The sequence below is a fragment of the Morchella sextelata genome (genome assembly GCF_020137385.1).
Source record: "Morchella sextelata strain SCLS chromosome Unknown scls_4, whole genome shotgun sequence".
Classification (NCBI taxonomy): Eukaryota; Fungi; Ascomycota; class Pezizomycetes; order Pezizales; family Morchellaceae; genus Morchella; species Morchella sextelata.
Window position 1 is genome coordinate 247,761 of NW_025408619.1, and position 106,098 is coordinate 353,858.

The window sequence follows — 106,098 nt, forward strand, 5'->3', positions numbered from 1 at the left end:
GTACCCACATAATACGTATCCAGTCTATTTTTTCGTATACCTACTCGCGCTGCCGGATTGAAGCCGCTCATACAAAAAAGGTAATTGATCTAAAGACTGCAAAAAACTTGAGCTCTTATTGGCTGCCAGATCACTCGCCACAGTTCCTTAGGCGGCTTCAAACCGGCCGCGCGAGTACTTGCGGAGAGAATAAGTTTCCGCCAAATTTGTGCGTGAAAATGCGGTTGCAACAAAAAGTGGTGGCGGAAACTTATTCTCGCAGCAAGTATGTACATGTACGTGGGGCTTCGATTCGTGACACGACACTCCTTGGCAAATCATGAAATATCACTCGGCGAACGAGCAGCTGCAGGCGCTCTGTGCGAATCATCTGTCGAGACGACAATAACGATGATATTGGTAAAAGTCCTCCTGGATCTTCTACCGTGTTAGGAAGCTACAAAACTCGGTATTTACATACTTGAACTTGATTATATGGAGGTGGTTATGATCTCTCCTGCTCAATCAATCAGTTATAATCTCTCTCTCTCTCTCTCGAGGACATGCATGGTAGTCCACCAATCACCAGCAACCGAATGATTCGATTCTTTACGGCATATTATTACTATTCATCCCCCCTTTCAATTCCATGAACACTTTTTACGCGCCCCAAACCGTCAAAAATCATAACCAACAGAAACAAAACATATGTCTCTCAATAGATGTTATCGTTGCGACCTACTTAAGCCCCACGCCAGTCACCGCCACTTCCGAAACCTTAACTATGACTGACTTCTGAATAGTATAGTAGCCGAAGCCTATCAATCTGATTTGTAGGTACGAATACCTGCGGCTACAGTATCCCATAAACCATCGATGCTGCCACCTCTCTTGTGGGGTATAAAGACACAGCATGATTAGTCAATTAAGGATTAACAAAAGCAATAGAATTTATTGTCTCTAGTCATTTTCCCGCCTTTTACAAACACTGTCTCGGCGGCTCATAGATATAGGATAATTACTCAGATGATGACAAAGCCCTTCTAGACTACCGGTACCACACCAAGATTCATCCACCTCTCCTAATCAAGTATGTATATGTAGCCTACCGGTTGAATACCAGGTTCAGAAACAGACCTTGCATCTGCACCCCACAAACCAGGCCTCCATCGCATCGCCATCGTTCAACTCAAGAAACGGCCCGAACACGTGCCCTAGTCTCTGATCTATGAGTCCTTCCAGAACATTAGCGGGAAGTTCTTGGTTTCGCCACTAGTAGACGCACGCATGTCGATACATGTACACGTGCCGGCGAACGGTGGACTTGGCTGCTGTTACTTCACGCTAGTACTGTGCGCGTGGACTCGATCGAATCGAGTCATGAAGGTAGCTGTCTTGGAGATAAATGTTCCGGTTTAGTCAGTCTTGGGAGAATAAGTAATGCGGATTGGGTTGGTGTCCCCCGTAATTATGGTGGCTTGTATTGTATGCAAGAATGCTTCTTCGTGCTCGGAACGACGTGGTTTGCGGAAAGTTTTATGATAGGTGGCTAGGACATGTTTCATTTTATACTCAAGGTGTCGTGTGGAGTTATACCAATATCATAATCAGTAGCTACTTTTCAATATTTTCTTCTCCTTTAGCTGTCGGATTACGAATAATCGGACCGCTGTTTAAACTGCAGCCCTAGAGCTCTCAGGCCTAGCTAGCCTAGGGATCATGACGTCCCGACACAATAATTGGGTAAGAATCTGACTCCTTAGGGCAGAGGGGAACCTTTTGGTACATGCTCCTGTAAACTATGTGTATGCATGTATACATATGCACATACTAATGCCCACTATTCTAAATTGTTGCCTGTTCTGCGGAGTTGATGTTAATAATACTCGAAAGTTATGTTTAATCCATGCTTGCATGCGCCAGTACGGGAATCAAACAATCAGGCAGGCAGGCAGGCAGGCAAGCAGGCGCATGTCAGTATGGAAGAATGGATAATGGAAGTTGTTTTACAAGTGTTTTTGATTTTTATTCTTAAGAAGTAAATATTGAAATAGGAAAAGAACTTGAGAGAGAGGGGGAGAGAGAAAGAGAGAGAGAAAGCGAGAAGGAGTGTTCCAAGAAACAAAAGAGAGAGAGAGAGCCTAGGCCTAGAATATATCGTTTCAAGACAAAAAGGGAAAGATTGAGTAAACCATGCACGGCCAAAAAGAGAAACACAAGCAAATCCTTCCACCCTTACAAGAGCCAATTCTACTCCAGAATCCTCTATCAACTAAACAAAACCACGCACCGGGCCCTGAACTCTAAACTGTCTGACAGGACATGCTACCCTGTGCACATCTCTCATATGCTGGCGCATGTTATCCTTGCGTGAGAACCCTTCATTGCCAACCCTATTGCATCCGGCAAACTCGCAGTCGATCAGCGGTATGTTCTTGAGCTCATGCTTCGTCCTGCAGTGACGGTTGAAGTCGTTCTTGGTGATGAATACGCGGTTACATGAATTGTTGCCGAGACATGTGATTTTCAGCTTTCCTTGGAGACGTTGGCATTTATGAGGCCCCCTGTGTGAGTTCATTGATATTAGTATTTGACTAGTGGGTCCATCGGGAGGACAGCATACAATAGATCCCCTTTACATTTCCCATTGCAGGGATTGCCCGGGGGAGATGGTGGGCTTCCCGCCGCGAGAACTCTTTCAACGCCTGGTACATCTGGCGCTGGGACTAGGACTAGTTGGAGATCTAGTCTGGGGGAGTCGGGAACCGATGATGACCCGGACGGAATGATTTGCGCGTATGGATCAGATAGTTCGGATAGTAGATCCCATGAAGAAAGTTCCTCGGGCGTATACGTATGGAGGATATCAGACTGTCCAGGTATATCCAAACATTCAAAGTCATATTCAGCCTCATTGAGCGGTTTGGGTGGATCATATAACTCGCATAGTTTATTTCCGTCGTTCGAGGATGACTCAGGTCTGTGCTCAGACGCAATGACATCTTCGGGTAAGCCCTGCAGCTCGGGATACTCGCCGGTGCCGTCATAGAGATCTATTTCGATCTCATCTCCTGATACGTCGTCGCGAAATAATAACCTCTGACTAGTCGGAATGCCATATGTTAGTAAGGCAGAAAGAAAAAAAATTACCAATTGGCTTCCATGTTCCCCAATTAAGGCAACAAGGAGACCAATAAATTTGTAACAAGGCAGAAGTCGTGCAGCAAGGTAGTTATAGCCGGGTGATAGTTAAAAATAGCAGCACTTCGTGTGAACTTTAGTGTAAGAGAGGAGAGGAGATAGACCTAACTTTATCCACACCCAGGCCCCCATCGTGTAAAGTTGCATCTTTATCACCGAGCCTGGCAGGGTTTATTTGTCCCGCATAAGTATAACGAAGTTTATTGGTACCAATCTAGTTCATTGGTACAGACAGCCGGTGACACAACACTCAGTAAATTGAAAGTTCAGCCTTGGTCACCAAATATCACTCGGTTATGATATCGGTTTCTCAATTGAAATACAGCTTGGGTGTTGAGGTCGTTGGCACGCCAGAGAAAATCCAGATGAAATCATACTAAATGTTTTGGTCGACTACCAGATCAAGTGAATCTACCTACCTTGGCGCTGGTTATCTCTTCTAGTAGGGAGCGCATCCAGCTGTGTCTGATGGGAGTACTGTGGTGGACACTGACTGCGTTCAAAATAGAGTCCGAACTCCACACCGAAGGACTCAAATTCATTTCTCAACTTAGGATATCTGCGAGGCTCTTGGCGCTCTTTTTCCTACATTCTCGTTTGTGCTTATAGCCCCCCGATGCCTAACAGCAGGATTCGACTTTGGCGGTAGGCCTGCAATCAGGCTGAAACGTCTAAACTATATAGTCTTCCTCATCGTCACCAGGAACATTTTCTATTGGTTGCGTAATATTTCTAATATTAGTTGCATATCGTTAGACAAAGAACTACTCCCGAGATGGAAGGGAACTGGCATTATATTAAAAGGCGTGTAGCTATTGCAATTGATGGATATAAATGAACAAACACTGACAGAACTACAGCTATATATATTTTTATATCTCAAGGTCGAATTTCCCTGATAGCATTTTATCATGAACTACATGTACATACTAAAGCTACTCATTGAATGACTTAGAGTGCATACTAGAGCTAATATATCACAGATTACCTATTAGGAGAGATGGAGTTGAGGTTTAGTGCGTGTCTGTACTTTTGGATGACCCAATAATCCAGAATGACAGCAATAATCTAAGAAATTACATGTACTATCGTAGTACCGCGCACCTTCATTTCCTCACTACATCTGGGCGGCCGGAGGCCGCACTCCGCTTGTAGACTGTAGGAGAGTTGTCTTAGCTCCTCGAGCCTGCATATTTTTCTCTGGGTTGATTGGTTCAATTCCCGCCAGCTGTTGTCGACTGGTGTTACACGAGCCTCGTTGTTTCATTACCGATCACATAAAATCACTCGATCTCTAACACTAATACATGAAGTAAGTATGAATATAGACCAAAATTAAACAGCGAATTCAATTGAAGATTATTGAATTTATTGAATTAAACACTTAACAACCAGCGGTTTATGTATTAGACGAGTGGAAAAGCGTTGCCAGGGCGTCCAGCAATATCATCCCAGTGGACGAAACTGTTACTTGTACCCGCACCTAAATTCAGGGAGCATATATTGGTAAGAGGTGCCACAAGTGCCCAAGAGTGCGCGAATCCTCGGTTTGTTTAGTAATCTACAATTTCTTTACTAAGCAGCTACAATACCATTCGGCCATGGTGGAGGCGCTTTAGCGGGTGCATCACAAAGATTGGGGCTACGCCAATACTCAAAAATAGCTAGTTCATCACATATATTCAATATATGGAAAATGATCATTCAACGTAGGGCAAAACACAAAGGGCATAAATACTCGAGGGCTATGAGGCGAAAAAAACACTAATAAGATCGTAGAGAAGTAGAAGAAAATGCTAATAAGAGAGGGAATAAGAGAAAGCGGGTGGTAAAATACTAAATGGAATAGCAAGCCAGTGATGCCAGGGTAGAAAGAACATAGGGAAAAAGGAATCGAAGAGAAAGGGGGTGGTAAATAATAAATTGAAATAGCAAGCAAGTGATGCCAGTAGAACAAAAAATAGGAAAAGGAAATCAAAGAGATAGGAAACAATCAAGAACAAATCGTGGCTAAAAACCAGGGGACATTTCAAAGATCCTGCAGGCAAGAATTCACACAAAACACAATCAATAGACGATGAAACAGCTACATCAATGAATATAGCCCCGCACTTGTCCCCTAATCCGATACTTCTGAATCGGAGTATCCACTCCATGCACCTCCCTCAAATGTTGAACCATATTGTCCCTGCGCGTAAACCCTGAAGTACCAACTCGATCACATCCAGGAACTTCGCAATCGATGGGTTTCCCGAGCTTATGCACCGATTGACAGTGGCGATTGAAGCCATGCTTGGTAGGGAATCCGGCCGTGCAGGAGTTGCTGCGGCAGGTAATACGGAGAACCTTTCCGTCACGTTTGCATGCGTGAGGGCCACTATGAAGCATCATGTTGTTAGCATACGAACGAAGAGGATCCGAGAGTATGCAGCGAGAAGGAAAATGAGGGAAGGCACATCAAATCTTCATTGCAATTTCCACCACAAAAAGCTTGAACTTGGGGGACGAATTGATTCTCGAGCACAGAGGGCACATTGATGGTTTCCGCCGGCTGTTGGTCATCTTCTGAGCTTGAGTGATTCAATTGTTCGAGCACTGGACCGACAGTGTCGTATAGACATAGAGGCTCGGACAGTAGATTCCACGAGAGAAGTTGTTCAGATGTATAGCAAACATTAGACTTCTCAAGCACGCCTACATCGAGTAGATCCACTTGTTCGGGTGCATCAGATTTTCCAGAGATATCTTCAGATGAATTGAGCTGTTTGGATAGATCGAATAGGTTGTCAACCGCACGGACCAATTCCACTGCTCGTAGGGCTGAATAAATTGTGTGCCCAGGTACAGGGATACATGTACCCCAAGATATTCTGCGGGGGAACGCGAGCGCACATTAGTAAAAAGAAAAAAAAAAAAAACTTACCGATTGGTCTCCCCCACGTCTCCATGAGACATGGTGGTAGGACCAATGAGGTAAGGTGGGTGTGACATATCAGATATTATGCAGTGGGCTAGATTAGTTGATTAGTCGTATGTGACAAAATTTTGCAGCACTTCGTGCGAGTTCTTTGTGAAAGAGGGTGCGGGGATGGGCTCAATTTATATTACACTCGAATTGTTTTGGAGGCAGCAGCATCTGCATCCACCTCTTCAATATCTGCGCCACATTTAGCATTTGTGTAACGTTACATTTTTTACCTTCGAGCCTGCATTAGCTCGTAGTTTTGGCCTATGAGAGTAGCCTGTCCAACCCCTTTGAGGCTGTGGGTGCAGGTTGCTCTACCTATCGCGCCGTGGAAGCTCAGACCCGGCCAGATCCCTTGAATTTACTGCCCCATATAAATTTCTCTTCCTGCAAAATTCAATTTTTTGTTCTGTATGGGATTATCCTAATCTTGGCAACACGTATCGGTCGAATTGCTACTGCGTCTATTGGTAGAGATAGACACACACGCTTGGGAATCAAACATTGGCCATGGATAAAGTATGGATTTGTTCTTTCACGCACGCGCGGTAATGGAACACCATCTAGCACCACATTCCTGCATCCACTGATGGCAAATGTTCCTTAGCAGATGCTAAAAGCCATCATGGACGCTTTGTGGGCTGAATTCACTCCTGGGTCTTGATTCATTATTGGTAGCTTGGAAAGGTACATGTAGTTTGGGGTTTCCTATATATGGCCGGTCATGTAGTGAGATGAGCTGGTGGTATGAGGTAACGACTGTTGTGTTGTTTTATTTGGGAGATAGAAGAACTTAGGAAAAGTAAGGCTTGGAAGAGATAAGAAACAAAGGAAAAGTAAGGCATAGAAGAGATAAGAGAACCAAGGAAAAATAAGTGAAAGTATCGAGAAGAGATTGTACGAAGTAAAGAATACAAAAGAGTACCCGCGGAAATAAAAACGAGAGAGACGGATGAGAACCAAGACATCATGTTTCTGGAAGCATTAGGCAAACCACCCAACCCCCAAAGCACTAAACGTCACGGCGAATCATCTCAAAGCCCCTCTCTGGGCCCCTCAGCACAAACCGCCAGTCACTCTGTTCCGCACCATGTTTTTCCCTCATATGCTGCAACATATTGTCCCTCCACAAGAACCCCTCACTGCCAACCCTATTGCAGCCAGCAAACCCGCAGTCCACTAGCTCTCCGAGCCCGTGAACGGATCTGCAGTGGCGGTTGAAGGCGCACTTGTTGGTGAATTTTGCCGCGCAGTTGTCGCTGCGACAGGTGATTGCAAGTCGTCTCTTGTTGTCGCGGGTGCACGTGTGGGGACCACTACATGATACAAACGGCGGCGGTGTTAGTATATGGCGGTATTAGGAAGAAAGAGGTTTGGTTGGGGGGGGGGGGGGGGGTTACGATAGATCTCCTTTGCATTTTCCATTGCAAGCAATAGGGTGTTCCTGCGGCTCTTTAGATGGATAGACCAACGTCTCGGCGAGCAGGTCCCACGACTGAAGCTCCTCTGGCGAGTAGCGAACCTCGGGCTGTTCAGGTGCTTCGGGGATACATATAGTACCAGCTTGCCCAGATATGCCGGAGATATCCATGGGTAAGTTGGCGGGTGGACCGTTAACATCATGATCTACAACAGCCCCGTATGACAAGGGTAGTTTATGGCCGGGGTATTGTCCTGCATATGCATACGATTTCCTATTAATTTGTGATATATCGCGTTAGTACTCAAAAAAAAAGTATTTCCTACCAATTGGTAGGATCCATGATTGATCTTCTTGGTCTGCAGCTGGGGTAAGGTAGGACAAGAAAGCAAGCGTGCAATAACTGGTGTGTGGTGCGCGTGGTGTGTGTCTCAGGACAGTTAGTAGAGCAAAATGGCAGCACTTCGTTGCGGATCTTTGTGTGGGGAATTGGCCAGCTTTATTCACATCTGGGAATCGCCCTAGCCTGTGTAACATTACCCAACTCCCACCGAACCTGCATATGACTACATGTATGTATATCAAGTCGTTATATATAGGCCGCCTAATTAAACACTCGCCTTTCGCTAATTGGAGACACATAAACCAAGTGCTAACATGTGCTTTTACTCTCCGTATACTCGAACTGAGCTAGAGCAGTGATAGGAATAGGGGTAAGGGGGTACGGTACTAACTACCATTCACTGGTTATTTGATCATGGCGGAGTGCACTAGGCCCCCTTGTCGTTTTGGACCGCTGTCCTCGTTTGTCATCGAGAGCATATCCTCGAGGCAAGGACACAAGGACGCTCGTCCTCGTGGACCACACTGGCCCTTAAAGAGAGCGAGTTTAAATCTGCCATTTCTATGCTATTGAAAAATATATCTGATCCTATTACCTCGTGAACCATAGTAGCTATCATAGGGGCATTGACATATTGTTATGGGGAAAGGAGAAATAAAGAGTCCGTGGGGGTTCCTTACCTAGATGATTGATTACATACGCATCAACATCAGACTTTAAAGTGAGACCTTTACTGACCGGCCGGCATCAAGGCACTTTTTTCTGCATCGTCACAATTGAATAGCTTCAACAACTACATCTTCTGTGCTTCGAATGTCTATGATGTGCTTATTTGTCATGTATATTTTCATAACCATATAGCATGAGCCCGTCTCCTGTCAATCTAATAAACAAAATAAATGCAAATGCACCTGGAAGAAAGAAAGAAAAAGAAAAAGAAAAAGAAAAGAAAAGAAAAGAAAAAAAAACACCCAAAACTCCTATCAAACATGCCCCCCCCAAACTATATGTAGTCCCCTCCAGAAAAAAAAAAGGAAAAGAAGAAGATTCGTTTTACGGTCCTGCTAGCTTGAGAAGAAAAGAAATTCGTGCCGTGCATACTCATCTAGAGCATCTATTTTTTGGATGTAGTGCTCGAGGTGGTTGTAGAAGTGCTAGTTGAGGACGTCGTGGAAGTGCTCGTTGTTGTACTTGGTTTCGACGTCGTAGTCGTACTCGACGAAGAAATGGTCGAAGGGGTTGTACTAGTCGTCGACGACGACGAGGTCGAAGTAGTACTCGAAGAAGTAGTTGAAGTGGCCTTCGACCCCTCCGCCTTCCTCTTCGCCTCCTCCTCCTTCTTCTTCTTCTCATCCGCCTTCTTCTTCGCCTTCTCCGCCTTCTTCCGCGCCTCATCCGCCTTCTTCCGCGCCTTGTCCGCCTTCTTCCTCGCCTTCTTCGCCTTCTTCTTCCGTATCATCTCCACAAGCTTGTTCACCTTCTTCTTCGTCTTGCCCACCTTGCTAATCCTCGTGATCGTCTTCACGACCGCCGTCTCCCCCTTCTTCCCCGGCTTGACCGTCGTCGTGACAATCCTCGTCGTCATGCTCGGCCCCTTCCTCGCCGCCGTCGGGTTCCGCGTCGTGGTGACCGTCCTCACGACCGTCACCACAACCGCCCCCATCCCCGGCCGTGTAGGCTGAACGGTGGTGACAACCGTACTCGTGATGGTCTGCGTCGTTGGCTTTGCGTTGTTGCTCTTGTTCTTCTTCTTCTTGTTCTTCTTGTTGGCCGCCTTCTTGATCTTCTTCACAACCTTCTTGATGTTCTTGATGATCTTCTTGGGCCTCCTGGTTGGCTTGGGCTTGGGGTTCTCGGTCACGAGCTTGGTCACGGTGCTGACGATGTTCTTGCCGCCGGGGCGCCGGTGCTTGATGGTTGTGGTGTAGACGACCTTCCGCACGGTCTTGGTGGGGAGCGTCATGGTGGTGGTCCGCGTCTGCGTGGTGTCCTTACCATTGGTCTTCGTGGTGATCGTCTCCGTCTTTGTGGTAGTCGTAGGCTTGACCTGGATCTTCTTGCCCTTCTTCTTCTTGTTGTGCTTCCTTCTGGGCTTCTTCTTCTTCTTGTCCTTCTTCTTCTTGTCGTCCTTCTTCTTGCCCTTCTTCTTGAAGATGTTCTTGAAGATCTTCTGGATCGCGTTCGGCTTCTTCTTGGGCGCTGCTGCAGGGGCGGTGGAGGTGGAGGTGGCCGTGGAGGTAGCGGTGGTGGCGGTGGTGGAGGTGACCCATTTTGTGTTTGTGGTGAGCGCGGTGCTGGTGACGGTGTGGGTTACTGTTGGTCCTCCGGGCGGCCCCCCTGGTGGTCCTCCTGGCGGTCCCCCTGGCGGTCCTCCGGGTGGTCCTCCGGGTGGTCCTCCTGGCGGTCCCCCTGGCGGTCCTGGCGGTCCCCCGGGCGGTCCCCCTGGGGGTCCTCCTGGCGGTCCTCCTGGTGGCCCTGGTGGTCCTCCCGGTGGTCCTCCTGGTGGGCCTGGCGGCGGTGATGGAGCAGGAGGAGGTGGTGATGGTGGCCCTGGTGGAGGAGGCGCTGGAGGGGGAGGAGAAGGCCCTGGTAGTGGTGCGCGCTTGGCTATCGCCGTTGGGGCCAGGGTGGCATGCGGAGCCGGATTGAGGGCATGGGTGTAGGGGAGGAGCAGGAGGAGCAAGAGCGGGAAAAGGGTGAGACGGTGCTGCATCTCGAATGCGTAGCTGTGTAGCTAGCCAGTTGGGGATATATATATATCTATTCTAGACTGAGATGATGGGAAACCAGCCTGCTGGTGGGCTTATAATAAGGAGCGACTGTGATTCGGAAGAGACAAACGAAAGAGCGGATGGCGAGAGGACCTCGCAGTAGATAGAACTAGCTAGCTACCGTACTGGTTAGTTTAACAGAGCAGGAGAAGGTTGAGTTCGAGGCGGAGAGAGGGAGCATATATGTAGCCAATCCGTCCCGCACCACGCACTGCGCCCTAAGCCGGTCAGCCCCATTGATTATTTGTATGCGGTGGGGAAGCGTGAGGAATATCCGCATTGTCGGTGGACCCCCGGTGTGTGGTTGCGTTGCGGGGGGTATTGATTGTAGCGGTCGCTTATCTTATCGCCAGATCAACAGGGGCTATTTTGGGTAACGCGGATTACTAACGCGTGGGCTAGGGGTGGGGCCGGTGTGGTGTGTGAGGACCGGAGGTTCGTGTGACAGTGGGAGGGGCGGGAGGGTTTGTGCGGTAAGGCAGGAGAGGACAGGGCAGGAGAGGACAGGACAGGGCAGGCAGGTAGGGGTTAAAGGCTTCTGTCTTGATGGTGGGGTGGTGGTGGTTGCGTGTGTTTGGACGGGTGCTGTTTGGGGGACGGTGCAGCGGTCTCTTTGGGGTTGGCTGGGATGAGATGTACGCAGGACAGGGTATGATGGCCCGTCGTGGGACTATGCGCGGGTGCAGAGACAGGTGGCGGGGGGTTGAAGGATAGGTCATGGCGAGTACTGTGTCCTTGGTGGCTTGGCTGTTTCTTTTGTGTCTTGCTTTCTTTTCTTTCCTTTTCATCATCATTCGAGCTTGTCTAGAGTGCACACTCCTGTGGCTCGCGTAGGACCTGGATTCCTGCCCCGCCCAGAAAGTTGCTATCTACTGGCCTAGGTCTATGCTGTCTCGCCTCTAATCTACATGTATCCATCTCTGCTGTCCACCCTGTTCGTGGCCTTGCAAGAGAACACAATCAACAGACATCAAAGATGGTACCATGTTCTTCTTTCCAAATTAAGGTTTCCAAGCATCGAGTCGGTAATCATCGCCGGGGTGCAGGGTAGTGTTTCTTCTCGTCCCTCTTCTTCTCGAAGGCTGATGCTTGTTTGCTGATCTCGGTGTAGCACCTGAGTTTAGAGTGACCGGGTGCCTGCTCAAACAGAGCAAGACAAGCGAATCACGATCCCTGCAGGCTGCGGTGGTTAGGGCCATTGATTACATAAGGACGGTGGGCCAATGATCAGCCGGCCACAAAGAGCCAGCCAGCTGCCAAGGCCGAGTGATGCAGCGTGCAGACAGGGATCGTCCTCTTGGCACCGCCACCCTGGCAACTTCACCTCTCGCAGACAAGACAAGAGACATCGATATCTCGAGATATCCACAACAACTAACAACTACTGCTGCTGCTACTACTACAGCACCAATTGATACCCGCGATGTCGCTCCTCACGCTCCCCAACGAGCTGCTCTTCAACATCGTCCAGACCGTAACCCACCCCCGCGACATCTACAACTTCCTCCGCACCTGCCGCCACTTCGCCCACCTCCTCCTCCCCATCCTCCACGAGCTCGCCCGTCAAGACAAGGACGGCCTCACCGCCCTGCAATGGGCCTGCCTGCGCGGGCATGAAGGCCTCGTCCGGTTCCTGCTCGCCGAAGGCGTCTCCGCCTCGTCCGGATCCCCCCCCGCAATCTTCTCCGCCATCGCCGGCCGCAAGCCCACCACTATCGTCCCCCTCCTCATCTCCCACGGCGCCAACATCACGGCGCAGGCCCGCGGCCCGCGCTTCAACACAGCCCTCCACGCCGCCGTCGCCGCCGGCCACAAACCAACCGTGCAGCTCCTCCTCGACCGCGCGGAAATCCCAATCGATGCCTGCAACGACGAGGACGAAACACCGCTGTACCAGTGCTGCGCGGCCGACAACCCGTCGTCGGCGATTGCGCAGCTGCTGCTCACGCGCGGGGCCAACCCGGACCTTGCAGCCCGGGTCTTCGGACACACGCCGCTGCACGCCATCGCGTTCAACACGGCCGAGACCGCACCCGACGTTGCCGACCGCCTGCTCGCCTTCGGCGCGCACCGGAACGCCATCAACTCCCGCGGCCAGACGCCGCTGCATGTGGCTGCTGAACACGGCACAGCGGTGCTCGTGGACACGCTGCTGCGCCACGGCGCCAACGTCGCGGCGAAGGACGATTATGGGAAGACGCCGCTGCACATGGCGGCGGCGCGGGGCACCGACCCGAAGATCTGTGAGGTGCTGCTGCAGCACGGGGCGGAGCTGACGACGCGTGACTTTACGGGGTACACGCCGATTGATAGCGCTGCTGTTGGGGCGGGCGCCGCGGGGGCTGGGTCGCCGGAGGCCGAGTTTGAGGCCACGATACGCGTGCTGCTGTCACGGGGGGTGAGCCGGTATGCGTCGCACACGCTGGATTGGCAGCTGTTGCTGTGGGCGGTCAAGAATGGGCATGAGGATGTGCTGAAGATGATACTGGAGCAGGGCGTGGATGTGAATGTGAGGGATACGGACGGGAGGACGCCGCTGCATTGGGCGGCGCTGTTTGGGATGAGGGATATTGTGAGGGTGCTGTTGGATAGCGGGGCGGATGGGAGCGTGGTGGCGGAGGGGAAGACGGCGCTGGCGTTGGCGGCGTCGAGGGGCGAGGATGCGGTGGTGGAGCTGCTGGTGGAGAGGGGCGGCAGGGGCGTGTTGGGGAGTGGTGAGGCGGATCGACGGAGGCCGCCGGCGGCGCATGGTGCGCGGCGGGGCGTGGTGGTGGATGTCGATATGGGTGTGGATTAGGCGTGCTATGGCGGGGGTTTTGTTTTCTTTGCGCTTTTTGGATGTGGGTGTGAGAGCGGCCGCGAGCATGTCGTTGGCGGTGAGTAAAAGTAGTTTGTGATTTTTTTTTTCTTTTTCACTCTTTTTTGGTATGTACTTGGAAGATTGAGATAGACTGAGATAATAAAGTCTAAATCGCTTTTTTTTGAGCTTGGTGTCATCTTTGTACGTGAGCGTGAGCTTTGGTGGTGCTGTAGATGCGATGTTGCTGTGTTGTCGAATTATCCCCAAAATATGAGTGATTTCATAATCCGAATCACAGCCCATCACTCGTCGATAGATCTCTAGTGTCCTGGGCATAAAACTCCACTCTCACCTCCCACTATTATGGGCCACTAGCTAGAGAGGCTATCTCTACTACTACTACTAGTAGTACGGACCATTGGGCACTCTACTCCTCGCATGTCGGTTGGTGGTTGATTGATTGATTGATTGACAATCCACCCACCTCGCGCGCCGGTGGTGAGGCTGATTCATCTCTCATTACTTGATTGCAAACCTGGTTGGTATCCTATATCTTTGTCTCTTTAACTCTAGCTAGGCTATGATGGGGGTCTATACATGGCCATATCCCCCATACGCCGAGGGCCCCCCACCCCCCCCCCCAAGTCGCAGCGGGTGATGATTCTATCCCCCTCCCGTCTCCAGAATCTTTGTTCGTCTGCGGGCCCTTCTCCTCTGACCCTGGCGGCTTGGAAGGGGGGGGGGGGGGGCGCGTGCTCTTTCTGTCTTTCTTTGCGCGCGTGAGGGCGTTAGGGGATTGGTCCGTGGTTCTACTCGGGGGATGAGGGTGCGTGGGGACCTCTGGCGGTGGTGGTGACGTGCGTTTGGGGGGGCGGTTTGGGTTGAGTTGGTTTTTTTTTTTTTTTTTTTGGCGGGGGTTGGTTTCTGGCTGGGGTTGGTTTTGGCCCGGGGGGGGGTTGGTTCTGCCGGATGGTCGTCGGCGCGGCCTCGAGCTCTGTGTTTGATGAAAGGTGGCCATGGATGACTGACATGTAGGTTGGAGCTTCCTTCGGGCCTGGCTAACTACATGTAGCTACGTGTACTTCACTATGATGCAAAATGGAAAAAATCCACTCGACCTCGCGCACGCCGAGAGCACAAAGACATTGGGCAGATATGCCCCTCTCTTCCTTCCTTCTTTCCTTCCTCCTCTAGAGATATCAAAAAAAAATCAAAAAATAGTCTGCTAATTTATTCCACTGCAACAAAAAAAAACAAAAGATACTGCAACGACTTATTGATCAGGGTGCGTTACTATCCCCACCCCTGGTTTGAACCCGGGACCTGGCGTCCTGGGTTAAACACGCGGTGTCTAGCCTGGCGAGCAGTCTAGCCACTAGACCACTCGCCCATGGTGGTGCTGGGCTGGGAGTGGTACTTGTGCTTGGCTTGGCTTGGCTTGGCGGTGTGCTAAGATGGAGTGGAAGCCCTAACCCTTTGGTGTCAATGCTCGGCCATCTATAGCGAACTGTGTTATCTTGCATCATGTGTTATTGTAGAGCACAACGTTTACCGAAAATTATGTTATTTAGGCCTTTTCTGTTGATTTAAACCATGTTTGTGGTTTAAGTTTTTCGATTTCGTAGTTGTGGTTTAGTTCAAACCACCAACTATCAGTGGTATAAACCAAACCATGGCCCCGTGGTTTAAACTAAACCTCAAACTCAGTTCAAACCACACGACACTCATAATTTAAACCACAATATGGTTTAATCTAACCACGAACCAAACCACGGCAGGGTTTGATTTAGATAAGATCGTGTACTTCCCGTGGCGTATATTACCACCGTGGTCTGAATTCAACTATTTTGGGGTCAAGTCTATGGTTTAAAACTAACGGTAAAAGACTACAATGCCACGCGGACTTTTGTGATATATACATTTTAGGATACCCATATGACAACCACCACACAATACCCTCGATCGCAACACCATAGATGTCAATAAAGACCTAGGTTTCATGGCCAGAACTGTGAAATAGAAAGAAAAAAAAAGAAGTTCAGCCTCGGGGTGTTCTTTCCCTAATTTTTTGCCACATATAATTGATGAATTATCCATCAATCAATCTCATTTTCTGCTCTATCTTTGGGGGTTGTACTCAAGGAGGAATGTTGGCTGCTACTAGCCGTAGAAACCACCTAATGCACCCCCCAAAACAGTTAAAAATCACAGAGTTTTTCCAACTGACCTTGATGGATGTAAATCATTAAACTTACAGTTGTTTTTATTTTTTATTTTTTATTGATAGTGAGGTTGGTGCATGTGCTGGTTGCCAAGAGCCCTAATTAGGCTTAGTGATGTTACACGGTTCAGTGTAGAGTCTACAGTCTTCTTTTCATTGATTACCCTTTGTGGAAGACCGTAGCCACTACGGTGTTACTCCCACCAATTACACTGTATGGAACACCGTAGCCACTACAGTGTTATTTTCATTGCTTACAGTGTATGGAACACCATAGGCTCTACAGTGTTAAATTAGTTAGATTTGGTTAGTTATGGTTAGTTACTATAGGGTTCGAGTTTTGGTGCACATATTGGTTGCCATGCATGGCATCCTAGATATATGTGACAAAAAAGCTGTGGCATTGTAGTCTTTTACCGTTAAGCTGAACCACGCTCAAATATACTACAGGGCCGACTCGTAGGATCAGTTCTGCTCGTACGTGGCGAAACTCGATTTTTCTAATATATGTTTACTAACCTGACATGAAAAGGCAAAGCATTGAATTCAAGTATTCTTTGGTTTCAATTGGGCCAAATGGTCTTTTATCTGCAGCTGTCGAAATATGCTTAAATCCGAATTCTATATGATTAGAAAACTCGAGCAACTTTTATAAATTGCTCGTAAAAGCTCGACTCGTAACTCCTCTTGCTCGACCCTGCTAGGGAATAAAGCTTGAGCTGTGAACTCAAGCGGGCTCGACTCGCAGACTACACTAGTTTAACCTGTTCGATGTTTAGAATGTAATCATATTACTACATGTAGTAATCATAATGGTGCGTATTCAGTGAGATTGATATTTCCTATATAGAAGTATTGGTAGTATCCCCACGTGTACTACTATTCCCCGATTCCCCAGTTCAGTCTCGTCAGAATTTAAATCGACATATGTTTGATTCGCATGAATTGAATAGCAGTATTACAGTTTCAACAGTAAACCCCAACTTTGATAGGTTTAAATATACATGTAATAGGGATCTGCCTCAAGGCATCACCTCTCTTTGCACGAGCAGCCTCGTGGACATCGGTTGGGCCATGAGGCGGAGACCGGCGAGTGCCATAGACTACGGGCTGCATACATGAATCAATCGATCAATTAATCAATCAGCCTCGTGGACCTCACTAATACAATCAATAAATTAGACAAAATCGTGGACCGTACTAAAATTTCAGTCGAGTGATATACTACTATCAATGATATTTAAATTATCCGTTTCCTTATTTAGCTGTTCAGACGCTACGTAGCTACCCGATAAACGTGTAATATACTTTTGAAGCTCATGTGCTGCCAGGAGTTGTCCACATGACGGGAGATCGAGGGAAGACCTACTTGGGCCATTTTGTCACTAACACCTATAACGACACGTAGTGTCGAGCTGTTCAAGATAAGAGTCTAATAGTTATTTTTATAAAACTTGAGATCTGGCGAACTTTCACACACATATATACAGTGTAATCTAAGAAACCTTAAATTAATTGCCTACTTAGGCAATCCGGATGACCTTGTTAGGGAGCCCTTTCGAAAGTTTCATTTCAAATACTTGTTTAAACAACGTGAACTGCCTGTCTAGGTACTGTAAGACAAGACTTCAAGACGTCTCGTCTCATGGAGAACACTGCTGTGATCATGAGCTTTGTCTGAGCCTACAGATGAAGCAACTTAGTACTCGGGACGGGCAATTAATTAGTAAGAACCTGAAAATGCAAGTTGGAATCCAAGGCTCAGTTTGGTGTAGCTTCTCACCAGCCACGAGTGAGAGGTTGTTTAGTATCATCAAAAGTCATGGCTCTTCTTATATACCTGCCCCGAGTATAGGCTCGTATCCAGCCTCTTACCGGGGTGGGGAGCTGTAAGCTGCTCGTAGAGATGGTTAAGAGACAAATACCCCGAGTAGAAAAATAGAAGTACTAGCGTAAGCTTAGTAAACCTAAAGGTACATAGCGGCAAAGCATTACAAGTGGCGCACGTACTGCATGACGCGTCCCGCTTCTGTCTATGGGTAACTAGCGCCAATGTGAGTTTAAGGTCTGATATATAGCACCTATAAGCAATCGTCAGGTAGTGTAGTGGTTAACATACCGAAACTCAGCTCGTAGGTGTTAGTGCTGTGAGGAGATCTTGGGTTCAAATCCCAACCGACGACATCATCAATTCTTTTTTTTTCGAGGCTTACAATACGTTGTACCAATCTAGAACATACGTAGTTTTTCTCGAGGTTCCCTAAGATAGTGTGAGATTGCTTGGTAAAAGTACATGTAGTATCGGTCTCTCCCAGGAAATTCTTAGGCCAACGGGGAAAGGGGAATGGTTTTCCTATGATTAACGCAATTGAAAATCAGAATTCTTCGCTCTAGCTAGCAACACAGTCAGTACGTCAAGGGATAAGGGGGGGTTAGTCAGTAGATTACTCACTTTGTGTGATTAATGAAAAGATTTTTAAATGTCGAGATGAATCTCGTAAGGTCTTATAAACCCCCGCAGTTTGGAATTTGCCCTTGGCTTCTGGCCAGCCTAAAGCGTACTGCGCGGAGACATGGAGCTGAGCATGCTATCTACACCACCTAGGCTAGACCTATCTAGTCGGCGATCATTCATTAAACTTAAACTCCTAGTCAGTCCCAGATCCCTCGATCGATCAGGGTTATTCAAGATAAGTACTGTCCCCCGGATGCAGCTGCAACAGAAAGATCCTCTCGAATTCCACTACCCACTTTTCTCCGTCTTGAAGCCTATATTTAAGCTTTCGGTTATAGGATTTGTCTGGAATAGAACTTACTTGGTGACTCGAGGCTTTATCTCCTAATTATTCATCGGAGCAGTTATTATCGCTTCACGAGTGATATTTCATGAATATATTTATTTACCGAGACCAGTGTTGCTAATCAATATCAGCGATGATTGACCCTCCAGTAGGAGATGGAGTTAAAGTATGACAATTTTATCCCGGTAGATTATGGTGTAGTTACATGACAATGACGGACATTGTGACACAAACGGGTGGTTAAGCCCACGAAGCAGATGATGCTACGTCACTATATCATGTATCAACTGAACGTGTTGTGAACATCAACCAAACTACCTTGTATCATTCTATCCCCCTCCCAAGCGAGTCCCCAAGACACCAATCGTAGTCAGGTCACCCTCATGCTGAGCCTGCTGTTCAGCATTTGATGAAATATCATCACAAGGGAATAAGGTCATCCGGCCTTGTCCAACACCATCACACCCGCAAGGCTTGAGTTGGATGTTCTGTTTCATACAATAGATTTGTCTATCGGACCGTCACGGTGCATGTTTCTCATTCTTTAACACAAACGCCCACTTCTCGCTGGGCAAATTCGGAGATAATCATTCAGGGCCGATATTTACCAACATTCATTCTTCGGGCTCGACACAAATCCTACCATTCTTGGGTCACATACGGCACTATACTACGTATCTTTCCAGTTTTCATCGCGAGGACTTGGATTCATGGATTATGAAACCCTTCAATTCCAGCCTAACAGCCCATGTATCAAATACGTTGATATACACGCAGCACGATCATCGCCAAGTAAGCCCACATCCTCGTCTCCCTCGAATGATCTCCATGGCAGCAGCATCTTATACGTGTAAAAATTTCAAGACTCTAACGAAAATTACTAGAACTGTTTTCTAATAACTATCTGGCTTCTAAATCATTCGGTTGATTTCCGAATACGATTAACAACCCCGAGGCATCGATTCCGGATCCCCTCACGTGCCCCGAATCTTCCCCCTTGTGGGCGTTTATTTTACTTTTTTTGAATGCTAGTGTACTCGCGACAGATAACAAATACCCGGGAGCGCATCTCTAACGCATAGATGCACTTCTCGCCCAGTTGCAAGAAGGCCAATAGATGTTTCCTATGGGCGGGCTCCATTTCTCGGTGCTTGATATCTGCTGCGAGCACGTATCTCTCAGGGGTAAATATATACGCAGATATTCTAGGCACTCACGTGCGCACTTGTGGTTTCGGGGCTCATCGCTACACTATGTTCTACTCTCATCTCATCTCAGTTCGGTTTACAAAGTTTACATAGACATCCCCTGTCGCTCAGATCCAACACTTTGGTTACGAAGCTTACATACTTCGGAGCGGAGGATTTGAAGAGATAATTAATGAACAGAGTATTATTACAAAGTGGCGGGTATAACAGGAAATCTCCAATCACCGAGGGGCCAAGGAGCACGTGTTTTTCTTTTATATGAAGAACCTGGTACGTTACATCAAGCATTTTACTCTTAGTCAGATAGGCATGCCATGGAATTCTTCCGGTTATCATGATTGGTTGGTAAGCTTTAGGTACTTAGAGTACATATATCCTTGCTTGTTTATTGCGACTATCACGTTGCCTGGTTGCGTCTGTTAATTTTTCCGGCATGAACAGCGCGAATATCATGCAGAAAAGAAAACAAAAAAATTCACTGTAAGGAGCTGTTGCCTAGTAGTCATGATCATATCAGACCAAAAGACGGAAACTTCGGGAACCTCGTGATATCGCATTATTAATATCGACTCCCGGCCCGGTTATGCAGAATATATGCGCAATACTCAACATGGTGCGGAGATAATATTTACTTTATTGGAACAAACAACCTCCGCTCAGAACCCCGACTCTACTCATTCAAAGAAAGGTCTCCCACCTCATTTTACATTAGATATAGGTAGAGACCTCCCTCTTGGTTTGCCTTACTCTAGTAAGCCACATGGCTTGTTTCCGCTCTAATCCGGCTTAGCTTGTTATAGTTACCTATCTATAGTAAACTAACCGTGTTTGAACTGCCGCCAGTTCTAGATAATCGGTAGTTAGATCTGTCCCAAGCGACGGGAAATGTCTGGGATTCAAGTTGAAGTCGATCACAACCTCCTTGATCCGCAACCCTAGGTGTTTAAATCAAGGGAACCGGAGTTTTCTGAATCGTTGATCATAATGGGTGGAATGGGTGGAATGGGTGGAGAGACACGTAGGTACACAGAGGGGAAAGAAAAACCCGGGGTAACCCCACAAACAAGCACTCGGTCTGATTAGGATCAAATCGCGATCCGATCGCTTTTCCCACCCAGCATATGCAGCAGGAACTTGAATAAGTAAAGGAACATGCGTACCGCCGAGGTATGTAATGTACAGCAGGTACTTTAAATACACCTTTCTTGTCTACCTTACATATACTCTACCCATCTGCTCTACCAGACCGAAATTAACAGGGGGCACAAAAACCAAAGGTGGCCGGGAAAGAGGGGAAGGAGAAAAAGCCACAAGCAAGCAGAAAATGGGCTTTCTCGAAGAAATATGATTGTTGTATACCCTATTATACTCTAGGGTTAGGGCTTCACGGATACTCACTCGATCGTGTTGGCTGAAAGCTTGGGGCAAGCTTCTAGGTAAACACATTGGTAGAGCAGGTAGTCTCCCAATTCATCATCTCTTTTGGTCTCATGTACTCTAATCCAACGACCGTCCCACTGGCACATTCCGAGTCTCATTTATCCCACGTAGGTAAGTATCTCTCCACACGGACGCGCCGTGACTAAGAGTACTCTAGGTACATGTACCTACACCACGGTACCCCGCGTGACCCCACGTTCAAGCAATTAAGCAATCAGAACCTAAACCTAAATTAACATCCTCGAACATGATTGGGCTTCGAACCTTCCGCTGATGCTGACTCACGGGTCGGTCGGCATCTCTGCACGGAGGCGCGTGTCTTTTTTTCTCTTAAGCTCCGATACCCATCGTGCGTGCGTGTGGGGGGTTTGTAGGAGGCGAGGGAGGCGCTGGAATACCAAGAATGGGTGAATACAATACGTACACGTAAAACGCTCCCTACCTGTAGGCTTCCAGGTACTCTATGACACGTAAAGGGATGTATACACGACTTTGTACGGGTAGGGTAGATACATCGACCTGTTCTCAGTACTGGTGTCCAACAAATAATTAACGAATCGCATCCCCTTAGATTCGCGTGAAACTACCTACATGTAGGTACCCTACAAAACTTTAGCTTTAGGGCCTAAACACAACGTCTGAATCCAGTACCCGCATGATCGTGATCACTTCCTATCTCGGTCTCGCCTAAGTCCCGCATTTGCTGGGGAGGACGCGTACGATGATCTCGGCGCAGCTAGGTAGAGTACTTTCCCTGCCTGTCAACCTTCAACTTCTACGGTACCTTGGTTTTCCGGGCTGGCTGGAGAGCCAAGGGCTGGGCGATGATAGATAGGGTGGGAATGAGCTTGGCAAGATATGGTTGTAGATACATGTTGTAGTTATTCCGGTTGCCTAGGGACCTGAACCTTGGACAATTCCCCTTTTTTGGGGTGCACGAACGAGTAGGACGATTTATTAGAGACGGATAGATAGGTGATCAAATGTAATCATACGACAGAACTATATTTATGAATATGATGTGTGTAGCACTCTACACAATTATGCAGGCCGATATGCTGATCTCTACATAGGAGGTGAGAATCAGAATGATAGGTATATACATGTGCGGTGCTTTACCCGGGAGAAGGGGATTCGCCTGGTAATGATTGCAACGTTGGGTTGTCAAGCAAGCATTGCAATGTTGTATGTAGGTACACAGTGTATCACTCGAAAATAACACGACGTGACTGTAAGACCTCACGTCGATCAAAGATAAGTGCCATGCTGCTCACGTATCGTGTGCAACTCTGTGAACCACCTGCGTGTTGTAAGGGAACAGCGCCAAGTTTCAACATCAACCTTACATACTTGAATCATACATACACAAACAATATCGGGGGGACCGTGTTCGCCTGCCAGTCTTTCTTACCTCTCTGAAGTCTAACCAGAAGCCTCTAGATCTATGTCTCTGCTATGCTTATTTGTTAGGTACCAAGCATGGAGTACGTCACGATCTCCCCCTGTATGTATGTAATCGTTCTGGAGCTGATGTTTGTCTCGGCGCGGACACGGGGCTATCTAACGTTACTTGGCACTCGGCCGTGATTTTTTGGTTTTTTTTCTTCCTACCCGCTGCGGGTAGGGTCCGGCAAGGATGTGAACGGATGTCACGCAGGCGAGACACCACAGTGTTTGGTTTGGAGGAATGGGGAGGGTTCATGAACTTCGAATTTGGTTCGCCGAAGGTCTCGGTGAACCTTCTCCCTTTCGTGCTGGTACCTGGTAGGGCAGCTCCCTATGGAGGTTTCCCCAGGTGACTATTCTCCTCAGTGCCCATGGAGCAGCGAGTCCGTACGCCTGAGTCTAGAAGAGATCCTCTTGTAAGGTCCGTCCGTTTTAAAGTGCTCTTCATAAATCAGCCGTTGCGTACTCTAACTCCTAGAGTATGTACCGGCTTTCCTGCTTGCCTGCTTTCTTGCTTGATTGTGTCTCAGTTGCTGAAAAATAATTAATCCAACAATTATAATTTACGCACCCCCGCTTTCCTTGGATGGACAAACGAGAGGTTAATTGCACTGCCCCCCCTCCCCGTTTATTTTTTTCGCTTGGCCTGCGTGTATGACTGCCGGAGTTGTATGGCCAAGAGTCCAAGAGATGTAGGCCAAGAGGCACCATGGCGGTGGTGATGGGTGCGTGGGAACGAAGCGAACGGGAGGTAGCGGTTGTGGTGGTGTGGAGCACGTGCGGGTAGTAGTTGAGGACGAGAAGGAAGAAGAGCTAGAACAGAGTGCTCAGGGAATGGAACAAGCTCGTGGAAGGGTTTGTGGGGGATGGGGACGGCGAAACAAGCGAAAGAGGTGAAGGTTGGGAAAGCGGAGGGGGACATAGAGAAGGTTATCGTGAGGCCAAAGGAGGAGAGGTGGAACTAAGGCAAGCTTGCGGATCAGATAAAGGACTGGATGGCAGCGAAACTTTTTTGGGGTGGACCCCTGCCAATGTGCAAAGGGGAGGTCATCACGTTCTGTGCATGGCTAGATGGCGCTGCTCTATCAACGAGCAATAGGGTCTGCGTGTCTTAGTTCACCCAAAGTACCGGAAACAGAAGCAGGCGAGATGAAGAAACCGAAAAGAGTGTATCGTGTAGGGTTGCACATATGCAAAACCTGGACGTTATTGATAGTGGGTTCATGTCCTCCATGGTACACGATGCAGTCAACAAGTGGAATTTGGTAGGCCAGTGATTCAAAGTACTTTACAGACCACCCACGCACATCCTATTTTTTTTTTTCTGCTGTAGAAAAGGAAGAGGGGGAATTTGACAATTCTCTTCCCTGTTGCTTTTTCCCCATCTCCTCTCCTCTGATTTCTGTTTCTGATTCCATTACTTCCCTAGCCAGTAAGTGGTGCCTATATGTACTCAACTCTAATGGCCCCGTGCATGCTGCTTCCACTTGGGTAATTGGCTAATATTTTCCATCGATTTTCATGGCTTCTTCCCATCTTACCATTGTTTGCATCGTGCAATCGCTTTCGTCGCCCTACACACCAGGCGTTGGTTGCGGTGATATTAGCTGCATGAACCTATGTAGGTAGGTTCCGCAAGGAGACAAGAAAAAAAAAGACAAGAGAGAGAAAGAATCGCAGAAAGAGCAGCTGTAACGAAATACATACCTAAAACACCCGTTCCTTGAATTACCCGTTCCACAATTCGGGCGAAAATGCGGGTTCTTTCGGCGGAGGCTATTTCATCGTTTACTCTTTACACTTAACAAACCGCCGGGGGAAGTCGAGAGAAAAGACGCACCTTGCTCGTTGCGTCTAGAGCTCCACATTAGGCCCCAAGCCCCCAGACCACCCCTCCCAGGCACTCGGACGCCACCAGATAAAGCAGCAGTAAACAGGGCTGGCAGGCAAGCAAGCAACAGACAGGGCACATCCTCCCTATTTTGGTGGGACTTGGATCTTCGTCATCAGTCCACCCGCACCCACTTTACCAGCATAAACTGTTCTCGGCATTATTCAAATTCGACCCAAGAGCTCTCTTTCTCTCACAAGGGATCTACTGTTACTTGCATTTTTTCTTCTTCCTCTCCTCCTCTTTATCTTCAAGCCATCCCACTCCATCTCACATTCTATTCACCTTTGCATCCCCACGCGGTCATCCCCAGAGGATACTCAGCCAACCCGCCACCTCACCACCTTTCATTTGGCTTCCCCACTAGAATTTTCCGTTGCTTCTTTCTTTCCACTCAGTCAGTACTCGAAAGCATCATCACCATCAGCTTTCATTTCCTTAAAGGACATCATATTGCTCTTGCAAATAGCAGCCTCATAGCGGAGGTAAAGAAAACCGTTCTCCTCTTTCCCCAACGAAAAAAGCTGCACTGTCTCCCCCCAACCCCGATCAATCAACTCTGCTTGTACTGTTACATCCATTGCATCCTTCATCACTTCATCTATTACCTGCTGGTTCTATTGATTATCTGCTAGTCCAATCAACCTATCGTGCAGTCAACTGACAACCGTTTAGTGCTACTTAATACTAGATACCTGATTTGCTCACTACACCAAGATGTCTCTTGAATCCGCCCTCGAGGAGGAGCGTCTAGAGATTCTTAAGCTTCTCGAAAGACCAAGCAGGGCCTCCGTGTACCAGCATGCCTCTGGCGCATATTCCACTCCTTCCTCACCCCGACAACAGTACAACTCTGTACTTCCCCCACACCACAGTCGTACTTCATCTCCTATTCGCGGCCCCACAATATCTTCTTTAATTGATATGGCAGACCCACCTCCCCCCAGAGCTGCAACTACAATTACATGGTCACCAACCGTCACCCAGAATGTCAATGGCAGGCACCGCTCCGAGTCTGGCCCTGTTCTCAATGGGCCTCCAAAACTGCTCAAGGATCGTGACAAGCAAGTGAACAGCTTGACCCCGAACGACGCCTACAACTTCTCGATGATGCCGTCTGTAGCGCCCCCCATACCACGAAAGCCTCGCTCTCGCGATCCAAGTGCTGCGCCTTCCGCTCGAGGAAGCATCGGGCGACGATCAATATCTCCGAATACAGGGGAATTATTGCGGGAGGAGCTATTGCGGTCAGCATCACCCCGATCTTCTGTAGGACGCTTATCATCGCCTTCCCGACAAAACCCCCGAATTGCGATGGACAACGAGCCTAAGATAGACCTTGGTCACGCTTACGCCCGGCTAAATGACCAAGCCCTTGCGAGTTCCGGTGGCATACTGGGTAAGCTACCCGAGCGCAAGCCGCTAACAGGTAGTGATGGAGAACATATACGTGCAGGAACAGGCGAGTCTCTTACTAGCGAAGGCGGTGTTCGCCTGCAGAAAGATTACGATCTGGAGGGTGAGCGCGCACCTGAGGACTCGTCTGAAGAGGAGTCCAGCAGCCTGGGGAGCTCCCCCGGGAGTGAAGAGGAGGACAAAGAGGAGAGGGGTAGGCCAGGATCAAGGTCGCGGCGCATAGACGGCGCGAAACCAAGCTTTGAAGAAAATACTAGGGAATCTTCCGGGATCATCAAGAGCATGATCAGGAGTGTCGGCGATCCTGGTGGAGGTGTCAAGAAGAAGGGAAAGAAGGGCGGCGGTATTGATGCAAAGAAGGGGACGGGCAACATGCGAAGGACTAGTATGAGCTTGTTGGCTGCTGCAGAGGAAGAACGTTTGTTGCCTGGGCCGATTTCCCCGCAAATTTCAAAATTAAGTAGCTAACTGAGTTTCTAAACAGGCAAGGAAGTATCTTCTAGATACAAAGTACGTTCGCTGCTTCCCTCAATATCCATTACTCCTTCCGGTAGTACTGTTCCGGGCGCAAATTCCCCCACAACAAGCCGACGCACGGGGGTACACCCAACCACAAACTTTGATCTGCCATCTCACACCTCTACTCCCATGTCATCTGACACGGAAGCGGATGTTCTAGACCTTCGCCGTGCGCAGCGAATGGACATGAGCGTTTCCCCTATCGTTTCAACGCCCGAATCCCAACGTGTGGTCCGTACCATTCTGCGAGGTGAATATGCAGCAATTTCCAAGGAAGCCGAGGAGGGAAACAGACGAGTCCGCAAATACCTTGTTGCTACGGATCTCAGTGGTGAGGCTCAGCACGCACTCGAATGGACCATCGGAACAGTTCTTAGGGACGGAGACACCCTCATGGCTATCTACGCAATCGACCAAGACTCCGTTGAGGATGGCGGCAAGATTGTATCCGACGATGGGATCATCGCAGATATGACTACCCAATTGGCAGTGGGGTCCAACCAGACTCTGACGTCAGGAACGCAGACACCCGGGAGTGCGTCACCGCGTACACCATTTCAAGTAATGGAAAGGTCCGAAAGGAGTCGGGAAAGGACAAAAGCGGAGCAGGAGAGATTCGTAGCCGCAGAAGCGATCACATCGCTGGTTTCGAAACTGTTGAAGAAAACGCGACTACAAGTCAAGTGCACTGTGGAGGTGATCCATTGCAAAAGCCCAAAACATCTTCTGACAGAAATCGTGAGTATAGCCTTTTTTTCCCATTGGACAAGCTTTTATTTGAAACAAGCGAAAGTGGTTTAGTAATTATCTTTGCCTTGTACTAACCCCTGCATGCAGATCGATCTTGTAGAACCTACCCTAGTCGTTCTTGGCTCACGAGGCAGAAGCGCTCTCAAAGGGTATATCTTCCGCATATTCTCCTCCTCGATATTCAGGAAGTTGACATCCAACAGTGTACTCCTCGGATCCTTCTCAAACTACCTCGTTACGAAGTCATCGGTACCTGTGATGGTCGCGCGAAAGAAGCTCAAGCATACAAAGAAATATGCAAACACAAACGTCCGGCTGGCGAACAACCTGACTGCGAACGCTACAACTAGACAGTTGGCCGACGCGAAAGTCGATTAAGTGAAACTCAAACGGAAAAAGAAAGAAAAAAGAAAAAAAACGAAAATCCATTTTACTATAAACGGGCGGCGGCGGGTCTTTATTCTTGTGTGTGATTGTTCTTTTATTGGCTCAGTCCGGGAGTTTTTTTTTCTTTTGTTTTAAACGGGCAGGAGCTTTGTGCAGTACATTATTATTATGTCTTTACGGGACCCGGACGGACGAGAACACCCCATCAACCTTTTCTGTGAAGGCGGCCAGGCTGGCAGGCTTGTGGGGGCGGAAGCCTTTTTTTATGTGTTTTGTCTGTGACTTGACCCATTGTAAAACCTCTCTATTCCTTATCCTTTTTTTCCTTTCTTCTGTTGCTGTGTGTGTTGATTGATCTCGAATTGTAATGATGTGCTGTGTTGTGTCTGCCATGCGACGTCATGGAACGGGACAATGATTCAGTGTGATAAATAAATGACTGGGGCAGGGAGGGAGGGGGGGAAATCTGGGAATCCAAGGCGTTTGTGTTGCTGTTGCCTACTACTCTTTTTTTTCTTCCTTTCTTTTTTCTCTATTCTTATGATACTAATATTTTTTTTTCGATGGACTGAACTGGATTGTATAGTGTTTAGTGATTTGAACAATGGGAGTGGAACGAACGAGTGATGATTCGTGAAGTGAGACATACGCTGTTAGTAATTTTATCTTAATAGATGAGCTATATAACTTGCTGCCGTAAAGTCAGTATTAGTAGTGGTAACTGCCGTCAGTGTCCTCATAGGCAGGATTGGTGATTGGTTCTGTTTCTCATTCGACTAGCTTCTGGTACGGTGGTACGCCTGGATCCTGTGTTTCGTGAGCACAACTTACCTTGATCACTACTTTTCGAAAATTGTATATAAGTAATCACAATCCCCTCCTTAGCAGCGAAACAAACACAAATCAATACTCGGGCCCATGCTCAAGTAATCCATATATTTCTTTAACCTGCATCCCACATATACGTCCCAATTCCGGGTGAATGCGAAAAGAGGGGACAGGATACGCAATCCACAATATAAGCCTTTCAAAGTTGAGCACTACATAGTACCTAGCTAGGCTACATATTGCACATGCATACATATATACAACCCTCAATGCAGGGGTGGGGGGTTGTGGTGAAAACCCCGCAAGTTGTTGCATTGAGGGGGGGTTGGATCTTCGGTCAAGCTTTTTTTTTGCGGGAGGGCGGGTGCAGTAACCGGGTCCGGGGGGCAGGGGTGCTGTTACTACGTGCGGTTTGATGCTGGGATCTTCGGTGGTGGGATGTAAGGTAGTAGTTGTTAGTAAGTGAGGAGTTTGGGCTGGTACTTGGAGGAAGAGGCGAGGGATTCGGGATCATGGATAGAGGGTTGAAGGAGTGTCTGGAACTGGGATGATGGCAGTAGTCAGTACTAGTAGTAGTATGGATATCTGTAGTAAGTAAGTAATCTAGAAATCGAGCCAAAACCAGAACATGTTGGAACATGGAAATGATTGTCCTGCAGCTAGAACAGGGTGTCAATGATCAAGAACCCCGTAGGCCCTTTCCCCCACTGTGTCATATGCACCCGCCCCCGCCCCCGCCTCTTCCTCTCTCCTTCCCCTGCCACTGCCACTCACCACCACAGCAATGACGCACGCAGAGCGCAACGGCACATTTCGCAGCAACGGCAGCGACGCCCCGGATGTGCTTGTCACGGTCCCGCTCCAGGTGTTCTACCTCCACTCGGGGGTCCTCAAGAGCGTGTCGAGACGCTTCGCGGCGCATATATGTCTGGGCAGACAGGATGCGCAGTTTGCCGGTGGAGCGATCGCGAGGCAGTATCGCTTTTATTATGGCGTCGATTATGATGGTGATGGGAATCCGAGTTTGCAGATTACGAGTGGGGACCAAGATCAGGGCGTAAGTTCTCCTTCCGCATTTGCTATAATCCAGTGCTGAGTAGTAGCTCGTTTCTCTGTAGCCGGTGCCTCCCTGCCGTGAGACCCAAGAGAAGCACTGCGCGGCCTTCCGCACCCTCTTCGCCTTCTTCTACCGCCAGCACTCCGCACTAACCACCCTCCCAGAATGCACCGCCGTCGTCGCCCTCGCCGCGAGCCTCGAGGCCCTCGACTCCATCGCAGACAGCGTCCGCGCCCGCCTCCTCGAGTGGCCGCACATCGATGCGCAGATCCGCGAGGCCCCGACAGCGTACCTCGTGCTGGGGTATAAGGTCAAGTCGGTGCGCGTGTTCCGCGAGGCGTTTATCCACGTCGTGGGGAAGCTGTCGTGCGGCCGGCACGAGGGCCTTGTGCGCTGGTGTAAGGACCGCAGTGTACCAGAGTGTGTGGTGGCGCTGGTGAAGGCGGAGTGTAGTCGTCTCACGGGGGTGTTTATGGCCGCGGTGAAGAGTCTGCAGTGTATTGGGAGTGGTGGCGCGGTGGGAGAGAGGGAGAGTGATCATTATAAGATTGCAGTTGCGGTGTTGAGGGAGCGGTTGGCATCGTGTTTGGAGCTGCATAGTGGGGAGGGAAGTGAGGGAGCGCTGTTTAGGATGATTGTTAATTGTAGGTTTGATATCTCGGCGTATGATGTAGAGAGGTACTCGAGTCGGGCGAATGTGGGGGCGGTGGTGAACAGCTCGGCGGGAATGGTGGAGAAGATTAGAGAGATCGCGAGAGGTCTGGTAAAGAATAACTTGAGACGGGGGGAAGAGATGGCGTATCTGACTTGTGCAGAGTTGGCGGACGATGAGGTGCCATGGGTGATATGTAGTCAGTGAGGGAAATGATTGTGCGGCAGGTTTTTCGGGTTAGTATGGTTTGGGCGGCAATTGACTGGGGGGACTAACTACATGTATTGATGGACTTGGTAGGAAGATATTTCTTGCAATAGATGGGTGATATCGAGTGCATAGAACACATTCAAAAGATGTCTGAGGCGAGCCTCAAGGTTCGGGGGGGCGATACAATGAGCCGAGTGATATTGGGTGACTGAATAGATTCTGGTGTAGGCCCTATTTCTTGTTAGTTTCGGTCAGCTCGAGTGCCCACTAAGTACTATTTCATCGGCAGAGGTATGAGCCCCTATTGCGAGAATTCAAGCGGACTATCGAAAAACGAGATGGTTGGAAGGAAGCAAAACAGACGTTGTATTTAGCATTGGGGATGAGTTATCTGACTACAAGTATGTACGCACATGTAGCCAAATAACCGCCATGAAGCAGGTGAAGACAAAATGAATGTAGACGAAGAGGGAAGAGGGAAGAGGGACTGCACTTGAAAGATTCCAGATGTATATACACCACGTCTCACAAAACACGGTGTCTACAAACTTTTACAACCTGGCTTTCTGGGTGGGTCCGTGGATACCGTGGCCACAAAGCGGAAGGGCCATTGCAACACTATAATACCATCCAACAGCTATATAAACACACCCCTCCAATTCCTCACTTCCTGAATACATGTATCCTCACCCATCTCGCATCTCGCGTCTAGTCTCTTCCCGCAGGAGCATAACCATTGTTGGTTTTGGGGTCTTTATATAATTAGACTGGGGAATTAAAAGGAAGTAATTCTCTGTTTCTCTATTGGTTTTTATTCTACATTGCAGCCGAGTCCCCCTCGCCCTTCACCCTTCCCCTCCTCTCCATCGACTATGTCCTATACATGCTGAAGGCTGTAGGGCTGGTGCTATCTACGAGTAAGTTGATATTTTAATGAATCTTTTCTCTGGATTGTGCCTTCTCAACCTGCAGATAACACTGCTCAAGAAAACAAGCTTGGTTCGAATCGGACGGTAAAGTGGTTTTTAGCCTAGCCTCAATTTCAATTCTGTGACTCATATTGAAATTTATAGCACTTAAGCAACAGCTTAAGTAGGTACAGCAGCTTGCTGCTAAGTAGGGGATGGGTACGAGACTAGGTACATATATGCAGGAAACGAGGCTGTGCATCCAACTGCGTGGCATAACTAAGCAGTACAGTCATTCACCATCGTTTAACGAGTACCCAGTTGACGAACAGGGGACTTTGGGCCAATGTAAATTAAAAGCACTGGAGATCTCGTAGTTTGGCTATTGCTTGACTGTTTCTTGTCGTACTTGGGATCCCTGTTCGTCAAGTGGCCGTATTCGTCAAAAAAAACGGTGAACGACTATACAAATAAATAGCCATCCACCTCCGCCTAAACCGATAGGAAAACCACACCTCCGCCATAAAGCTTCCATGGCGTTTTCCCACCTCCCCAACGAGCTCACCCTCCTCATCGCCGCCCACCTGGACATCCACTCCATCAATGCGCTCCACCAAACAAACCACCACCTGCACACACTCCTCACGCCCCTCCTGCACGACCTAGCAGTCACCATGCCCCACAGCGGCAACATCAGCATCTTGACCTGGGCTGCCTTTAACTACTACAAAAGCCTTGTCAGGATCCTCCTTCAAAAGGGCTTCTGCGTCAACACGGCGGTTCTCGAGATCATGTCTGCTCCGCCTGACGAGTGGGATGACGCAATACCGATGCTGTCCATACATGGCGGGATGGTGGCCAAGTTCTACGACTGTAGGATATGCGAGTCTATTGGGCCTGTTAGCGGGCGTCGGAAGACGTGGATTTGGTCCTGGCTGCCGAGAGTGGAGGTGGCGTTGCCAGGGGAAAGGCCGGCGTGTACGTGTGCGACGGCGGGCACGGCGGACGCGCCGTGCCCGTATTGGCCGAGAGGGACTAGGCGGGTTTGATGGGGGTCTGAGAGTGGTGGACATCGTGGTATATATACATAAGGATAACAGCTATGGGGCTAGCTCTGGCTAGAAGTGTGGTGGTTTTATTTCATTGCGTTTATTGTAGGAAAGCATGTCGTTGGTACTCGTATGAGCACTTGACTACCATACTTGCAGGGCTGTATTCGGGTCCATTATCTACGAAAATTAGATGTACGATATATATATTCAAGTGCAGGAAACAGACTCACAGGTCGAATGGTTGCTACTTTGTGCAATTGGATATTCCATCTTCTGACCAGCGGGCTGCGAATCATGCCTACATGTATGTCTATCATTCAAACCCCCAATCAACAGGCCAACCCCACCCCAAGCAAACCAAAATAGCTGCACATCATCCATTATTAACCGATCATCCAGTAGCCCAGCTCAGCCCAATCACCACATCACTCTAGTTACTACTATACATCTACACCGAGTGACGCCCATGAAGAACACACACAAACACACAAACACAAAAACAAACACAAACTCATGCTTCCAATTCATGCAGGCCATGCAGCTCTATTATCCACACACGCACAAACAAACAAAATCACACACACGTAAAACGCTCCAAATGAATGAAATAAAACGAAAGGCTTCATGCATGGGGTGGGTAGGGGGCGGAGAGAGGGAAGAGAGGGAAGGGAAAGGGGAAGAGGACTAATACACATATGTAGACAGAGATAGACTCGATGAGCGAGCGCAATGGGGGAGGGAGGGAACAGAGCGGCAATGAAGGAAGAAGTAGAATAGAGAAAGAATGGAAGAAGGAAATAGAAGAAGAAAAACCACCCTAGAGAAGTACGATAATGATAATGATAATGATACCGACAGACAGACAGAGATAGTATAAAAGCAACAGCCAATAACAAACAGCCAAAGGTAACAACAGCCAAAGTAAAGAGTAGGAAAAGTAGGGGGAAAAAAAGTATAGGTAGGAAAATAAAGAAAGAAAGAAAGAAAGGACCCCATGTATGCTATGCTACAACTGCATGCTCCATCCCGCGAAAAACTCACCGTCATTTTTGTTTTTTTGAAAAAAATCTATCCTATCCTACCATATCCTACGCTATCCATGATATCCAGCCATCCATGCTACGACTGAGGTCGAGAAATTGGGAGACAGGCACCGACAGACCGACAGACAGACCGCCAATCTAAGCCCTACTCCCCGTCCTCCTCACACGCGACATATTCTCCTTACACTCATTACAATACCATTTCGCTACATCCCCCACCCGTCAGCATACTCCCCTCATAAAAAACGCAAAAAAAGAGAGATGGGAGAAAAAAACATACCCTTCCCCCTCGGCGCCTGCTGCAGCCCCACACAATCCAGGTGGAACCACTCCCTCGGACAGCTCTCGCCATCACACGCCACCATCTCGCCATAGCTCACCTGCTGGCAGTAGCAATACACGGGCTCATCCTCGTCGTCCTCCGCGTCCGCGTCCGCATCGTCCTCCGGCTCCTCTACCTTCATGAGCGCCGCCGCAGACGAGTCTGCGCGCTTGCGCGCCCCGCGTTTGGAGTTGCTGCTGCTGGAAGTGGCGGGCTGTAGGCCATCGGAGGTGGAGGGCCGCGCTTTGGCGTGCGATTTGGAGGGCTTCTCCTTTTCGGCGGTGGGCGGTGCGTCTGGGGCGGCAGCGGCGGCGGCGGAGGTGGCGGACGTGGCGGACGTGGCGGATGTGGCGGACGTGGCGGACGTGGGGTCGTCGTGGCGCTTGCGCTTCTTGTCGTCTTTACGGTCGCTGGAGTCTTTTCTTGCGTGGCCGCCATGCCCGTGCCCATGCGCATGTGGGTGCTCCATCTCGACGCCCTGCATCTCCTCAGGATTGTTGGCGACGGTGATGCTGTGGTGTGTTTGTAGATCCTTTCTCCGCTTTCCGCCCGCTGGCTTCTCCGCTGTCTCTGTGGTATATGCTTTTGGCGCCTGTGGGTGGGGGTCGGCGGCGGCGGCGGTCCCGCCCATGATTACGTCGTGACGGTCATCGCGGAAGGCTTCTGGGCCTGGGGGTGGGCCTGTGACTTTGCTATTCCTTCTTGCCGCGGGGACGGGGGGTACTATTGTACCTTCGTCGGCGGCGGCGATAGCGGCAGTAGCAACAGTGGTAGAGGCGGCGGTTGTGGTGGGGTCTTTTTCTTTCTTGGTCTTGATAGGCGGGAAGAGGGCGTGAAGGGGCGATGGCGGGGGTCCCAGATGCGGTGATGATGCTGCGACGGAGATCGGTGTCTGGGCGGGGTGTGCCGGTGTGCCGGTTGCGGTGGTGGGTGCGGGCGCGGTGGCCGTTGTTGCGGGGCCGGGGTTCCTGCTGCGAGAAAGCAGTTAGAACGGGGCTCTGAACGGGATGAAGTGAAGTGAAGTGGAGTGGAGGTGTGCAGCAGGGACAGCGCAGTGCCGGGCCCTCGGGCTGCGACGGACGCGGCGGTGTCTCGGAAGGAGCCGCATAAGCGAGATTAGAAAAAAGAAAAACAGTCAGGGGTATCGATCACAACAACAACAAGCCGGTGGTGTTGCCAGGGGAATGAGAAGTGATAGAGTGAGAGGCAGGGCAGACAAGGCAGGCGTGGGGGAATCTGGGGAAAGGAGACAGCAGCAGCAACAGGCAACAACAACAACAACGACGCCCAATAAACAACAGTCCATAGATACCAATATCAACAACACCAATAACGATAGACACCAGACAGCCAGCTAGGCAGACACTGGGAATGTGCAAAAAGACGCAAAAAGGGGTAAAAGAACGAAAGAAAGAAAAACAAAAAAACAAAAAGGAAGGGATATGCGGCACAAAAACAATAAAAACAATAAAAGGGCGTTCTTCTCCCCTCCTCTTTCCCTCCTCCCTTCCCTCCACCATCCCTCCCCACCACACGGACAGCTGCAGCAACGCAGGGACTGAAAACACCCGGCGGCTTTTTTTTGTCCGTGCGGCGCGGGGGGTGGGTGGGTGTCCCTTTTTCTTTGGAAGGAGGCGGCCCCTAAAAAACCTATTAAAGTAGCCCATATCCCCATCTAATTGTACAAGCAGCAGCAGCAGCAAGAAACAAGGAAAAAAGGCTCACGCGCGATAGACGCATGGCCTGACAAACAGAGTGATAGACAAACTGGGAAAAAAAATACATACTCCTGACCCCGGCCCCCCGCCAACCCTGCCCATGGCTAATGACAAAGCAGCAAAACTGTGCAATAGTATGATAAAAAATAAAAATATAGAGAAAAAAACAGGATATCAAACTTCTTCAGCATATAAAGCCCCCACCCCGCCCCCACATGACACCGGGAAAATATTACAGTTACGCCTTTTTCTCCGAACAATACTTGTACAGACGCAGACCAAACAGATGAAAGGAGAAGGGAGAGAGAAATTGCCCAAAAAATAAAGTGCTTGAATCCATGAAGATAAACAGAAAGATAAAAGGAAACATGGTAAAAAGACCAAAAGAAAGACCCCAAGAAAAAAAAAAAAAGAGAAAAAAAAAGAAACAGAAACAAGAGTTCAAAAATGAGACTGGGGAGAATTTACCTTCGTCCCCCTCTACCCGCTCCCGCCCCAGATCCCGACTTCCCTCCCCTCTTGCTCGTCGTACTCGCCGGAGTGCCCGCCCTAGGGCTGACCGCACCCTTTGTCGCTGTCCCCGGTGCTGACACCTTCTCCGCCGTCGGCGTCTCCTTTGTCGTATTCGTCGTCTTTCGTCTCTTCTGCTGCGGCGGAACAAGCGGTGTAGTCGCCGTAGCGGCTGCGGCTGCTGCGGCAGCAGCAACCGGTATGAGCCCACCACCCCCGTTCGCCGATTGGTGCTCGGCCATCCGCATTGCCGATGCCAGGGCCTCCTGTTCCTTCCGTATCTTGGAGTTTCCGTGTAGCTTCTTCGTCGGCTGAGCGTGGTGGTTCTGGTCTCTCGGGGCCTGCTCATCCTCCTCATGAGCCGATGCTGCTGCCGCCGCTGCCGCTGCCGCCTGCTGTTGTTGGGCCGCCGCCGCCGCCTTCTGCCGTAATAGTGCCTCCCGTCTAGTTTCCGAGCGCGTATTCGATGTCTCCAACTCCCTCTGCTGCTGCGCAGCATGATGCCTCTCCTCGGCCTCCCTCTGCGCGCGCTCGGCCGCTCGAGCCTGTGCCGCCGCTGTCCCCTTCTTAACCGGCTCCTTGTAGGCCCAGTGCTCCGTGCTGCCCAGCCGATACAAATCCGGGATCTCGTGCTGCACATAGCTATACGCGTGATCGATACGCTGGAGGTGCTTTTGCAGCGCCTCGTACGCCGTCGTTATAACATGAATCTTCTCGTCCAGCGTCACAAGGATCTCCGAGATCTGCGTTCGCATCTGGAGACACCGCGACCGCCGCGTCTCGGTATGACCCAGGATCGTCTTAGCCCCCGCCGCGATCTCAGCCGCCTGGGTGGCTTCAAGCTCATGCAGGAGCATGGCCTCTGCAGGCGTGGCGAGCTCCTCCCGCCGCCGCTGAAGCTCGTCGAGCTGCTTCATTGCCTCCAGCGCTGGATCAAACTCGTAGGGGTCGTCGGGGGCCGGGAGCTCCTGCGCGGCAGTGATGAGCGAGCGCAGGACAGCCTCGGGCCCGTACGCCTTCGCGTCCACCTCGCGCAGGAGCGTAAAGTGGCGGATCGTCTCGGACGGGAGGGCGTCGACGGCATCGGTGAACGCTGTGAGGGCGGGGTAGAACTTTGCCGGAGGCTGGGTGGAGGGTGTGGGGTGGCCTGCGTGTGGGTTGGTGCCGTTGGCGAGACGGTTGCCGCTGCCGTTGATGCTGTTGCTGCCACCTCCGCCGCCGAGCTTGGGGTGCGCGGCGGTTTTTCGCGGGGGGTTGGTGCGGGCTTGTCGCATGGGTTGGCGGCGGGCACTGGACGGGAGGAGGGGCGTTGAGGGGCCCGGCACGGGGGGTGGTGCTGCTTTGGATGCCATTGGTGTGCCTAGGGTGTGTGTGGCGGACCTTGCACTGCTGCTGCTGCTGCTGCTACCGATATTGCTGCTGCTATAGTGGTGTTCTTGAGGGGGTGGGGAGAATTGTAGACCTTGGGGAGGCTTTGGGGGGGTAAAAGGGAAAAATATTAGTAATTCATTCACAGTAATGGTGGGTATTTTGAGGATGCTGCAGCGTGAGAAGAAAATATGTAGAAGCAGAGTTAGCAGCTGGAGAGCAGAGCAGAGGAGGGGTCCTGTCTTCAGCGTGTGAGCGAGCGGGAGTGAGTGGTGTGTGGAGTATGGTGTGTGTGTGTGGGGGGGGGGGGGTGTAGATGGATGGACTGGCTGTCCCGTGAGAGGATGAATTCACCTTCACTACAGAGTCTGGTAGCCTGCGAGTTCTGGGGATGACACAATGGGCACAACCACGTTACCCGGACGGGGATAACACTGTAACTCTGCCCAGCCTGCGATTCTGCAGAGCCGCAATTCAGCATTGCATTGTTGCGCATTGAGCTTGGAGCTCGAGATTGACGATACCTCTCCCTGGCCGACCAACAGGACTGACCTAGGGCATCACTAACCTCTCCAGCAGCTTTGAGCAAGTTTGCACTGCTCTACGCGTACGCTGACTCCCAGGCCGACAGAGACAGAGCTCGGATTCGATGTAGGAAGTCTCAATTGCAATTGATCAATAGAAATCGGATGAACGGTTCTGTTACGAAGGAGGGGGAATGGAAGCCTATCAACTTATACACATAAAGATGACACGTCTAGCTCGGCTAGACTGTGGATCCCGCTACGTTACTAAGACCACCTTACATTGGAGCTCCTAGTACGCATATCAGACAGCTTGGTTCATCGAGTGCACTGGTTGTGCGACGCAGTGCATGGAGCTGTTATCAACTTAGCTACATATCATCAACCATGGCTACTTATATTGACTGTCAAGCTCAATTGGATGAACTCCAGGAGAAGCTTGAATCTTTTAAGCTTTATTAGCTACAGGCTGAATGCAAGTCTGAAACTCTAGGAACTAACGCCAAATCCAGTTACAGCTACAAACAAACAAGTCCTTCGTTATATCTAATTCTATTCTAGCTGGATTCTCTATACCAACTTGGAGTACAGTCGAATCTCCCTAAGGGTACTTGCTATAAGAACAATCGCCCCATAAGGGTAGGTGTTTTGGGTCCTTATCGGGCTTCGTATATACAAATTCGCTCTTACTATAATGGTACAGTACAATCTCCTTATAAGCGTTCGGGCTATAAGGGTATTCGCCTTATAAGGGTAGGTATTTGCTCCTCCTCCTATAAGGGTAACGGCTCTATAAGGGTACCAAATTTCGGTCCCGACGTACCCTTATAAGGATATTGTACTACTGTACCAAAATTCTGTTCCGACGTACATACGTACCCTTATAAGGCCATTCAACTATACCTCCATCAACCACAACCTCGCCCACCCGTCCCCGAGAAAAGGTCCCCAGAGATCCGGAAACCACGACCACAAGGCTATATCTAACCTCTAGCTTACGCACACCCCACCAAACGCATCACCACCTCCAACCTCTGCCGTCTAAGCATATAAACAAGACTCACCGTGCCTAGTGGGGTGATTGGGGGCTTTTACAATCAATTCCGGGGGAGTATACGTACTATACTGCCCTCCCGATCGACGTTGACGTTTCATCCAGGGTGCTCCGATACGGGACCCTCCATCTCTTGATCTCCCTCGGAATCATTTCCCCGCTGTGACACACTGCGAGCTCGAGTCGGACGGGCCCGGGGGCTTTTTCGGCGTTGCTACGGCATACGTAAGTAGGGTAGGTACATGTACCACCACAGCAGATACAATGCGTATCTATGAGTCGTGAGGAGGAGGAGGAGAGAGGGTGTACGTTTGATATAACGTCCGGTTAAACCTCACCGGTGAACGAGGCCCCAAAGAACTCTAAGCGGAAGCACGGCGAACAAGCGTATGTATATTAAATATTCGAATTTTTGATCCAAAAAGGCCTAGAAAATACAAGGAACCACATAACCTTCTCCCCCCCCCCAACCCACGCACCCGTCAAACACGCACTCTCACTCGTGCAACGGATGATAATCGATGAAGCAGCCAGCCAAGCTAACCCAAACCGGCAACAGCCCTATGCAGCCAGACACCTGCTGTACCCGCTCCCGCCAGCGTACAACGTCCGAGTGAGTTTGTGTGTAGAACAAACGTCTCTGGCACTGGCATCTATGTACATACATACATGTATAAATGATTTCAATCAGTAACGGATGATGGCACCATAATGACCCGCAGTATCCCCAACTTCTAAAAATAATTAATCACGAACAACCCGACTTCAACCCCCATCCCTGTGCAACACTACATGATGACACTCTAGAGTAACAGCCAGCACTGCCACAATCTTCATATGCGCATAACCTGCAGAGTTAGTTAGGGTATATAGACCTCAGGGGGAAAGCTTATTCGACGCCCGTCACCACTGCAGTTCGTACCCTGACACACCTCACCTCACCTCACCGCCAACCCAAACCAAACCAAACCCTTAATTTCACCCTTCTACTCCGCCGTAGCCATGCATTAATTGATAGCCGGCCGTTTGGGAAGAGGGGGTAATATGAAACCTGTCCTCCTCCCACTACATCATATCATCCCATCTCTTCCCACCTCCAATACATCATATCTCCATACTCAAACCGCAACCATGGTGACAGAAACCGAACAATCCATCGAAGACCTCAAGCTGTCCACAACCTTCCACAACAACCTCACCATCCACTCGCGCTCCGGCACGCACGAGCAGCTATGGGCCCGCGTAAAAATGATCGGCGCTGGGGCCTTCGGCGACGTCTGGCTCGAGCAGAAGGTGCGCGCTGATCACACAGCGGAGTTGGGGGAGGCGGAGGCGGAGGTGGAGCGGGTACCCGATGTGGACCTGCGGGCGGTCAAACGGATACGCTATACCGGCCAGCACCTGGACTGGTCCAGGGAGCTGAAAATCTTGGCGCAGTTGAAGAACGTGAGAGTCCATATGCTGTGTTTGTGTTTGGGAGATTCTGGCGAGAAAGAGGGAGAGGGAGCTAAAGGGAGATATTGTTAGAACCCATCATTTGTGGACTTTCGAGGATGGTATGACGATAGGAGCAACTATGTCTACTTCGCAATGGAATACATGCGCCACGGCGACCTCAGCCAATACCTCAAGAAAGCCGGCCCCTCCGCCAGGCCACAAGCAAAAGCCATTGTCTCCCAAATACTAAAAGGCCTCATAGCCCTCCATGATCAAAACATCTGCCACCGGGACATCAAATCCAAGGTCTCTCCCTTTCTCCACTCCCCTCCTCCCACAAACCAGCCATACTAACCACTCCCGTAGAACATCCTAGTAGCGCACACCAACCCCATTACCGTCAAAATCGCCGACTTCGGCCTCTCCAAACACGACCACAACACCACCTCCCTCCGCACCGCCTGCGGCACCTCCCATTACATCGCCCCTGAGCTGCAGGGCTTCATACGCCCGTCACGCAACCGCCGCACCTACACCAACCTCGTCGACATCTGGTCACTCGGTGTCTTGACACACGAAATCCTCACCACGCAGCTTCCCTTTCTCCAGTGCGCCTCTCCCGATTCCGATTCGGATTCAGACTCGGGGGACGAAGACTCGGAGTCAGGGATCGAGATGGACTCCCGCTTCGAGAACCAGGAGGAGACGGTGGAGTATCCAGAGATGGATATGGCGCTATTTGCAAACTACTGCAGCGGCAAAGCCTCTTTCCCCCGAGGGCCGCTGGAGGCGGCGGGGATCAGTAGTGCGGGGATCGCGTTTGTGGAGGCTGTGCTGGTTGCGAATCCGCGGTCACGGATCTCTGCGGAGAAGGCTTTGAGGCATGCGTGGTTACTTGATCCGATGCTGGAGCCGTATGGAGTCGCCGGAGATGAAACGGCGGCGGCGGCGGTAGCGGTAACGGAGGTGTCGGATTCGGATGGTGGTGATGTAGTTCGAGAGGAGGAAGAGGGGGAGGAGGAGGAGGGGAGGGAGATGGGGGTGGTGCTGCATAGGGGGAGTGAGATGTTTAGAAAGAGGTATGCGGCGAGGGAGAGATTTAACAAGTTTGGGGTCAATCGGGCGGGGGTGATGCAGCAGAGGTATGCGAGGGAGAGGAGGTTTGTGGATATGTAGAATAGCTGGCTACTAACATGTCGTTGGGTTGGGGTGTGTGTTTGTGATGGGTTTTGATTATTGTAGATATTGGGGGCTTTAAAAGTAGTGTTTATATGTAGGACTGGTGTATATAAAAAGTTTATTTAATTAGTTAGCTTTCCACGAGTTTAAAGAGAGGAATTTTTGATGACATTAATGATATATTGCTTCATCGAGCGTTTTGGATTTCGGTATGGATTTCGGGTTCTACACGTTGCGTGAACCGCGGAAGAGAAGCTCAAGCTCAGTTTATGATGACGAATTAAGAAGAAGAAGAAGAAGGAGAGGAAGAAGAAGAAGAAGGAGAGGAAGAAGAAGAAGAAGGAGAGGAAGAAGAAGAGAGCAAAAACAAAAGAAATAGCCGAAGATAAGAGCAACTATAGCTAGTGAGGACACAGTGCTCGCTGTGACCTGTCCTTTGACCCAGTGACCATTTGTCCTCTCATTGCGGGTGGTGCACATGTACCTACATGTACACATGTACCTACATGTACACAATGTCATGCAGCAGTTGGCGTACGCACTGCACTGCTCTGCTCTGCTCGCGTGCGCCGTGTGTTACTGGAGAGTTTTCGGCCATAATCATGCAGCTTGGCAACATTTAATTTGCATTTTGGTACAATGTGGCCCGATCATGAAATATCACTCACGGGTGAAACTAACTTCACAAGACACGAAAACCTCACAGCTAGCTATAGTTCACCACATCTAAGACAAACAACTACATTCAATTTTCTCAACTACATCTCAATCTCTACAAACAAATCCTCTCCTCTCCTCTCCTCTCCTCTCCTCTCCTCTCCTCTCCTCTCCTCTCCTCTCCTCACCCCCCTAGCCTCCACCAAGCCCCCTCATCCCTCAGCCACCCTAGATAGCAGTGCTATAGCTACTACACTTCACCGTCGTCGTCCCCAGCGGCGGGCACGTCAGACAGGTCGTGACCACCTGATAGCTCGTGCAGCTCGCCACCGGACAACTACTCGTCGAGCAGCCCACCGTCTCCGTCGCCACCGTCTGCGAGCACGTTCTATCAATAGTACAATCATCCGTCGTCTTCGTTACCACACACGGGTTCGGGCACGGGTTCGTCGTGGTGCTCGAGCATGGCACCTTGGTTGTCAGCGTGACCGTGGTCGTGTTACTAACCGTGACCGGGGGCAGGGTGTAGGTAGTGTAGTTAGTGACGGGCGGGAGGGTCAGAGTGGTTGTGTTTGTGACGGTGGTAGCGGGGAGGGTGAGGGTGGTGGTGTTGGTGACGGTGGTGGCGGGGAGGGTCACGTAGATGGTCGCCGTCTTGTAGATGACGGTGGTGATGTTGGTGCAGGTGGAGGTTGGGGTGGTGGAGGTGATGGTGGTGGTGGTGGTGGGCTTGACGGTGATGAAGGTGATGAGGGTTGCGAGGGAGGGGTTGAGTGTGGCGAGGCTGAGGGATACTCTAGTTTGGGGGTCGGGGTTGGCCTCGGGTTCTGCTTCGGCGTGGACGATGCTAGAGGAAATTATATATGTTAACTAACTCACCAATTCCCTAAATTTATAGCTAAGCTAGATCCTCAAAGAGTAGAGTCCATACCTGCAGAGAAGCGCAAAAACACCAGAAATAACAGAGAGCTTCATAATTGCAATTATTAATATACTGAAAGATGAGTCTCGAGATTTGTAGCTTGTCGATGTGATACTCCTTCTTCAAAAAGGGCAGATATCACGAAGCCTTTATACCCCCTCTCGAGGCCTCTCGATCCACCACAAGTACTACAATACAAATTCGAAGTGCCAGTACAGTTCCACCAACTACTTAGTACTGTACTACTGAAAAAAAAACCCATTTAGTAATTATAAAAAAATATAAATTAAATGATTACTTACTCCTCCCATACCGCCCCACTAGACCATTGCCACAACCTTATCGTACCGCACCATACCAACCCCCCAACCTCGATACTCTCAATCCATCAAGCGACCTCGCGATCATTCCCACCGCAACCCACGATATGCCGTGCCAGCCCGCACCCAATTAACAATGCCGAAGAATTTGAACACAGCTACGGTACCTGATCACTCGAACACCGCACTCGATCCAACCCCTTCCATCGCATGACGGTATTACAACCGGTGCCGTCGTACAACTGGCCCAATATATTGCTACATGTAGTAAAGCAGAGGGTTAGCGAGAGGTATCCAATGATAACGCTTCCCATTTATTATCCTGTGCAACCGTCGACCTCGATACATACATTGATCGTGCCAGTCTACCCTTCTGCAAAGCCCACTATCAGTTAGTCGCCGAGCTCGAGATGCACTTCCTCCCACCGTACCGTCGACGTTGCAATAGTACGGTTACAGCTCAGATGTGAAGCTATCGGCACCCCCGGGGTACCACAAGTTTTTTGGGGCTGCCAAGGGATTCGGTAGGCGAGCTCGGAACGCTGAAGCGTATTCCAGATTCTAGACTCTCAGCTGTAGCTGTAACCTCTAGATCTGGATCTAGCTAGATGTTTTGAACGGGGACCACCTGCAGTGCTTGAACGGGAACATTTGTCGGTTTGTACAGCAGTCCGAATGTGGGGACCTGGAGTCTCGTTTGGCCAAATGTTACTTTGTTGATGTGGACCTGGGTCACACAGTACGCGCCTACTCGTTTATTAGTTCAATTGTCTGGTTCTACTACGCAATATCTACTATCGATGCTCGACATACATGTATCTCTACAATCTACTAATCTATGGAAAGGCATCCCTGTTGCCACGCTATATGCCCTTAGTGGCCAATCTACAACTACCCGGTTTCCGTTGGGCTACCGAGCCGGTACTTAGCGCAAAAATGGAAATTAGCTTTGGACAAATATTGGAAATGACCGCAAATATTGGAAATTACTTTGGAAATATTGGAAATTACTTCGCAAATATTGCAGATGTTGGAAATTACTTCGCAAATATTGCAGATATTGGAAATTACTTCGCAAATATTGCAGATATTGGAAATTACTTCGCAAATGTTGCAGATGTTGGAAATTACGGTGGAAATGATGGTGGAAAAAAGAAAGGATTGAACTTACTGTTCGCTCTGCATCATCCTGCCTACTCTACTTGTAGCTAGTCATATGAAAACAGCGACACGAAATATTTATTGAAATCCTAGAATAAGCTGATATCAACTAGAGTGCATAGCCTGTAAGCAGATATATGGAATCAGAATAGAGTAATGCATCAATTGACCGAATTGAATGTTGGATTGATGTCGGATTGATGTTGTTGTTGCTGTGTTCTGCTCCTAGGAGAGTTCATGACTTTTCGAGAGAGTTGCTATGTTGCCTGAGTAATGATGAGAGCAACGAATTAAGCTCATCCAAGGAATTTGTTTTGATTCACTACACCTATCTAGGAAAACTATTTCCCCTCAATTTTCGAATCGTATTAAGGTGCTGCCGAGCTTTAATAGGACTCTCGTGTCGCTGGCCATCCCCTCCTTCTCACCAGCCCTCCACCGCTCTCTTCATTCTTCACGGACGCTCTTGGATAAGGCAAGAAACCTTATATAGAGTACTGGGTTGCCATATCTTCCCTGTATCTGAAAATGGTAAAGTGTATCGACCCCCAGGGCGATGTGGTTATCAACACATCCGCCGAAGGCTTTTCCCTCCTCGTTTCCTCCAAAATCCTCTCCGTCGCCTCGCCCGTCTTCGCCGCCATGTTCTCCCCGCACTTCCGCGAGGGCAACTCGCTAGCTACAGCTTCCGCTCCAATCACAATTGACTTATTGGAAGACGCACCGGCGGCTCTGGAGAACATCTGCAACGTGCTGCACTACAAACATGACCTCGTCACGGTGCAGATGCGCTTCCATGATCTACTCGAAATCGCGGTCGTCGCGGATAAGTACGACCTGGCTAAGTCATTAGGACCATGGCGAGATAAATGGCTGAATAGAGTTATATTACCAGACTGTGGCTCATGTGACGGGGGAGGCTGGCAACGGGAGATATTCATGATGTATGTGTTTGGACAGGCATCTGAATTCAAATCGTATACGTCGATGGCGATTACATGGACGGAGCCCTGTGAGGAGGAGGGGGCAATGTTTGAACCGCTTCCGGATAGCATCATGGGTTTGTGGTAGATGTTACACCATTCCACCTTAATACTACTGACAAATCCCTAGCCGCAGCCCACGCCGTCCGCCTCGCCGCCATAGACAAGATTCTCGCCGTCGCCGAGACTGCCCGCCTCCAATATTACTCTCCTGGAAGGAAGTGTAGGAGGTCGCAAGGCTGCGACGCTACCCTTCTGGGCTCTATCATTCACTGCTACTCAAAAATCGGCATATTCCCGCTACCGCAACGCCCATATGAGATATTTTGTGTTGGAGGTTTATCACAAAGCTTGGAACGGATCCGGGGATCACTTACCGGACATGAGGAGTGTGTGACTTCGTGGTTTAATGAGATGATTAGTGAAGTGACCAAAGTGATGGAGCCGGATGGAGTGCCGGGTCTAGAATTAGAGGCGTTCATGAAATCGAAGTAATAAGTAGATGAATGATTTAGTTAGAAATTGTGCACAATAATATAGGAATGCGTTATAGTAGACTCTCAGTAGTCTCGTATCCAGGCTTTTGTCGTGTCACTCGTTATACAGACACACACGCACAGTCTGTGGACACGAGATTAGGCTCTCAGTTACGTTATCTATGCCCAGCTTCTGTAAAAGTTTGTACTAATACACGGCCATAATACTGCCTGACCTATACCAAAGCAGAAGTGGTTAGAAATAGCCTATACTAATCATAAAAATAGATAGAAACCTCCATATGTACTTACACCCACATACAGTATTGGTGCCGCATGGGACGGTGTTGGCTGCTTAGCCATTTGTAATATTCACGTTCTTGACGAACTGATGTTAAGGCGTGAATAACTGTAGCGACGAACTGATGTGATTATGATGATGGTGCGTAGGGTAGTGAACACGAGAAGTAGCCTATATATTACCCTTCACTTCTGACCACGTACATACCTGTACTTTCCACCCGCCTTTCGACTACATTTCCACCACATATCCCGCTTGTCCTGATATATATATAGGTGGCCATCTTTCTAGATGGCATGTGCCACAACGCTGATGGTATACCTCTAGAAGGCTAAAAAAAGATTTGAGGTGAGCAGACGGGGGTTCTCGAAGTCTTCGTCTCAAGCGGACAGTTCGACCAACTATACCTCGAGATTGCACGAGTCAAAATATTCGTCTAGAAAACGGTATTTGTTTTTTCAGTTACATACCGTAGATCTGCCTACGTTGTCTACACTAGATAGGTGGCGATTTGACCTCAAAACGAGTACTAAACTGGTAGTTGTCTGTATATAAGCTGTAAGTCGAAGCATAATTTATATAGGCTATTGAGTTGAACAGTCAGATACTGGATATATTGATTGATTGGTAATTCATTAATTGTATGCCAGATACAGGATATAGAATTCGGGGGTTTATTGGGAAACAAGGGCATATTCTAAAAATCAATTACATTGATTCGACACAAAGAAAGTGAACTCTCAAAGAGAAAGCTACAATTGCGCAACCAATGGCCGGGAGTTCCACGAAAAGATCTAGAATCGAGGAGATCTAGAGTTAAAGTTGCCTGTATATTGACCACCCACCTACACATTGACTTTATACCCATCCTAATTAAAGCATCTAATTCATGGGTGATCAATCCTCTCTTTTGTGTTCTTGAAGTCGAAATCCATCTTTGATATGTAATAATCAATTATTAACCGTTTGGATTTTTACAGATTCAAAAAAATTTCATACAGAGTGATAACTCATGAAGTGAGACCCGCAATTACCTCCTATCACGGTATATTTGAGTCCACACCCCACACACACCAACTCAGCCCACATCTATTTATAGCGCAGCTTTAACCTGGTAAGGAGGCCAGAATAGGCGCAGCTCTACTCTAGTCTGCCACCCCTGTCAACGTCATTCCCCATAACCCACCTTCTCTTCTTGAATCCTAAAGGTTGATCTCGAGCACGACAATTGGTCTGTCAGTGCAGTATCGCATTGCACCATTCGTTCATTGGATTGGGATGATGCGGTTTGAAACAATATCGTGTAGTTACGAGTTTAAATGAGGGGAGGAAGGAGAGACCAGGGTGGAAGAGTACGTACCGTGCTCTAGCTAGCTAGTGTAGGGTAGGGATAGGGCGGAGTGTGGAGTACCTACCTACAACGTGCCTTATGCAAAGAAAAAGGCACAGCAGAGAAAGCACTGCACTCTACTCTTCTACGTACCAGAGAAAATCCTACTCCCAGCAAATTAGCATCCACAAGTGACCACCCATCATTGCATACAGCGTACAGGCTGCGCCTTCCTTCCTTCCTTCCTTCCTTCTTCTGGAACGTTTTGGAGAAGAGACAACTCCTTACCTCACCGCCCCCCCCCCCCCCCCCCCCCCCCCAACTTCTTCATCACCGCTTACAACCATCGTCGTCATTCAGTCAGCCCCCAACCGCCAACCCCTCTTCCTTCAAGATTGACTGTTAAAGGTGAGGTATCTACTACCATCATCAGCAGTTAGTCGTGCAAGGCCCACCATTCCTAGTCAAAGCTTAGCCAGGCGCTCGGTAACATCACTCAGACCTCAGACATCGTCTTGTATGAGCTCTGACTATTGACTCCAGAAGCTCTCTTCATACACTCGAATACGTCAACTATTACCCATCCGAAATTTCCCTGCAGTACATACCTAACAGATAATGATGCCCCGCCTAAATCTCCTCCGTCATCACCGTCGGTCCAGCAATGAGCAATCATCAAAATCTACACATAACAAGCCATCCACCACCCCTCCGCCGCATACCCCCTCACCAGAAATCCTCCCTCCGCTCAACATTGGTAGCGGTTCACCTAGCCTCGGCACACCAGACACGTGGCTCGCCCCCACCACCCCAACCACCACCCCAACCGCCCCCGAACCTACCCCTCTGAGCCGCACCTCGACCGAGCCCGCCCGTTCACCAAAGAAGTCACGAAAGTCTGCTGACAAGGAGCGGAAACAGCAGAATGCATCATCACCGCAAGCGCCAAAGGATAAAAGGAAGCTAACGCTCCTCAATCCTATGTCGCTTCTCTCGCGCCGACGGAGCTCTCAGTCTACGATTGAGAAGCAGCAGAAGACGGCGCGCGACTTGCCAGATGACTTTGATCCCGGGATTATATACGGGACACGGCATCCTGATTGGTCATCAGGTCCAAGGCGGGGTGGATTGCTTCCAGTGAATAGGCAGGAGACTGGGGGAAAGGAGTTGTTGAAGGTTGAGGTTGTTAAGGAGAGGAATGGTCAAGGTTTCAAGGAGCATTTTGAAGATGAGAAGGGGGCCGAGGGAGATATTATTCCAAATAAGGAGAAAGTGCAGGAGCAACAGAGGTCATTATCGGATGTAGGGCCGCAGAGGGCGCCAATGACGTCGCCCCCGTCACCGCCAATGAAAGCCCCTCCACCACCTCCAACTCCGCCAAAGGATCTTTCGCCTTCACCTCCAATTCCGTTAAAGGAAGCGACAGTCCCAGTGCCGCCAATAGTCGAGACAGCGCCAGAAGAGGAATCTGATAATGAAGGCGAGCTTCATTCACCACCGGATGGGCGTCCAAGAGTTTCTTTATTCGATCACCCACTCTCACTTCCGCATCATCTGATCAACAATTCTTCCCGCTTCTCATTTGAGGGTAGTAGCGCTGCAGGGGAATCAACAACGCAGTCAAATGATAACCTCTCGCTCATCCCGCGGACAGCTCCTGATTTTGATCCCGACGATTCCGACGCTGAAATGGATATGGATGATATAGATATGGACGGCGAGGACGACGATGGTTTTGAGCGCGCAAACGAAGGAATGTTTGGAGAAGGGGATGAATATGAGGGAAGTGATGAGGACGACGATGATGATGATGGCTTGGTCATGGCGTTACAGCCTATGTCTATTGGTCTTCACCCAATGTCCATTGGACTTGCCGTCTCTGGAGGAGATGAGTCTTCACAACACAGCTCCACTGTGGCACCCGAGGGAGAATACACAGACATGGAAGAAGAACTCCCAACAATGGACCCAAACCCTGGTGCGGTAGTTCCATACACCGGTACTGAGGTCCCACTGCGGAAGCGTATTGCCAACCCACGAGGCTACGACCTCGATGATGACTCCGATCTCGACTATCTTGAGGACGGAGATGGAAATGGCGACAACGGAATCGAGGGGTATGAAGATGAGGACGACATGTATTTTGATGACGGAATCATCATGGATCCAACCCCGCAAGACATAAGTCAATATATAACGGCACCTGATACTGCCGAGGCTACACCCCTCGGCGCTTCAAACCCTCTACTATCTGAAGACCAGAGGCTTTCTTTATCAACAGTTGGAGTTTCCAGCGGTGGGGCTATGATGGTTGAGGACGGTAGCATGAGCGGTACTCATGGTTCCGCCACCAACGGCGGTGGCTCCGGCACGGATAATCGTTCTTTCCCCCCCTTCATCAACCCGATTGGTGGCGGCCTTGGTTTTACCCAAGAACATGCCCAATTCTATGCGCCAGACGGCACAATGCTCGACGGAAACGGCTGCCCTCTTGCGCTTTCCACCCTGACACAGTCTCTCCATGCATACCAAAAGGAGCAACAGCGTCTTGCTGAAGAGGAAGAAGGTTTAAACGATCCTCTCAATGGCTACGAAAGTGACTACAACCCTTATTCCTACTCACGAGGCGAATCTCGGAGTGGGTATTACTCTGATGAGTACGAGGAAGATGACGAAACTATGGTCGCCGCAGCCAATGCCGAGGCACTAGCGTACGACACCGAGTTTTACGGGCAAGAATTTGGTTTCTATCCGGCGCCGCCATCATCCGCCTCCGATACATCAGAGACGGGAGCATATGGCGGCTACTTTGGGCCACCTGGAGGCGAGATTCTACAGCGGCCCCCGTTGCTAAGAAGACCGTCGCTCACGCCGATAAGTGAACGCAGTGAAAGCTCATGGAGGAACAGTGCAGTCTTCCCTGTGGAGGGATGGAAAGGACTTGGCGCTCAGCGGCCGCTGAGTGCGCTTTCTTTTGGCGGCGGTGGTGAAGAGACAGGAGGTGGAGATGGGAGTTTAGACGCCTTGATGAAATTGAGGAGAGGTGCGTGGGGTGGGAGTAACGGGAGCATCAAGAGCAGCCTTGCTGGGACTGGCGGAGGAAATAGTCCAGTTGCGCCACCGCCAGGATGGGGAGCTATGGGCGGTGCGGCAGGAAGTCCAGGTGTTAACGGCGGGGGCGGGAGTCCTGGGGTACTCCCGGGAAGCCCATTAGCAAGCACTGGGAGCTTCATGAGCTACCCTCCAGGGTTGACCCCGCCACCGGGCTTATCACCGCCGCCTGGTTTGGGTTATCCGCCACCACCAGGATTATCATTACCACAGGGCCTATCTCCCCCACCCGGATTATCCCCCCCACCTGGCTTGCCTCTTCCACCTGGCCTTTCGCCGCCACCTGGACTTTCATCACCGCCACCGGGTCTAGCACACCCAGGCGTAAACGCGATGCTGCCGACAAAGGGCTCGTTTGATGAGCAACAGCTGCTGATGATGCAGGGGAGGCAGATAATGCAAATGCAGATGCAAATGCAAATGCAAATGCAAAACAGCTCCCCAGCGGCCAATAACGAATTCTATCAACAGAATTCGGGAATGCAAGTACAGACCCAAGCCCAACAATCACATCAGAAAGCTTCCACGGCAGACTCAAGCTATGCGTCTGCGGTTGGGTCTCCTGTTGATACGACAGGCCAGGATGAAGGGGAGAAGAGGGAGGAGGTAGAGAATTGGGTTTTTAATGGTAGAAGAGTCGGAAGCAGGGGAAGTAGAGGGAGTTAGTCCCGCCAGAAAGGCTTAGAGGGACCGAGCCCTTTTCCTGGCTGCGCTGGCAGGCCAGCAATCAATTCATTTCTTCATATTGGTGTTAGCATTCTGGGACTTTTTTTTTTTCCTCTTGTCTTTTTCGTAAGGGTTATTTAATTTTAAAATCCGGGGTTGTGGGTGGGGCTTTTTGTACTTTGTTATTTCTGGGACGAGGGGCAGATGGTGGATTCTTGCGTGTAAAAAAGTACATACATCATTATAGTAGTCTTCAAGATCCTTGAATATAACCTCCATCTCCAGTAGTGACGGTATTATTGTATGCGTGCAGATGTAGGCACACGGTATCACTCGCCTTGGCTGTGGCCACTTTCGGTTTAGCGTGCATGCCACCGCAACTAGCTGCGGGCCTGACCTCAAGAGCGGTGCTCAACCTTGGCTATCTCAGGGAGAAAAATAATATTACTTGCTAGAGTGCCATAAAGCCAGCTGGAGGCGATGTTCAAGAGGTCGCATGACGAGTGAGCGTTCTGGTCCGCAAGATCTCGAGCCTGAAGGGGACCAACAACCAAGAGGAAGGCGTGCTTCGAGATGATTAGAATATCTGAACGTGAATTGATCGGAACCCAAGATAACAGTGAGAGAGTTGTATGACAGAGAGATGCGAAACCTCGATGACTTTATAGTTGTGTCTTTAAATGTCACCACCTATTTTGACGCGTTGGGACCATAGTACCCAGCTTGATTTGGCATATTAAATGAATTAATCTCACATCTAGATTTTCACGAGTGATAATTCATGACCAAATTGTCATCGGCACCTATACAAGAGTGAATATTTGTAACTTTGAATGTGACAATGCAAGGAAGAGATTATAATTGAGACTACTTCTTAATTCGTCTCTATATGTTTCCATGGCCAAAAACAGAGCGCATAAGCAAGCATGTATGTGTTCTGCCCGATAGGCGAAATTTTCCTGTTCACGAACTGGGCGCCCGGTTCAATGAGTTTTTCCAATGGGTTGCCCTGCTCAGAAGCACCATACAAAATTTGAACGGGTTAATCTGTTCAGCAAATTCATAGGATGTTGTCCCATTCAGAAAGACTTTTAGCAGTGAAAATCAACAAACTCACCCGGTCCGGGAGATAGCCTTAACTTCCACAATCATCCTATTGTAATTGTATTCAATTGGATTGATATTATATTAATCCACATAACGCCTGTACTCAATTGGTTTTTGATCCTCCAAAATAAAAATATATTACATCTAGTATTTGGCCTCGAAGAATTCAAAATAAGGTGATTTAGTTAAAAAGACGTTTCACTACACTACTTGGTTGTTTTCTTGGACCCAATCTCAAGCGAAACTTGATTAGAATTCATACTTTCCCAATCGTGCCCCGTTCAAAAAGGCTGTACAGTTCACGAACTGGTCATCCTGTCGGGGAAATCAACTGAACCGGGCGCCCAGTTCGCGAACTGGAGGATTTGCCTATCGGACAGAACATATGCATGCATGTCTTTCGATCTTAGCGACAATATGCCCCCATTGCCAATGTAATAAGAAAGAAGGTGATACAGTAGGATTTCGTTGACGATGGGGTCTTTCCTGATGTAACAGGTGGTGAGAATTGAAATATTTCATCATGTGGGTGATGTTACTACTATTAGTAGTCGTGTAAGTATTTATAAAGGGGTAATTCTAGCGTTACGATTTCGATCGGGAATCAATCTTCGATTGAGGAGCAAAGATATTAAGTGATATGCCATAACACCACACCAACCTATTTATCTTGTTTAAAGAAGGACAGTAAGTATTCTCTTGTGCTAAGCGTAAAAGAATCGCCCTATCGTGGTAAGTCAACTCACAGATCCAAATAATCCCTTTGTCATGTGCTATTTTGATAACAAAATTAAACGATATTCACTTCCGGGAATAAAGGTCCCTGTATATGATACGTGAAGAAATTAACTTTTAATTATAAACAAATCCCAAGAAAACTCATCTATCCAGACCCTCTTGTACCAAGCTCCTGCTCCTTCACCCGTTCGAAAAGCAGACTCCGAACGACCCAACTACCATAGAGCATAACAACCACGAGACCAACCGCCATATCAGACCCATGTGCGCCACCAAAAAAAAGTCCTAGACCCAAAACACCGAGAATCCAAAAATGAGATTCAGAAAAGAAATATCGAAAAATACTGATCGCTAAAATCGAGCCAAAAACACCACCCGCTAACTGGACTCCATGGGTATCGCCAAAGAAAAGGCCTACCCCAAAGAGAAGAAGTATCAATGCATGAACATTGCTGACACCAGATTCCTTTCCTAACACTACTTGTATATCTGTGTAGCCGTTCTCGATTGCCATCTTTAGTGGCTCCTTTCCTTTTGAGTTTTTTACCTTTGTGTTGGCGCCGTTTTGAATTAGCAGTTCTACAATGGGTTTATCGCCATTGGCTACTGCGAGGTGAAGTGCCGTGGATCCATCTCCGTCTTTTGCCATGATATTTGCTCCGCTATCAAGAAGTAATCTCACAATTTGTTCGTGCCCGTTGCTGACGGCCAAGTGTAGGGCTGTTGCTCGCGATGTGGTAGCAGTCTTTGCGATGATTTCAGGGACACTCTCGAGCAAGATCTTCACTACAGATTCACATCCTAGCTGAGCAGCAACGTCGAGTGCTGTTTCGCCCTTCTCATTCTTCATCATAGGGTACGCTTTTGGCCCGTTTGCCACAAGCAGCTTTGCAATGCCTTCGTGCTGCATTTGGGCTGCCGCATGAAGTGCATTAAATCCGGCACCTTCTGTTGTTAGAATTTCTGCCCCATTGTCAAGGAGGAGTTCCACAATATCTTGATCTCCTTTCCGGACTGCATTGTCGAGCGCTGTCATATGAAGGTCATTCTTGGCCATGATAGCTACTCCCCTTCCTAGGAGAAACTCCACCGTGTCCTTGTGCGCAAAGTCGGAATCGGTCGCCTGATGAAGCGCCGTACATCCGGAATTATTTTTATCCATTATATCTGCACCTTTTTCAAGAAGAATCTTCACAATATTTGTATGTCCCGAGGAGGCCGCCATGTGCAATGCTGTAGATCCCGAATTGTTTTTCGTTATTGATGCCCCGAACGTGAAAAGTAGTTGTATTATCGTCTCATATCCTTCTTCAGCTGCTTTGTGGAGTGCGGTATTCCCTTGGGCATCGTTCGCCTTTGCGTCCGCGCCATATTCCAATAGCAGTTTTACAACTTCCTCACTGTACCATTGCCCATTCCAATGTGCGTGATCTAGCACATGATGAAGAGCTGACTTTCCAAAACAGTCCTTCTCCGCTGCACTTGCCCCACCTTTCAGAAGTAGCCTCACAATCTCCTTATTTCCCTTCTCAATCGACAAGTCAAGTGCAGTCCTCCCGTCTCCATCTCTCGTATTAGTGTTCACCCCATATTCTAGAAAAAGCCTCATCATGTCTTCATCACCACTTTCGGCAATCATATGTAATAGGGTGGTGTCGCCTCGCTGTTTTGCGTTGACATCAACACTGTATTCTTGGAGATGTATTCTCAGAGCGATTGCATTTCCATGTTTGATTGCACAGTATGGGGTTGGGCAGTTATGGAGGGGTTGGTCTTCGTGGTCTTGAAGTTAACTCGTTAGCCAAATATTATGAAAAGATACAGAGGCAAACTTACCATCTGGCATCATTATGCCCAGCCCTATCCCTGCCGTTAACATAAATGGATCGTCTGAAAGATTTGTCCATAATGTATCCGCCTCCTCCACCTCCATATCAAACGACAACCAAGGGTGACCTAGTGCCTGTTCCGCTGTCAATCTTTTCTCTGGCTGTACGGCCATGAGACTAGCGATAAGTTTGATTGCAGTCGAGCTTGTACCATTATCAAGCATCCTCATTTCTGGGAAAAGGGCCTGGCCCCCAACATAATTCAAGAGCTGACGTGTGTCTGTAAAGGGTGTTTCCTTGGTAATTATGGCATGAATCAGGCATCCAAGGGACCAAATATCAACAGCATTTGTGTAAGACGAGGTATCTGAAGATATATAGCCTAGAACTTCGGGCGCTGTATAGTTTGGGGTTCCGACCATCGTCCGTAAGTCTGTGCCGTTTACTTGTTTTGAAACACCAAAGTCGCCTATCTTGACGGTCATAGGAGATAATGAGACCACGAGAATGTTCTACATTTTCTTCTTTTAGCTTTATGCAGGCTTGAACCTGAAGGCAGGTATCTAACCTGTGGCTTGAGGTCCCGATGACAGAACCCATTTTCATGCATGATCTTGAGACCTTCGAGTACCTGTATTGTGATCGTCTTTGCATGAATTTCAGTCAAGTAGTCTTTGAGAATCAGACTGTTCAAATCTCCATGTTTCATGTACTCCATAGCAAGATAGATATTTTCTTCATTCTCAAACCATCCAAATAGTTCTACGAAATATTGTGGATGCTATTATTATATAGGTTCTGTCAGCATAGCACGATATACGATGCACCGATGGGCCCACCAATACAGAGCAATTTTCTTACCGTTTTCAGTCTCGTTAAAGCCAGTAATTCTTCCTTATTGCGCGTTTCCGTCTTGGCTATTTGCTTTACCGCCCTGAGTGCACCTCTTTCATTCTTTTCCAGCCAAACTGTCCCAAACCCCCCTCTGCCAAGAATTCTTTCTTTGATCCATCTTTCTTTCCTTTGAGCCTGCGGCGTACCGGGATTGTACGAACATTCCTCGGAGGCGAGATCTAGAATGTGCTCGCAGTAGTCGTCGCCAAATTCTGTGATAAGTCTGTATTGATCGAATTGACAGACGTTGGAAGACATTTTGTCTCGAGTATGACTTGTGGTATCGAGCAATTGACTATGTAGAAGTCATGGCCTTTGAACATGGTCTCGCAAGTTCGGCCATGCACCACCTAGATGTTGCAGCGTGTCCTTAGCTGTGCATACACACCAATCCAAGTGCTCGGACAACAATTCGCTCATGGTATCCTAGACGATCTTCGCCACAGTAAGATGGAAAAAAAATCGAAATATATAATTTCGGCATAGAAATAATCCTTGAGACATGAACATTTGGCCGCGCGCTGTTTTTTTCTTTTTCTTATAGAGGATTGAAGAAGTACTGCGTAGACAGTCGTCATGATAGATCACTCGACATCCCTTAATAACCCTTTAATTGGCTAGATACTGCGCCGAAACCCCCCAAAGGATACGATAAAGGTTCCCCTCTTCCTAACCTTTGGAGAGCGAGCTGCCGGGAATAACGGTTGTTTTGCCAATAGGTTATCAGTTATCCGATCGACTGCGTTGCAGGCTTTGCAGCTTGCAGCATGGGAGTGACTCGAGCTTGTATTTATACGAACTAGGACTAGGCTAAATACGTGTTGACAATGTATCTGTTTGCTATTTTAAACTCTGGTAACTCTGTAGACATGTAGTGTCTAGAGTAGAGTACTCGCAACGCCAGTGTTTCCGTCCCTCAGATTGATGGGAATAGACCGTGTATGATGGATTCCCTAGAGTAGGTACATGCACGCCTCTAGTACCAGTTCTGGCGGATACCTACAGGCATACCCATGTAGATTTGTGTTCCTCTCCCGGGTAGACTACCGGCAGTGCATCTCTCAAGGGTTTATCTATGTACCTACAGTGGCCCTACAGATAAGGGAACACAATTTGAAGAGAGACAAAGAATACATAGCTAGCTAGAGATCCAGGTAATCTCAAAGACACAAGATATGGACCGGTGCAAAAGTTGTTTCTGTGGTGCACACAGAAGAGGGGTTAAAAAGATGGCAGCGAATGATGTAAATTATGCGTGTAGGCAAGAAATTTCCATCAAAATCCATCAAGCTCCTTCATACAGAATCATATTCACCGCCTTTCGTAGGTTCTGTTTCTCGCGGCTGTTGCGAGATCATTTGAGAGATAAATCTGACTCTGCCTAGTTATTTCCTGGATAACGAATGTTTTCAATGCTTCTAGCCAATCTTATTTACCTACCTCCCGGCAATTGGACTGATTCGAGAAAGAAGATTCATAGAAGACTCACATTGGCCCATCATCACGCATTGTTGCACGGTTGTGTCCAAAGTAGCGGTGGATCCCGACGCAAGACAATCACATTGGAAGCGCCGTCGTTGCAACAGACAGTGATTTGTTTGGACACTTTTCGGTATCTCAGCTTAAATTTAAAGATTCCATTGGACGAGACCTCCTTCTTCCAGCAGGAGGAACGATTTTCACAAGGACTTGATCAGTCACGACACGACCACGAGAGCCGTTGGACCCGTACTTAAGGATCAAGCTAGGTTGGAACTTGGAACAGAAGGATTTTCGGGTACACCACCACCCTGTCACCTGCTATATTAAGGATCCTTGGTTGTCTAGATCGGCAAAGTTCAAACGGCCAAAGAGTTACCTCTCTCTTATACAAGAAAGCCCCCAAACAAAGCCTCCTATTCAGAACTTTCTTCCCCCATGCTCTATCTTCCATAACCTTTCCAGAATCGCCACAACTTGCTTGAACAACATCCACCGTATTGCCGAGATCCACCCTTGACTCTGTCCGCCTCCGCTCCTGCGTGTAGCGCTCAACTACTCCTCCCCACGATGTCCTATTCTGCTGTTCCCGCCAACTACATGAGCGACGACGACCAGCTTGAGTCGCCGACGTTTCAACCTCCGAAACTGCAGCTCCGAAACTTCGATTTCGGAAGCCTGTCTTCTGCTTTAGGTACGAGTGAAGCTAAGGGTGGTAGATCGCGATCTGGGTCTAAGGTGAAATCGAGCATACATTCTGGAACGTCCTATGATATGGTCGACTCCGACACCGAATCAAATTATGACGAGGATGAGAATGATGGAAATGGGAAAGGAAAGGGGAACGGAGGTATGGAAAACATCCTGAATAAAAAGGCCAAAGAACACGACGACGAGATCTCCGGTTCTGGCATTCTTGTCTCTAAACCCTACTCACCATACCGTAACAATGCAGAATCGATGCAAGGGGGAAATCTAAACAGCCACGGGAAACAGCAGCAAGTACACGACTCCATGGCACATGGCGGCGCGGGCAATATGCACTCAGAGATAATGAAAGACCCATCTCGGCTCGGGCTACAATTGGACGGCCGTGCTGACAGCAACGAAAGGGGTGTCTCAGCCCAAACTTCAGCTGTACCACCACGGCTCGAGTATGAAGAAGCCGACAACTACGATGATCAACCACGTAGCCCGAGAAGAAGTAGAGGCAGTTCTCCATCTATACACACTCCTTTACCTCCGCCTCCAGAGCTCTTAGACCACCAGGAGTATAGTGGCTCCTCGGAAGATATACATCCAGTTTTTAGGCATTCACAATCGGTTCCTGAACTCCCTCCAGTTGACGTACAGGGGCTGCATATTCACGACGATCGGGATTACCGGCCAGCTACATCTGCGTCTGGTGTGGGGGATCTGTTCAAGGATTTTGACGGCGTGCATTTTGACCTTGATAACCCAGAAGCTCCTGGATTCCCGCTTCGAAACCAACAAGGTTATCTCCCACCTTCGCCGGCGCCGACCCATCAGCAGTACCGTCAAAGCCAAGCTTATCCAGATCACCGTCAAAGCCAAGCATATCCTGATCATCGCCAAAGCCAGGTCTATCCAGACCCAGGCCTAGTCTATTATCCAGCTCCTGTTCCTGCGATGCTAAACCTCCCACCGACACTGTCCAAAGCTCGACCAAACAACCGAAATAGCAGATTGATGTCCACCGAGTCCCTCGGACAAGCTACAAATAATAACCGGCTTTCAGTTGCGCGTCCGGGATCCTCAGAAAAAGATCTCCATAGGCGTTCAGTTGCGACAACGAATGACCCTGCTCTCAACAACCGTCGTTCACTCGCTAATCTCCCACCTGCTCTCCGTGCATCCCAATTCTTCGATTCTCAGCTCCCGCCAATAGTTCCGGACCTTAAGGAGGAGTCCGCAGTCGCGACACTTGACAGTATCCTTGATGCATCAGCTCGTGCTCCCGCAGCCGCATTCACGGATCACCCAATTACCGGTGGTGTTCCATCATACGCACATAACCGCAACCGCTCCACTGCCACCAATCTAGGAAATTACCGGAATAGCGTCGCCATTAATGTCAAGTTGCATCCTGGCGAATCCCCTCGCTCATCACTAGAAGCTACTGACAACCCAGACCACCACAATCACAACCCCGGATACGACGATGACGATGCTGGCTCTCATTTGAATCCTGAAACGGGCGAATACTATGATCAACAGCGCTTCTCTGGTACTTCTGAAGAATTCGCAGCAGCAAATTTGGATCCCTCGCTCCAACCTCTTCCCACTACCCTTCTCGCGGAGCTTGAATCTCGAAAAGCTCAACAAAGGCTCCGGAACCGTACAGCTGCTTCTGCATTTCCTCGAGGAATTCGAAGTACTCTTCTGCAGCTTGATGCTGTTGCGCAAGTGCAACAAAAACACAGACGTACCAAAAAGACTCATTTGGCATGGGAGGAGGAAGGTGGGGAAGATGAAGATGAAAAAGATGAGGACGTACCTCTCGGCGTACTATTTCAAGTTTCCCCCGGCGTTCAAAAACGCCGCGATGATGAGATACCATTAGGTCTTCTTATGAAAAAAGAGATGGAAGATGCAGAACCACTAAGCAAGCGTCGTGATAGGCTACGCATGGTGAATGGGCAACCAATGGCCCAGCCAAATTCTCATCGTATGCTTGACGTGCCAGGTCTTGGTGGCTCCAATGGTGGTGCTGAGGAGGAAGAAGTAGAAGGCGAGACTTTGAGAGAAAGAATGAAGAGATTGAAAGAGAAGCAACAATTTGGGACTGGTGCTCTTGATATGAATTTCGGAAGCGACAAAGGGGGCGATCAACAAACAGATAAGCCAGAAGTTGAAGAAACTCTTGCAGAGCGCCGGCGTCGTCTTCAGAAAGAAAAGCAGGATGAAGACAAACATCAAGCCCTCCGACGCGAATCAGTAATGCTTCAGCAAGAAGTGAAGTCCCGTCGTAACATGGCTGATCTCCTTCACGCAAAACCAATGGGCATGGCTGGCGCTCGGCCTCAATCTTTCTATGGTTTGCAAGGTGGTGGTGGTTCCAATGGTAGCTTTGGGCAGCTACCTATTCAACAAGGATTTACTCAAGGGGGAATGGTTGGGATGAATATGGGTATGGGAGGCTACGGCATGGGAGGGCCCGGTTTAATAGGTCGGGGTGCCGGCGCAATGGGGGGCATGGGGGTGGGCCCTGCAGGAATGGGGATGATGGGCCCAGCGGGCGAGATTATATTGGACCCTAAGCAGAGAGAAGTAGTGGAAAGATGGCGAGCGAGTGTTATGTAGAATTCCCTTTTTATAATATCTTAGCTTATTGGGTCACTATTGGTTTTATCTTTATCGTTAACAATTCTTTCTTATTCTTATTATTAGTGTGCATCTCATTCATTTTCGAGTTTCTTTCCTCTGTCAGATATTTTACCTACGTAGCTGGTTTCCTTTGTCTTTGTAAAAGTAGCATCATAGCGGTGGGGTTTGGGTAACTTCAAAATAGCATAGCATATATAGCAATATTAGATCTGGTTTTTATTTGTAATTTTTTTTTTTTTTTTTTTTTTTTTTGGTTGCAGGCATGATCGATGTACAGTCAACTTTGGGGCAACGACGAATCTGGGACAATAGATTTCAGGCAACCGTTATTGCATATCAATCTGAGTAATAAGGCCTTGACTGACAAAGATCCTTGTTTGTTTTTCAACCAGTTCGGCATAACTACATCATGTAAGGATGGCGGCCTGAAAACTTGCGCCAAGCATATCTGGCTTCTATCCAAACATTTGTATTGTGTATCATATGTAAATATTTAATTCTAAATTTTTAACATATATTTATATTAATTTATCGATTCAGGTCCTGCTATACGCTGTGTGATTTATAAGAGTTACAAGTATCGATAATACATGTATACATGTTACATTATATGCACAGCAGAGCTGAAGGTATGTGGAATATACATGTAGCTCTGAAGGTCTGAATATAGATATTCGTATGTAAATGTACTTCTAAATCTTGTTATACAAAGTTATATGGGTACATACATGTACATCGTCCTCATTTCGTTTGATAGCCGAATCATATTCTATGACGCATCTCAACTGCGTATACTACATGTGATATGTAGGTGCTCCGGTTGCATGCAGTTGTGTAGATTTATTACCCGGGCCTAGCTGTGTGGACCACTCTTCTCAACACCACCATCAGAGTCCGTGTCTATCCATCATCATCATATACTTCATAAAGTTTGCTACCACATCATGGAGTATCCTACATACACCCCGGATCCAGTTGGTCCATCATTTACTGATAGGAATCTTATGATTATCACCAAAAGCGAGCGGGCCGTGTGCCGTTTCTTCTTTTCTTCAAGAAAGCTCTCAATGGCCTCCTCTATTTTTGCTCCCCTTTTTCCTGACGAAGCCTCCCATAAGAAGCGGTATCAAATTTCCCTTGATGACAATAACCCAGATATAACGAGAACACTGTTCGAGCTTTGTCACTTTGAGAGGATAGTCCCGATGCATCCACCTAGCCTTGAGGGTGCCAGCCTATTTGCTGCATCATCACGAAGATATGGGCTAGTGAATTTGATGGCTCCCTGGGTGATGACTTGGACATCATCACTCTACGATAATGATAAACTTGATTTCAGCAAGGGGGATGATTTAATTGCGTGGCTCAACATATGTCTCATTTTCCGCCAGGAGGAGATGTTTAGAAAGATCACTAGACGGGCTATCATTACGGCTACGGCAGAATCACTTAACTTGGCTGTGCCAATCGAGAGCCCGTTCAAAGAAATTATTGGTTCGTTTAACCACCAACTCCTCCAAACTTGATCTTGCTTGAACAGTAGACTAGTTCAGGTACTTGAGGGCGTACACTCGAAGCTAATCGATGTTATCATCAGAATCTATTGCCCGCCGTCGTATCACTGTTATTACCGAGCTTATTACAGTCGCCCTCGCATTACTCGCTCGATATCAAACAGCTGAGGGTATATGTAGTGAGATAGGAAGAGAGGGAATCTGTCATGCGATGCTCATGGATTCAATTCTCGAAGGGCCTATGAGCTTTGGTCTGTACCAGCCAGTTCCAATTTCACCGTATCCCGGAATGAGCGCAATGGGTATTATCGGCGAGATAAAAGATCTACAATTGCGAACAGATCCAAGCCACAGTGGGACTTGCGGTAGAGAAATTAAGATTGAAATTATCGAAAAGCTAAGGATTGCGATTGGAATTCTGGAACTTGTTAAAGGCTTGAGTATTTCAAAATATAACTTACAGACGGAACAAGCGGAAGAGTTTTTACTCCAAGTTGTGGAAGATCCGGCGGTTCAAACTTACGATAAAGAACACCCAAAAAATGGTGGGGGTGGAAAGGCCGAGAATAAAGAAAGTAGAGGAGGCAGGAACGAGGAACCAACCCAAGGACCGAGAAAAGAAGTGGACGAAGAGAGAAACGAGGATGTAAAGTTTAGCGATAAAGATGGTGACTATGAGAAGGACGAGTCTAGTTCTGAGCTCTCTACTCATATCAACCAAGATCTGGACTCTCTTTCCGAGACCAGTGATATTCAAGTCCCCGCTGGAGTCATTGACGGCTTTTCGGAAACTAAAGAAACAATCGAAGATTTTGGACCCCAGGTCTTTTTTAGAGAGGGAGATGCAGATGCCAGACGAAAGAATTATGATATTGAAAAGGATGAGGAAGAGCAAAAACAAGAAGGAGAAGATCTGAAAGACAATGTCTCTCTAAAAGAGGACAAAGACGCAACTACTCTAGTCTACATGCAAGAGGTAATTCCGGACCATTCAAATATCACCATGAATAATGAACCTGCACCTGCAGACGAGACATACTCTTCCCTAGCGACTAACGGGATTGAAAACGCGCTCAATCCAGAAATCGGGGAGAAAACGCTTCCCAAAGTTGCACCCCTAAGGCACGCCGTGGCAAGAGCCAATGCCGAAGCACACGGACAAACATGGTCAACCCCTGGTTCCGAACTAGCGAGAAAATATCAGAGGGGACCACGAAATCCTTTCCCTGACGGAATAACAGTAGGTGATGTGTCCCATGAAGGCCACATAGCCGATCTTAAGGTCTTAAAGAGTCGGTTTCCCGCGTTGAACGTTAACGATCTCATCACGTTCCTCAAGCAGAAAAACTGGGACTTGCAATTGGCAACAGAATTTCTTTCCGCCACCGAAATCGCAGTCACGGATCAAAGCGATACCGATACTCATAACGGAACTGTGTCTGTGATAAATACGTTAGCCTTGGAGCCTAAGTCCGATTATATTATCTATAAGGAGCCAGGTGAATATCTAGAAGCACCTGAGAAGACTCCTACCGAGGCTTCTGCAACTGAAGGAGTACCTCAATTAGCTATCCAAGAGTCTGCTCCCATTTCTTACGAGGAATCCCATCAAAACTCGATTACATCCCCGGAAGCGCCTTTGGGAAATTCTGACATCCACCAAGTTCCGTCACCAGCTACTTTGGGGCCTGTCTTAGACACACCATCATCCATACCCCGAAAAGCACCACTAAACGACTCTACCATCCAGGAAGTAGTTCTTCAATCGGCTACTCCTGAATCTGTCTTTGAAAAAAGCACATTTATATCACAGGAAAAGGCCCCGGAAGGTTCTATCACAACAAAGGATCTTTTACCACCTCCTACGGTATCTGTCTCTGATGGAAGTTCATCCACACTACAGAAAGCAATGTCTGAATGTTCCGTCACAAAAGAAGCTCTCTCACCAAATACTATCCTCAACAAGGTCAGCATCTCACGTTTGATTGCCGGGAAGCTCAGTAAGGAGGAAGCCGAAAAACGTTTCTGGCCGACAGAGGAGGATATGGATATTAAAAAATACTTGGGGATCAGTGCGAATAGAAAGATAGTGAAGAAGCTAGTGCATCGGTTCCCCGAGTCGACTCCCGACAGGGGTCTTATCGACGTGCTCTACCGTTCAGGTTGGGATCTTGAAAAGGCTACTAGCATGTTGGAAGGTCTTGGGTTAGTTCGACGCGCAATTTAAAGTTAGCAATATCGATTTGTAGGAACTGGGAAACTTGGGGTATGTCAGTAGTCTAAGATACGTACGAATAAATCCGATAATCGATCCTGTATGCACTTAGATTTCAGTATTTGTAATGGCCATTTTATTTTTTAGTGTCAATGATTGTAAATCAAGAATTTTGAAATCGAAAAGTAGAGCACCGTTTTGACCACTCCTTTAATTACCCAATACTAGGATAACTGGTGAGCCCATTCATATCGTAAATCCCAGTATAGTACCAACCGTTGGTTCATTATTTGATTGGTTTTATACCAGTTTCATCTCGAATGTGGTGGTAAATTTGATAGCTAGCTAGTATTGATTCCTCCAGATTTGTTACTCCATATACATGGGTTCGATTGCTTGATTAATAGTATCGGCAATACAAACTTAAAAATCATTATGAACATGTAGGTTATTTAGATGTGAATTATGAATGCCAATTAGTCCGTTTAGCCGCTATAGGCTAACGTATAAAAACATGCCAAATCTGATATGGCACTAGGGTTACAGCTTTTGGATATCCCAGATAAGGCTTGGTTAAACGTAGTTGGAACATGTCTGTATATGTCAGATAAGCTATGGGTATATTCCTTTTGATTTTACTCAAGCTCGGCGAGATTTGGTATGGCAAATATCGCGATTGACTAGAACTTAATGTTTACGTAATTACTTCGTGCACATATAGAAGACTTAATTGGAACATCATAGGGCCGGCACATATGGCGGGCTTGGTTGGAACATCATAGGGTATCTTTAACAGCAGGCGTAAAGCCTTAAAAATTGTACTTTGGTGAAGTCTGTATACATACCTGGCTTCTGATACTTCAACTGCTACGAAACCTTTGACAATGGTAGTACCGTCTGCCAAATATATGCAGACCTCCCCTGTGATAGATCTGGTTCCAAACAACACTAAGTCACGCTATCTAATCCGATAAACGGGTGTAAAAAGGTATTGTATTCAAGTATGGTCCTCATCATCGAGTATGATGAGGTTACTAATATACTATGACTAATGATACTTGTCTTTTGAAAGAGCCACAATTTTGTTCCCTGACATCCACCACCTTGAAGGTGGAATATACGGACGAAAAGATCGGTCCGCGGGCGCCTCTAAACCTGTATATTCCGGTTTATATCTCACCCTTTACCATATATCTTGCTCGCCATAATTACTTGTGTTAGGCGCCATAAACCCCCGACCCCTCCTATTATCTGCCTCCACCATCTTAAGATTTTCCCTTCTCAACGTTGTCACCCTACCGGTCCGGCCCCGTAGGCCTAAACTTCAACTTCAACTCGAGTAGCTGGCACAGCGACGTCTCTGGCATTCAACGTGGATGCCCCCCCCCGGGGGGGGTTGGTTTTTTATACGTGCAGTGGCGTGGCAACCGTTATAATCGTGCCCGAGAGGAAACACTTGAATTGCGTGAACATTTAGCCCCGTCTAAAGGTCGCTTACATGTAGACTAAGTTAGTGGATAAGCTGCGCTGGGACCAACTATCGTCAGGGATTTTAGATACTTGGCAGTGAGCTGAGGAAGTTATGCAGTGGGGTGTTTGCGCATGCACTTATTAGCATAATCCCTGTTCCAAATGAAAGGAATGTGAAAATCCATGCAGCCAAGTAATCACCCGAGAGACATAAATGAAGACTGAGAAATACTTCGGGATTGAAGCTTTCGCACCGCGGATTTCTGATAAAGCGACGCGTCAACTGCAGAGGCAGATAGATGCATGAGTTTCACTCTGAGAATGAAAGGTTGGGTGCAACTGAAATACTCTATTAAATGAATATAAACATTAGAAATTATCAGACTAGGTAGAAGAGCTGTAGTCACATGCGATCTTTCATATCCCCTTATCCTTATCCAGCAAAACCTTCTGTGATACTTCCAAGTTCCCACCCAGGTGGACCAACAAACCCGACTCCGTGAAAGTCTTGGTAACAGCCCACTATTACTGATCAACCGCAGCAGTTATCTTGGAATCGATGAATTTAAAGCTTTGTCTTGGGTGCGGCACAGCCTGCAGATATGTAAGATAAGTGGGCTTGCATAAAAGGACTGTAAATCATCGATCGAGAAAGCCAACACTCTTTCTTCCCCCCCTTCGCCGTTTAAAACGAAGCAGCTTTCCTTAATCACCAAGAGGAGAGAGGAACATTCTTACCTCTAACAAACCAATCACAATGTCGTCGCTTTCGAGTCTCCCAAACGAAATTCTTCTCCTAGTTGCGGAGCGTCTCGGGCCTAAGGATGTCAATTCGTTTCTCCAAACAAACCGGCGGTTCGCAGTTCTTTTCACTCAATGCCTGCATAAGCTTGCCCTTCAGGATGTAGATGATTTTACATCGCTCCAATGGGCTGCGTGGAGTGGGCATAAGTCCCTTGCGAGATTGGTGCTTGCGAAAGGTGCAGATATCAACTATCTTCCCCCTACCGAGGAGGAAGATAAAACCTACAAGACGGCTCTTCATCTTGCGTGCGAAAATGGAGATGAAGAAATGGTCCAGCTCCTCTTAACGCACGGAGCCGACACCTCAACCCGGATCCCACCACGGGGGACGATGGCGGGGACCACGGCGCTTCACATGGCCGTTAAGAGTGGTTCCGAGAACGTCGTTGCTACTTTGCTTTCACACGGGGCGAACCCATCGGTGACGGATATCAATGGGAATTCACCGCTTATCTGGGCGATCGGGAGTGATCATATAGGAATTCTGAGGCTATTGCTGGAGGGTGGAGCGGATCTCTCTCTTACGCCAAAGGGAACGACACCGCTCCATTGGGCGGCGAGATTGGGGCATGATGCTATGGTGAGGATGTTGCTGGCGCACGGGGCAGATTCTGGGATTCAAGATGCGACGGGGTTGACAGCCCTTGGGCGGGTTACTGCGGACCGTGGTCCTGCTGCGACGGAGACGATTGAAGGGCGAAAGAGGGCCATCAGAGCTTTAACGGAGAATGAAAGGAGATCCGCAATCTGTAAAATTGCGCCAGAGGAGATTTTGCGACCCGTGGCTAGTATTCAATTCATGCACGTATGATGAGGACTGTGATAGCCGGGTCCCTAGTTATTGTTTCTGTATTTTCGTCGCCATCTTTTTGCTGTCAGTTCTTTTTTACTTAATGGAATGAATCCCGGATATTTTTTTTCTAATCCATTGGCATGGTATTTTCTGTTCCTTCGAATTGTCTTGTACCCATATCGGTGTGTAGGGGTTTGGCGTTTCGTGGCTATTGCATTGGGGTGCGAGTTTGGTTTCTATTTTTTTTTCGGAACTATTAGTTTTATATCAACATGCTACCTCTCCAATTATGTCTTAATAGCTTTCTTATTGTTCCACCCGCATGAGAGATCTTGAAACCTTGTCTGCTATCTAAACCGAAAGTACTTGAGATGGTAAGAACTTAGAACGGTACTTTCGATTTTAGTGATAATAAGCTCTGCAGCGAACATTGCTGATGTTGGCTGATTTGGCGGGGAGAAATCCCCTGGGTCGATGAATCAACTTTCCAGCGTGTCGGTAGCTAATACCAAAATTCAGTCCTGGTATCCGGTATTCGGTAGAGTGTTTATTGAAGTCAGCCATGGTTGCAATACCCAAGGAAACAGAAGGTGGTTCTAGACTTGTGTTCGTACATGAATCCCTGTAAAAACACTCACCGGCCAAAAGTCAGAAGGACTATCTTCGTTAGGTGGTTTCTATAGCAAACAAATATGGCAAGACAGTAAACTTACGTACAAGAAAGGGAAGACCAACAGTATACAGTACGGTACTGTATTCATGTATATATGTAGATAGTCCTTAAAGTTAGAAATTGATCCTTTGAGCATTTCTGTTTTGATGGATCGGTCAAGTCTCTAGAATTAATTGCAGATTTAACGCTCTAGTGCTTACTGTACACCGGTTTTTCTTTTTTTTGTCTCGATGTTGTTGGAGATATGTACCCCTTAGCGTCCTACCTGCATCACAATCTATCACCCATCGGCTTTAATTTTAGCCGCGCTATAAGTCACATGATTGGCTTGTCGCGTGTGTTGCGGCTGAAATGTCTTTGCGCGGTTTAGGAAATACGCGCGGGGTCGACCATACGCGCCTCGCTGTTACTTTTGAAGGAGCATATGTGAAATCATTTTATCTGGAAAGCCATTACTATTTGCCTGCCAACAAACACTTTTTTCAGTCATCGGAATTATAATATGTGTGTCTTGCTGTACGTACTTATCCACAAGGTTGGCTGGCAAAAGTATGGTGAAGCAAGAAGATGAGCTGTCAAGCTCCACTCCAGGGATGGCTTAAGAATTTGTTCATGTGCGGCCCCAATGTAATCGCATCTCCTGTAGAAGCTCTTCCATGAGCGTTTGCTGTGCCGCGGAAGCCGAGAGGCACTTGGTACATGCGGTATATCGAATAGTCATTTCTCCCCACAATGAGACGAGTGAGATTTAAAAGGTTTTACATAAAACCTTTACAACTTGTCTAGTACCCAAGTTGAGTCACATTATTCTCTGGCTGTTTTCTGATATCTGGCTGGATACGCGTTTGCGCCTGCGCCTAATATGACGTCGCTTCTGCGCCGTTTTCCTGCAGTTCAATACGCATAAGTCATAAATCACCATATCAAGGAGTGAGTGCCTGTTTTCTGCCCTGTCTCTCAGTCTAGATTCATTCAAACGTCTTTCCACATACCTTTATTGAATCCTTATTACCCCGCCGCTTTCCTTCTCCACACCTCTGCAGTTGGGAGGAGAGAAATGACACTAAATCTTTGTAAATCTTTCTATCCTTCATGGAAACTATCACCTTTTGTCACAATCTCACCCCTATTCACGGGTACTAGCTCCGCATAACCAATACCGTGGTCTAGACACTCCTTGTTTCCAACAACTCCGCCTCCTCTTTCTGCAAGGAGTGGCAAATTCAATCTGTATTCTAGGAATCTCCGAGCTAAATCACCTGTTGTTATCCTAGTCTCTTTGCTCACTTTTCCAAAGGGTTGCTTTCTATTCACCTCTGTTTAGGGACAGTTTTGTTTAGCATTCGATGTCTTTGACACTTCATCGCCCAGACACCGTCGAGAAACTAACCTTAGAAAGCATTCAGAACATACGGCCACCGGCCCTTGACCCTTAGCCACCTTCGGTATTCGCGAGCTCGAGTCTTTTGATGTGGTTCCTTTACCTAGTCGCAGAAAACCGGCCCCCTTCGCAGTTTCAGAGCACAATAGCCAAGTGGGCAACTTTCAAACTCGCCACCTATGCAAGAGAGACAGAGATGCTAGGGAAACTATATGTACCTCTACCACTGTCCGTCTGATAAGTCATTTCCTCTAGGAAAGGAATGATTGGTCTTGTCTCAAAAGTCGAAGATTTTTCTCACCCGGTGACCGCCCCGACCGTGCTCTAGATCTGAAGACAGTATTGACAGACGCCCATCTACCTGACTCTGTCAAGCGGCGTATGCGTCTATTGACTTGCTAGAACTTGGTGAGTTCTCTTGCTAACTTTTCTTCCTACCGTTCGTTCATCATTTATAACCTCACCTCTTCCTAGTTCTGTTTCCTGTGAGATTTATGTAGAGCCAGGACTGATTATCGGCATCAAATCTTACAAACCAGAAAGAATACTCGACCCCAACACCCTGTACTAGACAACATACGAGATATGCCCGGTATGCCCAGCCGTCTTTCCTTCTAAAATTGCGCAACCCATCGAAAATCATCCGTTTCTTGCAAACCATCCGTAATCGCCATAGCGACATCCAAACCAGTCTGTCTTACGCAAATATCACCCAGTTCAACTAATTACCTATCCATAATTTTCCCTGCCATCGATGTGTCATTTTAGAGTTTATGAATATACCTTATGTGGTTGCAGATGGACAACATTGGTATCCTCTTGTTCCCAGGGTATGTTGCCCCTGACTAGGTCCTCTTGAACAACGCTAAAGATCCCTATTTAGGTGATGGAGAGCTCACATGCTACGGAAACCCGAAATACGAAAAGATTGTCGAGAGGAGTGCCTGTGGACGGGACGAATGTCCACTTAAGGGGCTGTACGATAAGGTTCTGGATGCAAGCAGGGGGGAGTGAGGGTGTATATGACTTCTTTCTTTGTATTCGCGATCTATAGTCTCTGCTTATCTGCTTTAGTTCCTCTGTCTGTATCGTTTTTCATGTCTTACTTTAATTCAAACGAACAGCTCAGTTCTCATGGATTCCCGAGTGAGATACTATGACTAAACATTCAATTGAAGCCGATTTGATCGATTGATTGATTACTTCATTAATTGTATGCAACGTACCCGGAGGTTATGACAATATCTGACAATCCAGAAACACGCCAAAGAAATATAACAAAATAAAGGAAACAACATAACCTGAAATGTGTAGCTGCCTTTTAATTAACTCCTTCTTTTCCTTCTTATCCAATTTGTCCCCTTTTCCTTTTCTCAACCCACTTTATCCCTCTTTTCCATTTCTCAGCCCAATTTTTTCTTCCCTTAGGTTTCCCCATCCCATTTTCAATTCCCTTGGTTCGCTTTGTACCTCGCTGTCTCCCCTCTCCAATTGGTCTTTCATCGTAGAAATTGACTCCAGATGTTCTTTGCAATAAGGATACTTGTAGCAGTCCATAATAGCTTTTCCATGGTATCCTGTTGACCGTTGACTTCCCTGGCAGTCTCTGTTGCAAAGCACTCGGTGAGGATATGGTTGGCATTTTGTATCTCCGGCCCACACCCGCATTCTGGTATATCACATTTTCCTATCCGAGGTAGGTACTGGTTATTGACTCATTGAAGCTGGTTCTTAGGTATGCAAAGTCAAAGGTACTCGTTCTTAGCGAGTCTTTGATATGCATAGTTATCCCTTCGTCTGGCGCGAAAAATGCTGCACCCCCCCAAAAAGCAAATTGTGTGTGGCTCTACTAACAGATCCTGTTATCTCTCTTATCAAATAATAGATCTCCCATACAAATTTAATTCCTGTATTATAGGGAGGGCAGCATCACCAGACTATGGGATAGGTCTTCGAATTTTAATTAATAATAAAACCGTTGTACTTCTGTGCTATCAGTCCCATCCAAACTCAACACCCGATCGAATACGAAAGCCAATTACACTGTTATTTAATAACAAACAGATTTTTCCACTACTTTTCGAGAATGTACGTATCAGCATATTACGAGACGTGATTATCTTTTTGAGTAAATTCCAATAATTTGCTTGCTGGTGAAACAATACCTTTGTGCCTGGTCGTTGCAATTTGGGGGCAACGCCAAGGTTTTAAATTCTTTATATACATGTGTTTCTCTTAGTTGGATGATTTAGCGTTATGGCTTGTTGTGGCAAGATTTGGGGGTTCCTCTGGCTGTCCGGAAGATCCTGAACCACATTCCCCGGTTGGATATTTTGTTTGACTTGAGCCTAAAAATGATCGCATGATTGCATTGTAGCACTTTAGGAAGAGATGTAAATTGAGGGTGATTAGTTACCGGGGGTAATGCCTGAATAAGGAAAGTAAAATACGATCTCTATATCATGAATTATCACTCGGTAGTTCGCTGTACTGTGTCGTGACGAATGCATATGTGAAAGTTATGTAAGGTAGCAGCTAGGCCTTTTCCCGATGCCAGTTATTCTGATGATACTTGTCGAACCAGAAGAAATATGAGGAAGGTTTGGATGAACTGTAGACCTCTCTGCTTCTGTAACGGGTACAGGAGTCTGAGAGTACTTCCTCCGAAGTGCTGTTCTGATGAAGGTTACTAACACCTAGACCTAATTCAATGGGGCAGTAATCGACCTGGGCTTATCTGGCAGAATTGTATTGTGAACGGCATCTTTTGAGTGGTGATGAGAAGTGTTGACGAAAAGAAGAGCCCAGCTAGTAGACACGGATCTGGTGACAAGGAACAAGCCTCACCCCTGTCCCGCGCCCAGATTGTCTGGCGACGATACTAGCATTACCCAGACAACCGCATATGTATGCTATATATCCTTGAGTCTGATTATTTGTTTTTTTCAATGCCACACGCGTTCTAGCGCGCATACGCTTAAGCTTTCTTACAGGAAGTACCGATTGGTGTGTACGTGGCGTTTCGGATTGCACTCTGACATGCTCCTAGATATATTATGCACTGTCTTTGGTGTAGCCGGTATCGCTCCCGGGTTTCAAAGGCAACCCATGAGGTAGTATATATACCGCAGGTCTATCTTTAGGCAGTATTCTATCTCCATGAGCGTCGTAGGGATCGAATGAGGCGGTATAAAGATTACATGCATGGGCCAGTTATCGCGAGTGATATTTTATGATTGCTAAGATGATACCCAAGTCTAGATCTCGCGAGCCAGTAGATGTCGATTCAAACGACTCAAGAATTACATGTATGTTAAGAAAAGCTCAGACTCATGAAGAAAGCAAAACTCTATGATATTTGATATAATGACTGAGAAGTTTAACTAATGCTAAAATACACATGAGAAATAGAGAGATTCACGTAGGTAATAGATGTTCACATTAGCTATATGGATCCCGAGCAGTGTGTCGTTAACGAATATAATTATGGATTTAGCAACCATTGAGCACTGTATTCACAATTCGACAACGTCTTTAATTAAAAGCGTATGTTTATCTCTGGCTCGCCACAAATCCTGCTATCTACATATCAATAGCAGAGTCATCTCCACTAGAAGAGCAACTGAGTGAACTATTGATATCTTCAATATTCTCTTCATCCACTGAGCTTACACCCATGATATTGACATTCCATTCGACATTATCCATAAGTCTTCCATTCTCTTTCGCAATCTTTATTACCTTCTCGATAAAGTCTAGGTTTGAAACCGCAAACACCTGTGCAGCTGTGCGGCGTTTGCGCTTTTCAAGTGAACGCCAAAAGGTAAAGATGCCCACGATACCCATTGAAGGATAAAACCCATGTATATCGATTTTCACCAATTCAGAGGGATTAAGTCTTGTGGAAGGATCGGAAGCCGCCATACTTGCCGCGTCTTGGGCGTCGATGAAGTCTTTCTTTCTATAACAGAAAAGTTTATACTCATCATTGCGTCCATTATCATCAGATGGAAATAAATCGATGAACGTAAAGAAGTGATCCTCCCACTTGTTTCCCGGATTTTCTTCGACTTTTCTGAGTTCTTTTACTTCACTCGAGCTCTGGATGCCTGAAGTTGCAAGAATGTAAGCGGCTTCCATCCATCTATTCTCTCTCCCTGTCGCCGCAAATTTAATCACTTCCTCCTCCGTCCAATTATTGTCCGTGTATTGTGGTTGGTTATTTGACCACTCGTCCCATATACGTATCGCTGCACCATATTGGATAACCTTTCCGTTTTCATCCTTCCAGCCCGCTTCCCGATGATTTTTGAGTGTCTCCTTAGAACCAATAACGTTGAAGATTTCTTCTGAATTTATATAAATCCGAACGGAAGTATATGTATAACTCCCCTCAACCCATCGCCCGTGTATCGATGCCTTTACCGCATACATAATACCTTCCACCAGAGCAAACACATCCATCGGCTTTCCCTGAAAAGTACTCTTTCTGAACATGTTGTTGTTCGAGTTCGGCCCGAAAAAGACACCAAAGCTGCCCTGTTCTTTCTTTATCCCCCTTTTCTCATCTATGGCCTGTAACTCTGAATGTCCGTATACATATATGAGCATCTCACCATCTCCATTCATTATTATGTCTTGCCCTCCAGCAATAGACCATGGAATGAGGTCGAGTTCGTCTATCCCGCGATACATTGGCTTCATAACTAGGCCTGGAAAAGCACGAAGGAATTCTCGACCCAATACAATCTGAATATCGACTTCCGGATGACTAGGGAAAAGCTCCTCCACCACCCAAGTAGAGAAGATGTGAGACCGATGATCTATGTCCAAGGAGATATCGGTCACCCCTATCAAGATATTGCCGGGTATAAACACAGGACCCAACTCCAGGTACAAACATCTTCTTTCTTCTTCAGTTATTTTTGATTCCTCATCAAATCCAAGCTCTTCGGCCACAGGCCTCAAAACAAACGAATGTGATGTGGTCTCATCTATCAGGCAGCGAACATTCATGCATTTACTTCGATTCTGCCGAGACATTGTCAATTTTGACATCAAAAAACGCATTATTTTGTCCCTAGGTGTTTCGGAAAGCTGCTCCTCAGCGAAGGTGTCTTGGACAAAAGAGGGTGTAGGTACGGTGACTCGTGCCGTAAAACCGTGATGCACCGTTAACCGGCTGTGGGGCTTGTTGGCAAAATTACTACCCAACTGAATAGGATCCCCCCGTTTTTCGCCTGAGAAAGTTGGAAAATGAGTGTAAGGAGGCAGTTGACTAACGTCAGTAGATGTTGAATCGTTAATCATCTTAGAGGCATTCCTTTTGGATCCTTTTAGTGATGACATTTTGCTTGCAATTGATAAATCCTTTGGAATCCCGATCCCTGAGGGAAGTTTTCTGTGTTGGGTATAATGATGTCCTCCTAAATGTCTAATCATGAGCGATGGCAGTTCATCCGATGGTAGTGACAGTGGAGAGTGACTGATGTCTTTCTAATTCGGCAAGATGATACGTTGTGTATCGTGCTTTACCGCTTTACTCATATATTGTCACTCGGTATCCTGAAAGAGTTAGCCTCATTTCGAGTTTGCGTGGCCTTGTTCTCAGCACTTCCTTTACTTCTCCGAGTGAGAACTTAGGGTAAACAAGATGTTCGGGCATTTTGAGCCTGTGTTAATTACATGTACGTACGTGTAGATCCACTGTAAGTATGGACTCCATGAAGAGCAGTGATAATTCATGCACGCACCGAAAACCTCCCCACCAGACTGGTCAAGATGCGCCCCAAACTCTGTGCTAGTAGCGTGCCAAGACCCGCGAGAAGTAGGATTCGAAAGGGCCTAGCTCGACTCATCCGTTACATGTTCACCTCACACCCACCGGCCACGCACCACGACAGCCTAGGGTGTAAAAGTGTTCACCGTCCTTCTTTGCTCGTCACCTTCTCAACCAAGTCAACGATCATGCCAGCGGAAGCTATAAACTCGATCAGAAATTATAAGCAGATCATCGGCCATTTGTCATTCTACTAATCTCTAACCTCAATAAGATACAGGCTACTAATACATCAACAGTAATACAAGATTGTGCTCATTACGTGTCTGCCACGGCAACAGATCCTATACACCCGCAGCTATGGCTAGCGGTGAATAAACAAAATAAACAACAGAAGAGTAGAGCACAAGGCCACTACTTTTCAGAGATTGGCACACGTGCCCGCTCACCCGCCGTAAGAAAACCGCAAATCGCCATCAAGTCCTCGCGGGTCGGTAGCTTTCCTTTATCATGAAGCCCCTGGAAAATCTGGAGGAGCTTCTGCCGGCAAGGCATTCCGAGCGCATTAATACGTGCCCCAGAAGCTGGGCTCCAGGGCCTCGTGAGCCCTAGAACATCCCCCCAGGTTTCGATGGTCCGCTTTTCAGCTCCAGGTTGTCTGAATTCTCCAAGAACTGCGTTGAACAGGGACTTAACACTGAGGAAGAACATCCTTTCACAAAGATCCTTTGCAGATAGACGTTTTATCGGATCAATATTCAGCAATTGCTTTGTGATCTCAAGTAATTCGGGAATATGTTTATCCCCGGGCGCCTTGGAGAGTTCTTCGAACTGGCGCATGACTGAATTTTTCAAGACTGGCGGACTACCATCCAAATAGAAGAGCTGATCTCCACATCTCCTCTTCCCATTGAGTTTCAACTCCTCAAATCGTTGGCCTCGGAATCCGTCCACGCCCGCCTTTCCCCTCTCAATATAGGTTGCAACTTCGGCGAATATACAGCCAAGTGCCCAAAGGTCGATGGCTTGAGTTACACGGGCCTCATCCTCGGACTCAGGAGCTCGACAGTCAGCACACTGTCCTTGGGATTTCCAAGATGTCTCGTAATGGTGCACATCTTTCTGTGTCATCTCCGTTGCAAGCCCAAAGTCCGCGAGTATGAACGTATCCTTATTCACGAGAATATTTGCCGGCCACAAATCGCCGTGCAAGTATCTCTTGGAAACTTTTTCGCCTGCTCTCGTGAGGACAAGATTATGTGCATCTCTTAAAGCGGTGGATATGCCATGCAGAGCACTATAGAACGTGAAATTGTGTTTGAAGCTTCCTAAAGGATTTCGCTTGTGGTCAAGCCCAAGAAAGCTCTCGAGATTCATTTCTTCACAACGGAACACAAGATTCCACTCTGTCCCGTTGATGTAGGCGTAGAGCAAGGGAGTGACATTGGGGCTTCCTAGCTCCCCAAGATATGCCAGTGGATTCAACTCTTTCCCAAACTCTTCAAGCATTTTGTTCTTTTGCATTCCATTAGTGTTTCTGTCGTATAGTAAAACTAATTGTTGATTTAGGGATTTCAAAACTTTGCGGATAACAAAAATCCGTCCATTCTAGACACCAGAAGCCAAAAAGATTAGTAAAGGCGTAAAAAAAACATTGACCTTCAATTATATGCATGGGATGATAGAAGAAAGTGTGGTATACCTTATCTGGCGTCAACCCAAGTTCTTGCAAAGATGGCTCTATCTGCATCTTAAACACGGTCCCAAAATTTCCAGCACCTATTTGTTCTTGCGCCATAAATGGCAACACACGATTACTATCCAAAACCTCCAGTTCTGTCGTCTTCAAGAACTTGTGCGGAATAAATTTATGCTGAATCTCAGCGAAGTACTTCCTTTTGTGGACTGGTTCACTCTCGATACTGAAGATTTTTGCATCCTCAAGGGCCTGGGTCCCAATTGGTAGCTTTCTCAGTCTCTGCTGACGCGGGTGGAACTGCTTAATGACTTGCGGACACCTCATGTATAGGAGAATGGCGAATATAGTGAAGAAGTCGGTGTCGGGGGTGAATATAAAGGTTTGAAATTCAGCGACACTGACGATGGGAGTCTTGATTTTAGATTCCTGAAGAATGCTGTCAATGATATCTTTTGTGAGGAGTTTTTTGAGTCCGGCGGGTTCGAAGAATGTTTGGCCGAAAGCAGTTTTCCGCTCGAGAGCTTGAATGCTCCGGCAGATCTTTTCGATAAGAGGGGAAGACGCCATGACGCGAAATTATTGATAAATGGGTGTTATTCAAGGTATTCGTCTTTAGAGGTTTTCGATTATAGTGAAGAAAAAAAAAGGTTATACAAGCTCTTTACGGTGGACGCAAGAGTTGAAGATTGACTATTAATTAATCACAACTGAAGATTGGTTTATAGGCTAAACGTTACTGATGTATAGTGTTCTGGAATCGGAATCTGCAATATCAGGATGGAAGGCTAACATGAGGGCGAAGGAATAAACTATTTAAGAAAATCTTCTTCAACATCCCAGAGATCTTATTTGGCCTCTCAAGGTCTATCTTTGGTGTTTCGATTGCAGGGAAAAAAGCAAATAAGCATACTTAATTGACGATATCGACTTATAGATCTAGAAGATCCTACATTCTGACTATAACTACTCTAAACGCGCGCATAATGAAAGGCTGTCTAGTTAACGAATTGATCTCTACTAGTAAAGTAGATCAAGCGGGTAAATCTCCTGTACGCATGCGGCAAAATTCCACCGATGTCATTTCTAGGCTGTGTGTCCGAAGCTAGGCTGAAGGGCTCTTAATTGGCGCCCAGGAGTTTGAAACCGGAGTTTTCTTATGGTGTCACTGATCTGGAACATGGTCTTCTATCATGACCATTGGCTAGTAACACTGCCCTGTATATTTAACCTCTATTTCATATCGTATTTTTCTAACTTGGTTCCTAGCGATAATTTCTCTCGATTGGAGTTTGCATTTATTTACTGTCGATGCGATCTTAATTTCAAGGTATATCAGGGTTTTATTATGCGAATAAAAGCTAGTAGGGACGAACTCGTGAGGACGGCTACCCCGACACAAGCCACGAGAATATTTGAACAGGCTGTCTCTCAATAGGAATGGAGCCCATTATGGTCGATCGCTGACCATGGTTCGGTTTATCGAACTATTATCCGTCAATCTCACTAGCGGCGATGCAACTTTGAACTCTTTCTTAGAGGTTATAGACATAAGAAAGTATTGATTAAGTCCTGGTAAAATGCTACAATGCAATATGATATGTTCCTCCTAGATGGAAACGCTCCAAAACACATTTTTAAAACAAATATTCCCTTATTCCGTCTCACGCAAACTTCTAATCTCACTCTGTTGGGGCTGTGTCAGTACCTGCCCGACAAGAAAAAGAAATGGCAGGTATATATGTGTCTACCTTCGTGAGCTTTCTGGGCGTTATTATTCTCATTTTGTCACCGCGTTGCTAGACACGCCATTAGCTCTCATTCTTGTGCCGGATACTAACAAACAGAGAACAAACCTCCCTATACCATTTGCCATCTACTGGCCCGAATAAATTCCCCAGTATCTTGTCGACCTTCTTTCTTGACATATAGCGATCCTCAAACACAAACTCTTCTGGGATGCCGGACATGATAATAACTTTAAAGGCTGGAGCTAATGATGGAGATATGAAAAGTCTTGGGTGAATGATTCAGAGGCCTTGAGGAGGAGGAAGGCAGCAGCCTGCCTGCTTAGATTTATATCTACGCCGCACTCTCAGAAATGGCTGTATTTCCCTGCTGGCACATCGAAGTGGTTGCGGCCTGGCCCGCACCCTAGTGGTTGTGGCCTGTACCCCCTGCAGAATCTGGCCTGACGTGTGTTGAAGGTTTCAGGTAGGCAACATCGAACAAGCTAGGCGCCAAAGCTTGTATTGGATTTTCAGAGCTAGGCAAACACACATAATGCCTCCAGATACCTACTCTATTAGAGTACATCTGCTCTACTTCGCCCAATTGTGTGGATAAGGCTTAACACAGTACACAATCGAAAACGAGAAATTCTCAATTAATAACACTTCTACCACAGTTCGCCAATTACTACATGTAGTTAAGTTATGTAGGCAGTGCAGTTCATGCACAAGTGACCCAAGCTGTCCAGCTGTCCTTGTGCGTATAGACTTTAGCGGATAACCGCGGGGTTCCGCCAACGCACTCTACGCGCTTCCACGAGGTAGCAGTTGTTAAATAGCTTATCGCGTCCCAGATATTCGTGGCCCCTAACCTGGGTTCTGGCCCTTGCTCCTACATAGCTGCTCACTTCCCTCTCCTTTGGAATACACCTGGGTCTATAAATGGGCAATCTATGCAATTCGCGACGCTTGCTCCAGCCAGCTGAGATAAATTACCCAACACAACCCCACCAGTAACACCATGGCCTCCGTAAGTAATATTTTTTCCTCAGCATCGAGTGCGGGTGTGCTAACATCCGACCCAAAACCAGGTTAGTACATGGGGAAAATACCCGTTCGGGATCACCCGCGTTGTCCCGTGTGTCGATAATCTGTATCAGCTCCGCGATGTGCTGGAGAAGCGCGGGGAAGAACTGTTTGTGGACCAGGAGTCTAAAGTTAGACTAGAGGTGTTACATCGCGGGATCCTGTGGACACCGCCGGTACAGGATCTGCAGGTAGCGAGTTCAGGTATGAGAATTGTAATCATGAGGTGGGTTACGGATAGTTCTAATGTAGGCAGGCTTGTCAGCGGCAGCCGAACCACACATCTCTAGCACTGCACAATTGGAGACATTCTTAAAGGTGGTATCCAAATATACTGCCATGCAGCATCCATTGACTCTAGGCAACCAATGAGTTAACTTGGTATTTATCCGTAGGAAACATCTAATGACAAAACCAGTACAAAGATTTTGTCCGTACCCATCCATGGTCATAGATGAAATAAGGTATCCCAAGCTAATACCGTAGATAGTCTTATTCACCAACTTAACACCTGGTCTCGTCTCAAGATAACCTTTGAGTTATTCTGTCTACTATGTAGCTCATACTCCATCTTCCCCAAATACCTCCCCTTTATCTTCGCCTTCGGCATCAAAGACGAGGAAACGGATCGTCACTTCTCTGGCTGCTCTCCACGGTTCCACTTTAATGGTGACCTGCCACTGGTATACGGTAGGTCTTTATTCATCCCCATGGATATACCCCGGGATTGTAATAACGAGTGGGGCTGTATATATGCACATCGTAATCACAGAGCTCTGCTACAACATCCGCTATTACGCCGAGAACGGGCGCGGCGACGAAGAGTTCCCTTGGTCGTGCCGCCACTGCGCCATATACCAGCAGTACTCACTCCAAGACGATGCGTCGGTCTGGGTGCTAGTGCAAGTACCGCTGAGTGCGCAAGAGGGACTGAAAAGGATTGTGGGTGAGAAGGGAGATGCAGGCCATCCGATGCAGTTGCATTTGCACTTCCTTGTGGAGTGCGAGAGGGGCTGGAGAGGATATGTTAATTGCTTGGGTGGGGAGCTGGAAAAGATGGTAAGTAACCTCCCCGGCGGAACTTGTTTATACGAGTCAGTTACATGTACATGCTTCTCACTTGCACCCTGTTACGGCCGAAATAGAGTGATCGGGTCCGGTTCCGTAGAATCAATAGTGTCAACTTTGGCGTAGAGTTCCAGCACAGTCAAGACATTGGCGTTCTCAGAAACAGGCTCAGTCAGGCGCTGTCTATCCTTGAAGCCAATCTCGACACAGCGCTCAAGCTAGCAGCCCACTATGAAAGCTTGAAACCTTACCGGACATGCACCATTGGTGCCGACATCTGCTTCAGGACGGAGCTGACCGAGTATGAAAGCGCGCTCAAAGGCCATATCCGGAGCATCAAGGAACTTCTCGTGACATCTGAGGATATCCGGCTGATGGTAAGCATTTGACTATTGGCATTGCGTGTGAACTAGTTATAAGAAGAATGTGCAACACTAACGTCTCAGATCCTCAAAGTCCTTGACTTCCGCAACGACGAAGCCATGGAAGGGAACAGCTCAGCGCTGAGGGAGCTTGCCGCCGACGCCGCATCGGAGAATAAGCTTCTTGTCACGCTTGCAGAAAAGACACGCGAGGAGTCACGGTTTATGGGCATTGCGACGGTGGTGGCGATGATCTACCTGCCGGCCGGACTGGTCGCTGTATGTTTACCCTTTCTTGGACCGCGAGGTGTGTGTGTAGTTGGTTGATTGACGGGGCTGTGTGGTTGTGCGGATTATAGGCGCTGTTTAGTACGAGCCTTGTGGAGATCTCGGAGAGCTCGAGTTTGGGCGGGATTGTGGTGAGGAAGCAGTTTTGGGTGTTTGTGTTGGCGACGATGGGGCTCATGGTGGTTACGATTTCGGCGGCGTGGGCGTGGAATTGTAACTCGAAGAAGAGGAGTGAGCAGGGGAAGATATAGAGAGGGGATTATTTTTTAGAAGATTGTTTATTAGAGCTTTGGTAATGATAGATAATAATGATTTAGATCAGTTCGAAAGGGCAGAATTTCTCTAGTTGAGAGTGGGTATTTACCAGCTGCCAGCTAACACCTTCACATCATTTCCCGCCATTTTCCTTGAATAACTTTTACAGAGTGTTCTGCCGTCTCTCTGGCTTTCATCTACTTATCTACCCATGGCCCACCCTCGATATCGTTATGTTTTCCTGTGTATCCAGCGCTCCACTACGACTACCACCACTAACTCACCGGAAACTCATAAGTAGATGTATCTACAGAAAAAAACATGCAGTACCGCCGCCTAGCGTTGAGCGCGGCAAATACTCAACATCCCCAAACAGTTTACTAAGCATGCCAAGCCCGACTGTCAAAAAGCCTGTTCTGGCGATCATTGATACCTCTTAGCGCAACGAGAGCGGTAATATGCAACAAACGGAAGTTCATACCCAGCTTGAAGATAGAGGAGTAATTTCGTGCCGGGCTCGTATACATATATATATCTACATGCTTGTATGCTGTTCGGACATGTACACAATGTTGTGAGTATCAAAATCCCATATAATCGAATCATCCGCCGTCGGCGTACGTGCTGGCTCGTATGTGCTCACTTCCGTCAAAGCCACTGCCAAATCCGGCACCTTGGATTTAACGATGAGCTGTATGGGGCTTACATGTATATACGAGCTCATACTGTCACCGCCAAACCTTCAAGACTCATATCATCACCAAATGCCTCCACTACGTATACTGCCACCGGAAAATCCTATATTTTAGAACGTTCAAGCACATAATAGCTCCTAGGATCCTATAAACTTAAAAAATACCACTAAGATGGTATGGTGAATAAACCTCCCGCCGGGAGTGAGGAACTAGCTGTATGCGTGTAAGCTACATCTAAGCTAGCGGCACACTGACGTACTAACAGCCGGACTGACGCGGCCCCCTTTCTATCGCGTATGGGTAACTAGCGCCAAAGTGAGTTCAAGATTCAATATATCACACCTGTATTCCATCGCCGGTAGTGTAGTGGTTAACATACCAAAACTCAGCTCGTAGGTGTTAGTGCTGTGAGGAGATCTTGGGTTCAAATCCCAACCGTCGACATCAATTCTTTTTTTTTTTTCTTTTGCGGGGGGGCTGCATGTACTTAACCCCGGCGGCCTGCTCCCCAGTCACCGGCCGTGTGGATCAGCCAGCTGATAATTCTTTCACACCCAGGGCAGATTAGCAGAATAGGTGTTCAGACACGTTATAACAGCTACGTGGTTGTAGCCGGTTAAGCATATGTGTTAGTTTTGAGGGGCTATAAAGCTAAGCTGCGGCACTCGCTCTCATCTTCCTTCGTCCGAGCATTCGACCTCGATCATCAACAGCCTGAAAACATCCATCTAGTGCTTGAAAAGCTAATACAGTTCCGTCTACGCCAATCGCTCACTGTTTCTGGGAAGTGATAAAAGGTCTACCCTACGACACTGACTACATACATACTTGTATTGACTCACAGGATATCACTCGTCGGCACACTATAACCGATTACTTTATAAATTATCACTACATACATGCATACATAACCGCATTCAGCACCCTCCTCCCTATAACCTAACCGCCCACCTCAACCCTCAACACCATCCGCCGCCTTATCAATCTCAATCCTTCTATTCACGCCGCCGCTGCTTCCCCTGCCCAGCACCAGCACCAACGGACACACCGCTGCCGCCACAACCGCCTCAAATATCAACGACCTACAATCCCACCGTCAGTTCTCTCTCAACCTCAGTCGATAGAACGTAAGTAAACATACCTCCTCATCTTCCCTCCATCCCCCACATCCTTCAACGCATCCATCACCAGCAGAAACACCGCACCTAGCACCTGTCCCCCACACCACAGCAGCGAGCTCGTCAGCTCGGGACTCACCGGATGCGTCAGCTCCACCACCCACTCGAGCACCACGGGCAGCAAACTGAAGCTCGTGGCGCCAAGCACAGCGCACACGATGTAGGGAGGCGCGAGGGCGCCGTTGACGTCGACGACCCAGATCAGCACGATGTAGCATGCGGCGATGAGGGGCACTTGTATCTTGATGGCGAGGAGGAAGCTGTGCGTTCGATCGATGAGTGGGGAGATGATGGCGCTGGTGATGAGGCCGACGAGGATCAGGGCGGCGCCGGCGAGGCCGGCTTCGTCGGCGGTGTAGCCGTAGGGGAGCATTATCTGTTCTTACTGTGAGTGTTGGGTTGGGGGAGCGATGGAGAGAGTGCTTACCTGGTTCAAGAGGGAGGACATGGCGTTGAAGAAGCCGAGATAGATTGAGAACTGTAGGCGCAAATCGTTAATCTTCCGCCCCAGTATAAGTACACAGTTCATCGGATAGCCTTCTTACCAGCAGCCAAACGATCCAGAACTCCTTATTCCTCAACACCGCACCCAGAGCCTCCTTAAACGGCAATTTCAGCGTCGCCGCACTCGCGCACGGCGGCGTCGGCGGCCTCGCCTGCACCATTACACACGGCACACAGGCCACCGTCGCAATGACCGACACCCACAGCACCATTCCCGGGATCTTGTCCGGGCTTGTCGCAATCATCGGGTTAATAAGCTGTCCCAGCGCCGCACCAAGAGGGTTCGACAGACTCGCCAGCGCAGTGGCCGAGATGCGGCCGCTGGAAGTGAACCAAAGGTCGCTGTAGTATGTGGGCGCCGAGAGAACAAAGGGCTGGGCGAAGCCGATCAGGATCTGCCCGACCATTACCGCGCTGAAGGACTGTGTGCGCGTGCCGGCGTAGCGGATCCAGTTCCCGGAGAGGGTGAGGACGGAGGCGGCGAGGATAGCGGTCTTGACGCCGTGGTGGTTGAGGGTGTAGATTACTGCGCTGCAGGAAGATGGATGGAAGTGTCAGCTACGGACTGACTGCCTATATAAGAGGACTGGATCACGAACGGACTGGCAACCGCAAAGGCAAAGAATATCACCGTCGACAACCAGTTCACCGGCGTCTGGGACGGCAGCCCAAACCATATCTGCGAACTGTCACTGACAGGCGCAAACGTGAGCCACTATGTCGTTACTCCCCAATCAGCAAACCAACCCAAGCAACCATTCCAGCGGGTGTAAAACTCACGCCCCAAGAGATCACGATATTCAGCAGCATCAGCATCCCCAGCCCGAGCCATCGTCGTTTATACACTCTGTACACCACCGCGCCTGCCTCCTCCCCCGCAAATGTGTTTGGACTGTCGCTGTCTATTCGGCCCATCCTCTGCCAGCCGGTTTCGGTATTTGGATGATCGTGGTTATGGTTGTGTGTCGCGGAGCCTGAAAGTAGGCCGAGCGACTCCAGGAGTGCCATCGTGTACCGCTATATATGGTCTTAAATTCTTGGAAGGCGGGGCAAACGCTCCTGTTGTTGGGAAGGGGGGATGAAGCAAGATAAGGTAATTGGCGTATGTCTCGTCCCAAACCAAACTCTTACAGATGGATGGTCTCGCAAAATGTGGAAATGTGGAGGCGGAATAAAAAGCACAGATTCGTTAAAAGAAATGGGTGTGCGGCTGACAGGCTGATAGCTGGCGGCAAACCTTGTCGAGAATCCCGGCCTCGACAAGCCTCTTGATCTCCCATCTGGATAAACATCCTTGTGCAAACTGTCGATTGGAAATGATTCTCGCAGGCAGATAACCTTAGTTATTTACTCGACTCTCGTACCGCAACTAACTACGCGGAGATAAAATTAACTATGCTGACTAGAGATACTATCGCTCTGAGAAATACGGACCTTCATGGCTAACGACTTATTTCGTAAACTTCTCACATACTGGCGCTGCCCGTTGATATGGGGTAGTACTCTAGATGAGCACCCACTGATCTACAACGGTGTGCAGTCAAACTGCTGTGCAGCATGTGATCATTGGCACTGTGATACCTACTCTTTCTAGGGCCTGCTCCGTTAACAGTGTCTATATCATAGATCGAGCCCAATATATCTAATTGAGCATGTTCGGGTCCAATATATCTCATTGAGTACCTATTCGGGTCCAATAGTTGAGTTGAGTATCCAGGTCCAAGGTCAGTCGATTCTGCGCACGGCACACAAGCCACACGACGAACCTAAGACCAACATGTCTGCTATGTAGTATATGTTTCTTTTTGCTGCACAGTTCAAGGGGTAAAAACAAAACTGGCATGACTGTCAAAAACCGTTATGGCGCCCTTTTAAATATGTAGGCATGCATACACAAAACGAAGCCTTTTTGGTTTTATGGGTTGAGTTCCTGCATGTTTGGATTCTTGAGTTGTAACTTGCAACCGAACAGGCCACCACCACCGACCGGCCTTTATCATAAGGTCTCAGAACCCAGCCAACAACTTTCCGTGTGGACCGGATCGAGTTTTAAGTTTTGAGGTACGGGTTGCTCTGTTGTTATGTGGCGCTGACTCACAGCGGCACTAGACGTGGAGTATCAAAGACAGCTCCGGTGTGTGTGTGCCCAATCATGTATTCTCGCTCGTTCAGCCCTCAGCTCCCGTTGTGGAAATGACATTCTTGGGTTACTAAGTAGACACATACATGTACACAGATATTCACCAAGTAAAGGACAGATCAAGCAAAGCAAAGCACACCACCACGTTAATTATGAGAATACCCAAAAATATGCCTCTGTATTCTCTGATCCTCCTAGAAAAAAAAGTATTGAAAAAACAGTTACGTAAAAATCATTATCTAAATAATATGAAATCCTCGTCTCCATGTATTAAAGAATAACCTCCTCCTCCTCCTCCTCCTCCTTACTCGATTTCAACTCAAGTCCACTGCTTCTTCTTCACTCCCCCCTTCGCCTTCTTCCCTCTCGCCGGTGCGGTCAGCACCCAGCTCCAGTCCTCAACTCCGTCGACGAATAGCTGATATTTCAGAACGGCCTGCTCCACGTTCGTGGTATCGATTGTGATTGCTCCGAATTTCACGTTACCGTCGGGTTGGTATCTAGAAGGGTTGTTAGCGGATCCGCTGCGCGGGGGACGAGTGGCTACTTACTTGATAGCGATGTCCTCGTTATCCTCTTGGCGGTACGTCCGAATCGGCAGGTAGAACTGGCTCAGCGGGCTACACGAAAACTCATGAACCGCGCTGCTCGCCGGCCACTGCGAATTTTCCGGCGGCGGGAAACTACACACGAAAGAAAAGCGAAGAGTCAGTCGAGATGCAAACGACGTGCGTGCGGGAAAGAACAGCAGCAGCAGCAGCAGCAGCAGCACTCACGCAGTAGCAGCAAATTCATGGCGATCACCACTCAGCACCACCACACCGCTTCGTCCGCCCACACTCCATGCAGTCTCCAGGATTTGTCTCCGCTCATGCATGTATCCGGCCCACGTGTCGTTCCCGCCGAACCTCCAGTTCTTTGTGAACGGCACGCTGCTGACGATGAACTTCCACTGCACTTCCTCCCCGTGGCCCAAGTCGGCGCCGCCGTCGTCCTTCTTGAGCCAGTTGAGCAGGTCCTCGAGTTGCTGCTTTCCTAACATGGTCTTTCCCGGGCCGTCTGGGATGCTGTCGTGAGACCTGTAGCGGCGGGTATCGAGCATGAAGAAGGATGCGCTGGAGCCCCACGAGAAACTGTAGTATGTTTCGTCGTCTGCGGTGCGCACGGCTGGGGGGTTGGGCGCGTGCTGGTAGTGGTTGAAGGGCTCGATGGCGGCGGGGTAGATGCCGGTTGTGTTGGAGGACCAGTCGTTGGCGATTTCATGGTCGTCCAGGACGTGGATCCACGGCAGGTTGTTACCAGCCGCCGGCCAGTCGGGGGAGGCGTAGATCTGGCGGTAGTATTGGCGGTAGGACTCGACGTCGACACCGGGGCGGCGGGGCACGTCGATGTAGATGAAGTCACCGAGGAAAAGCATAAATGAGGCCTTCAGCTCTTCGAGCATTCCGCCGAGGACCTTGAACCCTTTTACTGCTAGAGGGTGCTGGAGTGGATCATATGGGAAACGTGGTTTAATGCATGAGCTTGTTAGGAAGGTGAACTTCCCTCCAGCGGGGGGTTTCCCAGGAGGGGGGGCAGTGGTGAATGTTCCATTGTGGGCCGAGGATGTGAAATATCTGTACTTGGTTTCTGGGTTCAAGTGGGGGATTGTCACTGTCTTGGTGTAATCTGTGGACTCGGTCAAGAAGGGGATTGTATCAACGAGATGTGCGTCGATGATGCCAGGAGCCTCAACCTGATACCACACAGACACTGGGTATTTGAGCTTATCAGGCTCGCGGAAGAGGAGCTTTGCAGAATTAGGGCCGACATAGCCGATCCTGGAGAATGAGAGGTCCTTGGCTTTGTGGAAGTAATCAGTGCGGAATGTCAAGTCCCATGTTGCAAGGGCTAGAAGACTGTTGATTGCGAATGTTGTCCACGATAGCTTTCGAGACGAAGGCGAGGGCGTTCCCAGTAGTAGAGTTTTAAGAGGATGCGTATCTTTGCGGCGGTACACAACTGTCTGTGTAGCTTCCACTGCAGAGAGCTTGTTGGGGTTGAGCAAGGGGTCGATTTGTGTGCTCTCTGACTCCACTATCACAACCCCTGGTGTCTTAGAGACTGCGTATCTAGCCTCCTGGATCAAGGGCTGCACGATATTGATCTCGGTAGTTTTATCAACTATCTTGTAGGCTGGTTTTACAAGGTATATAATTGCGAAGGTGGCTGCGTAAATAGCGTATGCGGAGAATATAACGTTGACGAAAAGCTGTAGCCATTTGTTAGCAATCTCCCGCAGGCCCCCGGGAGAGGTGTAGGAATTACATACATGACCTGGTATCTGCACACAAACTCAAAAATTAGCAAGAATCCCAATACCATGAAGGAGCTGTAGCTATCGCATACCCAACGTAGAAAGATATAGCTCGCAGCTCTAAGCGTTATAGAGCTTAGGGCGCAAATGGCCGTGAGGGCCGGTGTAGAATCCATTGTGTTTCCAGTATTTCTGCCGCAACGATACTAGTACTGTTAGGAGGCGGGTGGGATATGTATGCTGTAGCTTGTGGATGTTTAAATATTCACAGCTTAGTGTCTGTTGATTTGTGGTGTTGAGGTTTTGCCCAAACTTGTTGCCAGATGTTGGTTGGGTCTCCCCGGAGTGACGCAACCATGACACAAAGTACGGGAGGCGGAACTAGCCGAGGCCGCTTTCTTGAGCCGCAATGATGCTTCACATTCCGGTATAACAGAAATATGTTACGCGTGAAACTGGGAAATCGGTCATTGGCATACAAATTTGGTTGTGAATAATTGTCCTGACCTTTGATATTATGGGAGATAGCAGAAATCAATGATATGAGCCGGAGGGCTCGTGAACTGAATAAGCAAGTGCTGCAAAGACCGAATTATGGGGGTCACTGGAATTTGAAGGGTCTAGCGGGAAGCTCCGGAATTTGCATCTCAGCCAGGGGTGTTTTGGGCTGGAGAAGTTGCCGTTTCTTTAGCGCTAGTACTATTTCTGGGTCAATGGCGAACCTATTTGTCCTTGAGCCCCCATTGACACATGTTCGCCATTGATCCAGAAGATACTGTAGGCTTTGAAGCTTTTTCCATCGCAAGAAGTAGATTCAGAGATTTTATAGGACGTAGTCATGCAGGCTAGAAAAAGACCTTTCCGATACGTACTCGTTGTCCCGATACCTGTCTTGAAGAAAATCACAAAGCTTTATTTACAAGAGTAAGAGCATGGCGCTTTCACGTGTGGATTTTACATCTCTTACACTCACAACTCCCTCTACCAGCCTCCTACTCAAACTGGCAACGGCGTTCTTTCCATTATCATCAATTGGGTACTGCTTGGGAGGAGAGAGTTAAATTGCGTGTTCCGGGATAGTACTGCTTCTCAGATAATGGTAATAAGTTGTCATGAAGGAACACTCGCAGATCCATGTTTGCCAAGGATCCATAGGTTGCGCTCTAGAACACATAGTATGTAAGGACATCCCTATTTCCGATAGAATAAGGACTTCAATGGCGGTTTTATATATTCAGGGTAGAACCATATGGATCTTTGATATATAAATAAACTATTGTGTTGTAAAAGTATTTGTGGGGTGAACATGATGTGTCTTGCCAATCCGCTTCGATAACGAGGGGGACAATTGACTGTTTAAGAAAAGAACCAAAAGAGGGTTGCGCGATGATCGATCTTCATAACTTCATTAACTACTATTAAAATACTCAAGGAGATTCAAGCTATTGTCTACTCGATTGTCAGTTAAATCCAGAAATCCTAGGTGTAATTTTTCTTACCTTAATAAACTACTTTCGGCGCCATCCAAGAATTCGAGAGACCAAACCCGTTGGTTTCAACAACTTTGAAGCGCGATCCTTCAACAATTTGAACTCACTCCTATTCTTTTCCTTTTCTTTCTCCTTCTCCTTCTTCGGCTTACCCCCAAACTCCTCTGGTACCAAGGAGTACCGTACAATCTTGCTAGGAGGTATTTTCAATTTTTCTCCACCTCTTCGAGTCTCAGCTGCAGTCCGGTCAACAACAATCGTTTTTTTGCTATCAATTTGGGCCTGTTCCGCTCCCTGAGCCCCATATTCCAACAAGATTTGTACAATATTCTCCCGTCTTATCTCCAACTCGTATTCTGCTTCTAGAGCTGTTTTTCCGCCCTTGTACCTCGCCTCAATATCCGCACCCTTGTCCAATAAGATCCGCATCGCATATTCGTCCCCGTTCTCTACTGCGTGATGGAAGGGAGTCCGGTCGGACATATCTCGAGCGTTGATATTCGCACCTCCATTCAAGAATAGTGATATCATATTCTTGTATGTCAATTGTGCAGCTACTTGATTCCCCAAATCCAGTTGTTTTGGCGTTCTACCAGGAGTATTCCTCTCCTCCTTTATTCTTGTCGTATGCAGGCCATTCTCGGCAGCGTAATGAAGCGCTGTCTTCCCCCTGGCATCCATAGCCCTGACATCTGAACCATTCTCCAGAAGTAGATCAAGGATAACCTCTGGATCGCGTTCCTTAAATATAATCATCCAACAACAAGATTCCGCTACCCATTGGAGAGGAGTGCTTCTTCTCTCGTCAATTGTCACGACATTTGTAGAGGCGTCATTTTCTAACAACACCGCAACAACATCCTCGTGCCCCATCTTTGCGGCCCAATGGAGCGCTGTTGCGCCAGCTTTGGTAGTGGTCATGCAGTCGACTCCCTTCTCTAACATTCTCTTTACTACCGCTACGTGTCCATTTTTTGCTGCCGAATGAAGTGGCATGTTTCCGGCGCGATCGAAAAGTCCAGCTGCTTCATCGGCTACAAATCCGGTATCCATCATCAGACTGACCACCAAATCAAATCCCTTTTCGGCCGCTAAGTGAAGAGGCGTCTTTTCACGAACATTCATGTATGTGATGTCCGCCCCCTTCTCTATAAGAACCTTGACAATCCCCGCATGATTACTTGCAGCAGCGAAGTGTAGGGCAGTCCACCCAGCATGGTCTTCGATACCAATTGCTCTCTTGACTAGGGCCTCCCCTCTTTCCTTTGCGACCAGCAATCCGAAACATCCCTCGAGCCCCTTATCGGCCGCCAAGTGCAGTGCCGTAGTTCCGACCCTGTTCTGTGCGGTGATGTCGATTCCCCTTTTCTCTAACAGTACACGAACCACTCCTTCGTGGCCATTTTTGACTGCTAGGTGAAGCAATGTATCGTCATCCGCAACACTTCGGACCGTAACATTACCTCCCCTCTGTGCGATTTGAATGATGGGTGTTTCGTGGCCTTCGATTACAGCCCATTCGAGAACAGTTTCTAGCTTGTATTCTTTTTTCGATAGTAGGTCTGCAACGGCGAGATCGTAAAAGCGAGGCGTTAAAAGGGACGCAAGCCGCCGGTTTGTAAGGAGGAGAGACTTGACGTCTTTTTGCCCGAGGTATTGCGCGATTGCAAGTATGGTCTTGTTTTCAAGACTGAGAAGAGCCATTTGTAGTGTAATTCAACGTGGGGTATAATAATCTGCCTTGTTTGTTAGTTACTGTAGCACGTGAGACAATATGGTTAAATGTTGAGTTTGTTCATGGTAAACACACCCCTGAACGGACTTGTAGAACGTACCAAAACGCGTTAAGATAGTTCAAAAAATACAAAACTAAAAGGAAAAATGCTTAAAGGAAGGAAGGACTAGGAGATTGAGGTGATGAAAGACTTCTACGGCCGCGGAGGGGTACCTAAGTACTTCACTGCGTTTATGACGAAAATGATGATGTGGACTGTAAGACATCGTTCTTTCGAGCGTGTCCCCGGGTCGGTAGGTTTTGTCTAGAGCGTGGGCCAAGGGGCCAATGGGCAAGAAATCACTGTCTTAGATTGACAATTTTGATAAAGCCACGGACCCTGTAAACTCAGCCAAGACCATGTAAAATTTGTTTTCTGCAGGGATTGGGTCACGGGGCACCACCAAGTTGAACCAACATGCAGCCTTAACCAATTGTCTACCCACGCGAGTGAGAGATGATGATTTCTAAGAAGGCTTTTCCCGTTCGATCACTTTTACCGAGTCGACACGTCTGGTACAGGAGACACGAGCAGCTTCCCGATTGGGGCTGCAAGCTGTCAACGAAGCAACCCCGCATATCAACCTCCAATAGTCATCGTCGTGAATCTTTTCAGTATTTAGTGCGTGTACTGTGCTAAACGAATCCTAGGATCTACAAGATTTTGGGAGCTTTATCATTTTGTTCAACTCTAAACAAGTCACCGGTCAGTTTACATGATGCAAAACGCCTGAACTGACTGTATTTATGCAAGAATCATCCATTTCCCCTCATATATGAGCATCACTCTCCACATCTTATCGAACCCACGCGGAGTGAAGCCTAACTAAGGGTTCTCCTCACGCATGTACCTTACCTTTCTTATCTCTAGTATCTTCATCTTTCCCCTCCTCTCATCCCCACCAAGAAACGTGTTTTCTCCACTGGGTGATAGGTTCATCATCCTCTCGTTTGATGTGAGGAGAGAAAAGGAACCTCAAAATTCCTGTCCCCGTCGCCCTTGGATATCTAGGATTTCTGGACCGATGAAATTTGATCATTAAGATAATCCTTACATAGCTGCCGGGTCCAGAGGAAATGGCCCGTGCTTTTCGATTCGCAACTAAACATTCGCTGCAAGTGAGACCGAATTTCGTCCGATATCTCGCACTAAGTATGATCCACTAGTCTAGCCAGTATTGATGAAATCAAAGGGTCAATGAGCATCGCTCGACCTCAAAGTAATTCCAAAGCTTGGGTCGATGGGTGTCTTACTAGATCAGATAAGCCCAGTACCATATATTCAGCCTGAGAAATAAAGATATGCGGCACTGAAATAAAATGGATGATCGTGGGAATCCACGAGAAATACTCATGTCATGTGCAATGACAACTCATATATGTAGAGCACTAGTAGTCTATAGTGCTTTCACATGGTCAATTTCAGTCACTCACTTGTAATACATGATATGCTTGTGGTATTCGTGGTAGTGCTAAAGCTCTGTATGTAATGTAGTGGTGGTGGTGGTGGTGGTATGTATATCATGTAGTTGTCGTCGTCGCCGAAGAGATTAAGAGGTTAGAATGAAGGCACATGACGTCGTTCGTGCTTTTTAATTTGAACCTTGTAACTACCGAGTACAGAATTTGTAACGTCCCGCACGGCTCAAGGTAATACCAGAGCTTATTTTTTCCAAGTCACAAATTCCTTTGTGGCGTACAGAACCTACTGTGGCTTCTTCAGAAGGCGTACAGATTCTGGTAGAATTAATGCGAAAGTGGGTTTTCCGTGACCCGATAGTCCCATTGGCCCTCAAAGGAATTTTTGCAGTGAGCACGGGCCAAGAAACCCACCCTTTTAGTTCTGACTTTCGCAATAATTCTACCGGATACTGTAGGTGAAAAGGTTTGTTGCAGGGATTAGATAAAAGATAAGAAATGGAAATCCCAATCTTGATAGGTGGGTAATTTTTATAAAGGTACAGCAGATAGTTTAGCTGCAATGTACGTTTATTTAAAAGATAGGATGGGGCTTACTTTGGATATCCAGAGATGCTGGGTCCTGACTCGGTCCGGAGCTTTGTCACTTCGGGACAACCCGGGGATAGAATTCTTCTCAGGCACCATGCCATTAAAAATTGTTTCCACTAGGGGATAGAAACCTAAATAACGAACCTCGGTTCATCAAATCTTTTGGGTCAATTACTATAGATACATAGGGTATTGTAGTTCCTACAATATCGATGTGCAGGTTGAGAGGGGAATGAGTTTTTGCGCAGATTTACCCCTCCGGATATTTATATAGCCGGTTCCGAATATCTCCTTCTCGCCCGAAATGCAATACTTCACACGATATCACTCGTCAGGTACCAATGCTGAGCTCGAGTCTCATGCAACATTTGAAATGCTCCTTTCGGACGACCGGTGGCGATGTTGTAGTAAGCTCTAGGCTCTAGTGTGGTCATGATTGTCATTGATGCCTCGTTTTATGACAGCGCAATTGTAGCTGACGCTCTTACATAACCCAAATACGGGTCATCTGTGCGCCTCGCCAAGGATTCCGAAGCTTGGTTGTCAAGGGGAAAGATTAGATCGTGCTTATCTATTCGCTCAGGGTGCAGAAAGAACGAGGGATTTTATCGCGCTAGCTACGAAAACGGACTAGTGGGTCAAATCCCCACGAATCTCCTCTCGTGCACTTCATGGTTGACCTTTTTTTTTCTTTCTCGTTTCCTTCTAGAAGAGAGTGCCCTGTTTAACGGACCCCCTCCCCAGTTCTACGGCACTTCCTCGGGTCACCCCTCCGAGTTTCCCTTGTTCCCGAGCATTCATTGCCCCCTCCGTTCCCCGAGCATCTATACCACTACAACCACAGTAACCGCCACATATTCATCGCCGTTATCATCGTATTGCTCCTCTCCTCCCCCCTCTTCATCTTCTTTATACCCATCACGAGCATTTCTTGATACCTCAGCATGCTTCGTTCGAGCCTTCGCTCATGTCGCCTTGGCGGCAGTTCTATCTCCAGACTTCGTGGCTCGGTCCCTGTGACTACTCCACCTCGCTGGTCCAGGTCTCTACCAGCACAGGGAAAGTTCTTGGCTGTGCAGTCAAGAAGCTATGCTGCATCATCAGCTAATGCGAAAGGAGTGGTATGAATGATGAAATGGTCGATAAATGAACTTCCCGAGTATATGGAAACTGAGAAAACTTGTATTTCTAGGATCCTTCAGATGCTTTCCTGCAAGGAAACACCGCAAACTATATCGACGAAATGTACCTCTCGTGGAAGAAAGACCCCCAAAGCGTTCACATTTCATGGCAGGTATATTTCAAAAACATGGAGGGAGATGGTCCTGCATCACAAGCTTTCCAAGCACCCCCAACTCTCGTTCCTACCCCCACCGGTGGTGTCCCTGCGATCGTTCCTGGGGCACACCTTGGCGGCAATACCGATGTCACAAAACATTTGAAGGTGCAGCTTCTTGTTCGTGCATACCAGGTTCGAGGACACCACAAAGCAAAGATCGACCCCCTGGGAATTCGATCAATGGATATTGGCGGAACCGCGAACCCCCGTGAGCTTGACCTTGACCACTACCAATTCACTGCGAAAGATCTTGATGACGAGTATACGCTTGGTCCCGGTATTCTCCCAAGATTCGCTACGGAAGGCAGAGAAAAAATGACTTTGAGGGAAATCGTCGCTGCTTGTGAGAAGACCTACTGTGGCTCTTACGGTGTGGAGTACGTTCACATCCCGGATCGCGAACAATGCGACTGGATTAGGGAACGTGTTGAGGTCCCTACTCCCTATAAATACAGCCCTGATGAGAAGCGCCGTATTCTTGACCGTTTGATTTGGTCAACATCTTTCGAATCTTTCCTTGCAACTAAGTACCCCAACGACAAGCGCTTTGGTCTTGAAGGTTGTGAGGCCTTGGTGCCTGGAATGAAGGCATTGATTGATAGATCTGTTGACCACGGGGTGAAGGACATTATCATTGGCATGCCCCATCGTGGTCGTCTCAATGTTCTCTCCAACGTCGTCCGCAAGCCCAATGAGAGTATCTTCAGTGAATTTGGAGGGACAACCGAGCCCGGTGATGAGGGGTCTGGAGACGTCAAGTACCATCTCGGAATGAATTTTGAAAGACCTACTCCCTCTGGTAAACGAGTGCAGCTTTCTTTGGTGGCAAATCCCTCTCATTTGGAAGCTGAGGACCCAGTTGTGCTGGGAAAGACCCGTGCAATTCAACACTTCAACAGTGACGAAAAGGCACATGCTACTGCTATGGGGCTCCTTGTACACGGTGATGCCGCATTTGCTGGACAAGGTGTGGTTTATGAAACCATGGGTTTCCACTCTCTCCCCGCATACTCGACCGGTGGTACCATCCATCTCATTGTGAACAACCAGATTGGATTCACAACAGATCCCCGATTTTCTCGCTCCACACCTTACTGCTCTGACATTGCCAAGTCGATTGATGCGCCTGTCTTCCATGTCAATGCTGAGGATGTCGAAGCTCTTAACTTTGTCTGCCAGTTGGCAGCGGACTGGAGGGCTGAGTTCAAGAGAGATGTTGTTATCGATATTGTGTGCTACAGAAAGTATGGACACAACGAGACCGATCAGCCCAGTTTCACCCAGCCCTTGATGTACAGGAAGATCGCCGAAAAAGTACCGGCTTTGGACCAGTATGTCAAAGCTTTGTTGGATGAAGGCAGCTTTTCGGAAGAGGACATCCAGGAACACAAAAAATGGTTCGTAGCCTTTGCCCGTTCAGAGTTGTAAACCATCGAAAGAGTGCTCTAATTGACTTGGGATTTAGGGTGTGGGGTATGTTGGAAGACAGCTTTGCCAAGTCAAAGGACTACCAGCCCACTGCCAGGGAATGGCTTGCTAGTGCATGGAACGGTGAGTTGATAACGTGAGATCTTCGAATAAGCTCTTGTACTGATGTATAACTAGGCTTCAAGTCCCCTAAGGAATTGGCTACCGAAGTTCTCCCTCACCTCCCAACCTCAGTCGATGAGGCTACACTGAAGCACATTGCCAACACAATTTCCGCTGCTCCCGAAGGATTCCATGTTCATAGAAACTTGCAGCGTATCTTGGCAAACCGTAAGAAGACTGTCGAGGAAGGCAAGAACATCGATTGGTCGACTGCCGAAGCACTTGCTTTTGGTAGTTTGCTCAATGATGGCAAGCACGTTCGTGTCAGTGGACAGGATGTAGAGCGTGGTACCTTCTCACAAAGACACGCGGTTCTCCATGACCAGGAAACAGAGGATATCTACACACCCTTGCAGCACATCAGCGAGAACCAGGCTAAATTTGTCATTTGCAACTCTTCATTGAGTGAATTCGGAGTGTAAGTCTTTCTAGAATCTTGTATTTTCTCCGAGACACATAAGCTAATATCTTCTAGACTTGGTTTTGAATATGGATACTCACTTTCTTCTCCTGATGCCTTGGTCATCTGGGAGGCCCAGTTTGGAGATTTCGCCAACAATGCCCAATGTATCATCGATCAGTTCATTGCTTCCGGAGAAACTAAGTGGCATCAACGTACTGGCTTGGTTCTCTCACTTCCTCACGGGTATGATGGACAAGGTCCCGAGCATTCTTCCGGGAGAATTGAGAGATATCTCCAACTGTGTAACGAGGACCCCCGTGTTTTCCCCTCAGAAGCAAAGCTCGAGCGCCAGCACCAAGATTGCAACATGCAAGTTGCATACATGACCACTCCCTCCAACTTGTTCCACATTTTGAGGAGGCAGATGAACCGTCAATTCAGAAAACGTGAGTCACACATAATCCTTGAAGATCAATGAGATAGATTCTTACAATACACAGCCTTGGTCATCTTTTTCAGCAAAGCTCTCCTCCGCCATCCTCTTGCTCGCTCTGATCTCTCAGACTTCACCGGAGACTCACACTTCCAATGGATGCTCCCCGAAACCGAGCACGGCAATGGTATCAAGGATCCCTCCGAGTGCACTCGCCTATTGATCTGCACAGGTCAGGTTTACGCTGCTCTCCGCAAGCACCGTGAAGCCCACAAAATCGACGATATCGCCATCGTTCGTGTTGAGCAACTGCACCCCTTCCCTTGGGCACAACTCCGTGACGAACTTGACAAATACCCTAATTTGAAGGAGATCGTCTGGACCCAGGAGGAGCCACTCAACGCCGGTGGCTGGAGCTTTGTGCAGCCGAGATTGGACACCATTCTCCGCAACACGCAGAACCATACAGACAAGCACGTCCAATACGCTGGCAGAAACCCCAGCGCCAGTGTTGCCACTGGTCTCAAGGCTAGCCATATAGTACGTTTTTTTCCCGATCATATATGACCCGTTATCAGAATTTGATGCTAATAATCTTTACAGAAAGAGGAGCAGGAGCTGCTGAACGACGCCTTGCGCCTCAAGAACTGATTCTCGACCTGTTTCCCTGGTTCGTGGAAAATTCTGGAATGATCAAGAAGGTGCTATCTTGGTTTCGGAGTTTTTTTCTTTCTTCTTTTTTTTTTTTTTTTCCTTGTCATCCTAAAAGCTGTGAGTGACTACATTATATCGGGGGTGGGGGTTACTGCTCTATCTCGCTCCAACCGCGCGCCATAACATCAAATTACTACTACAATCTATATGCCCGCGATTATTATTTATACATACTCTGAGCTCTCTTCTCTGTTGTTCGGACTTTTTTTTTTTTTTCTTCATCTTTCATTTTTTATCCTTTCTTGTTCTCTTTTTTTCCTGCTAGTTTTGTTCTTGATATTATTTGACTTGGTTCTTGATATCTGTCCTATCTGTATTATAATTATTTCCTAGAGGCTCCCTCCCCCCCTTCCATCTTGGAAGTTGGTTCACTGTAGCATTTTTACTTTGTTCGAACCCGTCCACCCACCCTTGGTTGTCGCAAAAAAAAGGCACGGCCAACTGTTGAAGAATCTAGATTATGATATTGAAAAGATATTTCGAGTTTTTTCCCGCTAGCTATATAGTTGAGGAGGAGGATCAAGCTGATGGGCGCGGTATATCACAACTATTTCTCTTATTTCGTTGTCAAACGCGCGGAAACCGCATCGCGGTTGCAACGGCTAAATTGGAACTATCCCTGGTCGTCACGGTGACTAACCCCCGCCGCCCATGCGCGGCGAGCATCAAGAGTTAACTACATGACCTAGCCGGGGTCAACAGATAAGGTCTTCCTACAGGGCTGAGATTCCAGGGATTCCAGCGTCCAATGGATTGGTTGGGCCGTCTTATCTACGCCGCCTACGATCATTCCAAAGATGCTTTACCTCCGCATCTCTGACTCTCACTCAGCTCATAATTCATAAGTACCATACAATTAACCACGCCTAGTACGGTAATCCTACTCTACTATGGTGCGAGAGGCCTTGGGGGGGGGGGGGGGGGGCGGCCTTGTAATCCCTGTTCATACCAGTTCAGTATTGTAGGCCTTGCAGCCATAAAGTCGACTTAAAGGTGAGGCTCCTCGATGTTTGCTTCCTAGGGCCAATGGGAGAATTGACTGAAGTGGTGTGTACAGGGTTGACAAGGTCCCTCTTGCACCATATCAAAACTACGGCCAGGGGGGCTGAGCTGGTAGAGTAGGTATCGGATATTAACAGCAAGTAGGTAGCCAGCGGTACTCTGCGTGCAGATTGAAATTTTGAGGATCTACATAGCTCAAGGTGTTTGCAAACGTGAGTACATGAGTCAATGACTTTTTCTCATGACTCAAGATTCGGAGGCTGAACATAGACATCGATATCAGTGAGAGTTGGAGTCATATCTGGGGTGCATTCGGTGATGTTTGGTAGCTATAAAGATTATCCCCCCCCCAATTCTATCTTTACTCATCGAGAAGCTTAGGTTCTATGCCAGTGGGCTAGGAGACTCGCAGACACCAGCACCTTCCCAAAGAGCAGGAGGACCCTCCCCGCAACCCCCACCATGGACATCAGCGGCCTCGCCCACGCCATCTCCGGCGCCGCCGGCATGAGCCCAAACAGCCTCGTCGGCCTCCTCAGCCTCGGCGCCATGGCCACCAACCGCGTCCCCGGCCTCGAAGTGATCCGCGACTACTTCCACAGCCTCAACCTCGACTTCGGCACCCTCACCACCTGGTTCATGCTCGCCACCGCGCTCTGGACCGGCTCCATGTTCCTCTGGAACTATGTCTGGGCGCTTATCGAGAAGCACTACACCTGCAGCATGCGTCTGGTGAACCAGTACGGCAGCTTCAACAACGACTTCCACACCTGGCTGTGCGAGACGCAGGGCGACCAGCTCCACGGCACGAGCAGCTACGACGTGGAGCTGCACTCCCGGAGGACTGCCCTGCCCGCAGAGGCCAAGGTGCAGATATACTACCAGATCACCGCCAACGCCGAGTACTCCTTCCGCCACAACGGGCACCTCATCAGGGTCACAAAATCCATAGTCCGCCAATACGAGGACAACGAGCAGCAGGTCACCACGCTGCGGACCTACGGCCGCGGCAACAAAGTGCTAAAGGCCCTCCTCCAGGAAGTCTTCGAACACACGCGCACCGTGCAGAAGGAGATGACCAGCGTCTTTGGCCCACACCGCATCGACGACGCCGGCCGCGACGTGCACTGGCGCCGCATAATCTTCCGCCCCAAGCGCCCCATCGCGAGCGTGGTGCTCGAGGACGACCAGCGCGACAAGCTCGTGGCCGACATCGCGGAGTACCTCCTCCCGCAGACAATCACATGGTATGCAAACCGCGGGCTGCCATACCGCCGCGGGTACCTCCTATACGGGCCGCCGGGCACAGGGAAAACTAGTCTTAGCATGGCGCTGGCTGCGCACTTTGGTCTCGGCGTGTATGTGCTCTCGCTCACGCAGCGCGGGCTCGACGACGAGAGCCTGGCCGCGTACTTTGCGCAGCTGCCGACGTACTGTATTGTCCTGCTTGAGGACGTTGATGCATCTGGTGTACGGCGGGCAAACGACTCTATCGCCGCCCCTGCATCTCCCCCTACCACTGTCTCCAAGACCACCTCCCCGAAAGACAAGGACCCACCCATCGCCGGCCCTCCGCTTCCAACCGAGATGCATAAAACAAAAGTAACCTTCTCCGGCCTCATCAACGCCATCGACGGCGCCAGCGCCAGCGAAGGCCGCATCCTCATCATGACCACCAACCACCGCGAGCACCTCGACGAGGCGCTGATCCGGCCGGGACGGGTCGACCTACAGATCGCCTTCTCGTATGCCTCGCGACCCGTCATTGCCCGCATCTTCGAGAACCTGTATGATGTCAGCAGCGAGGATCTCGCACTGCGGGATTACATCCCCGAGGACTTTCCCGGGAAGGAGGAGATTGGGAAGATGGCGGCGAGGTTTGCGGACATGGTGCCGGAGGGGCGGTTTACGCCCGCTGAGGTGCAGGGGCTGTTGTTGTGCTACAAGAAGGATCCGAGGAGGGCGGTGGAGGTGGCGCCGGCGTGGGTGGAGAGGAGGTTGGCGGTGAAGGAGGAGAATGAGAGGAGGGCGAAGGTGGCGAGGGCGGGGGTGGAGTCTTCGTGATCTTTGGTGTATAAAGGCGTTGCGTGGTTGTTGGTTTTGTGCAGCGTGTTTTTGTTTATAACAGCGGTTTTAGATGTGTAGATACAAAAACTAAGGACAGCAGGAAATCAATCCTGCGGAAACAGACCTGTTCAAATGAAATTCAAGATCCTCAGCAACTCAGGAACACACACCAGCGCTCTCGCAGCGTAAGTGATGGACGCACCGCAAAGGGGGGGGGAAAGTCGGTATCGCATCACAGGCCATCACTCGGCTGTTTGTCCCGGGCAACGGACCAACCTGCGTGGTTCAGGGAGGTGCGGGAGGGCCCGAGATCAAACAGACCCTTGCAGGCACACTAAAAAGTGTACCTCTCGGCCCCATCCCATATCGGACCCCCAGACCTCACCACACTCTGCCCACAACATCCCCCCACAACAACCTCTAACTCTCCCCACCGTGACCACCACCACCATCACCACAACATCCGCAATGTCCGCCCCCCACCCCCAACACCAAACCATCCCCCTCCTCCCCGTCAGCCTCGCCCTCACCACCCTCGCCCTCTACCTGCACACCCACCACCCGCTCCTCCCACACATCGTCCTCATCGCTTTCTACACCGCGAAGCTTGCCGCGCACTACGCCGTCGCCAACGGCGCCCTCAGCATCGTGGACGACATCGTGCGCATCCATGGCGCGGCCGTGAGAGAGCGGTGGAACACCGCACTGGGCATCTTGCAGCTGGGGGCGGGTGTGGGCGTGTTGCTGTGGGGGGTCGTGTGTGTGGCGTGGGGGGTTCTGGATTGGGTTTTTAGAGGTATGTGGTTCGCCGTGGAGCAGAGTAGTGAGGTGTGGGGCTGATGGTGTGTGTGTGTAGGGTATTATATCTTGGAAGAGCCTGCAGTCGTCCCGTGTATCCAATACAAGGAAGAGGAAGAGGACGAAGACGAAGAGGAGGAGGAGGAGCTAGTGTTCAGACTCAGCGGGTCCGGGGGCAGGTTTGAAGGAGAAGTCGAAGTCATGGGCGGGGAGGAGAAGGTAGTGGGCAGGTTTGGACCCGCGGGCTTTGCAAGTGTGTCTCCGAGCTCGACGAGGACGCTGGTGGTGTTTGATCCTGCCATGGCGCGCACTGTGGAGTGGCGGTACAGCTCGCAGCTACAGAAGGCGGTGGGTGAGGTGTAGATGCTTGCGTCGAATGGTGCTGATTTCCCTTTTTGTGGCTACTGGTAGTGAACACTACTATTGGTGTAATCACAATTGGGGTTTGCTTTATGGTTGTGGTGTTTCTGCTTGTTTAGTTTGTGTGGTGTTTGATTCTTCGCGTTCTTTGGGGCGGTTTTGGTGCCTGGCCGTTATCATCGTTATGAGCAAACAAAGGTCAAAAAACCAACCAAAGCCAAATCAAAGCCCCACGGTGCACACAGAACTGTTTTCAGAGATGATCAAAGTGAAGAACCGAAATGTAGACGAACTGATGGGCTGAAACAAAGGAAATTTCTTTTTACAATCACAGTTTTAGAGGCCAAATTACCGCTAATACAAAAGTACAGATACATGTAGTTTGGAACAATGTCTAAACTACGTAATGAAACGTTTAACAATTGTGCAATTGTTAACGACATTCACTGACCAGTACAATCAACAGGAACAACCCCATGGTGTTCTCAACCCTGATAAGCCGTCGACCGCTGGCTAGACCGACTCGTCCATACTAATAGCTGTCTTTGCTATCTGTTATTAGCACTGTGTCAAGACAACGAGTCCGGTTGTCTTGATAATACGTGTTTATTTACAAAGTATTTTTTTTACTATAAAAGGAGTTTGCTCTCCCTACTATTCTTAGTTATTAATTATAAAATACTATTCTCCTCGGTCTCTTATAAATGTCCTTGGACACGGTATGGAAAAACATCTAAGTTCACTGCCCAAGTTCCTGCGAGTGAGAATCCGTGATGCGTTGCTTGCAAGGTCAGGGAGAAAGAAAAAAAGAAGTAAAATCTATCATTGAAAGCTCATCTATAACTTTTGAACAAAGGAAAATGTCTATACAGCTATGTCTATAGCTATCGAACGGTCAACAACGACCAATTTTCACCATATCATCTCGATCCCCATGCACCCACTCTATATCTACCCACCATCAATTCCCCCACCGAAAGAGCCCCTCCATAATGCGGTCCACATAATAGATCCTATACTGCTGCCTGCCAATCCACGTCTCACTAAAAAAGAACACATACACCCTCAAGACCATAAAACCGCCCATCACCGCCCACGACACCCCTGCCATCGCCAACACAAACACGCCAAACCCAAACGACACCCTCTGCACGCCGGCACTCCCCGCGCCATACTCCGTCGCAAGCACCGCCTGCATCGCCGTCAGCACGACCGTGAAGTACACAAACGCAAACAGCAGCCACTCGAAGCTGATCGTGTCGAACAGGAACTTGTAGCGGTTGTCGCCCAAGTGGAACGGCTCGTGCACGCACATCTCGTACAGCAGGTTCAGCCGCGTCAGCCGCAGCTCGCCGTAGTCGTACCGCTGGCTCAGGATCATGACCGAGGTGCTGGCCTCGATGTCGGCGGAGAAGGCGCACCATTGCTCCCAGGTCACGCTGGACGGGATGAGTTTCTTGTCCTTTGCAATCTCGAGGTCGCTCTCGTGGCGGATGAGCTTTGTGTATGACTTTAGGAAGCCGCAGGCGCTCGCATAGAGATCCGATCTCGCGTCTTCGCTCGGCGCGGTGCAGATGTACTCTTCGAAGAAGTCGTGGTGGAGGAGAAACGCCGGGATGGGTTTGAGGTAGAGCTGTTTGCCCTCCCAGCAGAGGTGGAGGTCGATCTTTTCGGCGACAATGATCTCGCGCCCGGCTATGAGTTGGCGGTGGAGAGGGCGCTCTGGGATGAAGGGCCCGACGAGCCAGAGGTGGCGGACAATCGTGTTGATACGGTTGACGGAGAACTCCTCCGTGAGGAAGGAGATGATGGTGGTGCCGGAGTGGAGGGTGGGGAGGGTGTAGGGGCGCTTGCTGGAGTCGTCGGGGGTAGCAAGGAGGGCGTTGTGGGCGGCGTAGGGAGGAGAAGGGATCGATATCCGGGGGATTTGCTGCTCGTATTCATCCTGGGAGGAGTTAGTGGGTGCCGGGAAGGTAGGGGGGAGAGCGGGACTTACGGGGACTGGGGGTGGAGGCGTGCTGGAGCGGGAGGGTGAATCTGGTGGTGGAGGGGTGCTGGAGCGTGAGGGTGAGGGTGACGGGGTGCTGGAGCGGGAGGACGGCGGTGAAGGGGTGCTGGAGCGAGAGGACGGCGGTGAAGGGGTGTTGGAGCGGGACGGTGGCGGGGTTGCTGGAGACATCTTGTGGGATGTATTAAAATTTAATTGAGATCGAATACCGCTACCAGAGTAGATATCGCTATGATTGTTGACTTTTGTTGACTTTTGTTAAATTGAGTGATAATACTACTACCAGAGTAGAGCAGATATCGATGCAACTGCTGCTGTCTATCGAAACCAAGTAGTAAGTAATAATACTACCGGAGTAGATTGCAGCTGCTGTTGACTATCGAGACCGAATACCACTACCAGAGTTGATATTGTATAACTATTGTCGTTTGTTGAGATTGAGTGATTATACTTTAAACGCTATTGATTATTGAGATCGAATAATACCACTACCGGCGTGGATATAGTTGCAATTGACGTCTTTTGCTGAAGTCGAGTATAATACCGCTGCCGGAGTAGATATTATTTAAACGCTAGTGCTGAGTATCGAAACCGAACAACACCACTACCGGAGTGAGTATCGCTATAATTCTCGCGGTTTCTTGGAATTGAGTAATAATGCTACTGCCGGAGTAGATGTCGTTGCAATTGTCGCTGAATATATATCGGAACCGAAGAATTGACAATACCACTACCAGCGTAGATAATCCGTTGTATCAATTGCAAAGTCTCGCAGATAATATACTAGATATATCGTCAGCCACAAACCTCTCACTCACTCCTGTCCTTTCCTGTTTACTGATCCCCCAAACTAGACCCCGCATACCCTTTATACATATCCCCCCATCGATCTCCCCCCCATCCCAACCCCACCATTCGCTCCCTCCCCCTCCATCACTCTCCCACCACCGTCCACGTCGCTGACTGGTGCGAAGATTCTAATTACGCCCAAGGAGAGCCACCGATAGGTCCATCGCCCATCACCCCCTGACTGCGCGTCTATACCAGGTTTATAGTACTGTTCAGTTGTTTGTGGGGTACCTTTTTTTCTCACTCAGGCATGTACCAGACCCCGAAGCGGGAGCCCGAAACATACACACTGGTGTGTACATACCAGAAGCAGCAGCCGTGACAGGTGGCCGAGACCACCCGTGGTTGGGTGCGAGTGCTCATGCCCAAAAGTGCAAATTGTGGCTGTGCTGATGATGCGGCTGACCAATCAGGTCGTAGAGGGTGTGTGGGACGTCATAGAGGTGTCTACCTGAAAGTATTGTTTGTGCTGGTGCTGGTACTTGTGGGCGAGGGGGAAGACGTGGTTAGACTCGGGTGGTACATGTGCCATCCCGTCATAGGTTCTCACTCGATGCGAAAAGCACTATGTACTTTACCACTGCGGATTGCT

The 106,098-nt window shown here is 48.4% G+C and overlaps 31 protein-coding genes across 31 annotated transcripts; 14 read left to right on the top strand and 17 right to left on the bottom strand.

The window, feature by feature from the left end:
• Positions 1-2,251: 2,251 nt before the first annotated feature.
• On the bottom strand, positions 2,252-3,143 carry H6S33_009982 (uncharacterized protein; the record flags this gene model as incomplete). The annotated part of the gene is made up of 3 exons (XM_044841846.1): positions 2,252-2,543; positions 2,603-3,082; positions 3,130-3,143. The coding sequence occupies 3 exons, from the start codon at positions 3,141-3,143 to the stop codon at positions 2,252-2,254; spliced, it is 786 nt and encodes a 261-aa protein (XP_044697125.1).
• Positions 3,144-5,271: 2,128 nt separating this feature from the next.
• On the bottom strand, positions 5,272-6,171 carry H6S33_009983 (uncharacterized protein; the record flags this gene model as incomplete). The annotated part of the gene is made up of 3 exons (XM_044841857.1): positions 5,272-5,557; positions 5,637-6,050; positions 6,104-6,171. The coding sequence occupies 3 exons, from the start codon at positions 6,169-6,171 to the stop codon at positions 5,272-5,274; spliced, it is 768 nt and encodes a 255-aa protein (XP_044697126.1).
• Positions 6,172-7,157: 986 nt separating this feature from the next.
• On the bottom strand, positions 7,158-7,736 carry H6S33_009984 (uncharacterized protein; the record flags this gene model as incomplete). Its single annotated transcript, XM_044841868.1, has 2 exons — positions 7,158-7,461; positions 7,546-7,736. 2 exons carry the CDS (start codon positions 7,734-7,736, stop codon positions 7,158-7,160), a joined length of 495 nt encoding a protein of 164 aa, XP_044697127.1.
• A 1,286-nt stretch (positions 7,737-9,022) lies between these two features.
• H6S33_009985 (uncharacterized protein) lies at positions 9,023-10,621 on the bottom strand (the record flags this gene model as incomplete). The annotated part of the gene is made up of 1 exon (XM_044841879.1): positions 9,023-10,621. One exon carries the CDS (start codon positions 10,619-10,621, stop codon positions 9,023-9,025), a length of 1,599 nt encoding a protein of 532 aa, XP_044697128.1.
• A 1,481-nt stretch (positions 10,622-12,102) lies between these two features.
• Positions 12,103-13,476, top strand: H6S33_009986 (uncharacterized protein; the record flags this gene model as incomplete). Its single annotated transcript, XM_044841890.1, has 1 exon — positions 12,103-13,476. One exon carries the CDS (start codon positions 12,103-12,105, stop codon positions 13,474-13,476), a length of 1,374 nt encoding a protein of 457 aa, XP_044697129.1.
• Positions 13,477-17,513: 4,037 nt separating this feature from the next.
• On the bottom strand, positions 17,514-18,723 carry H6S33_009987 (uncharacterized protein; the record flags this gene model as incomplete). The annotated part of the gene is made up of 9 exons (XM_044841901.1): positions 17,514-17,647; positions 17,711-17,743; positions 17,820-17,829; positions 17,941-17,960; positions 18,065-18,094; positions 18,153-18,261; positions 18,517-18,539; positions 18,605-18,618; positions 18,707-18,723. The coding sequence occupies 9 exons, from the start codon at positions 18,721-18,723 to the stop codon at positions 17,514-17,516; spliced, it is 390 nt and encodes a 129-aa protein (XP_044697130.1).
• Positions 18,724-25,203: 6,480 nt separating this feature from the next.
• On the top strand, positions 25,204-27,549 carry H6S33_009988 (uncharacterized protein; the record flags this gene model as incomplete). The annotated part of the gene is made up of 6 exons (XM_044841902.1): positions 25,204-25,363; positions 25,418-25,885; positions 25,943-26,320; positions 26,387-27,159; positions 27,259-27,320; positions 27,375-27,549. 6 exons carry the CDS (start codon positions 25,204-25,206, stop codon positions 27,547-27,549), a joined length of 2,016 nt encoding a protein of 671 aa, XP_044697131.1.
• Positions 27,550-29,170: 1,621 nt separating this feature from the next.
• Positions 29,171-30,302, top strand: H6S33_009989 (uncharacterized protein; the record flags this gene model as incomplete). Its single annotated transcript, XM_044841904.1, has 2 exons — positions 29,171-29,443; positions 29,505-30,302. The coding sequence occupies 2 exons, from the start codon at positions 29,171-29,173 to the stop codon at positions 30,300-30,302; spliced, it is 1,071 nt and encodes a 356-aa protein (XP_044697132.1).
• A 1,444-nt stretch (positions 30,303-31,746) lies between these two features.
• Positions 31,747-32,262, top strand: H6S33_009990 (uncharacterized protein; the record flags this gene model as incomplete). Its single annotated transcript, XM_044841905.1, has 1 exon — positions 31,747-32,262. One exon carries the CDS (start codon positions 31,747-31,749, stop codon positions 32,260-32,262), a length of 516 nt encoding a protein of 171 aa, XP_044697133.1.
• Positions 32,263-33,446: 1,184 nt separating this feature from the next.
• On the bottom strand, positions 33,447-37,210 carry H6S33_009991 (uncharacterized protein; the record flags this gene model as incomplete). Its single annotated transcript, XM_044841906.1, has 3 exons — positions 33,447-33,514; positions 33,589-34,598; positions 35,817-37,210. The coding sequence occupies 3 exons, from the start codon at positions 37,208-37,210 to the stop codon at positions 33,447-33,449; spliced, it is 2,472 nt and encodes an 823-aa protein (XP_044697134.1).
• Positions 37,211-39,935: 2,725 nt separating this feature from the next.
• H6S33_009992 (uncharacterized protein) lies at positions 39,936-41,417 on the top strand (the record flags this gene model as incomplete). The annotated part of the gene is made up of 3 exons (XM_044841907.1): positions 39,936-40,250; positions 40,332-40,547; positions 40,608-41,417. The coding sequence occupies 3 exons, from the start codon at positions 39,936-39,938 to the stop codon at positions 41,415-41,417; spliced, it is 1,341 nt and encodes a 446-aa protein (XP_044697135.1).
• Positions 41,418-42,480: 1,063 nt separating this feature from the next.
• H6S33_009993 (uncharacterized protein) lies at positions 42,481-43,052 on the bottom strand (the record flags this gene model as incomplete). The annotated part of the gene is made up of 3 exons (XM_044841908.1): positions 42,481-42,548; positions 42,581-42,924; positions 43,009-43,052. 3 exons carry the CDS (start codon positions 43,050-43,052, stop codon positions 42,481-42,483), a joined length of 456 nt encoding a protein of 151 aa, XP_044697136.1.
• A 189-nt stretch (positions 43,053-43,241) lies between these two features.
• Positions 43,242-44,719, bottom strand: H6S33_009994 (uncharacterized protein; the record flags this gene model as incomplete). The annotated part of the gene is made up of 9 exons (XM_044841909.1): positions 43,242-43,244; positions 43,302-43,319; positions 43,487-43,577; positions 43,670-43,692; positions 43,948-44,066; positions 44,133-44,155; positions 44,215-44,243; positions 44,491-44,517; positions 44,651-44,719. 9 exons carry the CDS (start codon positions 44,717-44,719, stop codon positions 43,242-43,244), a joined length of 402 nt encoding a protein of 133 aa, XP_044697137.1.
• Positions 44,720-45,008: 289 nt separating this feature from the next.
• On the top strand, positions 45,009-45,958 carry H6S33_009995 (uncharacterized protein; the record flags this gene model as incomplete). The annotated part of the gene is made up of 2 exons (XM_044841910.1): positions 45,009-45,540; positions 45,594-45,958. The coding sequence occupies 2 exons, from the start codon at positions 45,009-45,011 to the stop codon at positions 45,956-45,958; spliced, it is 897 nt and encodes a 298-aa protein (XP_044697138.1).
• Positions 45,959-48,188: 2,230 nt separating this feature from the next.
• Positions 48,189-51,347, top strand: H6S33_009996 (uncharacterized protein; the record flags this gene model as incomplete). The annotated part of the gene is made up of 1 exon (XM_044841911.1): positions 48,189-51,347. One exon carries the CDS (start codon positions 48,189-48,191, stop codon positions 51,345-51,347), a length of 3,159 nt encoding a protein of 1,052 aa, XP_044697139.1.
• A 1,990-nt stretch (positions 51,348-53,337) lies between these two features.
• H6S33_009997 (uncharacterized protein) lies at positions 53,338-56,173 on the bottom strand (the record flags this gene model as incomplete). Its single annotated transcript, XM_044841912.1, has 4 exons — positions 53,338-54,974; positions 55,029-55,533; positions 55,590-55,802; positions 55,883-56,173. 4 exons carry the CDS (start codon positions 56,171-56,173, stop codon positions 53,338-53,340), a joined length of 2,646 nt encoding a protein of 881 aa, XP_044697140.1.
• A 1,791-nt stretch (positions 56,174-57,964) lies between these two features.
• Positions 57,965-60,718, top strand: H6S33_009998 (uncharacterized protein; the record flags this gene model as incomplete). The annotated part of the gene is made up of 2 exons (XM_044841913.1): positions 57,965-58,244; positions 58,350-60,718. 2 exons carry the CDS (start codon positions 57,965-57,967, stop codon positions 60,716-60,718), a joined length of 2,649 nt encoding a protein of 882 aa, XP_044697141.1.
• A 1,091-nt stretch (positions 60,719-61,809) lies between these two features.
• H6S33_009999 (uncharacterized protein) lies at positions 61,810-64,483 on the top strand (the record flags this gene model as incomplete). Its single annotated transcript, XM_044841915.1, has 3 exons — positions 61,810-62,236; positions 62,340-62,426; positions 62,493-64,483. The coding sequence occupies 3 exons, from the start codon at positions 61,810-61,812 to the stop codon at positions 64,481-64,483; spliced, it is 2,505 nt and encodes an 834-aa protein (XP_044697142.1).
• Positions 64,484-66,698: 2,215 nt separating this feature from the next.
• On the top strand, positions 66,699-67,556 carry H6S33_010000 (uncharacterized protein; the record flags this gene model as incomplete). Its single annotated transcript, XM_044841916.1, has 1 exon — positions 66,699-67,556. The coding sequence occupies one exon, from the start codon at positions 66,699-66,701 to the stop codon at positions 67,554-67,556; it is 858 nt and encodes a 285-aa protein (XP_044697143.1).
• A 1,110-nt stretch (positions 67,557-68,666) lies between these two features.
• Positions 68,667-69,554, bottom strand: H6S33_010001 (uncharacterized protein; the record flags this gene model as incomplete). Its single annotated transcript, XM_044841917.1, has 6 exons — positions 68,667-68,674; positions 68,736-68,878; positions 69,131-69,156; positions 69,204-69,274; positions 69,336-69,439; positions 69,526-69,554. 6 exons carry the CDS (start codon positions 69,552-69,554, stop codon positions 68,667-68,669), a joined length of 381 nt encoding a protein of 126 aa, XP_044697144.1.
• A 3,620-nt stretch (positions 69,555-73,174) lies between these two features.
• On the bottom strand, positions 73,175-74,635 carry H6S33_010002 (uncharacterized protein; the record flags this gene model as incomplete). The annotated part of the gene is made up of 1 exon (XM_044841918.1): positions 73,175-74,635. One exon carries the CDS (start codon positions 74,633-74,635, stop codon positions 73,175-73,177), a length of 1,461 nt encoding a protein of 486 aa, XP_044697145.1.
• Positions 74,636-75,785: 1,150 nt separating this feature from the next.
• On the bottom strand, positions 75,786-77,637 carry H6S33_010003 (uncharacterized protein; the record flags this gene model as incomplete). The annotated part of the gene is made up of 2 exons (XM_044841919.1): positions 75,786-76,979; positions 77,074-77,637. 2 exons carry the CDS (start codon positions 77,635-77,637, stop codon positions 75,786-75,788), a joined length of 1,758 nt encoding a protein of 585 aa, XP_044697146.1.
• A 1,084-nt stretch (positions 77,638-78,721) lies between these two features.
• On the bottom strand, positions 78,722-79,037 carry H6S33_010004 (uncharacterized protein; the record flags this gene model as incomplete). The annotated part of the gene is made up of 3 exons (XM_044841920.1): positions 78,722-78,754; positions 78,819-78,866; positions 78,924-79,037. 3 exons carry the CDS (start codon positions 79,035-79,037, stop codon positions 78,722-78,724), a joined length of 195 nt encoding a protein of 64 aa, XP_044697147.1.
• A 781-nt stretch (positions 79,038-79,818) lies between these two features.
• Positions 79,819-81,852, top strand: H6S33_010005 (uncharacterized protein; the record flags this gene model as incomplete). The annotated part of the gene is made up of 9 exons (XM_044841921.1): positions 79,819-79,827; positions 79,889-80,087; positions 80,140-80,204; positions 80,279-80,313; positions 80,374-80,573; positions 80,656-80,942; positions 81,029-81,328; positions 81,398-81,592; positions 81,673-81,852. The coding sequence occupies 9 exons, from the start codon at positions 79,819-79,821 to the stop codon at positions 81,850-81,852; spliced, it is 1,470 nt and encodes a 489-aa protein (XP_044697148.1).
• Positions 81,853-83,503: 1,651 nt separating this feature from the next.
• H6S33_010006 (uncharacterized protein) lies at positions 83,504-85,241 on the bottom strand (the record flags this gene model as incomplete). Its single annotated transcript, XM_044841922.1, has 6 exons — positions 83,504-83,633; positions 83,693-84,105; positions 84,157-84,207; positions 84,275-84,764; positions 84,833-84,948; positions 85,014-85,241. The coding sequence occupies 6 exons, from the start codon at positions 85,239-85,241 to the stop codon at positions 83,504-83,506; spliced, it is 1,428 nt and encodes a 475-aa protein (XP_044697149.1).
• A 1,451-nt stretch (positions 85,242-86,692) lies between these two features.
• H6S33_010007 (uncharacterized protein) lies at positions 86,693-88,845 on the bottom strand (the record flags this gene model as incomplete). Its single annotated transcript, XM_044841923.1, has 5 exons — positions 86,693-86,873; positions 86,925-87,056; positions 87,150-88,624; positions 88,685-88,696; positions 88,762-88,845. The coding sequence occupies 5 exons, from the start codon at positions 88,843-88,845 to the stop codon at positions 86,693-86,695; spliced, it is 1,884 nt and encodes a 627-aa protein (XP_044697150.1).
• Positions 88,846-90,177: 1,332 nt separating this feature from the next.
• H6S33_010008 (uncharacterized protein) lies at positions 90,178-91,863 on the bottom strand (the record flags this gene model as incomplete). Its single annotated transcript, XM_044841924.1, has 1 exon — positions 90,178-91,863. The coding sequence occupies one exon, from the start codon at positions 91,861-91,863 to the stop codon at positions 90,178-90,180; it is 1,686 nt and encodes a 561-aa protein (XP_044697151.1).
• A 3,024-nt stretch (positions 91,864-94,887) lies between these two features.
• On the top strand, positions 94,888-98,359 carry H6S33_010009 (uncharacterized protein; the record flags this gene model as incomplete). The annotated part of the gene is made up of 7 exons (XM_044841926.1): positions 94,888-95,064; positions 95,136-96,679; positions 96,748-96,833; positions 96,888-97,290; positions 97,348-97,721; positions 97,776-98,248; positions 98,312-98,359. The coding sequence occupies 7 exons, from the start codon at positions 94,888-94,890 to the stop codon at positions 98,357-98,359; spliced, it is 3,105 nt and encodes a 1,034-aa protein (XP_044697152.1).
• Positions 98,360-99,886: 1,527 nt separating this feature from the next.
• Positions 99,887-101,488, top strand: H6S33_010010 (uncharacterized protein; the record flags this gene model as incomplete). The annotated part of the gene is made up of 1 exon (XM_044841927.1): positions 99,887-101,488. One exon carries the CDS (start codon positions 99,887-99,889, stop codon positions 101,486-101,488), a length of 1,602 nt encoding a protein of 533 aa, XP_044697153.1.
• A 471-nt stretch (positions 101,489-101,959) lies between these two features.
• Positions 101,960-102,652, top strand: H6S33_010011 (uncharacterized protein; the record flags this gene model as incomplete). The annotated part of the gene is made up of 2 exons (XM_044841928.1): positions 101,960-102,287; positions 102,348-102,652. The coding sequence occupies 2 exons, from the start codon at positions 101,960-101,962 to the stop codon at positions 102,650-102,652; spliced, it is 633 nt and encodes a 210-aa protein (XP_044697154.1).
• Positions 102,653-103,610: 958 nt separating this feature from the next.
• On the bottom strand, positions 103,611-104,828 carry H6S33_010012 (uncharacterized protein; the record flags this gene model as incomplete). The annotated part of the gene is made up of 2 exons (XM_044841929.1): positions 103,611-104,594; positions 104,646-104,828. The coding sequence occupies 2 exons, from the start codon at positions 104,826-104,828 to the stop codon at positions 103,611-103,613; spliced, it is 1,167 nt and encodes a 388-aa protein (XP_044697155.1).
• Positions 104,829-106,098: the final 1,270 nt, after the last annotated feature.